General features: G+C 56.0%; 6 protein-coding genes across 13 annotated transcripts; 4 read left to right on the forward strand and 2 right to left on the reverse strand.

Annotated features, from left to right (window-relative positions):
* The first annotated feature begins 8,384 nt into the window (after positions 1–8,384).
* Positions 8,385–9,748, forward strand: SP6 (Sp6 transcription factor). The gene has a single exon (XM_048830369.2). The coding sequence runs from the start codon at positions 8,416–8,418 to the stop codon at positions 9,526–9,528; it is 1,113 nt and encodes a 370-aa protein (XP_048686326.2). The 5' UTR covers positions 8,385–8,415; the 3' UTR covers positions 9,529–9,748.
* A 10,678-nt stretch (positions 9,749–20,426) lies between these two features.
* SCRN2 (secernin 2) lies at positions 20,427–27,484 on the forward strand. Of its 4 annotated transcripts, XM_048830325.2 has the most exons (10): positions 20,427–20,613; positions 21,855–21,972; positions 22,357–22,535; positions 22,695–22,876; positions 23,176–23,375; positions 23,999–24,214; positions 24,536–24,701; positions 25,403–25,583; positions 25,914–26,083; positions 26,766–27,484. In XM_048830325.2, exons 3-9 carry the CDS (start codon positions 22,362–22,364, stop codon positions 26,070–26,072), a joined length of 1,278 nt encoding a protein of 425 aa, XP_048686282.1. In that variant the 5' UTR covers positions 20,427–20,613; positions 21,855–21,972; positions 22,357–22,361; the 3' UTR covers positions 26,073–26,083; positions 26,766–27,484. The 4 variants fall into 4 exon arrangements, with proteins under 4 accessions (XP_048686282.1, XP_048686284.1, XP_048686283.1 ...); XM_048830327.2 differs by lacking the exon at positions 21,855–21,972 and having other exon boundaries at positions 26,827–27,484; XM_048830326.2 differs by lacking the exon at positions 21,855–21,972 and having other exon boundaries at positions 25,914–26,079.
* On the reverse strand, positions 27,447–34,431 carry LRRC46 (leucine rich repeat containing 46). The gene is made up of 8 exons (XM_048830328.2): positions 34,142–34,431; positions 33,836–33,938; positions 33,247–33,355; positions 31,536–31,582; positions 30,888–30,997; positions 29,610–29,679; positions 28,309–28,484; positions 27,447–27,939 (listed from the first exon to the last, which is right to left on the reverse strand). The coding sequence occupies exons 1-8, from the start codon at positions 34,188–34,190 to the stop codon at positions 27,563–27,565; spliced, it is 1,041 nt and encodes a 346-aa protein (XP_048686285.1). The 5' UTR covers positions 34,191–34,431; the 3' UTR covers positions 27,447–27,562.
* Positions 34,432–35,247: 816 nt separating this feature from the next.
* On the forward strand, positions 35,248–42,315 carry MRPL10 (mitochondrial ribosomal protein L10). Its single transcript, XM_048830358.2, has 5 exons — positions 35,248–35,333; positions 37,136–37,302; positions 38,395–38,559; positions 39,607–39,751; positions 40,941–42,315. Exons 1-5 carry the CDS (start codon positions 35,291–35,293, stop codon positions 41,210–41,212), a joined length of 792 nt encoding a protein of 263 aa, XP_048686315.2. The 5' UTR covers positions 35,248–35,290; the 3' UTR covers positions 41,213–42,315.
* A 4,293-nt stretch (positions 42,316–46,608) lies between these two features.
* OSBPL7 (oxysterol binding protein like 7) lies at positions 46,609–68,808 on the forward strand. 5 transcript variants are annotated; one of them, XM_048830343.2, is made up of 23 exons: positions 46,609–46,895; positions 55,185–55,359; positions 55,932–56,054; positions 56,702–56,755; positions 57,095–57,208; positions 57,395–57,517; positions 57,716–57,842; positions 58,039–58,142; positions 58,794–58,886; positions 59,284–59,413; positions 59,852–59,976; positions 60,631–60,738; positions 60,897–61,028; positions 62,351–62,432; positions 63,130–63,452; positions 63,877–64,014; positions 64,423–64,486; positions 65,301–65,379; positions 65,489–65,633; positions 66,807–66,951; positions 67,727–67,853; positions 68,039–68,161; positions 68,591–68,808. In XM_048830343.2, the coding sequence occupies exons 2-23, from the start codon at positions 55,261–55,263 to the stop codon at positions 68,697–68,699; spliced, it is 2,667 nt and encodes an 888-aa protein (XP_048686300.2). In that variant the 5' UTR covers positions 46,609–46,895; positions 55,185–55,260; the 3' UTR covers positions 68,700–68,808. The 5 variants fall into 5 exon arrangements, with proteins under 5 accessions (XP_048686300.2, XP_048686304.2, XP_048686301.2 ...); XM_048830347.2 differs by having other exon boundaries at positions 63,133–63,452; XM_048830344.2 differs by having other exon boundaries at positions 55,188–55,359.
* A 4,370-nt stretch (positions 68,809–73,178) lies between these two features.
* TBX21 (T-box transcription factor 21) lies at positions 73,179–107,605 on the reverse strand. The gene is made up of 6 exons (XM_048830416.2): positions 106,522–107,605; positions 77,732–77,886; positions 76,627–76,748; positions 75,827–75,985; positions 75,329–75,390; positions 73,179–74,212 (listed from the first exon to the last, which is right to left on the reverse strand). The coding sequence occupies exons 1-6, from the start codon at positions 107,103–107,105 to the stop codon at positions 73,564–73,566; spliced, it is 1,731 nt and encodes a 576-aa protein (XP_048686373.2). The 5' UTR covers positions 107,106–107,605; the 3' UTR covers positions 73,179–73,563.
* Positions 107,606–137,616: the final 30,011 nt, after the last annotated feature.

The following is a 137,616-nucleotide window of genomic DNA, read 5'->3' on the forward strand; positions in this document are numbered from 1 at the left end:
CCCCATGCCCATCTATCTATCCATCCCCATGTACCCACATCCCTCCCTCCCTCCCTTCCCTGTCTCTCTTTTTACAGGTGTGCTGAGCAGGCTGCCCTGCCAATAGAAAGGGCTGGGTCCCTGCTAAGAAACGCTGGCTCTCTACTAGACAGGGAGGCGACAGACCGGCCGGGCATCCAGGGGCCACCCCTCCAGAGGCGCTAAGAATCAGGCCTGACTCTAGTTACCATCCCAAGCGCCCCAGAGCCGGCGGGTCCCGGTGGGTCCGGCTGGGGTGGGTGGCCAAAGCACGTGTTCGTCGCCCTGCCCGCGATCCGGCCCGTGGAGCGAGCCCAGCGCTGGGGCCGGTCTCTCCCCTGTGACCGCCCTCGGTGTGGGCTGCCGGCCGGCCGGAGCCGGGTGACAGCGGCGCCGGCCCTGCCGGGAAGGGTTAAAAGCCGCCGGGGCAGGTAGGTGGGCGGAGCCGGGCCGGGAGGGAAGCGGAGCCGAGCCGAGCCGAGCGCGGCGGTGAGTCAGGGCGGGTTCGCTCCGCTCACCTGCGCTCGCTCGCTCCGCACGGGCTGCGGGGACCGGCAGCGGCCAGCGGCCGAGGGGCTCTGCCCGAGGGGCGGGCGAACGGACGGGCCGGGCGCCCCGATGAGGACGGCTCCGCGGGGAGATCGCGGCACCCCCGGGCCCCGCTGAACCCGCAGGTAGCTGGGCTTCGTGGGTCGGCCCCGGGGCGCGCTCCCCACGGATGCTAACGCGGGTGGGCGGGGGTGCAGCGGTCCGCGGCGCTGGCGCTTGGGGGGCAGCGATCCCGGCCCCCCAGCAGGTGTGGTCCAGGGGCGCTCAGCGCCCCCGGGAGCCGGGTGGGCAGAGGCCTCGGGACCGGCTCCTTCCGTCTCCCGTCGTGGGGCACCTGCTGCTGAAGTCCCGGCCCCGGGAGCTGCTGCTTCCCCGGCCAGCTGGCCCGGCTCGCTCCTGCGGGGGTGGGAGAAGGGGCGCGGGGCCCCCGGGTGAGCCACCCGCCCCGCACACGGCGGTAGCTACGCCAGGGCAGACCCCGCAATGCACGGGGAGCCGGGGTGCAACTTGGGGTTTGCTGGAGGGTGAGCCGCTCCGGGGGGGCGGGGGGGATCTGGAGTGGGACAAGCTCCCCCAGGCCAGGTAGAGCCTCCGAGGGCCTCTCCTCTCTGGAAGCTAAGGGGGCATTGCTGGGGCTCAGGGTGTCCCGCAGAGGCGGCTGCGGGCTGGGGCTGGCTGGTATTAACTCAATCCAGCCTCCGGTCTGAGCTGGCAGGATTGGGCCCAATCCAGCCCCCCCCCTCCCCCGCCCCACACACGCACTGAAGATTGTGGTTGACTTCAGTGAGGGCTGGATCGGACCCCTGGCCTGGATCGATGGAAGGGGAGATGGTCTTGGCTCCCTGCCACCCCCATCTTCAAAGCCGGTCACCTGCAGCTTGTTGTTGGTTTCTGGCCTCGTGTGAAGTGCTCTGCGCTCAGGAGGGGCAGCCAAAGATTGCCCAGTTCCAGTCCCGTCCCAGCCCAGCCGAGGCGCTGCTCTGTGCCTCAGTTTCCCCACTTGTAAAATGGTGCTCGTGCCTCTTAGACTTTCCTCAGGGGGTGCAGGGGAGGAGGCTTGAGGGGTTTATTAGCAGAGCTGGTCAGGAATTTGTCAACACTTTTTTTTCTTCTGGAAACTGTTGACCTGTCAAACCCCAAAGTGCTCACCAGACCTGGCTGGTTTTGATGAATTTCCTGTGTTGAAAACCGATTTGGAGGTCTAATTTTTGGAAATGGTGGCGTTTTCTGAATGAACCCGCTCCTGGCTTTGGCTCAAAGAGCGATTTTATTTCAAAAATATGTGCTAAGTTAAAGTCATCTTTATAAAGCTGAAACTGAAACCAAACTTTTCAAAATGACTGACCTGTCCCGTGTGTTCACAAAAAGTGTCAACATTTCAACGTTTTGTTCTGACTGGGGATGGGGGAAAATGTTTCTAACTCTCCTGGGGTAAGAAGCCTGGTCCCCTCCCTGCCCCACTGATTAGTCTGTACCGCACACTGGGGACGCAAAGCCAGGATCAGAGGCCATGTGTTAGTGACCTGGCCAGGAGGGTGGGGGCTCTGCTTTGTTAACCAAGGGTAGAACTGGAAGGAGGGTCTGATTTCCTCGCAGTCATGCTGGTGTCAATCCGGAATGACTCCCGGGAAATCAGGGGGATTATTCTGCCTCTGTGCGTGTGTCACTGAGGTGACAAGTTGCCCCCAGGTGTGACATCCACCATTCTAGAGAGAGCTGGTACAGGAAGAGTCCTTGGTTTGCCTTATGCCTGCGCTGGGTCCTTGGCATGGGGATTAGACCGCTCCCTGTGTCCCCCAAACCCCCTTATGCTGAAACTGGCCACAAAGAGTCCTAGCCTGGTCCTAAGTGAGATCGGGCCCTTTCAGGGCTTCTTAAGCAGTTTTACCATGCGGCGTTCCACCTGGCTTTGATGGCCCCTGTGTTCAGTTCTCCCCCAGACACTGCTACCCTTTGGCGTTAACTGGAGCCCCGTGCTGGCAGGGCTTGGCCTGTTGGTGATCGCTCTGGATCCCGGCAGGAGCCATCCCCGGGGATTTGGGAAGCTGTGTTTGTGGAGGCTGTGTGCATGTATGCGACTTACAGGGGAGGGGGAGGGGTGTCGGAGCCTGTCTGAGTCCCGCAGGAAAGAGCCATTGAATTGCACATTTTACCAGGGAGGGAGGCCGGGGTGGGCCCTGCAGGGCTGGGCACTGAGCCCTCCGAGGGGCTGCTTGGCCAAATCTGTTTATGCCATGGGGGAAGGGACCTTGGCCTGTGACTCCGAGTGGAGAGGGCACCACATCTGTTCCTGCCCCCAGCTGCTGGCCCGCTGTGGGGTTAAGTAGGCTTGGCAAGGGAGTCCAGCAATTGTTTGCAGGTCTTCTCCTGAGAGACCCCACGTGCCCTCAAGTGGCTACTGATGTCCGAGAGACCTGAGGGCCCTCAGCACCACTCAGGATGGGGCTTAGGGCAACTCGGTGGTTGAAATGTTCAGTGCCGGGGTGGGATCTTCTTTCTCTCCTGATTTACCCCCAGCATGGTGTTAACCCTTTACACACCCCTCCCCATCAGCAGGTGGACCTGCTCAGTTCTATGGAAGCCAGCCTAGATCATATCAGCATCCTGGGCACCTTCCCAGCCGGCTCCTTGGTTGGTTCCCTCCCCCCGCCTTTGTTTTTCTAGGCATTTTTGCCTCCCCATCCCTGGTGGTGGAAGGTCCATAGAGCCTTTGTCCAGGAGATCAGCTTCACCCAAGAAAGCTAAACCCTGTTCTGTAGGGCCCTGTCTGGCCTCAAGCATGCTGACGGCAGCTTCTGGGCCTGGCTGTAGTTAGCAGGGCTTTAGTGCAGTTTCCCTGTCCATGCTGGACTGGAGGAATGGGGTGGGAAGAGTTACTCTTTAAGCCACTCTGCCAGCGAGGATCATGTGCTGGGGCCTCACCCTCTCACGCGACCTGGTCGGAGGGGTGGGGTTGTGATTTTTGTTGGGTGTGGACATACAGTCACCCTATGCTGTAAGTGTGTTTCAAACCTGGTCCAGAGCCTTAGCATGGTCAGCGTCATGGAGCCTTTGGGTAAGGAGCTAAAGATGGCATTGGAGCAATGCCCTCTGGGAGGGCATTCCACGCCCAGCTCCACCTCCTCGCCAAAATGTGGGGGAAAGAATGTTCTTAGGGTTAAGGCTGATGAAGAATTGGACTCACTTCTGAACCCTAGAGTTTGTGCGTAGGCAGAGAATTGGATTTGGTGTCCTGAGTCCAACTATACCAGGAACCTATTTGCTCAGCCAGGCACCGTCAGTGTGAACTCTAGTCAGTTTCTGAAGCTGAAACAAAAATAACTTCAGGCTTTGGGCCTGTCCGCATCTGGCTGTCTGTACAATAATTGCTCTCCCCCTCTCCTGTTGGGATGAGAGAGACCCACACAAACTAAGAGGGGAAATTGACTAGCCAGGGGGAAGCCATGAAACTGACTCGACACAAAGTTAAAGAGGCTGTAAACAAACAAGGGAAAAAACAGAGCAATGTATTTTCTCCTCTGATCTCTGTCACATCCATCTGCTCGGATGGCCCTGAGTGTCCCCCACCGGAGAGTGAGTGCTATAAATCCTTCTCTGTGCCAATCCCCAGACACTGTCCAACTATTTCAGCTCCCTAGCTAGAGAGGCCTGTCTCTAGTAGATCCTGCTTCTAGCTCGGGAGGTCACTGGTTCAGTCCCTAGTGTTTTGGCCAACTCTCACATCAGCACATTCCCCCCCCCCCCCGGGGCATTACTTATAACAATGGGGCAGGGGGGGTGGGAAAGCTTTCCCATGGTGTGGTTTTCTTTTGTTTTGTTTTTAATTGAGTTTGGGTGTCCCTATTAACACTACTGCGGGTCCTTTCAGTGAGAGGATCTGTGGGGGACAATGCATGAGAAAGGGGATAGAAAACTCCCATCAGCTGCGCTGGTGTTATGGGGAAAGTTCAGGATGCTAGTAGCGACCATTTCTGGAGCTGCACCGTTCTTGATCTCTTTACACCTGGGGCTGGCGCACACATCCTCTTTCCAGGACACCTTTTCTTGGTGTGTCTGTGGATTTTTCTCCATGCTTTCCTGCTGTCAGGGCTGTCTTTGCCCTATTCTCTCACCCTCCACCCCTACCCCTCCATGTCATCTTATGTGCAAATCAGCATGTATTTGTCCACAACAATGCAGGGCAGGGTAGGGGGAAGTGGGGAGAGCAGTGTGTTAGGCCGAGAAGGGGAGAGAGTAAGGTGAATGGACCTTTTGGTTTCCCTTGGTTCTGTCCAAATGGAGTCAGGATTTTCTAGCATCCCATGGCCTGAGGGTGAGGAAGCAACTCTGCAGAGAGGATTCTCCTGTGTGGTGCTGGGCTGCCTGGATTGGCTCTCCAGCGAATGGTCATTAGCAGGAAGATGAGGAAGGTTATGGGGGGCCTGGGAGTGTGCATGTGGGCAGGACGAATGGAGAGCTGCCAAGCGGGGGAGAGATGGGGTAAAGGGTACCAAGGCCAAGCAAGACTCCTGGGGGCAGGAGACAATTAGAGCAAAGCGAGGGCTGTGCCCCAAGGAAAAGGCTGGGTACCGCTCCTGGTGGAAACTTGGGGGTGGGGAGCTAGTCCTGACAGGTGGATTTCGACATTGGGGTGGGGCGCCTCGCCCCAATGGGGTTTCCGCAGCTCGGCAGGGTGAGTCACCGGCTGGGATCCTGAGAAACAAATGGGGATCCCGTGGGACCCAGTGTAGGCCCTGAACCCTGATCTCGGCTGCTGTGGTGCCCGGCAGGGCTGGCTGGTGCCTCCAGCCCCGGGACAGTCAGATAGGCCCTGAGCGAGCTGCTGAAAGGGGAGCTGACGTGATTACAGGGAGGACAGGACTCCTGCCCTCCCCCCATCATCTGGGGCAGTGGGAGCTGTAGGCTCTGTGTCCCCGCTGCCTAGGATCACTACTTTGTTGCAGTGGTTGTGCAGTGAATGGTGCTGTGGGGGCACTGGCCGCAGTTTAACAATCCTCTCGATTCCCAGTTGACTTTCCAGACCCTGATGAATTTCAGGGCACTGGTTGCCCAGAGATCTGCCCATGGGGTGTTAAACTGACCCCTTAACTCCCCAGTGCCACCGTCAGGACCCCAGGCTCCTGCTCGTTACCCCGGCACTGTTGCCCAGACGGACCCCAGGCTGCCTTCTGCGTCACTGCTGCAGCCCCCAGTCTACTAGTGCAGTGGGGAAGGGAGAGGGAACTCGGGGGCGGGGGGGGGGGGTGACAAGCAGCGGCCTCTGGTGAAGGGTTCTAAACCACTGCACAGATCTCTCCTGACCAGCAGTCGGACGGCCCACGGCTGTTGAGCGCTGAAGGACCGCTGGCGCCAGAGCAAAGGCCGCTGGCCTGCCTCATGTGAGAGGATGGATGGCCCAATGGTTAGGGCGTTAGGCGACCCTGGTTCACTTCTCTGCTCTGGGGCAGGCTTCCTGTGCAGGCAAGTCACTAAATCTCTCTGTCCTGCAATTGCCCCTCGCAGGGGTGTTCTCGGGATAAATGTGTTGGACTGTGAAATGCTCCGGTCGTACAGTGGCCAGATAAGTATGTGAGAGAGAGCTGAGGCCTGTGAAATGCCCATGGGCTGGATGCAGTGCTCATGCCAATATCGCTACGCTGGCATCCGGCTGCATGGAGTTAGGTTGGTGCTGGAGAACAGTTGAGCTCCAGGTTGGACCAACCCTGTGGAACTGTCCCCTAGAAGGAGCTGGTGTCCCTCCCTCCCTCCCTGGGATTAGCTGTACGGAAGGGAAAGGGAGGAGGCCATGCCCCAAGATTCAGGTCACGGCCCTGTATATTCTGCAGCAAAGGGTAACCTACATTCTGGCGGCCTCCTTGTGAGTGATGCAATGCAGTGATGTTCTGTTCTGTGGGACAGCTGAGCTCCTCTTTACATCTACTGCTAACCCGGCATCATCCCAGTCCCCTTAGCACTTCCCCATTGTCCCTTTGCTGCACATCACAACCTGTCAGCTGGGGCAGCGCTCAGAAGCTTCAAAAGACAGAGCCAGGACCACTTGAGCTACGAAGACCCATGGCAGTATTGGGTCTATGGCACGCGGCTGAGCAATTCTGATATCCATCCAGTAGGTCAATGGGCCAGCTGACGATTGTTTATACTTCAGTCAGGGACTCGGCCCTCCCCCATAAGAGGACGGGGGCCTCGTCTGCCTGGGGAGACCCCAGCATTTGTATCCTGAGCGATGGAGCCTCGCTGGCTGGCGCTTGCAGTTTCAGGGCTAGTCACAAGGGTCAGTGAGGAATCCCCTCTGCTTTTCCTTGTGCACGGCACTGCACGACTTGCCAGCCGCCTTATGGAGGGCGGGGATGGGGGCAAGGTTTGGCTTGCTTTGGATTGGCCGCTGCCCCAGGCAGGATACCTCGATGGGCCAACTCCTAGGGATGGTCCAGACCTGACCGACCAGCTCCTGTGTTCTTAAGCGCCACTCCCGCGGGGATGGGCCCAACGAGCCGAGCAGGGCCGCAGGCCCGTTCCGGGGCCCTCTACGGAGCCATGCGAACAAGGCTATAAATATCCCATCCGGTGTCCCCACACCCCTGCCACCCCAGGCCCAGCTCAGAGGTGCTCCAGAATGCAGCTGGAGCCTCTTTCATCCAGCAGCGCAGACAATCAGACAGTAATTACTGTAATCCACCTTCCAGAAGCTGCCTATTAGAGGGGCCTGTCTCCGAGGGCCTTTTAGGAACAGAGACTAAACTATACTTAAATCTGCAACCCCCCCACCTCCTTTTTTAGGAGCCTCTAAAATACCTTCAAAAACATCCTGGCCATCTGGACAGCGCACAGAGCTGCTAGGGGAAGATGCAGAGCTGAGATGCTGTTCAGGACCATACGGGGCTGGGCAGCTCGGGGGCTCTGTGGACCGAGGGGAGCTGTAAGGGGATAGGAAGCAGCATCCGATCTATCCTCCAGGCTGTCTGGCGCTTCCGGATCCTTAGCGCCACCTGCCGTGTGTTTCACAGCCAGAGCCCATTGCAATCAACCTGAGCTTTTCCACTGACTCCAACAGGATGATGAGGGTGAAAAGCTCATGTTCTGTCCTGTCCACCTCTCCTTCCCTGATTCAATGACCCAACTAGACCGCCTCCCAGCTGGAGGGCATCAGCCCTTAGGGCTAGGGTCGGGGCAAGGGATGGGGACTCAGAGATCTGGGTTCTATTCCTAGCTCTGCCACTGGCCTTCAGTAAGTCACTACCCTTCTCTATGCCTCAGTTTCCCCATCTGTAAAATGGGGATAATGATACAGACCTTTGAGATCTACTGATTGAAAAACTCCCTAGACAAGTGCCTTAGGCTGTAAGCTCCTTGGGATAAGAACCATCTTTTATGGTCTGTGTTTGTACAGCGCCTAGCGCCACACAGTCCAGAGCTCCTAGGGGCTACGGGAATACAAATAATATGTAAAACCAAGGTCTTGTGGTTGTCCTGGTGTCCTCTGTCAGGTTTCTGGGAGGGTGGTGGCGCAGCCATATGAGAAAGGAGCAGGCTCTGGGCCAGATTCATCCTGGATGGAAATCCACTGAAATCAGCGGGGTTACATTTGGGATGCATTTGGCGTCCTGTGCCGAGCTCGGTGCAGAGAGGGACTCAGCAGGATCCCAGCCCCTGGTGAAACAATGACCTGGCCCAGACCCATCTCTAGCTCCACAGTTTAAGGGAAACTAGGGCCAGTTCCTAGGGAAAGCAGCAAAGGGTTAATTGCGTGGGAGGGGAACGAGCGTGACTCCTGTCTCAGACCCCTTCCTTTCCCTCTCTCTCTCCTGCTCCAGGTCTGCCGGAGCTGCGGCCCCGCTCTGGAGTCCGGCAATGCTCACGGCCGTCTGCGGCTCTCTTGCCAATCAGCGCTCGGAGACGCCGCGCGTCGCCTCCCCGCACTCGGACCTGCAGCCCCTGCAGCCCTACCAGCCCCACGCCAGCTCCGAGGCGAGCGGCGACTTCCCCTCCCCTCTCCAGTCCACGGAACTCCAGCACCTGCCCTTGGTGGGCCCCGGGGTGGAGTTCGCGGCCGCCCCCGGCTACGATCTGCATGGCTCTTCGAGGCTAGACCTGGATGGTGACAGCCTGCTGGCCCCCGGCGCATACTCCAAGCTCCTGCAGCCGCCTCCCGAAATGGCCCACCCCTATGAGCCCTGGTTCAGGCCCTCGCACCCCAGCAACGCCGCCGAGGATGGCGGCGTGAATCCCTGGTGGGACCTCCATGCCGGATCCAGCTGGATGGAGCTGTCGCCGGGTCAAGGCGGCCTCCAAGCCCCTGGCCCCGCGGGCGGACTCCAGCCGGTGCTGGGGGGGTACGGCTCCGCCGAGCCCCAGCTCTGTGGCCCGCCACACCACCTCCTGCCCTCGGCCCAGCACCTGATGGGCCAGGAAGGGCCGAAGCTGCTCGCCTCGCCTCCGGAGCCGCACGTTCTCGAGCAGGCCGTGGACGGTACCGCCAGGGCAAAGAGCTCGAGGCGCTCGGTGCCCCGGAGCGCCGGGCAGGCGGCGTGCCGCTGCCCGAACTGCCAGGAGGCCGAGAGGGTGGGGCCGTGCCCGGACGGGGCCAAGAAGAAGCATCTGCATAACTGCCACATCCCCGGCTGCGGCAAGGCCTACGCCAAGACCTCCCACCTGAAAGCCCACCTGCGTTGGCACAGCGGGGACCGGCCCTTCGTCTGCAACTGGCTCTTCTGCGGCAAGCGCTTCACCCGCTCCGACGAGCTGCAGCGGCATCTCCAGACCCACACGGGGACCAAGAAGTTCACCTGCCCCGTGTGCAGCCGGGTCTTCGTGAGGAGCGACCACCTCAGCAAGCACGTGAAGACGCACGAGGGGGCCAAAGAGGGAGCGGAGGGGGAGGGCAAAGGCGGGGCAGACCCGCCGGGGAAAGGCAAGAGGGAGCCCGAGGCCGGCAGCTCCAGCCCCGTGACCCAGTCCAACTGAGCCTCTCCCCCCACCCCCCGCCGAGACGCCCCCTCCTCTCTCCGTCACCGCAGGATGGACGCTCCCCCCCTGACGCCAGGTCTCCCTCGGTGGGGCCGCGCTTTGGGCCGTGGCCCCGGGGCGTACGTGGCGGTGTGCTCTGAGCAAGAAGCTATTTATTCTGTAGGAGGGAAGTATGCAATCTCGGTGCGTGGGGCACGGGGCCTCTCCTCCCACGGGGGGCTGGGAGGGTCAGGCCTGGGGGCTGGTCTCCGAACCGCAAGAGGGAGGACATTAAGGGGTTAAGGGCTGGGACCTTTTTTTTATTTTTTCTTTTTCTTTTGAAGGATCTGAGTTGAGGCACTGTGCCGAGGGGGTGGGGCAGGGGGCAGGAGGAGGGGGCTTCCCCCATGCAAGGTGGTGGGGGGAGGGATGTCTCCGGGGTAGGCTGGGGCCTGGCACCGAGCCCTGGGTCCAGACCCTTCCCTCTGAGCAGCAAAATCCGAATCTGGAGAGCTGGGCTCTGGGCTCAGCTGGTACAGGAGGCAGGCAAGACACTGTAACCGAGGGTGGTTTTAGGTCCCCCCAGACTCCCCCATCCACTGCCTTTCCCCTCCCCCACCCAATCACCTCCTCCCCTCCCCCGCCCGAGCATTTTCTCCCCTCTTCCCCCCACCCCCCCAACTCCCCTTCCAGCCCCACCCCGCTGCAGACTCTGCACTCCACCCTGCAAAATGACCCTCCTGGCCCGATCCCCTTTGCTCCCTGACGCCCTGCCTGGGAAGCTCCCAGAAGCCGGCTCCTGCCCTGGGGGGGTTTCGCTCATCTGGGCGGCGGAAGCTTCCCCGCTTGCTCGGGGATCCTCCCGCCCTCCCCCTGGTTTGTGCTGCTACGACTTCTGGCAGGAGGGAGGCTGTTTGGAAGGAAGATCAAGCGGGACCCAGAGCAGCGAGGGCCCTTCCCTCTCGGCTGCACCTGTCCAGACACGTCTGGGGCCAAAAGGGGACGGCGGGTTGAGAGAGGCTAGTTTCCAAACAGCTCACCCCAAAGGGAACCCCCTGGAGAGGGGGAGCAGAGGGGTTCACTGCTCTTCCTCCTCCCGTACACCCCCTTTGCCCCCCATTCTCCCCCAGCAGAGGAACAGACCCCCACCGTTACCCAGGACACGTAGGAGCTGGGATCGGCCCTTAGAAGCCCAGCCACGAAGCTGCAGTGGGGCAGAGCCATGGGTCTTTACTGACCCGGCGTGGTTTGTCCCTGCCCAGCGCTACCCCAGGGTGGGGGTGGGGGGAGGTGGAGCTGCCCTCCCCCACCCAGGGTGTTCATGGGAGGCTGAGCAGCTGCTGTGTTGTAGACCCAGGTGGCAGGCCCCTGAGCGGGGTTCAATTGAGCTGCCCAGATCATGGAGTTTAGGGGACGAGGTGGCCCCAGGTGGGAACCCATCAGCGTCAGGGGCATTGTGCTTGCTTGGCTCTAGGTGCAGGGGTGAATCCCTCCCACCCCCATGGTAGCTCAGCCTCTCCTGTCTCGCCGCCTTCCATCAGAAGGTCCCATGTTTAGCCATTACGGCCCCGCTCCCAGCTTTTGGTCCCTGCAGCCAGTGTTATGATCCTCCAAAGGGACAGGGGTTCCCACCCCGCGTCACCCCAAGCAGTGAAGGCCCTGGACGTTCAGGCCCTCGTGAGTCTGCCCCAGGGGGTTCCCGGCTCTGCCACGTGACCTCTACCCCCTCCTGCTTTTTGGCTGCGCTGGGAGGACCCAGAGGACAATCTTCCCCAGGTGGGGTGGGTGAGTCCAGTCAAGGCCAATGCCCAGGGACAGGGGCCGAGCCGCAGGGAAGAGATCCTTCTCGTGGCGGGAACCCACTGGCCCCACGGGGACTGGGGTGTGCGGGGCAGAAACCCCGCGATGAGCCGCCCGGGCGTGGGGAGTGGCGCTCTGCGGCAGGGGGAAGCCTCGGGGGGGGCTGCGCCGAGGCTGCTGGGCAAGTTGTGCAACGTGCCGGCCTTTGTACGATTGCCCAACGTGTGCAGCTGCTCCTTTCCCACGCCCACCCCTCTCCCATCCGTCCGTCACCCGCTCTTCCCCCGGGGGGTGAGCCTTGCCTTGGAAAGCCAGTGGAGCCAGCAGCAGCCAGATTCCGATCCTATGGCCCAATCGGGCCAGGCAGGGAGGGAGGGAAGCGTCAAACCACCCTCTCCCTGAGCAGCCGGGCTGGGTGGGTCTTGTTTTGCCCTGGAAGCTGAATCCAGGCAGCTCTGAGCCTGATCCCATGCTCTGCACTCCAGCTATATTTATTGAATGCCTAGATTATCAATTGGGCTGTGGAAGCTGATGGGTTGGGAAACATCCCTAGAAATCCCCCTCCCCCTTGCTTTTTCGTTAAACTGTTGATTTTTAAACCAGTTTATCCCGAAGGAAACTTTTTCTCTCTCTCTCTCTTGATCCTACCCCCCCCCTTTTTCTTTTTTAAATGAAGTAGTTGTTTCATCTAATTGTTTTCCTAAATGTCGGCAGAACCCTCGAGCAAGTAAGACGGGCTCTTCTGCCAGTGCAAATGTAACTGTGGGGAGTGGAGGGTTGGGCTTCTGTCGGGAGATTGGGGGAGAGATTTTAAGCTACGGCTACCTCTAGATCCAAAATTCTGGAGGCCAGATCCTCAGCTGGCATCTTGCAGCTCCCCTCCATTGAGTGCACTGATTGACGCCAGCCAAGAATCTGGCCTAGGGATTTTTCGCAGCTAATATCATGGTTTGGTCCATTATTAAAACGTGGGGTAACTTGCCAGATTCAGAGTGGAGTTTGGAGACCAAGAAGCCTCTAACTTCCAGAGTGTTTGGAGTTTGGAGGAAGTTCAGGCCCATCTCTGGGTATGAGCCGAGCTCTTTATTTTAGACTGTTTTATTAATTATTATTATTTTATTAATATTATTATTAATAAGGTGAAACCAGGCTTTGCCAGTTGGGGAGGATGGAAGCTTAGAGACTAAACTCATTTAATGTGCATCTTTGGTGGGCCAGTTGGCTGGCTGTCCCCAGTACTGGTCTCAAAAGCCAGTTGCTTGTCTCTGGTCCTATCTGGGCTGGGATCTGAACTGTGCTTGCTGCAGACAGGTTTTGTTAAAGGGCTGGGGAATTCTGAGACCTCTCATGGGTAGCTGAGGGCAAAGAGCCTAAATATGTTTCAAGTTTGAGTCTTGTTGGAACGACTCGTGAGTAGAGGCTGCAGGATTGGACCTCCATTCTCTAGCACCGTTTCCTTGGCTGGTGTCAAGGACCTTTTCCCTCTCTGATGTCCGTCCATGTGGCTGGCTTAGTCAGAGTCCCAATGCACCCGCCTTCTCTTCCAAAGGATAATTCCGATTTTTCAGATTCTTCTCCATTTGCATTTTTACCCTCTCAGGGAACGGACAACAAAACCAACTCGAACACCAAACTAATTCAGACCAAATCTCACAAGTGTAGAAATCAAGATTCATCCGCCACAAATAAACCCCTCCTATTAATTGACGGATTACCAGATAGAACAGAGAGCGGAAAAGATGGACAGCTGCCTCCCTGTGTGGGGAAAAAAAACAGGCCTGGTTTATCCCTGGTTTAACTTCAGAGATACAGCTGGCTCCTGATGTATTCAAATTTCCCTCCTTGTAAACTTCAGTGGAGATTTTTTTTTTTTTTAAATCGCTTTCTAGATGGAGGAAGAAATTGACAACTAGTTGTATTCACCACTGAAAATCCAAAACCTTCTAACCTTAACTAGAGTCTATCCCTGTCCATGCTGGTAACAAGGAGACTGTGCTAGATTCTTGCTAATAACCAACCTAATTTGCCTAGTTATTTATGCAGCAAAACCAATGTGGGTTTAGATCCAGACTGTGTGTCCTACCCCCAGTATCAGGAGTTGGAGCTGGGAGAAGTAGGGTTTGCATCAATGATTCTAGTTTGGTCCATCTCTGGTAAACCAGAGCCCTGCTGAACTTTGAGCAAGTCTGTATGTGAATCCAAACTTTGCCTCTTAGGTCATGTCTATAAAAGGACATTCAGGAAAGTAGTTAATTCGGATTAATGAAAGGTGTGAATTTAAAGTGCATCAGTTAAACATGAATGAAGCTCAATCAAATTAATTCTGAATAAGGCCATCCACACAGAGGTTTAATGCAGTTGAACTAATCCACTTTAAAAGTTAATTCAGATTAGTTTTCCTGACTGTCCCAGTGTAGACAAATCCTCTGGGCTTGATCCATCTTCCAGTGAAGCTGATGTGGGGGTGACCTGACCACTTTGTTAGCAGTGACCACAGTTTAAACATGCTTATGGCTACAGGTTTCCATCCTGGAGCTGATGTGGGGCATCCCCTGGGAGCTCTGAAGCAGTGCTGTCTGATCTCTCCCTCCTGCACCCTACAAACAGGTCCTGAGAACACGAGGGTCTTTGGGAGTTGGGGTGGATTCCTTTGCATCTGGGCTCAGCTCGTCACATCTGGCCTGCCCCCTCCATCGATATTGGGCAAAATCGCTGTTCCCCTAATAGAATTGCTCCTGCCTGGTTTCTGCTGGTGAAGGCATTGGAGTGGCTGGGGGTGATCCCACTTTTTAAAGCAGAGATCTGAATTGGTTCCTGGATCCAAAGAGCCACATATAGGATAGGTCCATGCTGGCCTTCTGCTGTCCCAGGGCAGCTGAACAGTTTGGAAGGGAAACCAGTGGAAGTAGGGGATTTAGGCAGCCACTCCGCCACCTCCTTCCCTGCAGCTAGGATGGCTCAGAACCCAGCCGCTCCCATCAGGCCTTTGATTTATGGGGCAATGAAGGCTGTAAAACTGGGTGGGGAGAGACTGCTCACTAGGTCGCCGCCTGCCACAGCCAGCCCAGCCTGCTGCAAGGTGGGGATTTCAGGAGGGGCTTGCTGGTGCTGTGCTCCAAAATTGGCTAGTCCAAGCGTCTCCTAGCCCACTGTCTCCCTGCAAGGGGGCTGCCCAGGTGAGGAACATACAGGCCTGAAATACCAAGCCAGCTGGGGTGGTGCCGTTGAACCTGGGCATAAGCTGATCCCCAGCTGGGTGGTCGTGGGGGAATTTCTGCTCCCCAGGGGAAGAGTATCCCGTAGGTAGATACAGCACAGGAGCATCTGACGGCAGACACTGCTGGAGGCGGGGTAGCAGAATAGATGGGCCTGCTGATCTGAACCACTGGGGGCAGGATGCTGGGCTGGTTGAGCATGTTGGTTTGATCCAGGGGATACCAAACTAGATGAGCATGTTTCTTTGATCCAGGAGATACCAGGCTACAGAGACTATTTGGCTTGATTCAGGGAGTGGGGATACCAGGCTAGATGGGCCACTAGTTAGATCTGAAGTGGTAATGAGGTGGGGATACCATATTGCAGGGATAGTCAATAGGTGGACCGCAGGTCAAATCCAGCCTCCGTCCAGCTGCTTTTTGAATGGACCCCTGTTATTTACTTATTGTTATCATTACTGTTGTTTTGTTTGGTTATTGTCTCTGGAGTCTGGACCTTGACTAGACCTTGACCAGGAAATTTGAACCTTGACAAAAAAGAATTGACTACCTCTTTCTTATTGGATGGGTCCATTGGTCTGATCGGGGAGGTAGGGCCCCTGGGCTAGATAGGTCATTAGCCAGGTCCTGTGGGGGAGGAGATGAGACACCAGACCAGCTGGCTCACTGGTTCATTCCCATGTGGAGGTCCACACATAGGATACAAGGATGGAATTGGCAACAAATGACACTCCGCTGCCATGTACCTGCTCCTGGGAGGTGGCAGGAAGGTTTTGCTGACTTCCAATGTCTGATGTGGGGCATGGGAGACAGGAGAGGCTGCTGCCCAGCCCCCCATGGTCGGTTTTGGCTAGGGGAGCAGTTGGCTGCTAGTGACCCTGGGTACTGGGCTGCTTTCCTGTCATTTCCCGCCCCCCCAAGCTGTTACCATAGGAGCCCCACAGAGGAAACCATGTAGGATCCTTCGCTGCTGTGAATCGACCTGGGGTGATGGTTTGTGGGTTTGTGTTTTGTACCATGTCAGGGTTCCCTCCCCACTCTGAACTCCAGGGGACAGATGTCGGGACCCACATGAAAGACCCCCCCCCCCCCAAGTTTATTTCTACCAGCTTAGGTTAAAAACTTCCCCAAGGCACAAATCCTTCCTTGTCCTTGGATGGGTACTGCTGCCAGCACTAAGTGAGTTAGACAAAAATTCAGGAAAAGGACCCCTTGGAGTTCCTGGTTCCCTATAATATCCCCCAAGTCCCTTCACCCTCTTTCCTGGGGTGGCTTGAGAATAATATACCAACCAAATAAGTAAACCAGATTCTTAAACAGAACTTTATTATAGAGGGGAAAAAAGTAAAAGAAGCACCTCTGTAAAATCAGGATGGAAGGTAACTTTACAGGGTAATCCAATTCAAAACTTTAAAGTTACAAAAAACAGGGATAAACCTCCCTCTTAGCACAGGGAAAATTCACAAGCTAAAACAGAAGATAATCTAATGCCTTTCCTTGCTTTACTTACAATTTTTGTAATCCTAGATCTTATTTCAGGCAGGGTTTTAAGAGATGGTTTTTCCTGCCCCTGGTCCCTCTCTGGCTCCAAGAGAGCCCACACAAAGAGACAAAGCAAAAACCTTCCCCCCCACAGATTTGAAAGTATCTTCTCCCCTTATTGGTCCTTTTGGTCAGGTGCCAACCAGGTTATTTGAGCTTCTTAACCCTTTACAGGTAAAGGAGGGATTTTATGCTACCCTTAGCTGAATGTTTATGACATACCATAATAAAGTTGTGTGTTTTCCACGTGCTGAGCTGTGGTCTCTATCTCTGCTGAGTTTGATACGCTTGCCGTGTCCCGCTTAAAGCGCCTGTAACAAAGACGGGGCTCCAAGCACTCAAATACCGCTTGCTCCCCAAGTAACTATTGTTCTGAACCCCTCACCCGTATTGTATTTTTAGGCTGTGAGCCATGTGGGTTTGTCCCCCCGCTCCTCCCAAGGAACATCATTGACTTCAGTGCGCCTTCCTGTGTGGATCTGCAAAACTACAGTGACAATGCCAACATGCTCCAGAAGGAGGGAAAAAGGGGAGCCCTTCTATTGCATATCCTTTGGGCCTGCTGTCAGAGGAGCAGGACTGGGGCCACTAAGCCAGGGGGTCTTCTCCAACCGCCCCGCTGTCTCCGGTGCTGTCCGCACCCAGTAGTAGCCACAGGCTGCCCCACCCTCGCCCTTCATCCCCTTTCAAGAAGGGACATGTCAGATGAGCACTCAGCCTTTCCCCACAGCTATTCCACACGGTTTGTCATCTGGCAGCGGTAGGAGGGATTGCTCACCATTGCCAAACAGGTCTGGCTTCATAGCCTGGGACGAGCATGATGAAAGGGGACGCTTCACATCCAAATGTCAGCCACTGAAATACTCCTTTGCTGCCATCAGCCACGCCTGGCAAATTGACTCAAGCTACTCCCTGCAGGCTGATTGGCTTTGATGGGCTCCCATTCATGTGGGTCAGCTTCTAGGCCTTACGGCCCTTTGTCTGATGTTCTTATCCATGGTTTCAGAGTAACAGCCGTGTTAGTCTGTATTCGCAAAAAGAAAAGGAGGACTTGTGGCACCTTAGAGACTAACCAATTTATTTGAGCATGAGCTTTCGTGAGCTACAGCTCACTTCATCGGATGCATACCGTGGAAAATGCATCCGATGAAGTGAGCTGTAGCTCACGAAAGCTCATGCTCAAATAAATTGGTTAGTCTCTAAGGTGCCCCAAGTACTCCTTTTCTTTTTGTTCTTATCCATGTTACCTTAGCATCCCCAGGCACTAACCAAAACTGGGATCCCGCTGCGCTGGGTCCTGTGCCGTCACATAGATGCAGTCTCTGCCCTAGAGAGCAGACAGAGGAAGGGGGGGAGGGAAACTGAGGCACAAAGGAAGGGACTAGCCCAAGGTCATACAGCAGTCAGTGGCAGAGCTGGGAACAGAGTCCAGGTTCTGTGCCCTATCCCTTTTACACCTTACTTTGGCAGAGAGCAACCTGGTCAGTTTGCCTTGGCTGTTTCCTAAAACCCTATTTAAAAAATCATCCACCAACTAGGTTTTAGCCCTAGCTGATGGCAAGAGACTCGCTTTCAGATACATCCAAGGAGTCCCAGTCAAACCCGTGACCACTTCTTGGTATGTTCTATCCCTGGCACCTGCCTCCCTCAGACAGTAAGTTCAGAGACTGTTTTTTCCCTATAGGTTTGTACAGCACCGCACACAATAGAACCCCAGTCATCTTAGTAGTTGTATTACAGTAACACCTAGTGGCCCCAACTGAGCTCAAGGCCCCATGGTGCTAGGCACTGTACAAACACGTAGTAGAGACAGTTCTTGCCCCAAAGAGTTTACAATCCACATAGACAAGAAGTGAGAAGCTTTATTATCCCCATTTCACAGGCAGGAAACTGAGGCACAGAACGAGAAAGTCTCAGATCCTCAAAAGTATTGAAAATCCTAACATACCTTTGAGGAGATGGGCCTAAGTGGCTGGGCCATTCTGTGTCAGAGCCCAGTACTGAACCAAGGTCTCCTGGGCCCATAGCCCTGAACAACCCTTTCTCTCAATAATCTGGATTGGGGCCTCCTATCAATGATAATCATCGTGTCTCTAGAAGAATGTCAGCCTCGCAAAGTTCAGTTTACCTTGGGCAAGTCCTGTCTGACAGCCACACAAAGTCCCTTTAGTGACCAGTCCCGCTTTTGGCACCCTCGGACTGAGACAATTTTGTGCATGGGCTGGCAAATTTTGGTGATGGTTTTGCCAGCCTGGAATAAATATTATTCTTGCTGAGCCCTAGTAACCATCTTGATTTTCATCCTGAAGGATCTCAATGTGCTTTAGACAGAGGGCTCGCTTTACCTGCCACTGAAATGCAGCCACTTCTGGGGTGGAATGCTGCAGCTGGTTTAACAGCGCACAGCAACACCATACTGCAATAACCAATTGAAATAGCAGGGGAGAATTTAAAGAGGTAGAATGTAATTACCCTGGGTGTAATTTGGCAAGAACAATGGGGTTACAATGCCCCACCTCCTGTAAAAATGACAACGATTAGTGAAGTCCTTTGCTTTACGTCTGCTCCAAGAGAGACAGTTCCATGCGCAGCCAGAGACAGAAGCTATTATACAATGTAATTTTGGAAACATTTTTTCCCTCTCCTAGCCGAAGATTTCCAAATGTGAGCGGGGAGGAGGAAGGGGGCGTCTGCGCCTGGAACGGCCTGCCTGGGCATGGCTCAGGAATTTCCTTGCTAGATCCCACTCTTTCTACTGCTGAGTCTTCTTCCCCTCGACTCTTCAGATGGGGGCTCTGGCCAGGACAGCTGGCCTCGCCAACCCCAGCAGCTGCAGCCCAGCCAAAGCCTGGGTGACTCCCAGAGTGCCCCTAGTCCCCATAAGATTGGGGAGAGGGATAGCAGGAAGCAGGTCACCCACCCCCAGATGCCCTTTGACCTGGCAGGTCATGGACCCCCAGGGCAGATCTGGCTGACTCCTACATCTCTCTATCGGCCCATTGCAACATTAAAGATGCTTTGGATGAATCAGGACTGACCAATGTGTTGTGACCCCCAGAGAGTGGGGAGATGGGAGCCTGGGGCCCTGTCCCTGAACTGTAGATTGCAGCCCCCCTTCCCCTCATTACCCACAAGATGGGTCTGGAGGAGACCTGAGCAGAGATTGCACCATCTCTCCCCCACACACCCCTTCCCCAAGGCAGAACCACTCGGGGATCCCACAATTGGGCCCTGCGTGGGGCTAGGCCTGCTGCATTGACCTCAAAGGGGGCCAGCAATCAGGGAGCAGCCTTGTCTCCCGCTGCAGCCCTGGCAGGCGTTTCCGGCCTAGGACGCGGAGCTGATGCCGGAGGGAACCCGACCCTGGCAGAACTGGTCCGCGAGCAGGGGACCCTGGGATGAAGCAACAGGAGCACGTGCAGGGAGTCGGCCAAGGAGCGAGTGACTCCAACTCTCCGGGGAGTGTCTCTCACTTTCTCCACCCTCTCTCCTCCTCGCCCTCGTTTGTCATCCTCTGGCCACTTTCCTGCCTTCCCTGGGCCCCGGTCAGGCCTGCAGTAGGAGGGCGCCGTTCCCATCCGGTCTCCAAGCGGACCTGGGAGGGATTTCACACAGTGTGTGTTACGAAGCAGGTGTCAGCCGGCTAGGAGGCGGGCGTGACAAGCGAGTGTAACTTGCACGCACTGATCTGGGGCATGCATGACGCGTGCGACCGACCCCGGAGAGGTGTGCGGGGGAGCGAAAGGGGTGAGACAGGAAGAGCGAATGACACAAGGGAGTAAGAGAAAACAGGTCTCTCTGGCAGGTGCAACTGCCCTGACCTCGCAAAGGCAAAAGGAGGAGTTGATTGGAAAACAGATTTAAGCTAAGAGGGACCATCCCTGCCCTGTTAGCTGGGGACCCCCATTCAGTTCATGAGGGTGTTAGCTACGGGACCCCATTCAGTCCTAAATGGGGATATTAGCTGGGGGACCCCCATTCAGTCCATGAGGGTGTTAGCTAGGGGACCCCATTCATTTCCCAAAGGGGGTGTTAGCTCGGGGACCCCCATTCAGTCCATGAGGGTGTTAGCTAGGGGACCCCATTCATTTCCCAAAGGGGGTGTTAGCTCGGGGACCCCCATTCAGTCCATGGGGAGTGTTAGGTAGGGGTCCCCCCGTATTCAGTCCATGGGGGGGGGGGGTGTTAGGGGAATCCCAGCCAGTCCGTAGCCTGGGTTCCTCCGGAGCGGCGGGAGCGCCTGATCCGGGCCAGGAGGAGCAGGGCTGGCTCGGGTGCAAGGGCGCCTCCTAGCGGTGCGGTTAGCTCCAGCTCCGGGCCGGCCCAGCCCGGGGTGACGCCTGGTGTGTCCCTGGTTCAAGTCGCGCACGCGGAGAGCAGGAAACGGCGCTGCTCCCCCAGCTCCCCGGGCCGGTGCTCAGCCCAGCTCCGCCCCGCTCCTGCCTTAGCAGCCTCCGGCCACAGGGCGCCGCCGCTGCCAGCTCCGAGCCGCGGAAGGTCCCGGCGGCGGGGGGCGCAGACCCCGGAGCGGAGGCAGGCTGGACAGGTGCGGAGACCCCCCGTCCCAGGCCCGTGCAATGTAGGGGAGGGGGTGCGGGGAGACCCCCACAGGCCCGTGCAATGCGGGCATGGGGGAGGGGGTGCGGGGAGACCCCCACAGGCCCGTGCAATGTGGGGGAGGGGGTGCGGGGAGAACCCCCCCAGAACCGTGCAATGTGGGGGAGGGGGTGCGGGGAGACCCCCACCAGGCCCGTGCAATGTGGGGGAGGGGGTGCGGGGAGACCCCCACCAGGCCCGTGCAATGCGGGCATGGGGGAGGGGGTGCGGGGAGACCCCCACAGGCCCGTGCAATGTGGGGGAGGGGGTGCGGGGAGAACCCCCCCAGAACCGTGCAATGTGGGGGAGGGGGTGCGGGGAGACCCCCACCAGGCCCGTGCAATGCGGGCATGGGGGAGGGGGTGCGGGGAGACCCCCACAGGCCCGTGCAATGTGGGGGAGGGGGTGCGGGGAGAACCCTCCCCAGGCCTGTGCAATGTGGGGGAGGGGGTGCGGGGAGACCCCCACCAGGCCCGTGCAATGCGGGCATGGGGGAGGGGGTGCGGGGAGACCCCCACAGGCCCGTGTAATGTGGGGGAGGGGGTGCGGGTAGAACCCCCCCCCGGCCCGTGCAATGTGGGGGAGGGGGTGCAGGAGACCCCCCCAGGCCCGTGCAATGCGGGCATGGGGGAGACCTCTAGGCCTGTCACCGTGCAATGTTGTGGGGAGGTGCGGGGCGACCCCTAGGCCCGTGCAATTCGGGGCTGGGGGTCGGGAGTAAGAGAGAAAAGAAGCGGGGGGGAGGGCTGCAGAGAGGGGGATACGGCTGAGCCGTGGGCATGCTGTGGCCAGTGGGCCCTGCTGTCCCTGGGCTTGGGTCTGGGTGGAGGGGGGTGCATCTCTGCTCTGACAGTTTAATCTCAAATGTTTTTAATCCCAGTCAAAATAGCCTTTGTTTTTTGGTCCCGGCTGGCCTGGATTCAGCCAGTCTGCCTGAGGGCCTCTCCCCTCCAGCCCCTGTTGGCAAAGGGTGGCCGGGGGGCAGCAGGGCTGTGATGGGGGTAGCTCCACGCAGGGGATCAAATCCCCTTTCGCAGCTGAACGGGGGACAAGCTCGCTCGGCCGCAGGCCTGTTGGGCTGAGCTCCTGGGCCCCCCGTCACTGGGAGCTGGGATGTTTTGTGCCTCCCTCACGTCTGCAGCAGGGACCCCGAACCTTCCTTCTAATCCTCAGCCGGTGTTTCCTTTCCAGAGCTGTGGAGGAATAAGCTGCCCAGGCCTCTCCGCTGGGTTCAGCTCCTCTGACCACAGGACCCCCGGGCCCAAGGTCCCGGAGGGGGGTGTTGGCCGGACTCGGTGTCCAGTTGCGAGTGAGTTCCGCAGCTGGGGGTGTCTACAGTCGGATGTTGTGGCACCCGTGGGGCTGGAGGGGGGTGACCCAGCTCATGGGGACATGACGTCATCCGGGGCAGGAGAAGTCCCCAGCCGCCCTGAGCGCGACTGGCCTGTTCACGGGCGCTCACCCGCCCTGGGCCAGCGCATCACGGCGTGTTTGCCAGCCGCAGCGGGTGGCTTTGGAATCAGTGCGAGGCGGCTGGGTGGGTGAACAGGGTAGGGGGTGCCCTGGGACTCCTCTGTGACAGGTGCTGATGGCTCCCAGCTGCTGGCCTGCTCCAGCGCGGGGCAGGGAGACCCACTTGAGAAATGGCTGAGACGGGATGACCCCGACTCACCTTGTCTCTTCCTCTTCCTAGCTAAGATGGCCGAGCAGGACCACCCTGCGCCCTCCTCCTGCGACTGCTTCGTCGCCCTCCCTCCCGCCACCGCCTCCCGGGCCGTGATCTTTGGCAAAAATTCAGACCGGCCTAGAGATGAGGTCCAGGAAGTCGTCTATCTCCCTGCTGCAACCTATGCCAGGGGGGCAAAGCTCAAGGTGAGAGGACCATGTGCCAGAGTTGGGGGCAGAGCTTGGGACCCAGTTTTGGGTGGAAAAGACGGGGATCTGAGCCCCTGTATTAAGGAGAGGGAGTCCCCTTTCTTGAAGGTCCACAACCCAGTCGTCTGTGCTTTCTTCCCCCTGCCCTGCTTCTAGTGTACGTACATAGAGGTTGAGCAGGCAGAGAGGACCCATGCGGTGATCCTGAGCCGCCCCGCCTGGCTGTGGGGCGCTGAGATGGGAGCCAATGAGCACGGCGTCTGCATTGGGAATGAAGGGGTGTGGACCAAGGAGCCTGTTGGGGAGGAGGAGGCCCTGCTGGGCATGGACTTGGTCAGGTGAGAGTTGCCGGGCGGGCGTGGGAGACGGGTGCTATGTCCTGTCGCCGCCCCCCTGATCAGCTGGACGTGTTGAGTCCAACCCCCTCTGTTGGGCTGTGATCTGATATTTTGAGCTGCCTGGCTCAGTCTTGGGGCAGCTGCCTGCTGCCCACGCTTGTTTGCCTCCCTCTCACACCCCCGCAATTCTCTGGATGTGCTGGGGGGATCCTCTGGGCTTGTGCCTGGAGAGGGGCAGAGCGCAGATCCATGGCTCCCCCCCCCAAACCCCCTCTTCAAAGCTGCTCTGTTTGCCGCAGGCTGGGTTTGGAGCGGGGCAGCTCGGCTCACGAAGCCCTGCAGGCCATCACGGCTTTGCTGGAGCGCTACGGCCAGGGTGGCAGCTGCAAGGAGGAGCCGACCCCTTTCGTTTATCACAACACCTTCCTGCTGGCGGACCGGAGCGAAGCCTGGGTGCTGGAGACAGCCGGCCGGTACTGGGCAGCCCAGAGGATCCGAGGTGAGCAGTGTGAATACCCGGGGAGGTAGAAGTCCTGGATATACTGGAAGTGGGGCGTCAGGGAGCTCTGTTCCTGCAGTCCCAGCTTGTCCCAGCAGGAGGTGCTGTGGGGGAGCTGCTAGTCCAGCCTCAGCAGGGATAGTGTTTGCACAGGGATGGATGGAAGAAAAGTTCTACTGGGAGACGATCTGGGGTATAGGGGCCTGGACAGCTCAGATAAATGTGGGGCCTTTCACCTCTTGCCGATCAGTCCTAGTCCAGCTGAGGCTGCTGGTTACCAAACTTTGTTCCTATCTGCAGCTGCTTTGGCGGCCTGTGTGATGAGTTTGGTGGGTCTCAACCCAGTTCGCCTCACAGCCACCCCCAGCCCCCTTGTTTGTGATGCCAGCAAAAAGGCCAAGGATTGAGCGGGCCGTGGCGGCGACGTGACTCTTGTTTTATTCTCACGCCTCGAGAGATGTCTCTCTGGGTCGGGCGGTTTCCTGGACGCTTTCCCTACTCCTGCCTCTTCTGATGGGTGGATAGAGGTGTCAGGTCTTGGGAAGGGCCCCGGGCTGGGAGCCCTCATGGCTACTATCCCACCAGTACAGCTCCCTCTTCACCAAAGCCACGTCTTGTTGCAGAAGGGACCCGGAATATCTCCAACCAGCTGAGCATCGGCACGGATATCACCGCCGAGCACGCGGGGCTAAGGCGCCATGCCCAGAGCCAGGGCTGGTGGAGCGGGGACGGGGAGTTCAGCTTCAGCAAGGTCTTCTCTCTGAGCCACCAGCCCGTGCGGATGGAGGCGGCCAAGGCCCGGTTCTGCGCTGGCAAGGAGCTGCTGCAGCAGCATGCAGGTGGGTGCGGGGGGTGGGGCTGTGCCAAGGTGGTGCCTCATCCCGGTACCATCCACGGGAAGGATCGAAGCCGGTCTCCTGGTGCTCAGTGTCTCCCTGCCCAATTGGATGGGAGCAGTTGGTTGGCAGCGGAAGCACCTAGCAATCAGGAGAGGCAGGGTCCTGGGTCATCCAGACTCTGGGTCATCCAGCAACCACTTGGTGTCATCTCATTGGCCACAAATATGGTGACCTGACCTGCTGCTGGTTGATGGGAAGCATGAACCACCCAGTGGTTACTTGCCCATTGATCTTCCATCTCTTCCCCCCTGGTGTTGCTAGGCCGCATCACAGTGGAGACCATCATGGACATCCTGCGGGACAAGGCCAGTGGGATCTGCGTGGACTCGGAGGGCTTCTGCACCACGGGGAGCATGGTGTCCATCCTCCCCCAGGACCCCACCTTGCCCTGCGTGCATTTCTTCACAGCCACGCCCGACCCCTCCAGGTTAGTACCAGTGCTGCCTAAGGGGCCCGCTGTGCTTGGAAAGCCCCTGGCTCCGGGCTGTCGGAGGAGGCTGGGAGAAGACAGTGTGTGAAAATTAAACAGACCCGTTGTGTCTAAGGTGCTGAGGGTTCTCAACCATCAGCAACTTCCCCGAGGATGCTTGGCCCGTGGCAGGATCGGGCCCTCTGTTTGCACATTAACGTCATGAGAGCCTTTGAACCAGGAGCCCTTTCCATCCTGTTTAGCCCTTTGCCCGGCAGCAATGAAACCGTCTGCTGAGTGCCCGTTGCAGATGTCCGAGGGGGATCCCGGGCGGAGACTGACCTGGGATTGTTTCAATGAGAAGCCAGGGCTCCACCCTAAGAGTGCTCAGCGCATGGGAAGTCACTGGGAGCTCAGGGATAGAGACTTAAATGGGGAACCCGACAGCGTCCCAGCCGAGTCATCTACGCTACCCTACTAGCATCCGGCCCCATTGCCCCGGGGCGCCCCCAGCTCAGCTGCAGAGCAGACTTTTGGCTCAACCCTGGCAGTGCTACTGTCCTGCTGTTCACTTCCCCTGTGGGCATGAGCTGCTCAGGAGGCAGATCCCTGGCAACCTCTGGCCGAAACCCACTTTGCCGGGGAACGTCTCAGCAAGGATGTTGTGGGGCTGCAGAGACACCCCTAACAGTCTCTGCTCCCGTCTCCTGCCCGGGCAGGTCCGTATTCAAGCCCTTCATCTTCGTCGCCAACGTGACTCCAGTCCTAAAGGCAATGTCTCCGAGCTTTGGTGACAAGGACCCCGTCCAGAAGGTCCCTCGATTCCAGAGCAGAGTTGATCGGAGACATGAGCTCTACCAGGCACATCAGGCAGCACTGGGTCTCGTGGAGACTAGCCAGGTAACTGAGTGCCCTGGGCTCGTACCCTGGGGTTCTGCTTCCCTCTCAAATGCTGAGCGAGGCTCCTGATGGCCTCGCCTGGCGCTAATTGCCCATCACCCCAGCCCTGGGAGGGTTCTCTCTTGGGAGCCAGTTGGGCTGCAGAGCTCTCAGCAGTACAGTGGGAGGACTGGGGTTGGGCTGTCTGAGATCAGCAGGGTGTTTCTGGGAGGTGGAGTGGATGGAATTAGACTTTGGACTCACTCAGGATCTACACCATCCCCATGAGCAGTGGCTTAGGCTGTATGTGTCTCTTACATCTCTCTCTTCTCCACTGACCCTGTCCAACAGGAGCAAGGCCAGAAGCTCCAGCAAACCATGCAGGATCTGGAGAGGCAGGGCCTGGAGGCCATGAAGGAAATCCTGGCCGGCGGTATCACTCTTGACCCAGAGGAGCTGGCTGACCTCTTGTTTGACTGTGTGGACACAGAAATCAAGTTCTACAAATAAGCCCGAGGCAGGTGGGTTTCAGGGTGGGTGGGTAGGGGAAGGAGAAAGATGCTGCAGAGTTCATAGATTGTGGGCTGCACCCCTCTGGGCTCTATTGGGGGGACCCCTCTATTTTGCGTGGTGCTCCCTGACTGCAGGTCCATTTTGGGGTATTGTCTGCACTGGCTCCCCCCTTGCCTCTGTGCTCATTAACATCCCTGTCCTAGACAGAGCCGCTCTGGGCTGTGGCCTGGAATGAAATGGAGCAAAGGCTCATGGGAAACAGTGTGGCATTGCCCCATGGCCCAGTATCCACGTGAAAGGCACAACGTTGTGGTCTAATACCTGTCCCTAAGGGCAGGGTCTGTGTGCCATGGGCTGGGAGAGTGTCAGCCTGGAACAGCTCCATTTATTTATGGGATCGGGGAAGCACGTCACAGAGGGGTTACATTGATAAGTCACTGGGATCTTGATGGTCTCCTCTTGGGAACCTGAAGCTCCTTCATCCTTAACAGAGATATATGGCCAGTAGAGACTACAGGGTCCACCATGCAACAGAACTGGGTTGCTCAAAGCAAGGCAGAGCATTGCATTCTGGGACTTGGGGCCTTCTTATGCTCATAAAAAGGAGAATAGGTGTGGCTGAGCCATGGTCACCTTGCGGCCACCCCCAGCCGCTGGTGAAAGGACACCCTTCCTCTTGGTTTGTTTCAGAGCCTTGCCTGGCCTACCCTGTCTGGAGGTTGCTTGCTTCTCTCCCCTGCTTTCCTTTCAGCATGGAGCATTTCAAAGGAACAGGAGAACCTTAATTCCTGCTGCTGCTGCCCCATCTGCTCCAATCCTGATTCTTAACCTCACATCCTATCGCTGCCATTCTCTCCGGCTGCGTTAACTGGACTGGAAGTGGCTTTGCACCACCGGGATTATTGCTCTGGCATGGTGCCCTTTCTGGACCCTCCGCCTGGCATTTCCCAGCCTGTAGCTGTGGACAGCCCTCCCCTGGAATGGGCGCCTGCCACTCCTTTCAACTTGCATGAGTTGTCACTCCCATGAAGAGTCCGGAGCTTCAGTAGCTTGAACAGGCCAGCTGTCCTGAGCCAGACTCCGTGGGACTGGGAAGGGGAGAGCCTCAGCTAGCTAGTTGGAGCTGAATTTGGTGGCTGGGTTACCAGGGCCCACCTTGCTTCTTCCTAAGAGGAAACACTGCCTAATGGTTAGAGCATAGGACAGCTGGGTTCTCTCAGACTCACCTAGGGACCTCGTTCGGGTCACTTTCCCCTTCCGTAGCAGGGGGATGATCCCCACCTATCTGGCCTGTACAGAGCTGGGATGCTGTGCAGGGCTAACCCCACCCCCGCCAGGGAGCGCAGGACAGAAGCCCACAGGCAGACAGACTGAGGTGGAATAAAGAGGTTTTACATTTCAATCGCAAACGCCACTGTGCTGTTTTGTCGGGGCCGGCGCGGTCAGTCCCCCGTGCGCCTTTGCAGCGGGGGCTGGCTGGGCATCAGTCATTTCTTTGTTGCTCTGGCTGCAGTTTTAACCGTGGTGGAAGCTTCCCCTTTCAGGGGCTTGAGGCGGGCCCTGCTCCCGTGCTTGCTCTGCCCGCCAGTGCGTGGGGTGCCAGACCTCGTAGAGCCTCCTGACTTGGGTTTGGAGTGCGGCTCAAGCAGCCCAGGGGCTGGCGATCTCCCTCCTGCAGCTCCCTCCTCCGCTGGGCTAGGTGCCAGGCGGCCCTCCCGGCTTCCTGGGCACAGATGTCCTGGCGGCTGCATCAGTCTCTGGCGCTCTGTGAGCTCCTCCAGCCGGGCCTGGTGTTCACTCAGCGCCTCCTGCCTCCTCCTCTGTGAGCGGCCAACCAGCTCCTGGTGGAGACCCATAAAGAACTCTGCGCAGGGGAGAGGGGGAAAAGTTAGAGCAAATCCCCCTCTGCAGCCAGCAGACCAGCACATGGGGCAGGCTCATTAAACTGGCTCCTGTCTGTTACGGCACAGCATGCCCCTGGTGGTGACAGGGGACCATGGTGTGTCTAGCCCTCAGCTAGGATCCTGCAAAGTGCTGCAGAGCGGAGGGGTTTTCCCCATCTTTGGAAGGTGAGGACTGTCAGATCAGCCCCTTTCACCAGCACCGATATTCACGCACACGGCCCAACCCTGTTGTCATGTCTGCAAATCCAGGGGCAGGTGACTTCATCTGGATTTACCCATGTGTACCAAGAGCAGAATCCGGTCATGGCTGACAGCAGCAGCTTGATCACCTTTGTCTGCACAGAAAGGACCAGTCAGCTCAGGGACATCATCATCTTCCTCAGAGTCACTGTCATCAGAAGCTCCCTCCTCTTCCTCCTCCTCCGTTGGGTCAGGGTCCCTCCAGCTGGGGATAAGCTGGGTGTCCAACTTCATGAGATGGGGCAAGGCCCCGAGCAACAACTCTCTGGAAAGGCCAAAACAATATTGTGCCTTCCATCCCCGAGGATCCCACAGTGCTTTGACCACACCCACACACTGGCTCATGCGAAGCGTTGCTGCAATGCAGCTACCTCTGGGGTGGAACACAGCAGCGAACAGGGATAACTCCATATAACAGGTTTGGGCAGAAAGTGACCATTCTGCTATCCAGTTGAAATTGCAGATGGGGGAAGAATTTAGGGAGGCCAAAGGGAATGACTCAAGTTGGCATTTAGGGAGGACACCCGTTTAACATCCTGGGCTCCTGCAAAATATGCCGTGGGGTCTTTAGTGACCTGGAGAGGGTAAGATGGAGCTATAGCCCCCCCCAGCACCACCATGAGGCACTGGGTCAGAACTCACAGGGGAAATAATGTGCCACCACTGGGTGCGGGGGAGCCTTTAAAGATCTCAACTTGCTGGAAGGCAGAGCAGCAGACGAGTGCAGGTGGCGCAAACCAAACAAAAGAGAGGAGGGTTAACTCAGACAAGCATAACCTGGGGCTGTAAATATAAATGCCGGGCAGGGTGAGGCAAGGGTCAAACGACCTCAGAGCCCAGGGCAGGAAGAGACTATTTGCATTTTGATAGAAACACAAAAATCACACAACAATAAGCCAACACAAAACAACTCATGGAAGCTCGCCAACTGTCACCACTCAATCCCTGGGCTTGTTCACTATCTCCCTTGCCCCTGCATCTCGGTATAGGGGGAGCCCTTTGGGGGCACAGTCTTGCCCTCAACTCGGGGCACTGTGGCCCACATGCTTCAAGGTATTTAGGCTCCAGACTTCCACTGATTTCAGTGGCAGTTTGGAGCCTAAATAGCTTAGTGGATCTGGGCCTATCTAAATAACCCCACTCCTTGTGATGCTTAAGTGTATCCTTAGAGGGTCTCCCATTGAAGGTATACAGCTAGCTTGACCCTGTTTAGCAATCCCCAGCTTGCACTGGAGACAGTTATATAAGAGAAGCAGGATTAGGTGCTTGGGTCCAGATCCTCAAAGGTATTTAGATGCCTAACTCCCACTGGGGTTATCTTTGAGGAGCTGGGCTTTAGTTCTCACACATGAGACTCAAAGGAGGGGAGATTTCGCACACTCGCTCTCACCTGTAGCCATTTTGGCTGGTGCATCTGTTTCCTGAAAAGTTCAGGATGCGGAGGCTCCAGGGCAGCTCATCTGCACAGACCAAGGGGAAGAAAGAAGGTGAGGTAGCAAATCTGAGCTCTGGCTGCTAAGTAAGCGGATGAGCTGTTAGGTTGCAGGTCCAATGAAATGCAGGTCCTCCACTCCTCTCTGCTCTGGAGCTCTCTGAAGCCTCACAATACCCCTTGGAGGTAGGGGAATATCAATCCCCTTTCACCACGGGGGAAACTGGGGCACAGCGGTGACTTTCTCAAAAATCACACAGCCATTGTGTGATAGAACCCAGGAGTCCTGATTCCCAATATCCTGCTACTACATTGTTAAGCTTTAAAAACCCAGGTTCCTTTGCTCAGTTCTCCCTGCCACAAACTAGAGGCCAATCTGCACGTGCTTTTCCCACATCGGTGCATATTACTAGAGGCCTGCTTAGGACGGAAGAGATACATTGTAGGAGAGCATTTCTGCCCAGAGAGTGTTTCATTCCACACTTTGCCCTGGGAACACCCCGATGGATTTGTCATTAATCTGCGTGTAGCTTTGTTTTTGAAAAGCGGAGCGCACGGGAAATGGCTACTGTGCCTAAGAGTTAGACAGCCACACTACCGGCCATGGCCGTCTCTTACCCGCTTCCTGCCCAAATGAAACTGAAAAGAAACTTTAAGCTCGCTCTGATTCAGCAAAGTACGTGCTCAGGTTCGTTGAAGTCAATGGGACTGAAAAACACATGCGTTGGTGCTCTGCTGAGTCAGAGCTTTAACAGGACACAAAATGTAAACGAGGCCCTGGAGTTCATGGGAAAATGTGACGGCCTATTGGGCTGTAGCTTAGAAACCCGGCCAAGGTTAGTTGACGTCATAGGACTGTTGGAACGTGATGTGGCATGTAAGCTGGATTCACAACAGCATAAAGAATTCCTTCTCTCGAACACACACTTCTTGCTTTTTAAAGAAGCTGCTCTTTTGGCAGGAGACACACGTGCGGCATGTGCTATTCCCATGTCGGTGCGGTATCTCCGCTCGTGGTGTTGCCACGTGTGGTCGTAGTTTATTCCTGCTTTGGCATCCTTGGCTGGACAAGGCTAGGGACGTGCCCAGTTATCAATAACGGCAACATTCCACGAGGGGTCCACCCTCAAAGCGTGTTAAGAGCAATGAGGAATAAGCAGGAGGAGGCATGGAAGAGCAGCCAACTGCGTGCGTCTGAGCCTGTCCAACGGAGGCTGCTGCCTGCACCGCTCCTACCAGGGTCCAGTGTCTCGATCCGGTTCTGCGACAGGTCCAGGAACTGCAGGTTCTGGAGGTCCAGGAGGTTCTCCACTGCACGGATGCGGTTTCCAGCCAGCGAGAGGAACCTGCAGGGCGGGAGGAGTGGGGGTGGAAGAAGCTGTGTCAGTGAATGCAAAGGGGAACCACAGAGGCTGGGGACTTCCGCAGCGGGGACTATATCTGATCAAACCTGCATTGTGCTCTTGTGCGAAGCGAAATGGAGCTTGTGCTGATCTCAAAGGACCTGCTCCAATTCCCGCTGAAGTCAATGGCAAAACCGCCATTGCCTTCGGTGGGAATGAAAGGAGGTCAAAGGGCAGATACAGTCGTGTCTCTAAAGCAGAAGCATTTAGTTGGGATGCGTGCCTGAAAATTTAAAACCAAAGGTCAAAGTCCTGTGTGCCACAGAACTGGGGCCAAGTTCTTAGGGTTAAACTGCCATGAGGCTGCTGATGTCACTAACTACACCCAATCCTCACTCCTCCCTGAGGAAAAGCCGGTGTTTTCGTCTGATTGCCGTGCCTGCGTTTGGGAAATTCACCCCCCACTAAAACTGCAGTGCAACAGCTGCTGTTTACACACGCTCTCTGTACAGCTAATCATGTCATTAAGAGCCCTACTTACCGGAGGTTGGGAAGGCAGCTGAGATTCTCAATGGTCTCAATTTGGTTCTGAAAAATGAAAGGATTTCTTGACTAAATGAAGACGAACAATGGCACTTCACGTGTTCACAGTGCTGAACAAATATTAACTAGCCCTCGGGGCTCCCCGGGCAGTTAGCTGGGCAAGTATTATTTTACAGATGAGGGAAACTGAGGTAGCGAGAGACTTGTCCAAGGTCACAAAACAAATAAGGGGCAAGGCTGAGATTATAACGCAGAACTCCCCGAGTCTTAGTCCTGCGCTGGCTGTTCCACAGGGAACAGTTCCAAAAGGATCTCAGATTTATAAGGGTCAGGGGTGGGGGGAATAGAAACGAAAGAATAACTTGCCAAAAATCAGACCATGGGAGCAGACTCTCCAGTCAGGACGATAAGGTGTGAAACACACACGTGGGGTGGCCGAGTGTTAATCAGGTTAGATTTGCCCAGCTTCCCAAACAAGGAACCTTTACATAGGGATCACTCAGCTCCTGCAAGCCTTTACGAACATGTGCGGCTTTCCTCAGGGAGGTAGCTCAGCTGAGTTCCATAAGACACGTGGAAGAGTTTCAGGTGCAGATTTGCAGGATCAGAGTCTAAGGGTATGTCTACACCTAAACGGCCACAGCAGCACAGCAGCTGATCGTTGTAGTGTTTCAGTGTAGATACTCCCAGGCTCCACCTCCCCGAGAGGAAGCTAGGTTGATAGAAGAATTCTTCCGTCGACCTAGCACTGTCTACACCAGGGATTAGGTTGGCATAGCTACATCTCACAAGGGGTTGATTTCTCGCACCTCTGAGAGACGAAGCTATAGCAATGTAAGTTACCAGTGCAAACCAGACCCAAGACCCCAATCCTGCAATTAGAGCTGCACAGATGGACTCCAAAATCAATGGGCTCTGTAACGGGGCAGCACGCAGGGATCCCATTGCAGGCATGGGGCCTGTACATGTACATGACCTTAGCCAGATTTGCCAGATGGCTGAAGGCAGAGCACCACTCTGTTATTTATTAATCCAAAGGGAGCTCTTTTAAAGGTCAAAGACTGTAAGATTTTTAAAACCTGAAATGTTCTTATTATCGGTGTAACTTAGATGGTTAAATTCCTGATTCTTCTTCCGTAGTTTAGATCATCAAGAGCAAAAGAATTAAAGATCAGATTTGCTTTTCGTTGGTTTTAAGTCATTTGTTTATTTTTTGTGATCACTTGTCTCTCAGAGTGGAAGGCCCCTAGTCATTGTGACTTTTGTTAATTGTGTCTGTCTGGATGTATTCACTTCTGGCTTTCAAGCCCTGACACAAGGCTGTGATGGTTAGGTGGCCGTTGCTATAGGGAAATGTTTAAATCAAAACACAAAACCGTGTTCAGTGATTTTTTAAAAATATTTCATAAACTTTTCTATTAATAGTACACATTTAAAAAATAAAGTCTGGGCCTAACACACTTGCCATTGTCTCTGTTTCTCACCCTCGGGGTGTCCCTCCCCAACACACAGCATTCTCGAGCAATTGCTTGCCAAAGGAAAGAGTCTGATCTTATTTCAAAGCCAAACTATGTTCTTGCTTACAGTGGAATTTACTGTGATGTGCAAAGAGAGTTTGGCTGCTGTGAAAAACCAGAGCTGATCTCCAGGGGGTGCTTTCTCCCAGCCTGAGAGACAGATCAGGTTAAAGAGCATGCTAAGTGCTTTACCTGTTGCAGGTAGAGACTGCGGACCTCTCTCAGGCCCTGCAGGTTGCTGATAGCACAAATGTTCTCCCTGTCCAAGCGGATGGTGAGCAGAGACGCCAAGGCCTTGGATCTATGGAGAAAGGCGTTCAGAACAATTCTGTATAGCCAAATTGCGGGTGTTGCTGGACTCCAAGAGCAAAGGCGATCCTTCCGAGAGCCCCTTCACAATGAAGGATCACAGACTGCTGGGAGAGCAATGTTCAGTTCCCTGTAATAAAGCTACAACTTTATTTTAACCTGCTGGGTCGTGGCAGGAGCATAGGAACCGGATGCGCTTAGTAATTAGGGTGATCTCCCATTACTGTGTGTGTCTCAAGTCACTACCTCCGTGCCTCTGTTTCCCCATCTGTAAAATGGGGATAATAATGCTGACATCCTTTAAAAAATCCTTTGCAACCTACTGATGAAAAGTGCTATGTAAAAGCTAGGGAGTATCATTCCATCTTCCTTCCCATCTGCTAGGTTCTAGGGTGCCCACCCATCCCCCATTCCAAGGGACTCCCTTTCTTTGATCCCTCACATCCCATTTCAGCAGCGATCAGACACTCACATGCTCTCTGGGGTCTCTTTTTCTGCGGGGCAGGACAGGTTCCTCCGGGCGATGAGAGAGTTGGTGATGCTCCTCCCTTCCCCTGCCGGGCTCTGCTGAAGGTCTGGAAGCAAACATAGGGATCCACATTCCCTTGGGGTCCCTGATCCTGCTCTCAGCAATGTCAATTGGAGTTTGGCCTTGGACTGCATTGGGAGCAGCCCTTGGTTAAACACGGTGAAAAACTCCTGACCGTGCTATATATGGCGGGGGGAGGTCCACCCTGACACCCCCCCATCTGCACCCCTGCATGCAACCTCCTCTCACCCACAGCCCCTCCAGGGCAACGGTGCTCTGCTGCAGTGGGAGATCCCATTGCACGGGCCACTCACCCCTGGGCCTGGCCTCTGGTGGGTTCGCCAGCCTGAAGAGGGAGGGGACACGTGGCCCCTGTACCCCAGTCCCCACCTCAGCAGGCCACAGTCATAGAAATGGGGATGGGGAGGGGAGGTGCTGCTCAGGGTCACTCTGCCGCTCTGTGTGACGGCAGGGCTGTGGGGACAGGGCCCGAGACAGGAGCCACCAGGAAGGGGCTGGGGGAGCAGAGCCTGGGCTGGGGGGGGATCCCAGGAGGGGGCGGGGGGGGCAGAGCCTGGGCCGGGGGGGATCCCCGGGAAGGGGCGGGGGGGCAGAGCCTGGGCTGGGGGGGATCCCCGGGAAGGGGCGGGGGGGCAGAGCCTGGGCTGGGGGGGGATCCCGGGAGGGGGCTGGGGGGGCAGAGCCTGGGCCGGGGGGGATCCCCGGGAAGGGGCTGGGGAGTAGAGCCTGGGCTGGGGGGGATCCTCGGGAAGGGGCTGGGGGGGCAGAGCCTGGGCCGGGGGGGATTCCCGGGAGGGGGCTGGGGGGGCAGAGCCTGGGCCGGGGGGGATTCCCGGGAGGGGGCTGGGGGGGCAGAGCCTGGGCCGGGGGGGATCCCCGGGAAGGGGCTGGGGGGGCAGAGCCTGGGCTGGGGGGGATCCCCGGGAAGGGGCCGGGGGGGGCAGAGCCTGGGCTGGGGGGGATCCCCGGGAAGGGGCCGGGGGGGGCAGAGCCTGGGCTGGGGGGGATCCCCGGGAGGGGGCTGGGGGGGCAGAGCCTGGGCCGGGGGGGATCCCCGGGAAGGGGCGGGGGGGCAGAGCCTGGGCCGGGGGGGGATCCCCGGGGAGGGGCCGGGGGGGGCAGAGCCGGGGCCGCGGGGGCAGAGTTGGGGGCTCCCTGGGAAAGGCCGGGCAGGCGGCGGAGGATACGCGTAGCGCGTGCCCGTTGCTAGGAGACAGGCGCTTCCGGGGGCTCCCAGGGGCGGGTGGGCTCCCCCTGCCGGCCTGGGGGGCGCTGGCAGCCTCGTGCGCCCGGCCCCTTGAACTCCCCCCGCCCAGCCCCGCGCGGGGGGCGGTCCTCCAGCTTCCCACAACCCCCCTCGGCTTCTTCCCGGCTAAGATGGCGGCAACGGCTTTGTGCTGCCGGGGGCTCTGCAGGACGGGTAAGGACCTTCCCCCCCGGGCCCGCCGACCCCAGCAACTGCCCCCGGCCACAGAGACCTGCCCGCCCCTCTGACAGCCCTGTCCCAGGAGGGTCCCCCCCTTCTGAACCCTCCCCCCGAGACCCCCCTCCCCCCTTTGAACCCCCCAGAGATTCCCCCACCCCCGGAGACCCCCAGCAGGGCCCCCCTCGCCCTCTGAACCTCCCCCCAGAGATCCCCCACCCCTGACACCTCCAGAGACCCCACAGCAGGGCTCCCCTCCCCTCTGAACCCCTCAGAGATCCCCCAGAGACCCCTAGGAGGGCCCCCCCGAACCTCCTCCCAGAGATCCCCCACCCCTGACACCCCCAGAGACCCCACAGTAGGGCTCCCTTCCCCTCTGAACCCCCCCAGAGATCCCCACCCCTTGACACCCACAGAGACCCCCAGCATCACCCCACCTCTCTGAAGCCCTATCCCTAGTATTGCCCCCCCCTGCTGAACAGCCCCTCCCCCACGAGAGATTCCCCCCCCCCCGCATTGCTCCTCACCCTTCTGACGCCGCTAGAGACCCCCAGCATCACCTCTGTCTTTCTGAACCCCCATCCCTAGCATTGCCCCAGTAACTCTCCTCACTCCTCTGACAACTCCCTCCCCACAAGCTCCAGTGACTGTCCCCACCCATGGGGGACTCCCTGTATCCCAGTAGCCCCCATGCAGTTACAGCCTTGTAGATCTGGGGAGAGCCTGCACCTGATGAGTTGCTGGGTCTGGGATAGAGATGAGTCTGAGCTGATCTCTTTGCCCGCCCCCCTCCTCCTTTCCTCCCCCCTGTAAATCCAAACTTGGCATTTCACACTTATTGCTGCAGTGGGTCCTGATCTTCCAAACCTCATATGACCCCTGCGCACTCCCCTGCCCCCAAATTTCAGATCTGGGTCAGAACTTTGCATCTTGGGCTGTTCAGTTACTGAAACGCCTCTGCAGTCTGTAGTGGCAGGGCCAGGCTGAACTTATCCCTTATGAGGGTCCTGTTAAACATCCCAGGTCACAGTCCAACTTGGGATCAAAGGCCCAGGAGCTGAGGCGCATTTAACTACGGCAGAATTTCGGCAGAAAAGGACCTAGGGGTTACAGTGAATGAGACGCTGGATATGAGTCAACAGTGTGCCCTTGTTGCCAAGAAGGCCAATGGCATTTTGGGATGTATAAGTAGGGGCATTGCCAGCAGATGGAGGGACTTGATCGTTCCCCTCTATTCGACATTGGTGAGGCCTCATCTGGAGTACTGTGTCCAGTTTTGGGCCACACACTACAAGAAGGATGTGGAAAAATTGGAAAGAGTCCAGCGGAGGGCAACAAAAATTATTAGGGGACTGGAACGCATGACTTATGAGGAGAGGCTGAAGGAACTGGGATAGTTTAGTCTGCGGAAGAGAAGAATGAGGGGGGATTTGATAGCTGCTTTCAACTACCTGAAGGGAGGTTCCAAAGAGGATGGCTCTAGACTGTTCTCGGTGGTAGCTGATGACAGAACAAGGAGTAATGGTCTCAAGTTGCAGTGGGGGAGGTTTAGGTTGGATATTAGGAAAAACTTTTTCATTAGGAGGGTGGTGAAACACTGGAATGCGTTGCCTAGGGAGGTGGTGGAATTTCCTTCCTTAGATATTTTTAAGGTCAGGATTGACAAAGCCCTGGCTGGGATGATTTAGTTGGGGATTGGTCCTGCTTTGAGCAAGGGGTTGGACTAGATGACCTCCTGAGGTCCCTTCCAACCCTGATATTCTATGAACTACATCATTCTTTTTTCTTTCCTGCACCAGGCTGGCTGCCCACCCTGCAGATCGTCCGCTATGCCAAGTCAGTCACTCGTCACTGGAAAGCGATGCACTTTGAGCGGCAGAAACTGATGGCGGTGACGGAATACATCGCCCCCAAACTGGCCATCCCAGAGAAGTGCGTCACTCCCTACATCAGAGCAATCAAGGAGGTAAGCGCTGAGCATGGGGCTGAAGCACTTGTACTGCAAGCAGCTCTGGTCTTGCACAGAAACCTTGTAGATTTAGCCTGTGTCTACCCTGCGCCTGGGAGCAAATCTCTCGGCCCGGGTTGAGACACTTGGTCATTAGGGCCCACCTGGGCATGCTAAAAGTAGCTGTGTAGATGATGCTTTGACGTTGCATCTCAAGCCCCCAGTGCCCCCAGGCTTGAGACCCCAAGCCCCAGCCTACGTAGCCTTTTAGCATCCTACCTTGAGCCCTGCTAGCCCAAATCTCTGGCCCCGGGCTGGGAGGCTCGCTTACAGGTGCTGGGGATTCGTGGCTCTAGGAAACCTTCTCAGGTTATAGTTGGATTTCCCTTTCTTGTCCTTGCTGCTGTTGGGTCTGGACTTTCCTTTTGTTGCTCTGTTGTTGTTTTTTCTACCAGCCTCTTGAGTGATAGGTCTCCCTCAAAGCCTCTATCTCCCATATTTCTCAGCATTTCTACATCCCTTCGGCTTTAAGGTCTGATCGGCCCTTCTGCTCGCTGCATGCCTGATTCATCAGTGGTGCTGGGTATCCCGATCACGCCTCCTGAAGCATGTATGAGCTGGAGATGTTTGGCATCTCTTATGCCCATGCTGTCTCTCTGGAGCTGGCCTCTTCAACCTTTGCATTCTGCTTTTTCCCGTCTTGGCTCTTCGTTTGTGAAGGACCCAATCCAGCTCCTCGCTAAGTTAATGGCCTGTTGATGTCAGTGGGTGCAGGATCAGACCCCTAGTTCACATGGTACTATGGGCTAGTAGCTAAAATGGGGAACAGGGAGTCAGGATTCCTTGGTTCTATTCCTGGCCCTGCCACTCACTCTGTGTGTGACCACGGGCCAGTCACTAAATCTCTGTCTCTGTTCTCCCATTTGTAAACTGGGGATGGTGCCCACATCTGCGAAGCATTTTGAGGTTCTTGGATGACTGGAGCTCTCTAAAGGCAGAGTTCTTTTGCTTAATTGCTCTCTCTGCGCAGGCTTCGGGGTGGCCCCCAGGTTTCCCCCAGATCTAGGCTTTGACAGTTGTGTGTAAAAAATACGGCTCTCCCTCTCCCAGGAGAATGGCTATGCAAAGCTGTTACGCCGGCAAGTGACGGAGACGTTCCGGGACAGTAAAATGATTGCCGTGTGTCAGCACAACTTTATACCCAGCGAGGAAATGCTGCTCATGAAACACCGCCTCAGGAAGCACAACATCCATGTCAAGTTCTTCCCTAATGAGGTACAGTCGGAGTTGCCTAGCAGCTAAATCCAACGCAGCAGGCTGCTCCTATTGGAGCAAGGTTTAGTTCTTAAGGGGTTGTGGCAAAGCCCCAGTGCGTGATTGTGCCCCTCGACTGCCAAAAAAAGGGGGGAGTGGAGATTATTGTGCGCCCTTTGTTGTGTTTTCTGGATTTGTTACGTGTATTTAAAAAAAGACCCTCATCTGGAGTTAAGTGCCGTCTACATCAAAGCACCAGATGGGCTAAGATAGTGGAGGTTGGCTTCTAGGGCAAACGAATGGTTGGCCAAAAAAAGATGAACCTTGCATTGTCCTGACGATCGGTGTGCTCTGGCACACCACGAGAAGGAGCGTGTTCCACTGGGACCTTGCACCAGAATGCCTTGCCCACAGCTCAACATCTAGCTTGGCTCTCTTGATGTTTCCTAGGGAATGGGGAGATCTGAGGCAGCTGGGTCCCAAACCATGGAGGGCTTCGGACTGGTTCCCACCTGCTCCTGAATGCAGTTGTTTTCAAGTGCAGTGCACTGCACACAAGTATAACATGCTCATTCTGGCCTTCCCCACTAAATAGTCTTCTGCATTTCAGCACTCGGTGAGGCTTCTAAGCAGCTGTCAGCACACGATCTCTTCATTCATTTACGGGAGGATGTAAGCTTTCCCTCCTCTGCCTCTTTCTGGAACACCAGGCATGTTAAACACATTGCCATGCCATGTGACTATGAGCACTGCAGAGGGAATGTCAGAAAAACATCTGGCTACTGGGGAACTGATGGTGCTGGCCACTTGATCTAAATGAATCCAATTTCAAGGTGGTTTTGTGCTGAAAATTCTGGTTAATGGGTGTCTGGAATTTGCTGGTCTCAGATTTCGAAGAGGGCCCAGGTCTGTTCTCATCTGGGCAGATAAAGGGCTTAATTTGAATATGGAGCTCCTGAAACGAATGTCCCTGTGGTGCTTTGAAGATGGCTTCAGCCTTTGTGTGATAAATTAACTGAGATCTCTCTCTCCTTATTACCTCACATACTGTTTGCCTCCCTTTTTCAGATCGTGAGACCCTACCTTTCAGTATCCAAATACAAGAACCTCCTTCCTCTCTTTGTGGGCTGCAGTCTCATGTTAGTGAGCCCAGAAATCAAGGCGAAGGAAATGTTGCGAATCCTGAAGAATGTGCCACAGATAAACCTCCTAGGTAAGGAGTCTCCCTCAATCAGGCCAATCTGTTGGATCAACCTCCTTGGAGAGCATCAGATACTGGTATTTATATTACAGGGGTGTCTCAAGGTGCTAACTGATGTTAGGGCCCTTTTGCGGCAGGTGCTGTACATACACTTAGTGAGAGGCAGCCCCTGCCTCAAAGAGTTTATGATCAAAAGAGAAAGGGTGGGTGGAGTAAACAGACCGAGGGAAAACCATGGCATCGCTCTGAGTAAACTACTACTGCCAGGGCTGGCAACAGAACCTGTGTCCCGCCTGGTAGTTCAGTGCCCTGTCCAGTGGCCCACATAACCTCTCGATGCATCTGCGAGGGGAAAGTTTCTGTCTCTAGGTAGTTGGCCTGGGTATCTTTGGCACAGCTTCTTTGCCCTCTGTCCCCAGCAGCTGCAAGAGGGGTTTGTGTTAACACAGTCCAGTGGCAGCCCGACTGGTGCAGCTCCCTGATGGCAGAAGGCTGGAGGGAATTGCTCCTTGGGTCTCATGGACCCGTGACTGTACAAAGAGGTCTCTGCAGAAGAGAACAACTTTGAACCAGGCTTGCAAACAACGACACTGAAATATGTTTAGTTGGGCATGTGGGGCGGTTTACTGGACAGCTGAAGAGGCTGGGGCTCTTTAGGTCACTGGTTGAAATTCAGTCCAGGATGGGAGCAATCCAAAGCCCTGACCACCTCATGACTGCTAGGGGGATGAATTGGTTTGAGTGCAGGTGCTCACATCACATTAGCATGCCCCCTCCCGCCTTTGCTGGCAGAGTTGGAGACCAGGATCACGCTCCCCTTGAAGTGACCACCTTCAAGTCAGGTCTGAGTCACTTTGGCAGGGAAGCTCGCACTGCTGCTACCTGCTTTCTAGGTCCTGTCTACTGAACTGAGCTCAGGGCTAGGAGCCAGGAACTCCCTGGTTCTTTTCCTGACTTTGTCACTGATTTGCTGCCAGACCTCGAGCAAATCATATCACCTTTTCCCTTCCCCCTCTGCAAAGAAAGCAACACGGTCTCCAGGGTTGTAAATCCAGCAGCTGTCACCAGCATTAAACTCCCATAACCAAGCACCTTCATAACACACCCATGGAAAATAAGAGATCCCTGGCTCTCTTTCCAGCTTTTGCATTGCAGCCAGTATCTTGCACTCAGCCGTCTCTGCTCCTCTCTTGTCTTTCAGGTGCCTGTATTGACAACACCATCCTAAGCAACCAGGGGGTCGTAAACTACTCCAAGTTGCCCACTATGGAAATCATCCAGGGGCAAGTGGTGGGCACTCTCTCTCTCCTGGCATCCCAGACATGTGCTCTCCTGCATCACAGCCCTGTGCACCTCACGGCTTTGCTGGACCAGTACATCAAAGAGCAAAGTGGCGGAGCTGGGGAGACTGATGGGAAGGCAGGGGAAGGCCAGGCTGAGTTGGGGCCTGCCAAGAGTTCTGTGGGCCTTTGATGCCGGGTCCCTGGCACCCTGTGTATTAACCACATCCTGTACATAGAGGCTTATAGCAGGGAGCGTGTTCCTGCCAGTTTCATCTCAGGTGGGTGGGGATTAGTGGGAGAGGCCAATTGCCTGTCTAAGCCAACAACAGAATTAGCAGGAAAAAGATCCTAGAGGACTAACCTGTCAGACTGGTGCTAATGCAATGTGCTACTGTTTGGGGGTGGAGTCTGCAAGGTGGGTCCAGTCCCCCCGTTTCTCAGCCTGGACATGCGAAGCTATTCCTCCCTCCACTTTCTGTAACGCCCCCTCTCGTCAGTTGGTAATGCCACTGATGGATCATCCCGAGTCTTCCTCAGTGGGAAGGATTGTTCTGTGATGTGGGGAAGTGGAGCGGACACTGTTTGTAGTAGAGCATGCTTTCCAACCACCACCAATTCAGCTGTGAGAATCACTTGCTCTGGGGGGTCAGAACGCACATGGGGAAATTCAGAGTCCCTCTCTCAATTAGGGGAACAGAAAGGCAGCCACCTCTAGGGTGGAAGGCACCAACTGTTTAACAACACACAGTAACACTCCTCTACCGTTTTAAGACAGGAAGTGAAGAAGACACTGAAACAGCAGGCTATGCTCGGGACACAGAACGGAGGGATATGCCTTCACGGCAGCTGGAAAGTGTAATTCCCAGTGCGGGCAGATGTACACACGTTAGCTCTGCTTAAGCTCCCCCCTAAATATAGCACTGGGTCCGCCGTGGCTTGAGCTAGCCGCCTGTGTATAGTCTCACAACCCCCTTGGTTGTACTCAAGTGACTAGTCCATGCGGCTGTGGCCACGCTGCTATTTTTAGGTGCTAGCTTGAGCAGAGCTAGTGCACGTATGTCTGCCCCAGCAGGGTATTATATCTCCCAGCTGCTGTGTCGACGTCCCCTTCGTGGTTAACCCTAGAGCAGGATGGACGTTTTCTATGGAGACATTTTTGCGGACGGATAATGGCTTTTATTTATTTTTTTTGTAAAACAGAATTTCTCGGGGGAGGAAGGGGGCATCTGTTCTTGTTAAACTGTGAAAGATTTTGGAGTCTTCAATTAAATCCTGCAAATATTTTAAGACCAATCTTATTTGTGTTGGAAACATTTTACCGAGGAGGAAAAAAAGGGAAAAGAAAGGTGCTCGGCTTTAGCTAACAGCTCTGTTCTTTCAGATGGGGCCCAACGGTAGAGAGCTTGACTATCCTGGTTATTTTTCTCAGATGGGCCGCCCCTGCCTGTCCTCCCCCGGGGTGAACCTCCTGCTTCTCTCTCATCTGTGCTTCAGTCCGGCACAGAAATGCTACAGCCCAGTGCCTTCCTAAGAGCAATGGCAGGCACCCTGCCCCACGTGCCAGCGGGACGTTAGCAAAATAGCGTTCATAGTGTAGTCAAGTGGCAGCCAATCTATCCTCTTCGCTGCTGTTTGCAGGGTCTGGGTAGCAATGGGGAATTGAAGATGTGGAGGCAGATTTTAGCCCTGATGTAAATGCGACTAACACCACTGACGTGAGTGGACTTGTGCCTCACTGAAGCAGGGCTGCGGATGGCATAAATCTACAGGCCTGCTCTGGAAAAGGCTTTGTCCTAATATTGTCAATGCCGCCAGTTAAATTGTTGGTGTAGGCCCCTGTTTTTTTTTTTTTTTTTCCCCCTGATAGCTTTGGCCACAAAGTTGCATGGACTGGAGCCAGGCAGTAGCAATGACAAGCCTGCCGCCTCCAAAGATGGAAAAACTCTCTGAAAGCGGGTTCCGGCTTGAGTGTTAACCGGCGCCTGTGGACAGCTCCTTCGTCTGTGCTTTGAACTAAGCTTTGCAAAGCATCGAGGCCTGGCCCCAGCCTGGCTGTGGGAGTGAAATGGGAGGACTCGTTAATAAACACTGTTTTCTAGAATGTCTGGGCTGCGGGAGTCTTTGAGGCTTTGCTCTTAGGATTTTTACAAAGCTGTTCCCCTTCCCCTCCCTTTGACTCCTTTGCTGGCTTCCCTTCCAGCTGCAGTATGACCCACTTGGTGTTGGTGCCACAGGGCGCTGGCCTGAAGCCTTCTTTAGGCAGAGCACAGAGACCTCCCTGATCCTCAGCCCAGCCCAGCGCAGGCAGGGAGGGAGGAGGAGGTCCAGTTTCTTTACTAACTCAGTCAGCCTCTGCTGAGTCTCCAGGCACAGGGAATCCTTCTCCTAGCAGATGAAGCCTGGGTGGCAGAGCATCTCACTGGTCTCCTGGGAGATTAAAGAGCAAAGTCTGGTGTTAACCTGAGCTTCTCCTGCACTCCGAGATGCACTAAACTCTCTGGATGTCAGGTGGTGATCTCGGCGATTACATGCACCAGTGCCTCTTGCAATCTGTACAGTAAATGGGTTCAGTCTTCGCTTTAGTGAGTGAAGGAGGGAAGTAGTCTTTGGACTTCTCCAGCACCTTCCATCCAAGGATCTCAAGTCCCTTTAACAGTATGAAAGATGGCAGGAGATTGTTGTCTGCTGGGGAAACAGAGGCACAGCTGGGATGTGGCCTGCTCCTAGACACGGGGGATTTCTACTCAGCAGTGGCCTGTGTGTGTGGAGTGTTGTGTCTTTCTGCTTCCCACCAACACTGATGTCAGAGTTATACTTAGCTCAGGGTAACAGGATGTGGCAGAGCCTGAAACAGAACCCAGCTCTCTGCCTCCACTTCCTGCCTGACAACCGCACGGCCATCCTTTTGCCTGAGAGGGAGCTGCTGCATCTTCTCACAGGGGTACCTGGATATGCTCCCTGGGGCCTGTAGACCTCTGCATCTCCCAGGCTGCTTCAGGCTCGCTCCCTTTGTTATTGCTTGTAGCATAAATCACTTGATATCCCTGAGCCTCAGCATTGCTATAGGAGTCTGGGAGGGCCGATCCCTTCGCTACTCACGGCTCTTGTTCCCGAATGGAGGACCCAAGTCCAAGCAAGTGTGGTGCTCTCCTGATTAGCAATAGGGAGCCTGATTGCGCCTGGCGACCTTGGCTGCTAGGGACAGGAGATCAAAGGGGGCTGGCCGTGACAGCTCTGTCCCAAGCACAGTGAACTCACGAGGCAGCCCGGTCCCCTTCTCAAGGTGGGCGAATGTCTACTTCATGCCTTTGCTCTGCTTGGCAGCCAGGAAAGAAGTGTGTGCTGCTAATGACCCTTTTGGTTGACTGTAGACCATTTCCCACCCCCTCTCCCGCCGATCTGATACAGCCGTGAAAGACCCTGTTGGATGGCACGTGATCTGTAAACATCAACAGTGGTACTGCATTTTCAGATTGTTCAGTGGGTGCCCCACTGCTACAACTGTGTGTGGGGGAAAGAGAGAAAATACTTGTCACAAGGCACCGAAGTGGAAATTCTTCCGCCATTGGGCTTGGCGCGTGGCGTTTTCTGCTGGTGCTCCCATTGCAAATTGACTGGATTTCTCCCTCTGCAATACCTGAGTGATAACAGCTCTGAAATCTGCACTGAGGTAGGCGGGGGGGGGGGGGGGAGGGGAAGGTTTTGTTTTTAAAAGGGGGTTTTGTGTAAAAAAAAAAAAAAAAAAAAGTCATTTTATGTTTATTTTGATGAAAACAGGTGACCAGAGAGAGCTGCTGGAAGCAGGGGTTGGTTTTAGCCATTGGATCAGCAACATTCCTCATTCTCCATCCTCCTTGATGCCCCTGCAATTTAGTTCCTTCCGGTGGCTTCTGTGCTTTCCTACTCCCTTCCAGAGATAGCTGACGATATTAACTCTGATCTCCGAAATGCAAGGGGCTTGGGTCCTGTCTCCCTGGAGGGACCAATCTTCTCTCCACTTTACTTTGTGCTGCTGTAGCAGTCGAGATAAGGGTGAACATTTTCCGAGCTTTTTGGCAGAAAATTGGGGTTTCAGCTACATAAAAAGTGTTTTTTTCTTCCCATGGAAAAGTTTTTGGTTTTTGGCACAAGATTGAAATCCGAAATATTTTGGGCAAAATCCAAAATATTTAAATTACGAAAAGCTGCTGTCATGCCTCATGGGAGTTGTAGTTTAAGTGCCTCACACTCCCATTCTCTGTCAGTTGAGCTTCCTGGCTGGATTGCACCTCCCATGATGCACTCCCAACAGGGGAGATAATGATGCATCATGGGAGACCCAGTCTATAGAGGTGAATGGGAATACGAGGCACCCAAACTACAACTCCCATGAGGCACTGCAGCACCATTTCAAAACAGAAACATTTTGGGTTTTGGCCAACCTCTGTCAGTTTGATTTTTGGCCCAACACTTGAAATTATTGGCCGTCTTTGAGGTCAGCCGGGGCTCCCCAGCCAGGAGTCCCAAGATTTAAACAGCTGAGCATTGTCAGCGTGCAAGACTTTGACTCTGGAGCTATTGTGTCAGTGGGAGAAGAAAGAGGGTGGAGGACTATGTGGTTAAAGCACTAAAGTGGAAGTTGATTCCTGTCTCTGCCATGGTTTTCTGTGGCCTTGGGGAAGTCACTTGACATCTGAGCCTCAATTCCCACTGTGTAAAATTGGCAGAGGTTTGAGTGTGTGTGTGTGTGTGTGTTATCCTTCCCAATTCCTACCCCACAGGGGTGTTAGGAGGCTATGTTAATCGTGGGACAATCTGAAACCATGATGAGGGTGACCAGCATGACAAGTCCAAAAGGGACGCAGCCTCTGTGCAGATAGATTGCCAGCCCAGCTCACCTCTAGCGAGGTCCTTCACATGATCTGGCCAACTCTTCTGTGGCTATGTCTCTTGCTGGTGATCTTAAGCCACTGAAGCTTGTGGTGCCCATGTGGTCACGGGCCCTGCAGTGGCCTTCCTGGGCAAATGCCCTTTGTTCTTGCATGCTAATAACATGTCTCCATGAAGACAGTCGCTCAAACTGAACCAGCGTTGATGGAGGTGGTTGGTGGGGTCAGCCACAATGATCCTCTTTGCTGATCTTGTCCTGCCAATTAATAGGGAGCAACCGACAAGTCCTTTTGTTCATCCCTTGTGGCTCCTTAGAGACTAACGCATTTAATTGGGCATAAGCTATCCTGGGCTAAAACCCACTTCGCCAGATGCTCAAATAAATGTGTTTGTCTCTAAGGTGCCACAAGGACGCCTCTTTGTTTTTGCTGATACAGACTAACACGGCTGCCCCTCTGAAACCAGTTGCTACCCCAGGTGACACCCTGGTTTTGGGTCCAGCCTGTTGAGCTGGTACTGCCCGGAGCGGCGGGGTGCGGGGGTCCGCCCTGGTGAGCTGGTCCTGGCCCAGAGGGGACAGGGTTGGGGTGCGTTCCCCCTTGACGCCACGTTGCCCCGGGGCGGGTTTGGGCCGGTTCTGGCGGAGCCTCTGCGGCCGTCCCCGCTCCGGCAGGGGCGCTCAGCCCGAGAGACCTCCCCGCCCGGCCCGGGCAGCGCCCGCTCGGAGAACAGGACCCTGCCCGGGTAGGCTGGACCGGGCGGGGTCTGGACCGAGCCCGTTCCGGTCCAACGCCTCTCTCCCGAGTCCTCCACGGAGCAGGGGGGCAGAGCCGAGCCGAGCCGAGCCGCGGCAGGAGCCATCGGGGATTAGGGGCGAGGGACCCGCGGCCGCTTTCTTCCGTGTTCCGGCTTCCTGCAGCCAGCCGCGGCGGTGCGGGGCAGGGATGCGGCCGGGCGCCGGCGGCGGGGCCGCTGCGGGGCTGGGGATGGCCCCGCACGTCTAGGTAAGGGGCCGGCCGCGCCCCCCTGGCTCCGGGCCTGGGCGGGGGAGGGCTGGGATCCGCCCCCCCCCCCGGCTGGGGCTCAGCAGCTGCCCAGGCTCGGGGGCTGGGCTTGGGGGGTCTGTCTCTGTCCGTCCGTCCGTCCCACCTCCTGGCCGCTCCAGGGGGGGGCTCTGGGGGGTCTGCTCCCGGCTCTGGGGGTGCAATAGGCTAGTTGCGGGGGTGGGAGCGCCTGGCCGCCCCCGTCCCGGAGCAGGGACCCCGATGTGCTGGGCGCTGTCCCCGGTGAGGGCAGCCGGGGACCGGCAGCCAGGACGCCTGGGTTCTATTCTCAGCTCCGGGAAGGCAGGGCCGGCTTCGGGGTTAGCGCGGGGGACCGGCAGCCAGGACGCCTGGGTTCTATTCTCAGCTCCGGGAAGGCAGGGCCGGCTTCGGGGTTAGCGCGGGGGACCGGCAGCCAGGACGCCTCGGGTTCTGTTCCTGGTTCTGCCACTGACTTGCTGAATGGCCGCGGGAAAGTCACTTCCCGCCCCCCGCCTCAGTTTCCCCCATCTGTAAACTGGGGTAGCGACACTGGCTGAAGTGCCCTAAAGGAGGATTAGACAGTGTTTTGAAAATGCAAAGGGCCAATTCTTAGCCGTTTGATTGGGCCGGGCTGTTGCCCTGCTGTCCAGCCCAAGTGTAACTGTGATTGCATTCTGCCTCCTTAGATTCCTCCCCCAGTGTCACTCGGGTACAGCCGTCTCCTTCCCTTCCTGTCCTAAACCTGGGGCTCCGCGTGGCTGTAGAGCAGCCGCTGCGTTCCACCCCAGAAGCTGTTGCATTTCAGAGGGCCTGGGTGACGCGATGCTCAGACACTTCCTTTGGGCGCATTGGCAAAGCCCTTTGGGGTGAAAAGCACCGTAGGCATCTCGGGTATTTTTAGCAGCGGCGGTGAGTGACATCCGAGTGGGTACGCAGATTGAGGCGGCAGGCATGGCGGAAATTTACAGTGAGCGGAGGGAGATGGGGCCTCCCCATGGAGCACGCCTCGTCCGGTTCATTCACACGTGCCTGGTGGCCGTTTGTGCGACAGCAGCGCCAAACCCAGGCTAAGAGATGGTCCTGGCCCTGAGGGGCTGATAGATTGGAACGACAAGGCAGTGGGGGGGCGGGGGGGCAGATTTTCAGAGCAGCTCAGGGCCAGCGCTCGGCACTCGCAATCCCGGCCTTCAGCACCCACTTGGCAAACCTGGTCTGTGCCTAGTCCCGGAACCAAAGCCCTAGGTCTAGTCTCGCGTTTTTAGGTTCAGCCTCGTTTTGCAACTCCAAAGGGACCTTTCCATGCCCCCCGCTGCCCTTAAACCCTTTCCAGCTCCTCCCCTCATCTTTGCACACCCCCAACCCAGCACCTGTTTCCTGACTCCAACACCCCTTCCCTCTGCCTGTACGGAGCCAGGCACTCCGGGCTTTGTGGCCTGTGGTAACCGCTCCCCCATAAACCGAGAGGCAGTAAAATCAACGCGGCACATCTTCAATGGGGGAGGGCAGTTGGGTTCAGGCTGGAGTTTGGGGGTGGCTGTCAGATCAGGTGGCACCGTGGATGGCACAGGCCTTAAGGCTATCGCTGGGATGCTAGCTTCACACACCATAGCTGTGCCAGTCTCTAGGGCTCCATTCACAGATTATCAGCAGGTCACCCAAGGTAGGAGGGTAAAGAAGGGGATCTGCCCTCATGAGCTGCCTGCAGAGGTACTGAGTCACCGCTGGCCACGTGCAGGAAATGCTGAGGAAGCAGAATGGGGCAGGGTAGTTGGGAGGATGAAGTTTGCACTCTGAACCCAGCTGCCTGGCAGCTCCCAGGTAATTAGCTGTCGAGGGGAAGTTGCACTTGGAGGGGAAGTTGCACTTGTCGTTGGAAGAGAAGCCAAAATAACTCTTAGTGGGTTTTTCTCCACCCGGAGTAAGAGTGACGCTGGGCCCTTCTCCAGCATTTTCTACTCGGGGATCTCAAAGTGCTTCGTGTGTGTTGGGGAGTTAAGACTCAAAATCCCATCTGAGGTGGGTCAGTATCGTTATCCCCATTTCAGATGGGGGAAACTGAGGCACGGGGGGATGGGAGGGACTTGCCTGGGGTGAGACAGTGGGTTCGTGGCAAAGCTGGGAGTAGCACCTAATAGTCCTGGTTCCAAGACACCCCTGCTCTAATCACTAAACACACTCTCCTTCCAGAGTTGGGATTAGAACCCAGGAGTTCCTTGGGCCCTCTGCTCTAACACTAGACCCCACTGCTTCCCAGAGCCAGGACTGGCACCCAGGAGTCTTGGGTCCCAGTCTCCTGCTCTAACCATTAGACTCACTGCCTGAAACTTCTGTACTTTTTAACTTGTCATCTGAATTTAGACAAGGGGTGGGAGTTTGTATATATAATTATTATTTGCATTATCAAAGCACCAAAGAGCCCTAGTCAGGGACCAGGACCCTGCTGAGCCAGTCGCTGTGCTATATATGTATTTACTCTCCTTTTTATGTTTCACGTGGTAGATCACATTAAAAAAGTAATTTAGTGAACAGAAATTTGCTCGGAAAATGTCAGTTTCCCTCCAGTTTGAGTTACATCTGGGTTTGTGATCAGCGTGTGCTGGGTCTGGGTGACTGAGATTTCAGCTGGTATAAAAGCTGGAGAAAATGTGAATGTTGTCAGGAGATATTTTGGGGTGTGGTGGGGGGAAGGTAGGTGTTGGCCCCCTGATGCCCATACCCTCTAGTTAGGAGACTCAGTTGTTAACTTCAGTGGGAGTCAGGGACTGCTGGGCTCTGTTCCCAGCTCTGCCACTGACTTGCTGTGGGACCCTGGGGAAGTCACAGCCCTGCTCTGTGCCTCAGTTTCCCCTCCCACCCTTGTCTATTCAGTCAGTGAGCTCTGTGGGGCAGGGACTGCCTCTTATTATGTGCAGGTGCTGCTATCATGCAAACAGATCCTGACCCACGTCTCAGGCTGCTTCCCAGTATTGAACTGAAAGTGGCGAGAGGAGGTTTTGCGAAGGGAGCGGGGTGGAGGAGTGAAGAGTGGTGGGCCAGGAGAGATGGCGAGGAGGGGTGGAGGTCTGGGGCCATGGCAGCTCTCTGTGTGGGGTGGAGGGGGCAGCAGGCAATCGTGGGGGGCTGGGCTGTGCCTGGCATTCCAGCTGGTGCTTCCCGGGGCTGGGAGGTGGAGGGGGTCGGCTGATGTGGGTGTCAGGGATGATCAGAGGAGGCAGAACGCAGTGTCCTGGAGAGATGGCTGAGAGGCCCTGGCCTGGGCTTGGAGCTGCTGGAGGAGGCAGGATCCCAGGGTGGGTGGAGAGTTTGGCCCTAGGTCCTCAGAAGTGTTGGAGGGACCTGTTCAGTCCATCCAGCAAGTCCCCGTCCCCATCCTTCCCAAGGGGGCATTTGTGGCACCCACAGTGTGGTCCAGGGCACACATTTGCTGCCTTTGTTTCCTTCCTACTCCCCATTGTGGGCTTATTCTGGGGGGGATTTGGAACACTGTCTTCAGCTTTCCTCGGGGGCAGCGTGCACTGCAGGGGTCGCAGCAGGGGACTTTGAGTTAGGACTCCTGGGTTCCTTTCCCGACTTTGGGAGGGGCAGCTGTAGAGCTGGGAGTCAGGACACCTGGGTTCTGTTTCAGCTCTGGGAAGGACGTACTGTGTGTAGTGGCTCATGCTGGGGGACAAGAATCAGGACCCTGGATTCTGTTTCTAACTCCCCCACCGCCCACTTGCTGGGTGATCTTGGGCAGGTCGCTTCCCCGCTCTGTGCCTCAGTTCCCCTTCCCCCTCCCCCCCCATCTATAGTATATTCCCCAGATCTCTGCGTGCAAGCGGTATAAACACAGAGGCCTATGAGCTGATGGGGAAGCTGGGAAAGGCCCAGTGCCGAAAGAGTTAAACCTTCCTGAGGCTTGTGAATGACCCTGTTGTCATAGCATCAGGGACAGACAAGGTGTAGAACTCTGTTAAACTCCCATCCACGCAACCCCCCTCTGCAGAAATACAAAGTTTTGTTTGCCAAGGGAGGGTGCAAAGGAGAAGGACAGGGAGGGCCAGGTGCTAAGATTCCCCTCCCCCACCATGTTCCCTCAATGTCACCACACCTGCTTCCTCCCCAGGTCCCCGCTTGGCCTCCCCAGAGTTGTTAGCAGGGATCCTGCCAGCTGCCGGGGGCCCTGGGTCATGGCTTCCTGGGGAGCAGGAGGGTGATGGGGAGTAGCAGATGGGAGATTCCTAGCTCTCCGGTGAGTGGAGACACCAGCCGTCCTCTTCTGAGGATGAGGGGTGAGGAGGCAGAGACATGGGGAACGGGGGATGTCAGTGATGGATGGACAGTCAACCTGTGGAACTCGCTGCCAGGGGATGTTGTGAAGGCCAAAACTAGAACGGGGCTCAAAAAAGAATGAGATCTGTTCATGGAGGACAGGTCCATCAGTGGCCATTAGCCAAGATGGGTAGGGGACGCAACCCCATGCTCTGGGTGTCCTATAGCCTCTGACTGCCAGAAGCTGGGACTGGACGACAGGGGGTGGATCACTCGATAATCGCCCTGTTCTGTGTGCTCCCTCTGAAGCACCTGGCATTGGCCACTGTCGGAAGTGGGCTCGATGGCCCGTTGGTGTGACCCGGCGTGGCCGTTCCTACGGACCTGTACGCTCGTGCGCGGCATTGCACCCTGTCATTTCATACGGCCAGAAGGGGCTATTCCATCGTCTAGTCTGGCCCTCCGTATAGCTACAGGCCATTAATGTTCCTCCTGTGTTAAATCCAAAGACTTCAGCTCGACGAAAGCATTTCAATCCTTAGGAGACTAACCTGCCTCGGCAGAGACTGCGGGACCTCTGCAGGGTTGGTCGCAGGGTTCGTGCCGGCTGTGCCCAAGGCCCCTGCCGTGGCAGGGAGTTGATCAGGTGTGATATGTCCAGGTGATCCCAGCAGGAGCCTGGTGCCCCGTGCTGCGGAGGAAGGAGAATCCACCCCATGAGGTCCCTGCCAATCTGCTTGGGCTGGGGGGGTGGGAAATCCTGTACAAACCCCAAATCTGGCAACCAGTCTGACCCTGAGCAAGTCAGCGGGACACGCCAGCCGGGCAGCGAAGACAGGGTCACCGGCCACCTCTGATCCTCCTTCAGAGGCAGGCTCTTAACCAATCCAGATGCTTTTCCTCTGTTGTTAACCCACTGTAGACCACCTGGTCAGTCTATCTTGCTGTGAGAATTAGGTATCGAAGTAGGAAATGAAGCCACGAATTCCCACGGCCGTGGCTCTTTTGGGTAATGTTAATTTGGCTCCTGAACCCCTGAGGTCTGAGTATCGCTGCTCTAGACACTTGTGTCCTGCCTCGTGGGGAGGGGAGACGCAGAGGAGACGAAAGCTCCTGGCCTGAAAAGGGGGGTGGGAGGGGAGAGAGACAATGCCCAGATCGGACCCTCACTGGGGCGTCCTCTCCCGCTGGCCCACAAACCCCTCTCATCTTCTGCTTGCTCCCTGGGCTCGCCCATCGTCTGCACAAGCCCCTCTCCTGTTCAGCCCTGAAGTGTGTGTGTGGGAGAGAGTTTGCCCTCTAGTGGCCGGGCCCACGGCTGGGGGGGGGGGGAAGGAACCTGCGACTGCTCTCCCTATGGCGGGCTATTGCAAGGGGACGTCCAGGGTTCAAATCCTGGCTCTCCAAGGTGGCCATATATTGTTACGTGATCCTTGGTCCCTCTACCAGCTGACGACTCCTGACGGGCTGTGGATGAGCTGGGACGAGTGGATGCTTTGCAAGCGGTGCAGAGTCCCTCCTGCCACGGGCAGGTCGGGACGGGGGATGATAGAATCCACGTCTCTCCCCAGTCTGGCCAATCCCTAGGGCCTGGGATTGGAGTTTGCCTGCCTAGCACCCCCAGCAGTGGGTGAGGGCACCTAGTTTGCTTATGAGAATGTGCTATGAGACTGTGTCAAAAGCCCTATTAAAACCAGGCGAGATCACTTCTACTGTTTCGCCCATGCCTAGGCCAGTAACCTTGTCGAAGAAGGAAATTAGATTGGTTTGGCATGATTTGTTCTTGTCAAATCCATGCTGGCTAGCCCTTATTACCCTGTTATCCTCAAGATGCTTATAAACTGACTTGTTTGCTCTGGTATCAAGTTGGACTGATGGGTCAATAATTCCCCAGGTCCTCTTTATTACCCCTTTTAAGGATAGGTCCTGAGTTTGCCCTCACTAATCCTCTGGGACCTGACCTGTCCTCCTCGAGTTTGCAAAGATATTTTCTCACATTTCCAAGCTTGATTCAGCTAGTTCCTTAAGTAGCGTGGTGTGAATTTCATCAGGCCCTGCTGACTTGAATACATCTAACTTACCTAAATGTTCTTTAACCCGTTCTTTCCTTCTTCTGGCTTCAGTTCCTTCCCCCTTGTTAATGTTAATTGTGTTAAGCATCTGGTCAGAATTAATCTTTGTAGTGAAGACTGAAGCAAAATAGGTATTAAACACCTCTGCCTTCTTGATGTCAACATCCATTATTAGCTTCCCTTCCCTGCTAAGGAGAGGACCTTCCCTTTCCTTTGTCTTTCTCTTGCTCCTAATGTATTTATAGAACCTCTTTTATGCTTCTAGCTAAGTGTAACTCACCTTTTGTGCCTTTGCACCTGGGCCATTCGTTTATATTCATCCTTAGCAATGTGTCCACATCCCACTAGGCTGTAGATCCTACTAAAGAGGAGAGGATAGAAGCTGATCCTACTCTTTGTGGGATTCCCTTTTTGATTTTCAGGTCATTAAAGAGTTCCGGATGGATCCCTACTGGCCTCTCACTATTCTGGCTCTCTTTCCTTTGCACCAGGATATTTGCAGAGCTTTGTGCACCCTGGGGCCTGCCGGGTATTCTCCACAGTGGTCTCCGCTAGTTAGAAGAGCCTTCCGCTCCGTGCCTCCTACCATGGAGACACTTCCATAAGCTAACGGCATCTCCCTGAGGCAGCTACCCCTAGCCCTGGTGCTCCTTTGCTATGCTGCAGCTTACAGACGGTGTGCCAAGCAGATGCAGCTTCCCAAGAGCCTTCTGTATCGCGGTGAGATCTCTTAGGGCTGTGGAATAGTCTGCCAAGGGAAGTGGGGGAAGCTTTGTCCCCAAGGACCCTTAAAGCTAGACAGGACAGAGGCGCAGGAAAATGTGTTTTCAGGAACAAGCCTGCTGGGACCGAAAGGGTCTCTTCTGTGTCCAGCTCCTGTGATCCGACGTTCCAACAGAGAGCGAAGCCCCCCGGAGCTCTCGCTTGCATTTCTGAGCAAAAAAGAAAAGCCAAAGGGCCGGATCCTCAGCGGCTGTAAATCTGCCTCTGTGGCACGGTTTTGATTTACCCCAGCTGGGGATCTGGCCAAAGGGTCTCTTCTGTGTCCAGCTCCTGTGATCCAACGTTCCAACAGAGAGCGAAGCCCCCCGGAGCTCTCGCTTGCATTTCTGAGCAAAAAAGAAAAGCCAAAGGGCTGGATCCTCAGCGGCTGTAAATCTGCCTCTGTGGCACGGTTTTGATTTACCCCAGCTGGGGATCTGGCCCCACGAATGCAGTCAGGTGACACTGCACGTACCCCTGAGCTGATCGGATCAGAGCTGGCTTGGCCACACAGTACTGTCTGGATCTGGTGGTCTCCATGGGAATAAGCTGGCTTTTAGCCCAAAGCCAGCCTTGGTAAGGCTCCTGCTTGCAAAATAAAAGTCCTGGGGGGGCTGTAGGGGCGATCGTTGTTCGTGCGGGACATGCGAGGTAAAGGTCTGTGTACAGTGGGGTACGTGCTTCCCTGGCCAGAGGTCCAGAGTTCCCACTTCTTAGCAAGATGAGACTGAGGCAGAAGGGAAGGTGCCGGGATCTGCCCCTGACTGGCTAAACTCTGAAGGCGAGATCCTGCATCTGGTTTAGCGTCCACACTGCGGAGCCCTATGCGAGCGGGATGAGAAATTTGCAAATAGCCCCATGTCCGTGGAGGTGTTAGAGATCCCGTGGCCCTTCTTGTAAGTGCCAGGGTGTTTGCTCCAGCGTCCAGGCCAAATTCCAGAATTGGACTGGAACAGAAGGGGGCTGCGGGCTGGGAGCGAGGCGCATCGGTAGAGCTGGGCCGGGTTCGAGGGCTGGAATGGCAGGGGGGCTGCAGGTCGGGATCGAGATGTCTGCCCCCCCCCCTTGGAACCTGCCTGTCATTCTCATGGCAGCGGCAGCTCCAGGAAGCGGGTCACAATGTCGCCACGGTGCCACCGCTCCCAGGCCGTAACAAGCCGGGGTTTGGTTTCTCTCCCCGCAGCAGGGCTCCGAGCTGGAGATGAAGGGGTTGGCCTGACACCGAGGGCCGTCCTGTTGATGAGAGGGAGCCCCCGGCCATGGGCAGCCACGAGAAGGAGCCGGCCTCCCCCCGGAGGGCACCGGCGCCGTCCAGGTCCAACAGCATCGTGTCTTCCAAGCACAGCAGCGCCCACCAGGTCTGGCATCTCCCCTCCCTCTCGCCAATGCTCCCACCAGACCCTCCCCTTCCCCCGGGACCAGAGCTAGGCCGGGGAGCCTCCTCTCCAGAGATCCCTGGCAGGGGGGACGGGCGAGAGGAGGCCTGGAGACCTCGCCCCAGAACCGGCTGCCCGGCCCCCAAAAAGCAGGGCCAGCCAGAAAGGAGGCCTGTTTGCACCAGGGGTCTGACGCCACCCATCAGTGACTTGGGAGCCAGGGATGGTCTCCTGGGCCCGTGTTGCATTGAGCTGGAGCAAAGGCAGGGGCTGGGAAGAGGTCCGACGGGGAACCCAGCCCCCTGCTGTCCCCACCCGCAGTACGGCACGGCCGTTCCCTAGTGCCGAATGGCGCTGGTGCCCCCACAGCCCTGGGCGGTGTGTGCGAGACAGAGAGAGATCATGGTCCATCACGCCAAGGAAGGCGCGTCCTGGGGCACTAAGGGAGCAGCGCAGGGGTTGCTATAAGACTTGTTACCTCCCTCGGCGCCCGGGGGTGGGCAGCGTTGCGGCCTGTCCGTTCCCAGTCAGACCCCCCCACCCGTGTGCTGCAGGGCTCCGAGTGCTGGGAGGTGGTGGACGAGCCCCGGGGCAGGATCGGGCCCGGCCAGGAGCTGGAGCGGCACGAGGGCTACCTGCTGAAGAAGAGGAAGTGGCCCCTGAAGGGCTGGCACAAGGTGAGAAGGCGAAGGAGGGGGATAGAAAACCACTCCCCTTCCACAACCCGGCACCCTGCTGTCACATCACTGTCTCCTTGCAGTGCAGCTGCGGGACTGCGAAGGGAAACTCGGGGCATTGCCCCAGCAGGAGGCGCTCTTCCCCACACCAGCGCTGATCGAATGCCCCAGCAAGGCCCTGCCTGCATCATTACAGAGCCCAGGGATGGGGGGTATCTGGCTAACGCTGGGGCGTTCGTTGACCCTGGTTTCTTTGCTCAGCTCCCAGCTTGGGTGGTTACGTTCTGCCTCCAGGGGATTTCCCTCTGCAGCTTCACGGTCCTCCTTCACTTCCTGTCCTAAACTGCCACGCGTTGTTAAATAGCTTCCAGCCCAGGCCTGGCTGCATTTCGCGGCTCTGTGAGCCATCCGTGGGCAGTGTGGCTGTTAATTGGGTCCTGCACTCCACCCCAGAGGCGGCTGCATTTCAGTGCTGGTGGAAGCGATTCCTGGATGTCATTTGGAAGGTGTTCTGGCATCCTCTAGGTGCCTTGAATCCAGCGCATGAGCAGGGCTTCTGGGGGCAGATCATGCTGCCCTCTGCCCCCGGCGTCCCCGCCCTCTTCTCCCTCCTTCAGCCTCGTTTCCTTCTCCTCTTCCTCCTGCAGAGATACTTCGTGCTGGAGGAGGGGATCCTGAAATACGCCACCACGCGCCAGGATGTGAGTATGGCACAGGGCTGGGTGCCTGTCCTGGCCTCTGGGCAATCACGGGGCTGGCCGGGGGCCAGGATCAGTCTGCCTGGGGGAGGCGTGCTGGAGCCGGCTTGCAAGGACCCTATGGATCGCACCCCCATTTCACCACCATCCCCCTGCCCCAAGTGGGACTGGTTAGGAAGGGGTCTCTCACTGGGGACCTTTCTTCCCCCGATCCAGGTGGGGTGAGGTGGGCGGGGCGGCACGGCACACTGAGACGCAGGGGTGGAATCCCACGTGCCCGGGCGCTGCCCGGTGCCCGCTCGTGCCCCAGCTGACCTGGGCCTGCAACCCCGCCCCTTCCAGGTCCTCAAGGGCAAGCTGCATGGCTCCATCGACGTCTGTCTGTCCGTCATGTCCATCAACAGGAAAGCGCAGCGCGTGGACCTGGACACGGAGGAGAACATTTACCACCTCAAGGTCCCGGAGCTCGGCCTGGGCACGGGGAGAGCGGGTGGTGGAGGGAGGAGACAGGATGGGGAGAGCGGGAGTGGGTGGTGGGTGGGGAGAGGCCGGGGCTGTGGAGTGGGGATGTCTATGGGGGGTGGGTCACACCGTCTCATCTGCCCCCACCCCCCAACTCTCTGGGATCTCCCCCTCCTGCAGATCAAATCCCAAGAGCTCTTTAACAGCTGGGTGGACAAGCTGTGTTCCCACCGCCGGGTGGAGAAGCCCAAGTGCCCTGCACCCACGGGGGCCCCGGCCGGGCAAGTCCTGCCCCCCGCCCAGGTGAGCGCTGCCCATCTGCTTTGGGAACATGGGATGGGACTGGGGGCTCCCATCTGTGGGGTGCGTGTGAGGGTGGGGTGGTCATGGGAGACTCTGCCCCTTTGGGAGATGGAACCCAGGCGTCCGGGCCTCCCCCTCCCCCTATGGACAGAGTCTTCCCCTGGGGGCTCCCCTAACCTCTACCCCTGTCTCCCCCAGGGCTACGGCTCCTGGAACCACGTCCTGCCGTTGGATGGCGCCCCAGCCCTGTCCGCGCTGAGCAGCCCCCGGGACAAGGTGAACGCCTGGCTGAAGGACAGCGAGGGGCTGGATCAGTGCTCGGCAGGTGAGAGGGGTGGGAAGGCTGGGGCTGGGGTGTGGAATTCGGGGGCTGTGGCACCCGACCTGAAGGCCCCTTTAGGTGCCCCGTCCCCCTCCCCGAGCGATGGGGATGGGGAGTGTGGCACCCACTTGCTCTCGTTCACTGTGGCTGCTTCCCTGTTTCTCTCTGTACCTGGCCCCCGTCTGCCTGCCCATCTCAGAGCTCTCCGAGTGCCAGGGGAAGCTGCAGGAGCTGAACAAGATGCTCCAGAGCCTGGAGACCCTGCACCGCATCCCGTCCGCGCCCCTCATCTCCAACAGCCAGGTGACTGGGGGTGGTGTGAGGGCTGGAACAGGGGGGATGGATCCTTCCTGTAGGGCGGTGCTGGCTCTCTAGGGATACCCTGCAGGGCAGCCGGGGGGCAGTGCTGAGATCAGTGTCCGTACTGCTGAGAGCGGAGAAGACCCCAGATCAGAAAGGGGAGCCCAGGAGAGGGATCGTGCCCTAAATCCATGGTGATGGGCTCTACGCAGGGTCCTAGGTGCAAAGCCATCCACATGGGTGGCATGAGTCTGAGCTTCCCATGGGCTGTTGGCAGCGGGTGGGGCAGGGCAGTGGGGATGCCGATTCACTAGCCAGGTGCAGCGTGGTTGTTAATTGGGCCCCATGCTTCACCCCAGAGGTGGCTGCATTTCACCCTCAGTGAGTGATCCCTGCGTGCCATTGGCTGTTGACTGGGCCCTGTGCTTCACCCCAGAGGTGGCTGCATTTCACACTCAGCGAGCGATCCCTGCGTGCCGCTGGCTGTTAACTGGGCCCCGTGCTTCACCCCAGAGGTGGCTGCATTTCACGCTCAGCGAGCGATCTCAGTGCACCACTGGCTATGGCATCACACCTGAGTCTGCCCCTCGGCCCCCCTATCCATGGTTCCTTCCCCTCTTGCCAGGGGGGTCTCACGCTCTCTCTTGGTTACAGACCTCAGCAGCTGCAGAGAGACCCAAAAAGGGGAAGCGAACCACCAGGATCTGGTGCACCCAGAGCTTTGCCAAAGACGACACCATCGGCAGGGTGAGCGGGGCTCTGCTTTGTGGGGGGAGGGCCTTGCTGATTCGACTTTCCCCAGACCCATGCCGTGCTGGGTTCGAAGGGTAGAGGGCGGCTGGAGCTGACCATAGGAGAGGGAGGCCCCTGGCAAATGAGGGGGCTGGAGGAGGCCACAGCATGAGACCCCCAAGTGGCCTCGAGAGCCCAGATCCCATGCAGAGCAGAGTCAGGGCTTCCAGGGAGATCCCCACGCAAGCCAGATTCCCCGCAGAAGCGCGGCCTAGTGGCTGGAGTGTTGGGGGGGGGTGTCTCTGAGAACGGCACGAAGCCCCTTGCAGGGGGTCAGAAATCAGGCTGATGTATGAAAGGGGGTGCTCCGTGGGGATCTAACCCTTCCCTCCCCCGCTCCGCGCCCCCACAGGTGGGCCGCCTGCACGGCTCCGTCCCCAACCTCTCGCGCTACCTGGAGTCGAGCCAGAGCCAGCCAGCCTTCAGCCTCCCCCCGGAGTACAGCCAGCTGCCGCGGAACTTCTGGATCCTGGCCCAGAAAGGTGGGATGGGTTGGGAGTGGGGGGCAGGGTCAGCCGTGGGGACAGGACATGGGGCCTGCTGCTCTGAGGGCACAAGCTGCTTTGCTTTGAGCGAAAGGACACCCCCCCCGCCCCCCGTCGGATTGCCGCCGTCCAGGGAAACGCACAAAGCGCTTTACCTGGTCCAGCCACTGGGGGAAGACAAAGCTCCCTCCACGAGGATTGCTCAGCGGTTTGAGCACTGGCCTGCTAAACCCAGGGTTGTGAGTTCAATCCTTGAGGAGGCCATTTAGGGATCTGGGGCAAAAATTGGGGATTGGTCCTGCTTTGAGCAGGGGGTTGGACTAGATGGCCTCCTGAGGTCCCTTCCAACCCTGAGATTCTATGGTTCTATGAAAGCTCAGCACCAGGTGAATGTGGGGGACAGCCTGACCTTGTCCCCCCTGCCCCTGTCTCTAGTGCACGGGTCCCTCAGCAACGTGGTGGCTGTGCTGACCGTGGAGAGGAATCGCCTCCAGGAGATGCGGCGGGCGCTGGATTTGCAATGCCAGGCGGGCAGCGCCAGGAACGCAGCCGTGGCTGGGGTAAGGCCCCAGGTGCGCGTGGCCAGGGAGCCGCGGGCCGATCCCAGCTTTGCCCGCGGGCTGCCAGCGTCCCGGCCCCCTGGATGGGTCATGAGCGGGGAACTGAACCCGGCCGCTCTGCTTGAGTGACGGACGAGGCCCGGGGAAGCAGCAGCCTCGCCTTGCCCGCTGCAGCCACTAGAGGGAGACAAAGACCCTGGCGCTGGCGGTCATCGTCCCAGTTCGGCTGCAGTTTGCCGGGCTCCAGACTGGAGCGGGGGTCCCCGGGGGGGGGAGATCCTGCGCTCCCGCTCCACCTCCTCCAGGCACCCGCCAGCATGGAGATCCCGCTAGCTAACGAGACGGAGAAGCTCTGGGTCGTGGGTTCGAATCCTGCACGGGGCTGTAGCGACTGGAAGTATGGACCGTTGGGTGGCTCTCTGGTTATGGAGCGTCGGCAGGGCGGCCCTGGGGGGGAAGGCTACACTGTGCCACCCGTGATCAGCAGAGCCCGGCAGGTGCCAGGCGGCCCCGCTCCCCAGGGCGTGCAGGAGGCGCCCCGGAGGGGGTGCTGGGCCAGGCCATCGCGAATAGGGGGGTGGGAGGGAGGAAGGAAGGGACATGCTCCCGGGAGTGGCCCCCCCCTCAGTGTTCCCTTGTCTCCTCCCGGCCCAGGCTCCCTCGCAGAACCCGGACCATGTGGAGTATCTGCAGCGTTTCCACTCCCTCTCCATCTCCTCCGACGCCACGCTGGACTCGTTCACCTCGCTCCACCCAGACGAGGTCAGGCGCCCTCTGGGACGGGGAGGGAGGGGAGTGAACAAGGGGGGGTCAAACCTGCCCCTGCCATGGGGGGCCGAGACCCCCCAGGTGCCACCTGGCATAGCCCGTGCGCTGTCAGCGAAGGGTTACGGTGACCGTCTCCTTCTGCCCCCTCGCAGCCTGAGGCCCACCTGGCCAAGGGGCGGGAGCAGCAGCTGTCCAACTGCAGCATCGTCTCGCTCTCCGACTCGCACACCGAGTTCTTCGACGCCTGCGAGGTCTTCCTGTCCGCCAGCTCCTCCGAGAACGAGGTGAGGGGCCGGGCTGGGGGGGATCCCCGCTGCAGGGCTGTCCTGCACCTGATCCCAGGCCCTGCTGCCTGGGTTGCGTCAGGTGTCTTTTTGGTTCCCTCGGGCTAGCTCTAGGGGTTTCAGCGGGGTCGACTCACCAACGCTGACGTGGGGGCCGGCTGACAGCGGTGGTCCTGGATCAGTTATACGTGGCACGGGTCTGAGCAGTGAGACCCGCCCATCTGTCCACGCAAACGCACACGCATGTACCTGTGGGCACAGACCTGCACAACCATGGCACGTGTGCGCACAGCCGTGCCCACCTCCGCACACGCACAGACCACACAACAGCCATCGTGTACGCGGGCACACGCAGCTGTCCCCACATGTGCATAGGTGTCTCCTCACAACAGCCACACAAGGACACATGTCCACACGCACACGCACACACAAGGTGCCGGCGTGGCCGCCAGGGTCACAAAGTTTAGACATCCTGAAGGACCCTGGGGGCGGGGCTAAGAGAAGGGGGAGGGGCTAAGGAAAGTGGGTGGGGCTAGAGGAAGCCATCCCATACAATAGCCTTTGTTTGCTGCTTTCCTTTCCTTGGCTGGGTTTGGGTTTTGTCGCACTCATTTGGCCTCTCTCTGTTCTCTCTCTTCCGTCCTCCTCTCCGCCCTGGCCCAGGCGCTGGCCGAGAAGCCCCTTCCCCCCCAGCCCCTCAAATCATCCTCATGAGCTTTTATTTGTGTCTCGTGTAGACGCGACCTTGGTGCATTAGAACCATTATCCCTAGAAACCACCCTCCAGCTCCCGCTCTCTGCCTCTCCCCCACCCCCCACTTCTCCCCCTTGAAACCCCCACCCCGATCCTGGGTCTTCTGCGACTGAACCCCCAGCTCCCAGATGACCCCCCTTCCTAGATTCTAGCCACCTCCCTGCCTGCGTCTAGTGGGGGGGCGCAGGGCCCGGAGCCTAGACAGCCCCCTCCTGCCCTGTCTGTGCTTTGGGGCAGGGGGATTCTGGCTCCCAGGGGCTTAGGTTGAACCAGGCTCCCAAATTTGGAGTGGGGTAGCAGCCAAATGCACCCGGGGGCCAGTACACGCCCCCCGCCCCCCAATTCTCCAGAGCCTGGGGGCTGCTCCCCAGCCGGCTCCGAGGGTGGGGGATTTTGCCCCACCGGCTCTAGGGGGAGCGGGGGTGTTTGTGCTTTAACCCTCCCTCCCATCCACGCAGCCCTCGACCTCCCCACACACACCCCCCCCTCGGCTCCCCAGCTCCCGGCGCCCTGCACCAGTTCCAGTCCCGTCGTTGCCAACCCGGCCTCTGACCTTTCTGCCCCTCCAGGCCTCGGACGAGGAGTCCTGCCTCAGCGAGGCCACCAACAGCCTCTCCGACGAGGCTGGGGGGGACGGGCGCCTCCAGAGAGGTATGGGGGGGGCGGATCACCAGGGGTTGGGAGAGGTGCTGGATGATGTGGGGGGGCATTGAGGAGGGGGAGATGTTGGGGGGGCTGATGGCTTGGGGGAGGTTAATGGGTGATGGCTGTGGGGAGGGGGAGAGGTTGGGGGCCGATGGCTGGGGGGCTGATGGCTGGGGGGAGGTTAGGGGGTGATGGCTGGGGGGAGCGGGAGAGGCTTGGGGGCTAATGGCTGGGGGGAGGTTAGGGAGTGATGGCTGTGGGGAGGGGGACAAGCTGGGGGGGGCTGATGGCTGGGGGAAGGTTGGGGGGTGTTGGCTGGGGGAAGGGGGAGAAGCTGGGGGGCGATAGCTGAGGGAGGGGGATGGGCTGGGGGGGGCATGGCTGCGAGGAGGGGGCCGGGCTAGGGGGGCCGACGGCTAGGGGGAGAAGCTGGGGGTGGTGACTGGGGGGAGGGGAAGGGGACAGGCTGGGGGGGGACCGATGGCTGGGGGAAGGTTGGGGGGTGTTGGCTGGGGGAAGGGGGAGAAGCTGGGGGGCGATAGCTGAGGGAGGGGGATGGGCTGGGGGGGGCATGGCTGCGAGGAGGGGGCCGGGCTAGGGGGAGAAGCTGGGGGTGGTGACTGCGGGGAGGGGAAGGGGACAGGCTGGGGGGGGACCGATGGCTGGGGGGAGGACCCAGTTGACTGCCCCCGCCCGCCCCTAGCAGGCCGAGGCGGGGTGGAAGGCGGGCCGGTGCCCTGCGCCTCCGAGACGGGCGGGGGGGCGCTGCCGGCTCCCCCGCCCCTGCCCGCTCTGGTGCCCGCGTGGCTCCCACGCCGGAGCTGCCTGCCGGCCCCCAGCGTCCCCGCCAGCGACATCAGCTTGTGGAATATCCTGCGCAACAACGTGGGCAAGGACCTGTCCAAGGTGTCTATGCCGGTGCAGCTCAACGAGCCGCTCAACACCCTGCAGCGGCTCTGCGAGGAGCTGGAGTACAGCGGCCTGCTGGACGCCGCCAGCCGCTGCGCCGACCCCTGCGAGCGCCTGGTACGCCCCCCCCCCCCCCGCCTCTGATCCTCCCCCCAAGCCCTCTGCCCCGCTCTCACCGGAACAGACCAGTTCTCGGGGGGGGTCCTTCTTCGGCCTAGCCCGTCGCTGCGGGGGGTTCCTGGGCTGGCCGGCTGGCCACGTTCCTTCCTGACCCCTCCGGCTCGGGCCCTGAAGCATGAGGGTCGAAAGCCCGGGCAGCTCCTTCCGCAGCCATTTGTCCTCATTCCTAGAAATGTCTAATCCATTCGCCCTGCAGCAGGGAGTTCCACCCATTCATAGCCCTTTCCGCATGGTCCCACCTCCACTACATGAGTGGAACACGTCTCTCCCTGTAGCTGCCCCTCCACAGCACCACCTGCTGTGGAGCATGGGTGTTACGGCCAGATATGGACCAGGCCCCAGTGACTCTCTTCCCCCCCAGGTCTGCGTCGCTGCCTTTGCTGTCTCTGCCTACGCCTCCACCTATTACCGTGCGGGCAGCAAACCCTTTAACCCCGTCCTGGGTGAGACGTATGAGTGCGTTCGGCCGGACAAAGGCTTCCGCTTCATCAGCGAGCAGGTACTAAGCCGGCTGGCCAGGCTGGGGCGGGCGGGACACAAGGACAGGAGTCAGCCACTGTAACAAACTGACAGTGGATGTGACCCCCCTGCCCCCTCCTAGGCGGAATCCAAACTGCCTGCTGCATGTGTCATGAGCACCGTACTGCTCGCAGCTGGTGGGGATTCGCCAGGCGTTAGTTTGTCTCTCTCCCCCAAGAAGAACACCCGGGGCACAGAGGAGAGGTGTCCGTAGCTGAGAACGGAGATGGGAGGTGGGGTGGGGGCTGCAGAGGAGAGAAAGCTCTCGTGCAGCAGGTGGGTGGAATTGCACCTTCCCCCAGCCCCAGCTCTCCAGACAGAGGACACAGATGCGTGACGCTGGCCTGGGTGAGGCATGGCTCTTCCTTTCTCTCCCCACTGCCTGCAGGTTTGCCACCACCCGCCCATCTCCGCCTGCCACGCAGAGTCAGACAACTTCATCTTCTGGCAAGGTGAGAACCAGGGGATCAGGGCTGGGTCAGAACCGCCCCGGCAGCAGGATTCCCTGCCCTCTGTGCTCAGGGACTCAGGACCGGGGGCTGGGTCAGAACCGCCCCGGCAGTGGGATTCCCTGCCCTCTGTGCTCAGGGACTCAGGACCAGGGGCTGGGTCAGAACCGCCCTGGTAGCGGGATTCCCTGCCCTCTGTGCTCAGGGACGCGGGACCAGGGGCTGGATTGGGACCAGGGGCTGGGTCAGAACCGCCTGGACAGCGGGATTCCCTGCCCTCTGTGCTCAGAGATGCAGGACCAGGGGCTGGATTGGGACCAGGGGCTGGGTCAGAACCGCCCCGGTAGCGGGATTCTCTGCCCTCTGTGCTCAGGGACTCAGGACCAGGGGCTGGGTCAGAACCACCCGGACAGCGGGATTCCCTGCCCTCTGTGCTCAGGGACGTAGGACCAGGGGCTGGGTCGGGACCAGGGGCTGGATCAGAACCACCCCAGCAGCGGGATTCCCTGCCCTCTGTGCTCAGAGACGCAGGACCAGGGGCTGGATTGGGACCAAGGGCTGGGTCAGAACCGCCCCGGTAGCGGGATTCTCTGCCCTCTGTGCTCAGGGATGCGGGACCGGGGACTGGGTCGGGACCAAGGGCTGGATCAGAACCACCCCGGTAGCGGGATTCCCTGCCCTCTGTGCTCAGGGATGCGGGACCAGGGGCTGGGCATGGGTCAGAGCCAGGTGGGAGGAGTGCTCCTCTGTGCTCAGGAGCGCGGGTTTGGGTCAGCACCACCCTGAGTGCGCGCCCATCTCTCTCTGCTCCCTCCAGACATGAAGTGGAAAAATAAATTCTGGGGCAAGTCCCTGGAGATCATCCCCGTGGGGACCGTCAACGTCAAGCTGCCCAGGTGAGTGACTCCCGGGGCTGGCGAGCCCCTGCCCTGGGCCCCTGCCCACCCCCAAGGTGCCGGGTCCCTGCCCCCCAGCGCCCGGTAACTATCTCTCTTGCTGGCCAAGGTTCGGGGACCACTTCGAATGGAACAAGGTGACGTCCTGTATCCACAACATCCTGAGCGGCCAGCGCTGGATCGAGCACTACGGCGAGGTCCTGATCCGCAACACCAGGGACAGCACCTGCCACTGCAAGATCACCTTCGGCAAGGTGGGGGGGGCCGGCCGCACAGCCTCCCTCGGCCCCCACAGCCCCTCTCGGCCCCCTGCCTTGCCTCCAGCCTCCCACCCCATAGAGTGGGGCCGGGCCCCTCGGCCCCCGGCCTTCCCTCCAGCCTCCTGCTCCACAGAGCGGGGCCGGGCCCCACGTCCTCCTTCTGCCCCCACATCCTCCCTCGGCCCCCTGCCCTCCCTCCAGCCTCCCACCCCATAGAGCGGGGCCGGGCCCCACATCCTCCCTCGGCCCCCATGGTCCCCCTCGGCCCCCTGCCTTGCCTCCAGCCTCCTGCCCCATAGAGCGGGGCTGGGTCCCACATCCTCCCTTGGCCTCCGGCCTTCCCTCCAGCCTCCCGGTCCACAGAGCAGGGCTGGGCCCCACATCCTCCCTCGGCCCCCACATCCTCCTTCAGCCCCCTCTGCCCCCTTGGCCCCCTGCCTTGCCTCCAGCCTCCCACCCCATAGAGCGGGGCTGGGCCTCACATCCTCCCTCCGCCTCCACAGTCCCCCTCGGCCCCCTGCCTTGCCTCCAGCCTCCCGCTCCACAGAGCAGGGCCGCACCCCACATCCTCTCCTCGGCCCCCACATCCTCCCTTGGCCCCCACAGCCCCCCTCGGCCCCCCGCCTTCCCTCCAGCCTCCTGCCCCATAGAGCGGGGCTGAGCCCCACAACCCCCCTCGGCCCCGCACCTTCCCTCCAGCCTCCTGCCCCATAGGGCGGGGCCGGGCCCCACATCCTCCCTCGGCCCCCCCGCCTTCCCTCCAACCTCCCACCCCACAGAGTGGGGCCAGGCCCCACATCCTCCCTCGGCCCCACAGTCTCCCTCGGCCCCCTGCCTTCCCGCCAGCCTCCCACCCCACAGAGCGGGACCAGCCCCCACATCCTCCCTCGGCCCCCCGCCTTCTCTCCAACCTCCCACCCCACAGAGCGGGGCTGGGCCCCACAGCCTCCCTCGGCCCCCACACCTTTAGGGGTGGGTCAGACCCCCCTTCCCTCTTCCACTCACCCCCTTTTAGCTTCTGCCCCATCTTCTCTTTGCTCCCAGCCTCCCCCTTTCCTTCTCCCCCGCCCCATTCACTCCTCCTTCCCCCCCGCCTGGCATTTCTTCCCCTCCTCCCTTCTCCCCCTGCCGTGTCTCTCCCCCCTAACCCCTCCGCTCCTCCGGCAGGCCCGCTACTGGGGCTCCAGCGTCAACGAGGTGCAGGGAGCGGTGCTGAGCCGCGGGGGGCAGGTGATCCACCGGCTCTTCGGCAAGTGGCACAAGGGGCTGTACCGTGGGGCGCCCCCGGCTGGCCAGTGCCTCTGGAAACCCAGTAAGAACCGGGGGCTTCTTCCTGGAGGGATCGGCCTTCTATAGGGGACGGGATCACTGCCCCCTGCAGGGACAGACCTCCCATCCCATAGGGTCGGGCCCTCCATAGGGGACTGGGAAACCACCCCCCACAGACCTCCCACCCCATAGGGGCCATCCCTCCATAGGGGACTGAATCACCGCCCCCTGCAGCGACAGACCTCCCATCCCATAGGGTCCGGCCCTCCATAGGGGACTGGATCACCGCCCCCTGCAGCGACAGACCTCCCATCCCATAGGGTCCGGCCCTCCATAGGGGACTGGATCACTGCCCCCTGCAGCGACAGACCTCCCATCCCATAGGGTCCGGCCCTCCATAGGGGACTGGATCACCACCCCCTGCAGCGACAGACCTCCCCACTCCATAGGGGCTGGCCCTCCATAGGGGACTGGGAAATCGCCCCCTGCAGGGAGAGTCGCCCCCCCACCCCTTAGGGATCGGCCTTCTCTAGGGGATTGGGACATCACACCTATAGCTTTGGCCTCCTTTGGGGGACTTGCAGGGACAGCACCTCTAAGGGGACTTGTGGGCAATAGCCCTGCACCCCATTACCCTCGTTGCACATGAGGTTTGGGGGGCCCAGGCAGGAACCCCAGTCTGGGCTGTGAGGGAAGCGTCCCGGCTCCCAGCCTCAGGCCCCGGCCTGTCCTCGGCGGGGGGAAGGGTGCTCTCCGAGGGTGGGGGGTTGGAGTGGGAGGGGTGCTCAGAGGCCGGGTCTGTATCATCCCCCGCGCAGACCCCATGCCCCGAGAGCACGAGAAGAACTACGGCTTCACGCAGTTCGCCCTGGAGCTGAACGAGCTGACGCCAGAGCTCAAACACTTCCTGCCCTCCACGGACACGCGGCTGCGCCCCGACCAGCGGTGAGTGCGCCGGGGGTGGGGTCCCCCCCTCTGTAAGGCAGCCCCATCTTCTGATCCGGTGGGGTCTCGCAGGCTCCGGCTGGCTGAGTCCTGGCGCGTCTCCTAGGGGAGGGGGGATGTGGTAGAGGGGGTGTAGCTGAGACCCCACCGCTCATTGCAGCTGTGATTCCCCCGCCCACACACAGGTACCTGGAGGAAGGCAACGTGCAGGCGGCAGAGTCCCAGAAGCGCCGGATCGAGCAGCTGCAGAGAGACCGGCGCAGGGTGATGGAGGAGAACAGCATCTCCCACCAGGCCCGCTTCTTCAGGTACCGGCTCCCTGCCTGGCCGTGCCTGCGAGCCACCTCCCTGCCCCGCTCGGAGGAGGGGACCCCAGGGCCCACGTGCGGGTCCCCAGGATGTTGTGGGACGCCCCCACCCCCGGGTCCTGGCTCATGCCAAAGCCACACTGTGGTCGCAGGAAACTGGAGCAGGAGAGGGGGCTCCGGTCTGGGAGGGGCCTTGGGACTCAGAAATGGGGGGAGCCCCTGGGATATTTTGGGATATTTGCGGGGGGGTGGGTGGGAAGCGAGTTGGGGTTCAGGCCTGGACGCTGGGCCCAGGTTAGTCGCAAGGCCCGGTCCGCAGTTGTCTGCCCGGCTCTCTGGGGCGCCCGCCGGGGGGGCTGAGTCCTGCCCCGGCGCGGCCAGGACCCCCTGCGCCTGACCACGTCCTTCCCCCTCCCCTCTCCTCGGCAGGCGGCAGACGGACCCCGGCGGCAAGGAGTCCTGGGCCAGCAACGACACCTACTGGAAGCTGCGGACGGAGCCCGGCTACACCAGCCTGGACAGCGCCGTGCTGTGGTAGCTGTGGGCGTCCCGGGGGCCGCCCTGCCCAGCGCTCTGTGCCCCTGCCTCCCAAGCACAGATGGATTAGTGGGCAGGGGCTGGGCCCCCCCCCCCACGCTGGACAAAGTACAAGGAGGGCAGGGCACTGGATCCCGGCCGCCCCCTCTGGGGTCCGCTGGGACGTTCGCCCGGGTGCCTCGGCAGTGCCCCCCAGTGGACAGGGTGAAGATGCCGCGTGTGAAAGGTGTCCTGGCCCTTCCCGGGTCCGCCCAGCTCCCAGCCCAGCCCCGTCGCTGCTGTCTGCTGGCCGGACAGCCCACACCCCGCCGGCACCTCATGGACCGTGGGGGGTGCTAACCCCATGCACTTAGTTCTGCCTTCCCCCCCCACGGGGGGCACCACGATGAGGGGGCGGGGTGGGGGGGAAGCTTTTATTTTTCAAATTCTTTATATTAATTTAAACAAACCTGTACACAGAGGGGCCTGAATTGGGATCCCAACTCAGCCCCGGGGCGGGGTGAACAGCGGCAGATGGGAGGGTCTGCACAGGAGATGGGAGAATCCCGGAGAGGAACTGAGCCAGCTGTGTTACCTAATGGTTGGCCTCAGGACTCCTGGGTTCCATTCCCAGCTCCAGGATGGGAGTGGAGTCTAGTGGTTAGAGCAGAGGAGCTTTGGGAGCCAGGACTCCTGGGTTCAGTTCCTGGCTCACCCAGGGCCTGTATGGATGGGTGAGGGGCATCCCCAGCTGGGAGCGAGGCGGGATGCGGGCGTTAATGACTGACTGTCTGTAGAGCCCTCGGAGCCCCCTCTATTCCGGGGATGGCGTGTTCGCCGCAGGGGAGCTGGGAGTTGTTCCCCTTGGGGCCCCCAAATCTGTTCAGGGCCTGAGCCAGCCCTTTTCTCTCACTTTTTTGGGGGGCCAGGGGATGCAGGGTCAGAAAGGACCCCGTGGGCACCAATGCTTGCGGGGAGGCGGTCCTGGGCTGGAGCGCTCCGGTCAGTTACCCTCAGGGGGCACCGTGGAGCGCCACCTTCCCACACCCTCACCCGCCAACATGGGGGGCAGGGATCCCCCGCGTGGCTTGGGGTTGGCCTGCAGGCGGGCAGACCCCGCCCCCTCCCTCCAGGCCTGGTCGTGCTGGGTTTGGCCTTTTGTTGGATCAAACCTTCCACGCCTCTAATAAAGGATCCCGAAGAGCCCGAGTGCAGTGTCTCCTTCACCATCACTCCCCCGCCCCCACCTTTCCTCTCTCCCCCGTCCCAATCTGTTGGGGGAGGGTCTTCCTCTCTGCAAACCAGGTCCCCTCCAGCCCACCCATGGGCTTCTTTCCTTCCTGCAACACAATGGTTTCAGACACTCCTTATCTAGGGCAGGAGGCTTCATTCATTCATGTGGCCTAGGGGTTAGAGCCGACAGCCAGGACTCCTGGGTTCTGGTCCCAGCTGTGAGAGGAGAGTGGGGGCCAGGGGTCAGTTGTGGGCGGGGGTGGTTGTCAAAGTGAGGTCTCCTGGGTTCTGTTCCCCATTTTGCCTCTGGATGCAAGTCACTTGTCTCTGCCTCAGTTTCCTCACCAGGCTGGCTAGAGCTAATTCACTGGTGTAACGTGCTTGGAAAGCCCCAGCTGGAAGGTGCTGGAGCCAGGCAGGGCTGCTGGTGCATGCCCAGCAGGGGATGGCGTGTTGCACGGCCCCCGTCAGTGAATGAGCACAAGGGCTTGGGGACAGGTGAGCTGCTGCCACCCCGCGTATGGGGCCAGGCCTGCTGAACAGCTTGGTGCTGTGTGGGGTGTGGCCGCCCCCCAAGGCGGCTGCCTGCGACCGCAATGGAGCCCGTCCGTCCTGGGAGGGGGTGCAGGCTCCCTGCCTGGCTAGGTGCCCCCCAAAGCGCGGGGCCCGCTCCCCGTCCCGCCGTCACATCCCTCGAGTAACCGCCCGCCGGCTCTCGCTCACCTGTGCATCGCCCGCTTGCACCCGCTCAGCGGCAGGCCCTGAACAGCCAGCCCCACCCACAAGTATTGACACCCCCCCACCCATCCCCCAGCCTGCTCAGTGCATCCCTAGGCATCCATGTGCCCATCTCAAGCACGGCTGGGGTTGCACATGGTCACAGCCAGCCAGGCAGTTGCACCCCCCCCTTGCACACACACACAGAGATGGCTGCACATCAGCTGCCCGGTGAACTACATGCAGTGTGCACACGCGTGTGCGTGCACACACACACACACAGAGCCTCTGTATGCAGTCAGGTACTCAGCAGACTTACGGCTGGGGTGGCACCTGGTCCCATCCAGCCAGGTGCCCCCGCTCCCTCCCCCAGCCTCTGTACACAGGCCCCCTCCTGTCTGTGTCCCTGCTGCGCTCTCTCTCTCTCACACACACACACACAGAGTGTGGTTAGCCACAGCTTTACAGTTTATTTAAAGAAATTCTTAAGCCCCCCCCAAAAAAAAAAAACCCCACGGAGAACGTGGAGAACCTGTACATGTTTCAATAAATATGTTCAAAAGTAAAGATTTTTTCTTAAAAAACAAACAAACCACCCTCCCCCCCCGCCCGCCCACTTCCCCCCCAGCACAGACCTGCACATTTCACCACCCACGCTTGGCAGAGTGTAAACAGGTTAGGCAAGCGAGGCAGGGCTGGTACTGACCCATGCCCGCAATGGGGGGCAGCCCGAAGCGGCAGGCTGTGCCCGCTTCTAACAGGCTGGCACCTTCCTCTGATTGTCTGGCTGAATAAATCCACCTCCAGTGTTCCCAGGCTAGAGGCTTCAAATATTGCCCGTCCAGGGGCATGCCCCAACCGGGGGGGTGGGGGGGGGAGCAAGAAAAATAACATTTAAGATGTACCTAAATCCCCCCCGAATCGTTAGGTGCGTAGCCAAGTGGTGGAGGGTTTCGTGGGACAGGATTGCTGCTGGTTACGCGCTGGAGAGCAGAGCTCCCCCCCCCAATCCCCCACCAGGCGCTGGGGTGCAAAGGGGGGCTGGTTCGTGCCTGGCAGAGCCCAGCGGCTGGGGGAATTGCCTGGCTGCACATGTGCGCTGTACATGGGGATGAGCCGCATGGAGGGAGCATCATTCTGCCCTGCCACCCCCCCCCCACGCTCTGACCTGCTGCAAGACGTATGAATATTTCTTGCTGGTGCCCCCCATGGCTTTGCACAGCAAGGCTGTAGTTGGCCACGTGGGGTAGGGTGGGGTGCGGCACCCATCCGCCCCCTGCAGGCCCCACAGCGTGGGTGGAGAGGGGTGGGGGAGCCGGCGGCGCTCGGAGCTGCACAATTTGGGCTGGCGCCCTGCTTTCTGACCTGGCTAACCTGCTCGAGGCCATGACGCTTTATTTGAATGGGGCACCTTTACCCACCAACTACCCCCCCCCCGCCCACCATGGGGCCACTCAGACAGTCCCCAGAACTGCCCCTGGCAGGCCCCCGCCCAAAGAGCACCGCAGTCAGGGCCCCAGCAGCGGGCCTGATGGGCACAGACATAAGGCCAGGACTTTTGTGGATGCCACAAACCCAAACCCATGAGCACAGGGGCTGGCCCCAGCCAAGGGACGGGACAGGGATTGGGGGGGGGGAGAAAGGCAACACCCCCCCCCCCCCGCAGTGCATGGCAGCAGTGGGACAGGCCCATGAGGCCAGGTTGGTGCTGGGGGGGGGGGGAGTGAGTCGCCCCCAGCAGGGCTCAGGGGGGTCTCAGCAGGTGGGGGTGCGTGTGTGTGGTGGGAATGCCCTGCACCCCTCAGCTGGGAGCACCCCTGGGTGCCTCATCCAGCTGGCTGCATTGCCAGTGGCACTGAAGGCCTGCCCCCCCCCCAGCACAACTGGGTCGTGGCGTCCGTGGGGCCCTGCCTGCTCTGCCCCCTGAGCTGGGGGAACCCAGCGGCCCCAGAGATGAGGCGAAGACACAAAGACCCAGGGCAGTCGGGGAGGGGGCTCTTACGTTAAGGGCAGTCTGACAAATCTGGGGGCGGGGGGTGAAAACCGGGGGCAGAGCCTGCCAGGCTCCAGGGCCCGTCAGGCAGGGCCCCCACTTTGCTTTCGCTGCTCCCCTGAGCTGAGGGCAGGGGACAGCCCGGGGTCACCGCCAGTGACTGGGGTAAGGTTGGTGCAGGACTCACTCCCCAGCCTCCCTCCCCAAAACAGACACCACAGAGCCCGGGGGAGAGGGGGGAGCGCAGCCTCAGCCACCCGCGTGGTTCGGCTCCTTCCTGCAGGGGGCTGCGATGGGCACGGACGAGGCCCCTCCAGTGCTTGAACCCTCGACACGCTCGGCAGGGTGGGGGGGCGGAAGGTGCCTGCTGCAACGGAGGGAGGGGGCTCGCCGCCGGAGGGCGGCCGCGAGCGGGGGGGCGGGGGAAATGTGCCCCTGTGCCCAGCCCACCAGGGCCTGGGGATGGCAAGACAGGCTGCTCATCAGGGATACGCAGGGTCAGGCCAGAGCGTCTCCTGGCTGGCTGCAGGGTAACCTCATTAACGGTGTATCGGCGGGGGCGGGGGGGAGGAAGGCTGCAGGGGTATGGGGGGGTGCCCGTGTGCATGACTGGGGCATGGGTCTGTGTGTAAATGCACATGGGTATGAGCACCAAAGTGTGCACGAGGGCGTTTGCGCACGGGCCGATGCACGAACGCGGGCCAGCCGGGGCCCAGCCTGGCACACGCTAAGCCCCCGCCCCTGTCCCCCCCGCCAACTGTGCAACTGTGGGGGGGTTAAGAGAAGCTTCACCCCCCCCCCCTTCACCTCCTCTGCTGCGCCTGTCTGCAGCGACCGCCCCCCTCGCCCCCTTTCCCTGGGGACAGCCGCTATGATTTGGGGGGGCGGGGTGGGGGACCTCTAGCCCCCCAGCACCAGGAAAACGCTCCCTCCCTGCTCCCCCTCAGTTGCCGTAGAAGCCGTAGTAGCCGGGGTCGGCGCCCCCCTCCTTGTCGTACAGGTCCCCGTTGCGGGCGGGGGGCGAGCTCTCGGCGCTGGAGGCATAGGGCGACACCCGGCGCCGTTTGCACTCCGCCTCGAACAGGCCCGAGTCCGAGGAGTCCACCGACTTGACCGAGGCCGGCTCGGCCCAGCCCTCCGCGTCCTTCCCCTTCTCCTCGCCGCCGGGCGGGGGCCTGACGTCCCGCACGGGCCGGAACCAGCCGAGCGCCCCGGGGCTGGGCTTGGCGGGGGGCTGCCAGGCGGCGGGCGGCGAGCCGAAGGGGTGGGGCTCCTGGTAGTAGGGCAGCGGGGCGTGGGGCGAGGCCGGCAGGGGGAAGGCCTTCACGCCGAAGGGCATGTACTTGTTCCCGCTGTAGGCGCCGTCGTAGGCGCCATAATCCAGGGGGGCGGCGGGGGGCTGCTGGGAGGCGAAGTACCAGCGGGGGGGCTCCTTGGGCTGCAGGGGCTCCCCATTGTAGTAGCGGCTCTGGGGAAGTGGGTACTGCTCCTGCAGGAAGGACGGGAAGCGGCTGCCGGGCAGGAGCTGCTGGCAAGTGGTGGAGTCGGGCGGGGACGGGGTCACGCGGTCGCCCTCTGCCGTCGCGTACATCCTGGGGGGGGGACAAACACAAGGTGGGGGGTCAGGCAGGGGGTGGAGAGGAAGCTGGACGGCTGGGGGCCCCTGGTGCCTCAGGTTGGACTCCGGCCCTGGCTGGCTTCAGCGGTGCTCCGGTAACTGAGCTGAGTTTGGGGGGAGGTCTCAGCCCCGCCCCGGGCCGGGTATCCCTGCCCGTCGCCATCCCTTCCTCCGGGCTGGCAAACTCAGCAGAGACACCCGGCCTCGGAGGGCGAGCGACAACGGTCCCTCTCACTTTTTCCACCCACGCGCGGAATAAATGTCCTTCCGTGCACCACTGTCGTGGTCCTGTGGGGATGGGCACCACCCCGAGAAACAAAAACACCCAGACAGAATCTCTCTGTTGAAAAAGTTCCCGGAGGGATAATTACTCCGGCCAGGACACGTTAGGCATTTTAGAACTCACTACTCAAAGAATCAAAGTTCAGTGAAAGAAAGAGAGGAATAAAAATTATGAAGGGCACAGACCAGTCAAAACACGAACGTTGCACTTTGAAAGAATAAAAGTACAGAGAACGTATGTGCATTGCAGGAAGTCCCAAGAAGGAACAACAAGAACACATGCGTTGGGAGGTGAGTATGAAAGACCATGTGTGTATGTCACACACACCCCCCTCTCTCCCCTCCGCAGCTCTGGGGCTGGGGGAGAGGCGTCTCTCCCGTCCCCGCCGCAGTCCCACATGCCCCAAGCTCCTCCAAGCCCCCCCATCACCTCACCCCGCTGCCCCCACCCTCCATTCTCCCTGCTCACCTGCGCACGTGGCCCTTGTGTAGCCATGCAGGTGCGCACCTTAGCGGGAACACAGGTGAGCCACCCACCCTCCTGCTGCTAGGGGGAGGCATGTTAAGGGGTCCTGCGGCTTCCCCACCCCCATCCACCCAATGTTTGCTACCCCTCAGTGACCCCCTCCCTTCCCTCCCCACCAATGCCCTCTGAGCACTGGGGGTGCCAGGCAAACGGGGGCCTCGGAGACGCCTGGCAGTGACCCATTGATGATGGTGCATCAAGGCACCGTCGCCCCCTGGCTGGGCTGGCCCGGCGGGGCGATAGGGAGCGAGCCAGTGGGGGGCGGGATGGGGGGATACTCACGAGTCGAAGTTGTCCCGGAAGCCCTTGGCAAAGGGGTTGTGGTCAATTTTCAGCTGAGTGATCTAGGAAAACACAGGAGAGAGTCTGGGTACGCAGTCGCACTGCGTGAGTGGGACGGCATGGGGCTGGGGGGGGGGGGGGGGAGGGCAGAGGGGAAGGAGGGAGAGTCGGGGTGGGGGTTAAGAAGCCAGGATCCAGGGCAGCCCCCCATCTTCCTAGTGCTCCCCCATCTGTTCCCCCAACCCTATGACACCCCCCACCCCATTGCTCCCACCACGGGCCCTGATCCACCTTTTCCCAGACACCCGCCCTCTGCTCTTCCCAGCACGAGGCAGGAGCTGGGCCATGGGGTGCGGACGTGACGCTCCAGTCCCCACCCAAGCGCACCGTGGGCGCCTCAGACCTACCCCTCTCCTTGGCACAGCACCCCCTAGTAGCTGCGCCTGAGTGTCCAAGGGGTTGCCGTGGCCCAGGGCGGCGCGGGGGCCCCGTACTCACGTCGGCGTTCTGGTAGGCCGTGACGGCGATGAATTGCGTCTCCGGGAAGATGAAGGTCTGGGTGTTGCTGGAGGGGTAGGCCTCGTCCCCTTCCCCCTCCTTCACCTCCGTCACATGCAGCCGCGGTTGGTACTTGTGCAGGGACTGCAGCACGATCATCTGCAGAGAGCAGGGCACGGGAGTGTCACGGAAGAGGCGCTTGCAGCAGGGGGCGCGGCGCCCATAAGGGGTGCTCTGCAGCTGGGGTGGGGGGGCACATTGGGACAACCCGTGGTAGGGTGATCCCCACTGCTCTGCGGGTCAATCTATGGGGGAGACCATGGCAGGCTTATCCTGACTGAGGATACCATGGCCCTGGGGATAAGCCAGCGAGGGAACGTCCGTGGGATTCATAGCTTTAGATCGATATCATGTGGCAGGCAGTTCCACAGGCTAACTATTGGGCAAAAGGCAGCTCCTTCAGCTGGAAGGAAGGCGACAGAAAGAACGGAACAGAGAAAGCACCGGAGTCCTGGGAGTGAGCCCCACACCGCAGAGACGTGGATGGTGGGGAGTAGTTAGTGTCTGGAGGGTCCAGAAGCTGGAGGGGAGCGCTCCTGCCAGGAACAATGCAGATTGGCTGCCGGGTCTCTGTGTAGTACGCTGTAGGAGGGCGGGGTGGGTACATGGGTGATGGGGACGGGCGTCTGGCCTGTGCCCCGCGATGGGGAATGTTACCCGGGAGAGGGGGACAGGTGTCTGGCCTGTGCCCCACAACGACAGGGACGGGCGTCTGGCCCGTGCCATGGGGGGGTGGTTACCTGTGTGATGTTATTGGACGCCCCCTTGTTATTGGTGAGCTTGAGTTTTCCAAACGAGACCTCCTGGCGCATCCAGTGGGCCCCGGTGTTGGGCGAGTCGGGGTGGAGGTACAGCCGGTTACCTGCCAGAACAGCCCCCTGCTGAGTGCCGGGCTGCTGCCACAGGCCCACCAGCAGCTCCCTGCACCCACGGCCTCTGGGCCAGCCCCCCCCGGCAGCCAGTGCCCCCTCCCGGCTGGGTGCCTCCGGGTCAGGGCTCGGAGCAGCACTTGGGACCAGCTTCTCCACCCAGCTACGGGGGGCGACTCCCCCCTCATCCAGCCCGGGCCGGGAAGTGCCGGCTGGGTAGGCAGGGGGCAGAGAGGCGAAATAACACATCGGTTATTTGGGGTGCTGTGCCAGCCAGGGAGCCACTGCACCGTCCCGGCTGCCCACAAGAGGGCGCTCTGGCTCCTGGGAATGCCGCGAGCGCTGGGGAGGGGAGGGAGGGGGGCAGCCGGTGCTGGAGGGATGGGGTGGGGACAAGAAAGGAAGGGGAGGGGCTCCCTGCTGCTCCAGGATCCAGCAACGGGGAGAGATCGGCTGGTGGGCTGGTACTGGACCCTGCAGCGCCAGGGGAGTTTGGGGTTGGGGCGAATTGCAGACCCTGGCTCCCCAGTCCCGTTCGGGGAAACACGGATCCAGCTCTTCCCCCCCCAGAGGGAAAAGGCAGCCCTGAGACGCTGGCCATCGCTGCTTGAAATCTTAACCCCCACCCCCCAATCAGGAACCACCCCGAATCAGGAACCAGCTGTCAGGTCACAGCAAGCCCCCCCCCCCCCGCTTCTGCCCCCCAACACAGCTTCGATAGCAGGCGCCACTCTTGGGAATGGTGCAGAAGCTCCTGGCTACCCAGTCCCAGCCTCTCCCAGCAGGAGGCGCTGTAGGTGAGGGTGCAAGAGCAGTGGCTGGGGTGGGCGCCTGGCTCTCCCAGTAGGGGGCGCTGCAGGGGAGGGTGCAGGAGAACCCTAGAGACAGTGGCAAGCCCCGACCACTCCCCTGTACCCAACGCCCTGGTTCCTCAGCCCCATGAACGAGATAACTGGCCTGGATCTCTCCTTCCTACCTGGCATGTTCCCCTCGGCCTTGCCGCACTGGACCCACTTCCCGCCTTGGTACCTCCAGTGGTGCTGATCCACCAGGACGATGTCCACGCAGACCCTGTAGTGAGCCACGGGGTCCAGCCCGGAGAGGTTGAAGCTAAGAAACGGGAACATCCGCCTGGAGAGGGGACACAAACACAACCCCGCGTGTTACACTGGAGGGGACGCCCCCTGGGTCCCCAAATCACACAGCAAGACCCCCCCACACATACACACACTTCCCCAGGGCAGAACATCCTTTTGCCATTGAAATCCCGTGGAGTCTGGCCACGCGGCGGGGAAAGGTCCCCCGAGGAAGGAGCTGGCTCGTGGAGGTGAGCAAGGACCCAGGTGGGATCCCAGCCCGAAGCAGGACGGAGCTGCCCTGAGGATGTATCCGTGGGATATGGGCTGGAGGAATGTGATGGCAACACAGGGGATTGGCGTGTGGTGGCCTGGATTGTCCTCATGCTATTATTTATTATGGTAGCGCTGAGAGGCCCCAACAGAGACCAGGGCCCCGTTGTGCCAGGCGCTGTACAAAGACACAGCGAGGCAGTCCCCACCCCAAAGAGGTCACAGTCTGATTAGACAAGACACATACAGGGTGGGAGGGGAAACTGAGGCACAGTGAGATGTGACCAGCCCCAGGTCAGCAGCGGAGCTGGGAGTAGAATCCAGGCCTCCCAATTCCCAGCTCAGCATGGAGCAGGCGCCTTGGTTACCCCTCGGCCAGTCCCATTAGGTTACCCTGTAACTACATGCCCCTAGACAAGGCCAACGCCCAGCTGGTTTCTCTGCCCAGGCAGCTGGAATGCCCCATTAATTCCTGAGCACTGGGGAGGCCCCTGGGGGTATCAAACTGGAGAGATCGGGAGAGGGCTGGGGGCAGAGATTGCAGGAGAGCCTGAGGGAGAAGAGGAGCTGATGGCCGTTAACCATTCCTGGTATTGCAGCAGAGACCGGTCAGGATCGGGACCCACGTGTGCACATACAAAGACGCATTCCCTGCCTTGGAGAGCTAGGCACAGGGAGGGATTGAGGGAAATGGGGGGACTGGAGGAAAGAGGGGAAGCTGGGGGTGGCTATAGAAAGCAGAGGGAAGAAGCAGTAGAGAACGGAGACGGGAAGGGAGACAATGGGGTGGGGGGGTGAGGGATGGAAGCAACCCGCCCCGAGCTGGATTATTTCCCAGCTCTTCCCATTCTGGTTCTGAAGCCAGCCCAGCCAGCTGGTTCTGATCCCAGGCCCCCCCAGTCCCTTGCCCCCTATCAGGGCAGATTTAGCCACTTGGCCCTGTTGAGAATGCAGTGACTTGTCAGCGGACTGCGACAGGTGGCAGCTCGGTTCTGTGTCCCATGCCCCGGCCCCCCCTTCCCTCTGCCCCTCCTCCTCACTTCTCCTGTTCAGAAAGTGACACCGTTTCTATTCTCAGCCCCATCACCAGGCCAGGGAAGGGCGGAGGAGCAGGAGAGAGGGAGGCAGGGAGCGAAAAGGGGAATGGAGAGCAATGGCAGAGGACAGCCGGGAAGGGGGCAGAGGAAAGAGGCAGGATCGGGTGGGGCTCACACGTCAATTTCAAATCCCTATTTCAACCCCTCTGGTTAGTGGCCTCCCCCTTCGTCAGAGCAAGAAGAGGGGTCCGAGAAAGGCAGCTGGGAAATAGGGGACCCTGTCTCCCCACTGCACGGAGGGCCCTGGCCTGGTAGGATCTGGGGGGACCAATGCAACAAACCACATCCACGCACGCCTAACAGCCGCCAGCGAGGATCGAACTCAGGACCCTCAAACAATACCGGCCTCTGCTGTTTCAGCCAGGGGTTAGGGAGCGGGTGGTTGTAGACACCGGGGCTGGCCACAAGAGGGAGACATGACCACAATGTAAGGCACGCCTTTAGGGAGTGTGAGCATGGCTCCCTCTAGTGGCCAGCTTTAGGGACTGCAACAGGCTGCTGTTCCCTGCTGAGACCTAAGTCCTCTGAAGCAGCAGGGGCTGCTTTGGTTCTCAAGGCTGCAGGTTCGCTCCAGGCGGACGTAGGAACAGCCCGACTGGGTCAGAGCAAAGGTCCATCTCGCCCAGTGTCCTGTCTTCCCACAGCGGCTGGTGCCAGGTGCTTCAGAGGGACGACGCATGGCTCAGGCTCGTTATCCCAACGACGGCAGCCAGGACCAGAGAGGAAACACAAAAGCCCTCTGCAAAGGTTGTACTGTTTTGCAGCCCCCTTTAGGAGATGCTGCCCAGTGACTTTGCGCTTTCTAACCCCCCCACTCCCCCCCAACTCTTGCTTCAAACACATTTCAATGAAAAGAGGTTTTATTTGGCACATTCAGCACGTTCAGTGCAGGGTGGGAACCGCAGAGGCAGCCGAGGGACGACACTGACAGGAGGAAGAAAACGAAACTGGCCAGGCTCCCAAAACCCAAGCGGGTTTTAGAGGCCTGATCCTCAGCGGGTGTAGAGGACTGGGATAGCGCCGTCCAAATCCGTGGTGGATTAATTATTGGTAATTTATGATGCATGCCCAGATCCTGCTGTCACCCACCCTGGTGACATTTATGACAGATTTACACTGGTGTGCATCCAGAGTTAGCTTGACAGTGGCGAGTTAAAGATGCATGATTGTGCCAGGCCCCTCTCGGGTTTACCCTGGATTTACACACTGGCTCACTCCGGATTAGCACGAGGGTAGGCAGGCCCCGAATCAGACCCAGTCATGCTGATGTAAATATGGAGCCGCAATGCAGCCCTTTCTGACCCGATCCCAGCCTTATCAATGCCAACCATTCAAAAGTCATCAAGCAGCCCCCCTCCTCCCACAATCGCTTAAAAATCTTGAAATTAAATTTTAAAAAAAATAGATGCTCTTTCTATTTGCCTTCTCGATTTTGAGCCTAGGGAAGTGGGGGGGCTTTATGACTTCAAGCCTCTCTCTGCACCACGATGGCTGGAAACTTACTGTTCTTTTGTTTTAAATGGAAGCCAAGAGTCTCACATCATCACTAGACTCCTGGAGCTGGGGCTTTCAGAACAACCAAAATCAGGAGCAAATTGCCAGAGCAAAAATGCCCAAGCTGCCACGCCTGGGATTCTGATCTGAATCCCCCTGGGAGGACTCAGGAGTGAGTCCGCTTCTGTAAGGGGGAGCGAAGTAAGCTCTTGGGGCCAGGGACCATTATTCTATTCTGTTCATACCTAGCATCATGGGGGCCTGGTCCATAGTTCCTATGTGCTACCACAATATAGAACTAATCATAATAAGACTAAGAGCAGAATTTAATCCCCCTCCAGTCCTGCTCATATTCCTGGTGAAGCCAGGAGCTGAGGACCACGGGACACAAGCTGTTGTCAGTTACACCAGTGTAAAATCTCCTCCCCCGCTGGTTTAAATGGGCGACGAACTGGGCTGCCCAGAGAAGGCCTGGCTGGGGCAAGGCTGGCCCTGGTTCTCTCACCAGAGCTCCCATGATCTGTCAATCAAATATGACACCCCCTCCCCCATGCATCCAGTCCCGAACATGGAGGGGACGGCGTAGGAGACAGCAGAGAGGAGAGCGTGTGAATATTTCTCTAGCTAGTGAATAAAAGATAGGCCAAGAGCAGGGAGCCAGTAGGGTCCTGGCCACAGCCCTGGGCAAAATGCCTGCCCATGCTGAACTGGCTGACCTGATGGCTCGCAAGGCAGACGTCACCGGAGCCCAGGCTGGCAAGGACGCTGGGCCTCACGGCAGCTCCCCACAGCCCAGCCTGCTGGGTCTTGGGGCTCCACGCAGACACGGTGCACCCGTGGTGTGCATGGACAGACAGGCCCCCCCGCCCCCCCACAGGAGAGTGACACACTCAGCTGCACCTCTGTTGTGTAAGAGAGACAAGGTGGGGCAGGGAACAGCTTTTAGAGGACCGCTGGGGAGCCCGAAAGCTCGTCTCTCTCACCAAGAGAAGCTGGCCCAGTGAAGATACCCCCTCACCCACCTTGTCTCGCTACTATCCTGGGGCCAGCCCTGCAGACACCCTGTGATATGCACACAAACACACACACACGCTCTGACCCCCTCCCACACAATCAAACACGCACAACTGTAACCCATTCACGACATAGTGACACACACCGCGGGCCCCCCAGAGGGTGTACGCACAATCTGGCACGCACATATCCACGTCCACGCATATGCACACCTGTGACACTCACACAACGCCCCGGCTGTGCGCGCACACAGATTCACACGCGCGCCGTCCCCTGGGCACACTCCCGGACGCACACAACCGGTCACCGCCACAGTCCCAGGTAATCTGCCACACACAAAGACCCACCCGCTGAGCCGCACTCAGGCAGACGCGTGCCCCCCATGGGGCGCCGCTCTTGAAACATTAACGGCCCCCTTGAAATATTCACCCCCGACGCGCTCTGCTGGAGGCCACACGCGGGGCCAGGGGGCGCTTTGGGACCCAGGGCCGGGCTCCCCAAATCCAGGCTGAGAGCTGGGGGGGCAGGGAGTCAGGGGATGGGGGGGGGGCGCAATGTGGATTCAGTGGGAGCCCTGAGGTGGGGGCGGAGGGAGCCCTGCCAGAACCAGACCCGCTGGTACCGCTCCGTTCGCATGGGGAGGCCAGGGCAGCTCCCCCCTGCCCCGCAGGCTCCATTCCACCTGCCGAGCCCGGCTTTCTCCCCATCATTTCAGGGACCTCGCTCCCTCTCTGCGTTCCCCTTTTCCTCCCCCTCCCGCCGCTGCTCTTCTCTTCCTTTCTCTCTCTCTTTCCTCTGCTTCTCTCGGTCTCTCTCACTTCCTTCCTTCCTCCCCTCCCCTCCCCAAGCTTGCCACAGCACATGATGCTCAAAGCCGACAGGCCAAGTCATTGCGGCGCGGCCCCCACCCCCGGCGTGGGAGGGGGATGCCGGGCGGAACCAGGAGGGGCTTTGAGCCGTCGAGCTCCGGGTTTCCTTGAAGCGCCGGCGTTTCTGATAAAGCAGGGCCCGGGGCGGAGTGATCTCAGGGCCGGGGGCGACCTGGCGGGAGCCGGGCCCCGCTTCTCAGAAACGACTTTGGAAAGCCCAGCCCAGGCTGGGCTCTTAGGGCCGGGCCGGACCTGGCGGGGGGCCAGGACCCTCCCCTCCTTCTGCATGGAAATTCTCCTCCCCACTGCTCAAAGAGTGGCCCTGGGGTGTCCCAGGGAGTCATGGGAAGCAAATAACTTTCAGAGGTCACTTCTTCTGCCTGCTTTCACCCTTGGTTACCTCCAGGAGACCCTCATCCCAGGTCTCCTCTTCTGTACTACTGACTAGTGGGGGGCACCTCTGAGCACCCAGCCTGCCCCATGCCTTGTGCCCTCCCATGTCTAATCTGCCCCGTGCCCCCAGCCTGCCCCACACCCCTTGCCCCATACCCCAGCCTGCTCCATGCCCAATGTCTAACCTGCCCCCAGCCTGCCTCATGCCCCCAGCCTGTGCCCAAGCCCAGCTGTGGGTTGGCACCAAGGCTCAGCAGCAGAGCTGGGGGTATGGGGAGCCCAGGGCTGGGATAGCGGGGGGTCAGGGTGGTGGAGCATCTGCAAAGGGGAGGAGGAAGTTGGTACAGCCCCCATGCCCACAGCACGTGGGCATCTGTAATGCTCCTCATCTGGGTCCAGACCATGTTCCTCCAACCCTTCTGCAGCCAAGATCTTCACGGACTCAAACTAAAACCCTGGATCCAAAGCGCCCTGAAAATCTGGGCCTGTTCAAATGCCCATCCCTGATCTGAGCCGGAAGGTTGCAAATGGCTCTAATCCAGAACTGCACCAAACCAGACCCGCTGCCCCGATTTCAGCCAGGCATCTCCCGCGACCCATCCATTCTCCTCCTGCAGCTGAGTCTGCCCCATGCAGCAGGAGGTTCCTTCTCCACGGGAGCTTAGGTTTTATTTCAGCTCTGAGGTATCGGAGAGTGAGAAGAGAGCTGGGTTGGTGGCACCCTTCCTGCACTGGGATATTTATACCACGTTGTGCCGGCTCCTTGCCATGGTGACTTGCTGCAGACCAGGGCGGTGGGGGGCTGGGGTAGGTGCAGGCGGGGAGGGATACACTCAGCTGAGCGGCTGCCTCGGGTCTTAAGATCTTTGGTGCCCCCAACTTTCACAGACCCGAGCAGGCTGGATCCTGAGCAGAGTTCAATGGAGCTCCCCGCAGCTGGGAATCCATTCGCAGGAGCTCAGCGAGGCGTTGGGAGGCTATGCCGGTTTCCTGCCAGCTTTCCTTGCTCGATTAGGCAAACGAATTTCCCAAACCCATGCCCCGAGGCTCCCCTGAACGTGGGGAGCGTGAGCGCTTTGCTGCTCTCCAGGAAGGTCTCTGCTCCCAGGGCGCCAGGATCTCCCCCGAATAATTGTATCAGAGACGTGATCTTCATGCCGAGGGAACAAGCCCTGACCGTGTGTGGCTTCTGCCTCCCGATGCTGCTGATTTGTGGTGGCACAGAGGAGCCTGAGGGTGCCGTTTTCATGGCTGCGTCAGCAACATATTGCCCCATATACTTATGGGGCAGGTGGGGCTGGGGCGTCTCAGGCCCGGTCTTGGTGCCATTAAACTGGTCACGTCCAATGGAAGCCGGAGTAGGCCCTGAGTTGAATCCAACGTGGAGCCAAAAGCAGTACTTCTGCACTGAAATGAAGCCACTTCTGGAGTGGAGCATGCCAGTGGCCAAACAGCTCGCAGCAGCGGGGAGACCCCTGCCTCAGAGAAAGCCCCCCCTGGAGTGGATTTTCACGCCAGCATCTTTGTGCTCCGTCACTCTTGATTGACAGCAGGGGGAGGGGAATCAGGCCCCCAGTTTTAATCCAGTACTTAGAGTTAGGCCCTCTCTCTCTGTGTCCCAGGCTTTTGAGTCCCAGGGCATTTAAGTGCCTCTGGAAGTTTATACAACCTCCCCCCACATAGTATCTGAGCACCCACGGGTGGGGTAGTGGTGAGGAAATCAAGCCCTTTAATTATGCACCCTCCCATTAAGGCTCCTGAAAACCATTAATGAAGCCTCACAAAGCCCTGCCCCAGGAGATGGGTATCATTTTACCCATGGGGAAACTGAGGCAAGGAGGCCTGGCTATGGCAAAGCTGGGAGTAGAACCCAGGCATCCCTATGTTGAATCCGACTGGGCTACAGCAGACTTGGAGCTTTTGCAAGGCCAATGCTGCCCTCATTTGGGGGGGTGAGGGGGGAGAATTTCTTGCCCCCCTCCGCCAGATCGCTATGATCCCCGATGGGCATCTCCACTGCCTCTCCAATCACATTAGCAGCAGCCCCTGATGGATGGGCTGGGTCCCCTGTATCATCCCCAATCCATTTGGGTCGGAGATCATCATCTCTGTTTGGCTTTCACATGCGAGGGTAAGAGCCTTGGACGGAGCAGGGGGTGGGGACAGACAGGGGAGCTCTTTGGACTGGACCAGCTAGGGCTTAGCAGGAGGCATGGGCTGAGCCGCTCGACTACATGCCCAGGGTCCCCTCAGGCAGCTAGCCCACGACGCCATCCGCGCTGCTGCCAGTGGGTCTGCATGTACCGCAATCACACCTCCGATGGCAACGGAGCCAGACCTCTTGTTTGCAGAGCCCAGGCTTCCAGCAAGTTAGAAATGAAGGGCCGGATCCTCCTTCAATGGAGCGATGCCAACGAACCCCAGCTGAGCTTTGACGGGAAACATCAGCATTCCTGGCTCCGAGATCATCTCGACGTCTGACTCTCACAGGCACGGGTCTGCACCAGCCAGCAATCTGACCCGTTAGATTACAGGCAAACCGGTTCATTGCTCTTATGTTGCACAGTCAACGGATGTCCAATCAGTGCGAACTACACCGCTTTGAAACTTACACCAGTTTCCCAGCCCCTATACACAGGGGGCCTGATCTTGGTTGCATGGGTGTCAGTAAGGAGCAATGACAGGTTTCAGAGTAGCAGCCGTGTTAGTCTGTATCCGCAGAAAGAACAGGAGGACTTGTGGTACCTTAGAGCCTAACAAATTTATTTGAGCATAAGCTTTCGTGAGCTACAGCTCACTTCATCAGATGCATGCAGTAAGGAGTAAGTATCAGAGGGGTAGCCGTGTTCGTCTGGATCTGTAAAAATAAGGAGTAACTCCACTTTGTATTCGTACAGGGCCTAGTGCGATGGGGTCCTGATCTTGCCTGGAGTTTCTAGGTGCTACTTTAATACAAATAAATCATAATACTGTAATGATAGAAGGTAATAAAGTTCAGGTAGGAGCTGAAGAGAAACAGTCACGCAAAAGTGTCCCGTTCAATTACGTCACGAGAAGGCAGACAACTAAATATTGACAATTTTGATAAGTGCTTGTCTACAAATGCAAGAAGTTTAAATACTAAAGATGGGTGAACTTGAGTGCCTGGTATTAAATAGGAGATTGATAGAATAGGCATCCACAGAAACTTGGTGGAGTGATGATAATCAATGGGTAATACCAGGGTACAAAATGTGTAGGAATGACAAAGTAGGTCATGCTGGTAGAAGAGTGGCACTTTATGTGAAAGAAAACCAAGTCAAAGATAGCAAAAATCTTAAATGAATCAAACTGCATCATAGAATCGCTATGGATGTAAATTCCATGCTCGAATAATATGAATATAGCAGTAGGGATACGCCACTGACCACCTGACCAGGATGGCGATAGTGACTGTGAAATGCTCCGGGAGATTAAAGAGGCTACAAAACCAGAAACCCCAATAATGATGAGGGATTTCAATTATCCGCTTATTGACTGGGAACATGTCATCTCAGGAAGAGATGCAGAGATAAAAATCTCTAGACACCATTAATGGCTGCTCCTTGGAGAGCTAGTCCTTGCACCCACAAGGGGAGAGACAATTCTTGATTTAGTCCTAACTGATCCAAGAGGTGACTATAGCTGAACTGCTCAGTAATAGCCACCGTAATGTAATTAAATTTAACATCCTTGGGGAGAGGGGAAGTACCAGAGAAAATCACCACAGCAGCATTTAACTTCAAAAAGGGGAACTACAGAAAAATGAGGAGCTCAGTTAAACAGAAATTGCAAGGAACAGTCACAAGGGTGAAATGCCTGCAAACTGCATGGAAACTTTTTTAAAAACACCATAAGAGATGCTCAAACTATATATGCCCCAAATAAATAATAAAATAATAATAACAACAACAATAATAATCAGGAAAGGGACCAAAAATATGCCACCATGGTAAACAGAGTTAAAGAGATGCTTAGAGATAAAAAGACGTTTTAAAAATTGGAAGTCAAATCCTATTGAGGAAAACAGAAAAGAACATACTCTGGCAAGTCAAGTGTAAAAATATAATTAGGCAGGCCAGAAAAGAATTTGAAGAGCAACTAGCAAAAGACACACACAAAAATTTTGCTCTTAGTTTTAAAGTATAACAAAAGCAGGACACCTGCCAAACAATCAATGGGGTCCACTGGTTGATTGAGGTGCTACAGGATCACTCAAGTAAAACAAGACCATTCCGGAGAAATTATATGAATTTTTTGCATCGGTCTTCACTGCAGAGGATGTGAGGGAAATTCCCACACCAGAGACATTCTTTTTGCTCAACAAATCTGAGAAATGGTTCCAGAATGAGGTGTCAATAGAGGAGGTTTTGGAACAAATTGATAAATTAAATGGTAATAAGTCACCAGGACTAGATGGCATTCATCCAAGAGTTCTGAAGGAACTCAAATATGAAACTGCAGAACTACTAACTGTGGTATGTAACTTATCGCTTAAATCAACCTCTGTACCAGATGACTGGTGTTTAGCAAATGTAATGTCAATTTTTTAAAAAGGCTCCAGAGGTAATCCTGGCAATTACAGGCTAGTAAGCCTGACTTCAGTACCAGGCAAATTGATGGAAACTATGGTAAAGAACAGAATGATCAGACATATAGATAAACATGATATGTTAGGGAAGGGAAAACATACCTCAACAATCTATTAGAATTCTTTGAGGGTATCGATAAACATTTGGACAAGGGTGATCCAGTGGATATAGTGTACTTGGACTTTCAGAAAGCTTTTGACAAGGTCCCTCAGCAAAGGCTCTTAAGCAAAGTAGGCAGTCATGGGATAAGAGGGAAGGTCCTCTCATAGATCAGTAACCGGTTAAAAGATAGGAAACAGAGAGCAGGAACAAACAGGTTTCACAGTGGAGAGAAGGAAATAGCAGGGTCCGCCAAGGATCTGTACTGGGACAAGTGCTGTTCAACACATTCATAAGTGGTCTGGAAAAAGGGGTAAGGAATGAGATGGCAAAATTTCAGATGTTACAAAAGTACTCAAGACAGCTAAGTTGAAAGCTGACTGCAAAGAGTTACAACAGGATCTCACAAAACTGAGTGGCTGGGCAACAAAATGGCAAATGAAATTTGATGTTGATAAACGCAAAGTAATGCACATTGAAAACATAATTCCAACTATGCATGCAAAATGATGGGGTCTAAAGTAGTTGTTACCATTCAAGAAAGAAATCTTGGAGTCACTGTGGATCGTTCTCTGAAAACATCTGCTCAATGAGCAGCAGCAGTCCAAAAAGTGAACAGAATGTTAGGAACCATTAGGAAATGGATAGAGAAATCAGACAGAAAATATCATGATGCCACTACATAAATTAATGGTACACCCACACCTTGTACTGCGTGTGGTTCTGGTCACCCCATCTCACAAAAGCTGTATTAGAATTGGAAAAAGTTCAGAGGTGAGCAACAAAAATGATGAGGGAGATGGAACTGCTTCCATATGAGGAGAGACTAAAACCACTGGGACTGTTCAGCTTTGAAAAGGGACGACTAAGGGGGGATATGATAGAGAGCTATAAAATCATGACTGGGCTGGAGAAAGGGAATAGGGAAGTGTTATTTACCCCTTCACATAACACAAGAACCAGGGGTCACCCAATGAAATTAATAGGCAGCAGGTTTAACACAAACATAGGGAAGTATTTTTTCACAGAACGCACAGTCAACCTGTGGAACTCATTGCCAGGGGATGTGGTGAAGGCCAAGACAATAACTGGGTTCAAAAAAAAAAAAAAAAAAAAAAAAAAGAGAGTTAGATAAGTTCCTGGAGGACAGGTCCATTAATGGCGATTAGCCAGGATGATCAGGGACGCAGCCCCATGCTCTGGGTGTTCCTAAACCTCTGACTGCCAGAAGCTGGGACTGGACGACAGGGATGGATCACTCGATCATTGCTCTGTTCTGTTTGTTTCCTCTGAAGCGTCTGGCACCAGCCACTGTCAGAATACAGGACAGTAGGCTAGATGGACCATTGGTCTGACCCAGCATGGCCATTCTTCTGTTCTTATAGTCAGTGGGTTACAGGGCTCAATTCTCCTCCCACTTACCCCAGGTTCACACTGGTGTAACTCAGCTGACCTCATTGGCGTTACTCTGGATGAACACCAGTGGGAGTGCACAGAGCATCAGGCCCCTCAGCATGAGAATTGGTGTGAGATCACAGTTGCTTCGGTCATGGTTGACTCTAGCCCACTGGGGCTAGCAGAAATGTGTCCCGGTTACAGGCTGTTTCCATGGGCACGTGGAATCGCTCCCCATGACCCAACACCCAGGTACAACCCTCCTCACTCATTCCACCCCACGCCGACTGCGGTAATGCGGCGTCAGGGAGTTGCTCCCCGTGGGCCCTGCAGCGTTTCAAACTTCCTCCTGGGGCTGAAGGTTTGGTTGTTTTTCCACTGAGCTTCTCTTTTGCTTTTTCAATCGCACATCGGGGCGGCAGCAAACGGAGCGTAACAGACCACACACACACACAAATTACCACCTCCTATTGGCACCGACCGACGATGCACACGCAGGCCCACACAATCAGCTGGAAAGGGGAGGCACCCTGGGGAACGAGGGGCCTTAAAATTACAGCCAGACCAAAGGAAACTGATGCTCTGGGTTCACTGGCAGTTTTGACAGGTTAAACAAAGAAAATGATTTGGGGCCAAACAAAACGGTCTGTTTGACCCCAAAGGTTTCGGTTTTGAGCATTCTTAAATATTTTTGAATTTGAAAAGAAAATAAAGGCAACGTCAAACCGGAAAAATCAAAATGTTGAGGACCGCCCCCCCCGCCCGCTGCCGAACAATTTGGTGAAACTGACGCAACCTGCGAACGGTTCTCGCTTGCGCGTTTTGGCCCCGAGACTTTCAGCTGAAAATTTTCGCCCACCTCTAAGGAAAACCCTCTTCCGGCCGGATCCTCAGCTGGTGTCTATCGACCTAGCGCTCCTGATGGCAGAGGGGCTTTGCTGATTTACAGCGAACCAAGACGCCGGGCCGGATTCTGCGCCACATCACGGCGGCGGAACAGAGAACCAGCCCTCTCGGCTCGATCATTCAGTGTGCTTCTCCTAACCCAGATACCGCCGGTCGGGGATTGTCCCCAGCTACAGAGCGCTGGCTGGCCAATCAAAAGGCACACGGATTGGTGTGACCAAGCCGTTCTTAAAGGTCGTCTTCTTTTAAACAACTGTGTGGAATTTCCTGAACACACTGATTTCAGCAGGTTTCCACCCCTTCCCCTTATCTTTCATTTGAGGATTTTAAAGCACTTGGCAAAGAGCAATGTATGAAAGCTCACAATCTCCCCACAGGAGGTGGGCCATCCCCATTTAAAGATGGAGAAACCGAAGCGAAGGGTCTTGGCCCCAAGATCACAGAGAAAGAGCTGGGGATAGAACCCAGGAGTCCTGCCTCAGGCCTCTGCACGCGGACCACAGCCGGAAATAGAATCCGCCCTCCAGCCTGTCTGTGACCACCAGCCCCCCAGCCCAAGAAATAGAAGCCAGGAGTTCCACGTTGTGGGTCCCCCCGGCTCTCACCACTAGACCACATGAGCATGTCCACAAACAAAAATTTCTTCTTCCCTTCACAGAGACTTCAGCAGGGTGTCCACCCGGAGGGGATCACATGGAACACCTGTGGAGGCAGGGGATACACACGCAGAGCTGTGCCAGGCAGAGAACATCTGCAAAGCTCTCGCCAAACCAGTACGGCGCCAGGACCCACCCTCTGGCTGAGGGTTCAAATGTAGCACACGTCTCCCGGCCGAGCCACAGTCTGAGCAGCCGTCCTCAGCCTGGCTTGGTCAGTAACAGCTTGGGGAGGGGGGGAGGAGCTGGAGTGCTGTGGCAGAGAGTTTACAAGGGCATAGATTCTGTTCAGACCAGACCACCTGTTTCCCCCCTTGTAAGGAACGCCAACGACAGCCCTGGAGTCCCACTGAGTTACCCCAGCTGAGTTCCTGGCTCCCTTGGAGTTTAAGAAGCCCTGGCAGGATCTGTCTGGTATCTGCTCGTTACTACGCATTACGGGGCCTGCTGATATCGCTGGTAACCTCCCCACACGCACACACTTCACTGGTTTCAGTGGGAGGTTTGGCCCTGATGGATTTATTGGTAGTAAAGTAAGAACGCATTGTCGGCATGAGTGATAAAATCCAATCCCAGGGCAGGATCCAAATGTGTCCAAGGCTGGTTGGGATTAAAGGGGAGAAATTGGGGGGGGGTCTCTAAAAGCAACACAAGAATGTTCTCAAATTGGGCAGCCCAAACTGGAGTCAATCCATAGTTGATGCCACAGCATCCAGCACAGATCCCTGAGCCCTTTACAGATTGATAGAAAAAGATTCCCCTTACCCACCACTGGAATGCAACCACCTCTGGGGGGGAGCTCAGCAGCTGTGTAAGGGTTTGATCCAAAGCCATGGAAACAGTTCAACAGGCCATAATAGCACCCAATAATGCTGCACAACGGTTTCAGATAGGAAGCGAAGTGCCACAGAGCTTGAAGAAATGTTTGTTCCTATGGCCAGATGGGCAGTTTTTAGATTCTGGAGCAGAGCAGAGGGGAGATTTTAGGTGGTTTTAGACCTTTTTTTTTTTTTTTTTTTTTAAGCGCTAGTTAAAAATAATCCACTGGTCTGGTGACATTGTGGGAGATGTTAGAGGCAGGTTTTCTCTCCACAGGGTTGGCTGGGGCCTTATGCAAACGTGTGCGCTTGAAAGCAGAAACTCGGTCTCTGATTTTTAAACTCAATGGTCCAGACTCTCATTTGGTGGAAACGAACGCAGCTCCACTGGTTTCAAAGAAGCCACAGCGATTTACACCCACTGAGAACTTGGCCCCTGTTTGATAGCATTTTCTATCCACTTTCCGCTGGTGTAAATGGAGGGCCAGGGGGAACCTGCCCCACACTCCCTACTGAAATCGATAGAGGTAGGGTAAATCTGGAGTATCGACGTAGTGAGTCAGGGTGGCTATTTTAACCTAGGCCTTTCCTATTTAAATGTCTCCTCCTGCACGTGGCTGCATCTAGACTGCTGGACTGCCCCATCCCTGTGCACTGTGTCAGCAGGGGACACGCAGGATCAGGCCACCCCCCACACATGCATTGACTCAGCAGGAGACACGGCGGTTGCCTGATGGTGCGAGACTCTGAGTTCTTCGCCTGCCTAGCGCAAAGTCGGATTCTTAGGTGACAGCCGTCCTGCCTCCGGGCACGACTCCAATACCAGCCCTTGGGGACCGGGCTGTGATGAGCTACCGAAATCAACAGGAAGCAATTGCTGAAGTTAAATCTAAACATTACTGAAAGCCACGTGGCCCTGCCCTGCATGTAACACAATGAGCTAGTGCAGAGGTGGGCGAACTACGGCCCGCGGGCCACATCCGGACCGCGGGACCCCCCTGCCCAGCCCTTGAGCTCCCGGCTGGGGAGGCTAGCCCCCAGCCCCTCCCCCGCTGTCCTCCCTCCCCTCAGCTATGCCGCCGCATGCGGCTTGCGCCTGCCCACCTCCCAGGCTTTCCAATAAGATAAGGGGCAGGAGGTCCCGGGGGGATGGTCAGGGAAGAGGGGTGGTTGAATGGGGTGGAGGTTCTGGGAGGGGGGGCAGTCAGGGAACAGGGAGCCGGGGGGATTGGATGGGTCAGGGGCTCGGGGGGCTGTCAGGGGGAAGGGGTGTGGATAGGGGTTGGATGGGGGGTGGTCCCGGGAGGGGCATTTAGGAACGGGGGGGGGGGTCTCGGGAGGGGGCCGTCAGGGGATAAGGAGCAGGGGGGTTGGATGGGTCAGGAGTTCTGAGGGGGACAGGAAGTGGGAGGGGGCGTATAGGGGGCAGGGGCCAGCCTGTTTGGGGAGGCACAGCCTTCCCTTCCCGGCCCTCCATACAGTTTTGCAACCCCAATGTGGCCCTCCGGCCAAAAAGTTTGCCCACCCCTGATCTAGTGGCTAAAGCGCTACCTGGCGACTTCGCAGATGTGGGTTCTAATCCCCTCCCTGGCAACAAGGCTTGGGCAAACCATTATTTTGAGGCTTTATTTCCCTCTCGTCTATTTATGCTCCATGCTCTTTTAGTGCTGAGCACAAGGAGGCCTCTTTGGCGTCTCTAGGCACGACCGCCCTGGGTGTGGACACATCTGGCTGGCGTGAGAACGTCTCATCTGCGTTATAGGCTCTCTTCTAGCAAGGGAGATTCTCCTTCAGCTCAGATCACTGGAGGATCTGCCAGGACGCTCCACATGGCCATAGGACGCAGCGCGGCCTTGCCTGTGAAATCCTACCTGACCTCCTGTTTGTTACACTAGAATACAGGTGCCGGGCCCTTGTTTGCTGCATACGAATGTAACCCAACCAAGCACATCGCTCTCTGCCCCATAGAGCAGGGCTGAACCCCATGGTGGCCTAAGTCGGACAACAGAGACTCGGGCTTTTCGATCGAGGGGGCTGATCCCAGCTGCTGAAAAACCTTCCAGGGGTGCAGGAGGGTAAAATACCCCATGTCCTCACCAGGGCACCACCCAGAGAGAATTCCCTTGTTTTCCCGCAGCATGGCCGCAGGGGTGTGGAGAAGCCTGACCCCTAGTGGGTGCACTTGAAGGATGCAACCGAACAGTGTCTCCTCACAGCCCCTGTTGACAGCAGTTCCTATTTATTTGCGGCCGGTCTCTATGGCAATGGATGGACTGCATCAGTGAGGACCGGCCTGGAGAAAGAAGAAGAGCTAAAGGAAATCTCTGGAGAGATGAGAACTTCTCACAGAGATGCTGGGAGGGGATCGGATCTCGCCCCAGTTCCAACTACCTCTGTGGCCCAATTCCGATCTCACGGCACGGCCAGGCCCCAATTCAATGCAGCACGTGCTTCACATTAAACACACACCTTGTCATTACGCTTTCTGCCGGCCTAGCTCCATTTGGGGGAGGGGTCTCTTCCCCTCACCTGCCATGGGGCGATTCTGATCCGGCTCCTGAAACCTTTCTGCTCAGAGACTCCTCTGGAGAAACCCCTCTCCTGTTCTTGGACCTTCTGCCCAACCTTCACCCACCCCCTCCCATCCCTGGCACGGGTGCCTCTTCCTTCCAAAACACAGTCGTCTGCCCCTCCCCATCTGCACCCCAGTCTGGGGAGCTAGGATCCAACTCCCTGAATCCGCAGACTTTTCTCACTCCACAAGGGCAGGCCCTGGTCACAAGGCTTTTAATCCCAGAGGTGTCGGAAGATCAGGCCAAACCAGATCCCAGAGCACACTGGCAGGGGGAGGGGGCCTGGGAGCCATTCACCTTGCTCCTGAACCTCTTCCTTCATCACCTCTGTCTCCACCCCAGCTCATCTGAGCAGGAACCTTCCTTCCTTTGTGGCTGCTTGGCCCCGACCCCCCTGGAAATGGATTCCCAGCTCAGGACTGGTCTCCGCTGCATGTATGCAGCAATTACCCCAGAGTACAGTCCCACCCTATGTGGCTGGAGGAACTCCACCTCCCGCAACGGAGGTAGCGTGGTCGATGGAAGCATCCCTCCCTCAGCCCAGCCACATCTACACCAGAGGCTAGGTCAGCTGAGCCCTCAGGGGTGTGAATTTTTCACACCCAAGAGCCGTGGCTATGTTGATTGAGATTTTTAGGGTCGCCCAGACTGCCGCTGCCCCAGTGGAAATCCGATGTGGCCCCCCTGTCTTCAATGGATGCAGAGTCCCAATTTCCCTCCAAGATCCGGAGCAGCGCCACCAACTTTAAAAGACTAAATTTCTCACCCCCTCACTTATCCACTGACTCTGGATTTAGGCCGGTGTCACTGAGATCAGACTCTGACCCTTCAATGCAGCGATGTCCACTGCCACTCTGAGAGTTGGGGTTGATTCCCTCCCGGATCCATGTCCCTCCACCCTTGACTTCTCTCTCTCCATGCAACACCCCAGCCCTGGCAGCCCTCAGCCCTGGCCAAACCCCAACACTTGCTTCCTCCACTCCTGCCCTGGTGCCTCTGGCAGAAACTCCGTGACCGTGTGGACCTTCCTCCACTGCGATGCCATCCTCTCCTCCTTCAGTTCTGCCCTCTCCCTACCAAGCAACCCTACCTCTCCAACCCGGCCGACTCCCATGCCCTCAATCCCAGCTGTTTGGACTCCCTCCTCAAACTGTCCCCCTGTCCTACCCCTCCACTTTTCCCGCTTCATAGGATCTCCCCATTTTCTCCCTGCCAGCCAGGCCCCAAAACACAGCCCTCTTTCCAGACCCTCCCATCCAGGCTAGGCCTAAATCTTGCCAATTCTTTCGGCAGAACCTCTCTAAGGGCTAGTCTACACTGGAAGTGCTACAGAGCTCTCCCGCTGGCATCATAAAACCAGCCTCCGCGAGAGGCAGCCGCTCTGTCGTCGGGAGACGCTCTCCTGCCGGCCCAGCGCTGTTCACACCCATGCAACTTACGTTGCACAAGGGGATGGCTTATTCATGCACCCCTGAGCAGCGTGATAGTAAGTGGTAGTGTGCACCCGGCCTGGTCTACACCAGATAACCACATCAATCGGGTGTGAAAAATCCACACCCCAAGCAAAGCAGTTATACAGACCTAATCCCCCATGTAGACAGCGCTGGGTTGACGGGAGGGCTTCTCCCCCGGCCCTCAGGGAGGTGAATTGACAACGCCGACAGTAGAAGCCACGGCCTGGCCTCTCCATCCGTGCAGCTAAAACTCTCATCATCTCGTGGCCCCGACCAATGCAGTCTTGCCCTGTGCCGCCCCGTTCAGACTGCTGCTGCTAAGAGCATCATTGAGCACCCCACCGCTCTCTCTGGATCTCTCCCCTGGCTCTCCCTGTCTCCAGCACTTCAAACGCGAGCGATTTGCCTTCACTTTCAATTCTTGTCAGCTCCCCGCAGGAGGTGCCAGCCCCATTGGTTACATTTTCAACAAGCCCCTCTGTGCTCGCTCCCACAGGGCCCCTCTAAACATCCCCAATCCCACCTCCTTGGCCATCTTCCTGGTGGCCTTCACTCTGCTGCTGAAGTGGAATCTTGTTCTCCTGCAATTCCCTCAACTCTCTCCTTTGCCTTGATCCTACAAAAAACCAGTGAGGCAGCTGGTGCCGGTCCCGGCCCATTGTTCCCTCGGACCCCCCCATCTGCATCCAGCCACTGTCTCTTGGACCATCTTTTTGTTCTGTGTTGGTGAAGCACCTGGCACAATGGGGCTCTGAGCCTCCGTGGGGGCTCTGCCACCTCCCACCCCCCCCGGAGGCTATCGTCCTACAAACACCATCCAGCCCTGATCTCTGTTGAGGCCTCTGGTCGCTTCAACCATTACGAGCCAGATGCTCAGCTGGGGTAAATCAAAGCAGCTCCATTGATTTCCACAGAGCTAGGCCGATTTACACCAGCTGGGGATCTGGCCCAGACGACAATAGGCTCCCCAAGCCAGAATGAACCAGAGTGGGTTAAAGGGACTGGACCAGGTTTCAATTTTTGGCAGCATTTCGGGGCTGGGTTTGGGGATGTGACACCCGGCGCCGATTTGGATCATGCATTGGGTGGGGGGAGAATGAGGGGGTTGGGGAAGGAGCGTGTGCACTGGAGATAAAAGTCCCACCGCGCTGTAATGTTGCATTAGCATCAGCAGGAGCTATGAGCGTGCGGGGACCGGCCCCCCGTTCTCAGCGTCGTCTGCTTTTCCCTAAGGGGATCGGAGCGGGGTCAGGGGGAAAAAAAAATTAACTGGCCCTGAGAACTGAGCATCTTCTGGCATCTAAGTCACAGCTCAGCCCACCTGCCGCCTTGCTGGGAGGCGGGGGCGGGTTAGTTTGCAGGAGGGACCCCATGTGGACGCGCCTCGGGGAAGAGGCAGAGACGGTTGTGCAGCGGACACCTCCGAGAGAAGCCCCCCTGGATCCAGCTCATGGGAATGTCCTGACACGTCAAAAGGACGGACAGGCCGGCTCATAGAGCACGAGAGGGGGAGTTTGGAACGTGGCCTTTCTCTCCTTGTGGATCCCAATCTCACCCCAACTTCAGTGGCAATTCTGGGGGCAGGAGGGAGGCTCAGCCAGGTGATAAGGCACAGTCTCCTCCTTAGATCTCATCCATGTTAGAACGAACATGCTAAGGGCCAGATCCTCAGCTGGTGTAAATCCACTGACTTCAGAGCAAGGCTTATTTACACCTCACCCACTGGGGAGCTGGTCTTCAGGCCACATGGTTCCCTCCCCCCATACCAGTCTGATACTGAGAAAGAAAATCATCCATCATGCTGGGGACGCCAGCCAGCCATGCTATTTCTGCTTGGTCAGAGCAGCCCACGGGTCCTGGGCCAGAGCTATGTCCTCGCCCCCCATGTTCACGCAAGGCCTTTGAGGCTCTCAAGCTACACCTGGTAGGGGGCTGAGCCTTCTGGGAGCAGGGGCCCATCCCCTCTTCAGATCAGAGACTGCCTTCGAGATCCAGATTACCAGCACTGGGGCTTCCCTTTTCTTTTAGCTTCTTTCCTCCCGCGGAAGGAGCATTTTTGTTTGTTTTCCAGCTAGGTCTGAGCCCAAACCTTCCTCTCCGAAGAGCCCCAAACTTTGGGGCAGATCAGATCCCATCCCCCATATATAGTTTAAATGCCTGCTTGCCAGGACATCACTGTTCTTATTCACTATTCGTCTTGTAGCAGTAACTAGGTGCCCCAGTGACGGACCAGGGCCCCCCACTGCTAGGCGCTATACAAACACAGACCCAAAAGATGGTTCCTGCCTCCTACAGCTTACGATTGATGGTCTCACACTCATTTTAAAGTCACTGTCCTAAAAGTTCTCCAGCAGGCCCCAGAGGGAGGGCTCCACAAAACAAATACAATAAATAAAAACCCGTCTGTGAAACAAAGGCAGGACCTAGCTCGTGTTCTGTTCCACCAGTTCTCATGGGTAGGGTGGGATGGCTTCTTTGTGGGCAGAGGAGTTGCCCGAAGTTCAGTGTAAAGAAAAAATTTTAATATAAGAATGAGAGGACTCAAAAATGGTTCTTTTGTGACTGAAGGGACACAACACCGGGAGGCCTCAATTCAGCAAAGCACTTGAGCACCTGCTTACAGTTAAGTTTCAGGGCAGCAGCCGTGTTAGTCCATATCCGCAAAAAGAACAGGAGGACTTGTGGCACCTTAGAGACTAACAAATTTATTTGAGCAGAACAGCTGCTTTAAAGTCGCACCGAGCTGAAGATCTCTGCTGAATGCAGGGCCCTCACCAGGACAACACAGAGTGTGGCAAAGGTGGGCGTAATCAGCACTGGAAGAAACAGGCATCACCAGAGCAGAGCAGACCCGGGATCCAATTCGTCGGGCTCAGAGACCCAGTCTACATAGCGATCAGAGGCGTGATCGCAGAACATGACCGCACCCGAGTTCACTTGAATCTCAGGCAGCAACAGCAGGGAAGCCGCGGCTGCACAGACTAGCCACCCAAGGGAGTTTGTACAGCCCGCACTGCTCCGCTCCCAAAGATAGCTGGATTAAAGCTAACTCAGGTGTGTCTACGTATACTGCTAACACACCTCTGACCGCTGAATGGCCAATGAAGATGCAAGAAACCCACACAATAGTTTAGGCAGGGCTCTGCTAATATGGTGATGGGTGCTATGGGGAAAGAGTGGAGAAGAAATTGAGCAGATTATTCAAAATATCTATTGCCAGTGTTTAATTAGCCCTTAAATATGAAAAAAGAAAAGGAGTACTTGTGGCACCTTAGAGACTAACCAATTTATTTGAGCATGAGCTTTCGTGAGCTACATGCTCAAATAAATTGGTTAGTCTCTAAGGTGCCACAAGTACTCCTTTTCTTTTTGCGAATACAGACTAACACGGCTGTTACTCTGAAACCTTAAATATGAAGAATTTAAAGCACTTACACTACGTTTATCCTACCCAACATAACTGTAGGCATTCGCTGGGTTGTTAGTTTTGCCCTTCTTGCATTGATCTCATCACGCTTCCCTCGCTGTCCGACAAGCAACTACCGAGACATTCCCATAAACGGGCCAGGTTATCTGCTGAGCGTAAGCGGCACAGCTGCATGGACACCGTCGATTTACGCCAGCTCAGAATCTTGCCCAGCAGTACCGGCCCCCGAAACGTTTATAAATAAATATATTTCACATTTAAGCAAGTTTCGGGCGCGTGGGGACTTTGATGTGGTTGGAATTTTAATCTGTTACTGTGCAGGGGACCGTTTTATCTCTGGTGGCAAGTATCATTTAGAACATCGAAAGAGGAACACTAAGACCCTACATTCTAGCATGTGCCTGAGGACTGATCTATAGAAAAAACCCTGGCTTAAGCAACCAGCAAGGACTGGCCACCTCTTGGAAGCCAGGGCCATATTGTCTCAGCATCGAGGTAATGCCTTGGGGCTGCACTACACAGATTTTGTACTGATACCACTATGTGAGTTACGGGGCTGTTTTTTTTAAATTGATCAGGTTATACCAGTACATGCCCTGACCTCTCCCCCCCCGCATCCCATATGGGACTTGTTATACTGGTATAAAGCACCTTTCTATTGGTATAACTGCATCCGCACTAGGGGGCTTGTATGAATTTAACTACACTGCTTTTGCGTTTAGACAGCCCTTGGGGTGTCAAACAGATCTGTGCTCCATGGTGCTAGGCACTATACAAACACACACAGTCCCGTCCCCAAAGAGCTTGGTTTTCAGAAGGGGTGAAATCCTGGCCTTACTGTCAATGAGAGTTCTGCCGTTGATTTCAATTGAGACAAGCTGTCACCTCATCAATTTTAAAATGTCACATTTGATTTCAAGTGTTGTTGCAACCCTGGTGGGCTCTCTAATATCCTTGGACAAGGTGGGTGAGGTAGTATCTTTGATCAGACCAACTTCTGGTGGTGAGGAGGACGAGCTTTCAAGATTCGTAGAGCTGAAGAAGAGCTGTGTCTCTGTGGAGCTGAGAAGTGGGTCTCTTCCACCAGTGGAAGTTGGTCCCATAAAAGATATTACCCTCCCTTCACCTTGTCTCTCTAACATCAGATTTAAAAACAAACTAATATTGTTACAAGCAACACCTAAGGTTGATGAGGTTAATGAGAGGAAGTGGAGAGGGGGGAAAAAACCAAAACATTTTTCTATATGTTTTTCCACATTGTTTACTTTGTGCATTTGACAGCCCTCTGTGTCTTGTCAGTTTCACCATTTCCTCTGTTATAGTCAATTTCATAGTTTTCCCCTGTAGAGTCAATTTCCCCTGATTGTTGGTGAGTCTTTACACACTACAGGGGAAAGAAAATCTCTCTCTCCCCCTCCCTCTCTACCTATGCACAAGAAAACATGATTGTAAAATACGGTAGGGGGACTCCAGGGTAGGGGTAGGCTCTGAAATCACTTTTAAATTATTTTATTTAAATGGACTGGTTTGAGTTGATGGGGTCTCTCTAAGCAGAACATTCCTGCTTTGACTTTGGTAGGGAATTCTGCTTAAAAATTGACAGCCCAACACCATGGGGGCGATGGGTCTACTCTGAGGGCTTGTCTACACTTAAAACGCCACAGCGGCACATGACCTATGCCGAGAGGAGATGGGAGGGATTCTCCCAGCAGTGTGGGTAATCCACCTCCCCGAGAGGCAGTAGCTAGGTCAACTGAAGCATTCTTCCATCGATCTAGTGCAGTCTACATGGACACTTCGATTGTCTCAGCGTGGTACAAGGCTAGGGAATGTATGAGCAAGTAACAATGTATTGCAACCTAGACCCAGCTCCCTGAGCGGCTTAGCTGAGTTGATCTAATTTGTAGGCCAGACCTGACATACAGATGAGGACCTGATGCATAGCTTTTAGTGAAGGTCAAGCTAAATTGTACTGGGAAGTTTGGGTTTACTTTGAAAGTGCTTGCTTAGGAAAGGAGGTGGCTTATCGCTGTTACTTCTGTAATAAACACGATTCCTGAAAGGCAGGGGGGGTGGGGAGGGGCTCTGTCTAGGTTGCAATACATTGTTACTTGCTCATACATTCCCTAGCCTTGCACCAGGCTATCATACTGCTATGCTAAGCACAAGGTGGAGACCACAGGAGTGTGGTTCTGACACAGAAGTGGGAGGAGTGGGCTGGGGTGAGGGCCATGGCTCGCTGCTAAGGATAGGAGATGGAAGGATCCGGGGCGGTGATGAGTCGTGAAGCAGTGACACAGGGAACATGGAGGTAAGTGGGTGCGAGTGGAAGATTATGTAGGTGCTCTGGTGGAAGGATATTTCGGGCCAACTTCAGAAGTGAGTAAGTCTGTCCAGAGGGAGTCAGAGTCCTCTAGCCTGCCTTGCATATCAGTCAGTCTAAGGGAATCTAAGAGCACCTTAGCCACCCACACATAGGCCTTGCCTCTGAATCTGCCCTGTTAACAGGAATGTCCTAGTGATTTGGGTGGAAGGGTTTAGGATAGAGGGGCGGGTGCAAGCGTGTGGAAATCAGTGGCCTGGTGCTGAGGTGGGACTCCCATGCGAGGCCTTATTTACAAACACAGAGCCACAGAGCCTTGTGGGTGTGTGTGTGTGTGTCAGGTTCCCAGTGGGGGCAGCAGCCAATGGGTGTAAAATTTGCACCAGCTGACTTTCTGATTTTCCCGCTCTGCAAAGCATCCTCCTGCCACCTTGCCTGCTGAAGGAATGAGCTTTAGAAGGGGATAGTCCAGGGTTCTAACCCTAGGTCTGCTGAGTCCCTGTCTGGTTGGGACAGCACGAACTTCCTGGTCTGTAAAATGGGGATGAGTCTACTGTCCCCACTGCAGTGCTAAGAGGACTTCTCTCTTAATGGACCAGCTTCACAACAGCTAAGTTTGATCGTTAATGGGTTTGCTGAACCCCAACCTCCCGCCCCCCAGCCCCTTTTCTACCTCCTGAGCACACCACAGAACACAGCCCCGCTTGCTCCCTTTGGTTAAAAAAACCCCGCCGTGGAGGGGCGGCAGGTGGGCTGCTGATTTCCTGAGTCGACTTGTCTCCCAATGAAAAGCCTGCCGCTGAGTCTGAGCTGATGAAAGGGCGCAGAGCCACAATAACCACGGCCGTGCAAGAGACAGAAGAGTCAGGGAGGGATCATCAAAATCAGACGCTGCTGCTCACCTCCCCCCCACACCCCGCTAATACCAACAAGGGAAAGAAAAGCTCTTTGCAGAGTAACATTGCACAGGGCAAGCCCGCCTGACTTCAGTGGCGTTTGCACCTCATTTTACACCAGGGAGTGAATCAGGTCCATCGACTCCAGAGAGTTTAGCCTCAGGGCCAGTCGATCTTTGGATTTACTTTGCACCGGGCCCGTGCATCCGTGCAAGTTGGTGCTTACTCCAGTGCAACCCGCCCTGGTGAACTTACCAGTGCAAGCGCCGTTTTGCACCAGCACATTAGGGGAGCTGCGCTGGTGCCCCGCCTCCAGGGAGTTACGGCAACACAAGTTTTCCCAGTTTAGACAAGCCCACAGCAAATAAAACTAAGGAAGGGGTCTCCAGCTGTGGCTGTCAGATTGCAGTCGTGTTCTCACGGAGTAGAGCACACTATAGAAGTAACAGGGACTGTCTCACGCCCTGTGGAGGGATGGGTCCAGCACCAGATTTGCCCCAGACGCCTGTTGAAAAGAAAATTACTGCAGCGATGGGTCAACCCACGGTGGTGACGCTCCAAGGAGCCGGGTTTGGGACAGAGGCCCGGTTCCCTCAAAGGTATTTAGGCACCTAACTCTCACTGATTTCAACAGGCATCTAAACATCTGGACCTGATCCATGTCCAATGAAACCATGGCTCCAGCAGATGCCAGATCAGCCCCTCGAACTGTAGTGTGTGTGTGTGAGCAAGAGACAGATGGGTCCAAATGATTTCCCACAGCACCTGCTGCCAATGGGGAGCAGCTGCTCCAGAGCTTTCACCTTCCAACACACACACACTTCCTGTGGGCCATTCGGAGAGGATTTAAGTATCTTCCAAAAGGGAAGGAGCTAACTGTTAAGCACCCCAATTCAGCGTGAGCACAGATATATATACACACACACACTCCCCCTCTCCCTCCAGAAGTTACCCCAAACTCAGAGGTCTTAGTCAACATCAGACCATGAGCACAGAATATTGTAGCTCTTTCTCGTAAGGGCATGACCTGCCTCGGCAGAAGTCTGCATTAAAAGACAGCCACACTCCATGCCCAGCCAGACTTGTTTCATGGTTGTATTTGGGCAACAGCTGATTTCAAGGAGCAGCCATGGGACACTCAGGTTGGATCCACGGGCAACCCCACAAATTCAAGCCTAGCTGAGTGACCGTCATGGAACACCCAGCAGATCTCTCTTCCTCCCCAAAATTCACAGCGCTGGGGAGGTAATGGGCTTCCCTTCACTCTGAAACCCCAATGGAACCCGATTCTTTGCTATTCAGATTGCAATCAGCCCAGTTTTGGGTGGATCTCAATTTGGCAGTATCCAGATGAAAGGGGCCTGACTTTCACTCAGCACGGAGCCAACCCCGGCTCCGAGAGAATGAAGCCCCCTTTCAGGGGTTGCAAGTGAGGCACACAATCTTTAGCTACTTTCGAAAATCCTGGTCTACACATTCACACAGCACTGTTACAGAAGAAGGATCTCAAAGCACTATTAAAACCAACCAGCTTCACAGACTAGGTGCCGCAATTCTGCTCCCACTGAAGTCAATGGCAAGACTCCAATCTAGTGCCAGGGCAGCAGGACTGGGCCCTCTCTACATGTGAATCATTTTAAGCCCCTCTGGAATGCAGCCACCTCTGGGCAGTGTTTGTTTAAACACCCCACAGCAACAGATTAATTTAACTCATCATACTCGATGTAGTGAAAGGCTCAGAGGGGTGGAATTAACTACGTGAATGCATCCAATGTGCAGTTAAAACTTGTTTGGAAGGGGTTTACTTCTGGGTTCAGGGGAAAGAGGAAGCTATTTCTTCTGGTGATATTTTAGTAGGTTTCTATATGACCCCAGCAGTGGAAAAAAAAAAATCTCAGATGCTGAAAACCTATCAAATATGTTCCACCCCCAATCTGAATTTAAATTTCCAGAGGAGCCGAGTCACTGGGGTTTGCAGGCAGAGAAAGGAATTGAGAGAGTACTAGCCAGGGTTTTTCTAGCTCCTGGTGCTTTTGGATATATCGGGTTGGTATTTCTCTTTTTTCCTTCCCCTTCCCTTGATAGTGATGGTATGTAACTGAATCGCCCTGAGTGCTTCGCAGAGGGCATGCTCCACAGGATCGTAGGCCTGGAAGCCTGCGTGGGAAATGAACCGGCCTTAACACGTTTAGACTTTCAACACATTAAGCAGGTTGGTTTGGGCATCAAAGTGACACCGTCTGTCTGGGCCAAAGAAAGAAAGAAAAAGCTGATAGGTGCAGAGACCTCCTGGGTGGAAAGGAGATGCCCCATCACAGCAGCAGCCAAATCCACCAAATCAGGTCTGCGTTTTAGCCATTTCCAAAGCTCTGTTTTGCCCTGATTTGCAGGGGCAGCTCCAGCTTTTAAGAAGTTATTAAAAAGCATCTTATAAAATGCATTAACCCCGGCAGAGGACGCGAGAAAGCACCTAAAAGGGAGGCAGGTTAGGTTAAAAAGAAGGGGCCAGATCCCCCGCTGGTGCAAATCGGCATGGCCAGAGAGTAGTCGATGGAGCTTGGCCAATTGACACCAGCCGGGGGGGGGGGGGGGGGGGGGGGGGGGGAAAATCTGGTCCAGCATGTGTGTGTCCGCCTGTTAAACTGACACTGAAATAGGACTGTCTCCTAAGAAGCAGACTGCCGCTTAAAGAACAAATGCAACACCGCTCCCAGGCCCCAAGCTGAGAGTGCTGAACACCTTCCAGGACTAGGCCCTGATTTTGTAGTACCTCTTCCCTGCAGAAGTAACACAGGCAGACTGTGATCTGCGATGGCGTTGTAAGCACAGACAGCCCGAGGTGAAACAAGCCTGACACCTTACAGGCCCTACACCCGCTGAATCAGAACAGTAGGACTGGAAGGGACCTCCAGAGGCCATCTAGTCCCGTCCCCTGCACTCATGGCTGGGCTGTATTACATGAAATCAGAGGCTCTCTGGCCCCTGGGCTTCAGGGGCAGGCAGATGGGGCAAACCGTCCCCATCTGCAGCGTGGGGGAGTCTATGACATGGTGGGGGCTGCTGAGGTGGGACGTTTGTCCAGGGCTTGGAGACGACTGGGCCAAAGGCGGGCATTCATTAAGCCACTTCCTGGCACTTCAGGGTTCCGATTCTCTGCTGGCCTGAGGCCACTGAAGTCAGAGGAGTTACGCCACCAGAGCCCTGGGTTGTCATCATCGTGATCATTAAAGGTCCATTTCGAGCTGACAAGCCTGGGAAAGGAGGATATGATTTTACTGTCCACTAAAACCCTGGATTCCTGTGACTCTCACCACGTACTGCCTGGGGACCCCCTGGCACCGATTCAAACGGTTTCTCTCGGCTTGTTGAACTAGCTGGCACGCTATCTGAGCGAGCCTGCCACAGTCCAGAGGTTCAGAACCTGCCCAGCCACTCTTGGGCAGACTTGGCACCAGGCCCCCAAAGACCCTGAGAGTCCCTGGCCCGAGAGTGTCCAGCGGGCACCAGCGGCTGAGACCTGCTGGGCACCCAAGCAGAAATACAGGATGTGAGGCGGGAGACCTGCTCAGATGGCCAGGCGGACAGCAGTTGGCTTGGAGCCCTCACTGGCAGAAAGACAAGAGATTAGGGAGAGAAAGCCAGTGTGTGTGGAAGATCAAAGTAATTCTACACACCCTTGTCAGGGCCAGAGTTTGGTCTCAGTTACACCAGTGAAAACACAGAGCAACCCCCAGGCACTTCGCTTATTACTCGCGTTACTCTAGAAGCTATGAGACTTAGAGCCCAGGAGGCCATCCTGCCCGGCGCTGTACAAACACAGCGCAAGACCCCGGCTTTGCACCGGAGGGGCTGAGATCCGGCCCTGGGGCCCTGCTGCTGTCCCTGCAGAGGCGCGTTACGCCCTGGCCGCCGGGCCGCTTTGGCATTTCCGTCGCCCAGAAGGATTTACCGACCCGGCCGGTGTCAAAGAGCCGAGAGCGCCGAAGACAACTCCCGGCACTCGTCTTTTGCAGACCCCCAGCGAGCCAGACCCCGCCCCGGGACCCGCGCCCTACACCCCCTTAGCCCGGTGTCCCACTCGGGCAGGTAGGTGCGGGGCGCACGGCGGGGATCGGGGAGTTCTGGCTCTCTTCAGGGAAGTTTTAGGACTTGGATGGGGGAGCTAGAAATGGGACCGCATTAGGGGGAGGCGATGCGGGGGCTCCAGGTCTTCCCCGCCCCCGCCACTACATTTGGGGGAGTCCCAATCTCCCCAACCCCACTACTCCATCAGACTCCCCCCCCCCGCCCTTGTAGGGGGGTACCCGTCCCCCCTCCGTCTGTACCAAGCCCAGTTCTCCCCCCCTCACCCACAGTCCGGAGGGGCCCAGACCCCCCCCCGCCCCGGCCTTACCTGCCCTGCTTGGTGATGATCATCTCGGTCTGGTGTTTGTGGAACTTGGCCCAGAGCGGGTAGTTGTTGAGCATCACCTGGACCTTGCCGGAGAGCTGGTAGCCCGGCAGCGGGTAGAGCGGGCCCCGGGGGAACACGTGCTGCACCGCGCCCGGGTAGCAGCCTTCCCCCGCCGCCGGGCTCGGGTAGAGCTCGCCGCCGCCCGGGTAGAGCTCGCCGGGAGGCAGCGCGAAGCCGTGGCTGCCCGGCTGGGCGGCGGCGGGCGGCGGCTGGGGTCCGTAGGCGGCGCAGCTGTTCAGGGCCGGGCTCAGGAAGCGGCCGGTGGCCGCCCGGGCGGTGGCCGGGCTGCTCACCCCGAAGCCCCCGGGGACCGTCGGGGCGCTGTAGGGCAGGCTCAGCGGGCAGCCCTCCGGAGCCGGGGCGTCGGGGAAGTAGAACCGCTCCTGCAAGCCCATCTTCAGCTCGCCCGGCTCCTTGGGCCCCTGCGGATCCAGCGGCTCCTTGGCAAAACTTTGGCTCTGGGTCCCATTCAGCATGGTGAGCGCGGGGCTGCTGGCTCCGGAGGCTGGGTCCAGGGCTCCCATCGACTTGCCAAGCGAGGCGGGGTGGGAGTGGGCAGGGGAGGTAGGTGTGCGCGTGGGTGGGGGGGGGGAGATCAGCCCCCTCCCCTCCCTCAGCAACTCATCAGGGTTGTGCAAAGAGGGGGAGGGAAAAAAAAGAGAGAGACCCCCCCCCTCCCAAAAAAATCTTTGCAGCGCTCGCCCCACAAGTCCCAGCCCCACTTCAGCGGCGGCTGAGTCGGCTTCACACGCAGCCCCGGGGCTCCATCGCCGGGCCGGACACGCCAGGAGCAAAGGCAGAAGGAAACCCCCCCCCTCCCGCCCCCAGGTCGGTTTGCACAAAATCCTCCTAACTAAAGATCCCAGGCAGGACCCGCTCGCTTCCAGGGGGCGGGGGGAGGGCCCCCCCTCACACCTCTTCTCTTTCCAAGGGCAACGCGAAGGGGGAGGGGGGGATTTCCCCCCACTCCTGGGAGCTGCCTGGTCTGCCCCGCTCTGTCACTCCACCTGCCCCATCCTCTGCCTCCGAGAGCCGCTCAAAGCTCCCTCTTATAAAAAGCAGCCGAGCCACTGGGGCTGCGAGGCTCCGCCTCCTGCTGCCTGCTGGCCACGCCCCCCTTGGAGGGGGAGGGGGTGCCAGAGATTCGTTCCCTTCCCTCTTTAAAGCTACAGGCACCTCCCATTCTGAAGAGGGAGTTGAGATGGGGGGGAGAAAAGGACACCCCCCCAGCGGGGGGGCAGGGATAGCTCAGTGGTTTGAGCATTGGCCTGCTAAACCCAGGGTTCTGAGTTCAATCCTTGGGGGGGGGAGTTGGGGATTGGGGACCCTGATAGTCTCTAAAAGGCGAACTTAGGGCCACGATCCTGCCAGCACAGATGCATGTGCTTCACTTTAAGTAGCACAGAAGATCAGGGTGTTGGAAGGACCTCAGGAGGTGATCTAGTCCAACACACACACCCCCCGCCACAAAGCAGGACCAATCCCCAACTTAAATCATCCCAGCCAGGGCTTTGGAAGGAGGTTCACCACCTCCCTAGGCAGCGTTGTTGTAGCTGGGATGGTCCCAGGACCTCAGCGAGGCCTCACCCACCTTGTCTTGCACGCCAACTAGGCAGCTGCCTAAGGCTGCAGATTTGGCCCAGCTGCCTCTCCCCCTCCCCCATCATGGCAGGGCAGCTAGGCCAATCACTAAAATTTGGCCCGTCCACCCCTCCATCATGAGGAGTGGGCGGCTGGGGCCAATCTGCGGCTTTAAGCCTGTGGGGGAGGTGGAGTTTTGCCCAGGGCAGCAGATTGTCTTGAGCAGCCTCTGGTCCCCATGAAGCCAGCGGAATCACGCTCATGGTTGCAGGGTCAGACTGTCACTTAGTAAGGGGTCAGTCCACTGCAGCTGCACCAGGTTTGGGTTTGATTCTATAATCAGGGCTATGCTGTTTAGCCGTTGTTATTTCACTTGCTTCAGAGTGAGATGGGCACATCCCAGATGTTTATAATCATCAGTTTGCTCCCCCCATTTTCCCTCTTTTGGTTTTCCGATCTCCCCACCCTCAAAAGGTCCTGCCCATTAATGCTTAGAACATCCTCTGAAATTTTGCAAATGATTGGCTGTAGCATTCAAAAGTTAACATGTCACAGACGGACGGAGAAATGCCTTCCTGTTGATTGGAAGCCCTTTGCAAGCTCGGCCAGTGGGATATCTTGCCTAACATAGCTATGCTGTCTGTAGTGCAGACAGTCTAACAGAGGTAGGCCCCCAAATCTCATTGGAATTGGGCACCTCATTTTGGAAATCCCAGCCCATGGCTCCAACCCTGCAAACACTTACGCCCACGCTTTACTTTATGCCGGCAGGTTGATGTCAGTCCTGTGTGCAAAGTTAAGCAACTGCAGAAATATTTGTCGGATCAGGGCCTTGTTTGCTTATTTCAGGGTGCTGAGCACCTGTGCTGAGCTCTAGCTGCTTCACAGACCCCACATTTGCATGGATCTGATTGCAGGATCAGGACCCAATTGTTCCCCTAGGATAATCACCCCCCAGTCTGTGGGGCTGAGCTGGGGGAGGGGAAAGGTGTCTTCCAAGCTCCTCCCCAAAAATAAACTGCACCCACGAGTCACCAAAATGAGACACTGCTCACTGTAGAGGTTTGAAATATGATGGGGTAGCACTTTTGGCTTGTTGCATTTGGTTCATGGAATCACAGAATCTCAGGGTTGGAAGGGACCTCAGGAGCTTCACCTAGTCCAACCCCCTGCTCAAAGCATGACCAACCCCCAATTTTTGCCCCCCATCCCTAAATGGCCCCCTCAAGGATTGAACTCACTACCCTGGGTTTAGCAGGCCAATGCTCAAACCACTGAGCTCTCCCCCCCCCAAGGGTTCCTTCCTGAGTGGGGGGTATCCCCAAACGTCACCGCTTGAGACCTCAAAATCCCACCCAGCAGATTGGGCTGTTCTGTGACCCTCCCTCTCCTTTTCCACGAAATAGATAACACTGCTAACATTGAAATGATCACCCCAGTTAACTCCTCCTTGAGATGAATGGGGGAGTTAGCCTCTCTCCAAGCTACTGGCCCTGGCTCTCTGCAGGCTTGCATAGATGTCTTGGCAGCGGTTACTCATGGGTCACAGCTGAGGTTTCCTTTGCAACTATGACAGCTTGAGACTTTTTTTTTTAAGTGAAAGATAGATTCCGGGGAAGAAGATAGTATCTTCAAAGAGGTGCCAGGATGTTGTATGGCCAAATACTAGCCCTGTTATCATGGTCAGTGGAACTGGAGTCAGAGGATCCAGGTTCCCTGGAGGAACCATCATTGAGGGGAGTCCAGGGGAAAGAGGAAATGGGGGATGTGGGCAATGGAGACAACTCAGCCATGTGGATGGAGCAGTATTCAGAGTCCCAACTTGTTCAACTGAACCCGTGGTCAGTTTCACCCTTTGCAAATGAAACAGCTCAATCTAAGCCCTGCATCAAGAGAACAGCAAAAATAAATCTCATTAAATAGTAATACCCCCTGTAATAAAGATGATGGTCATGATAAAGAGGTGAGGGAGGGTGTTGGATTTTCCAGGGATTTTAGAGGCCTGGGATCCAAACTTAAGACACTGAAAACATGTATTATATATTTGTTTTGTCATACTGCCAAGGAACTCCAGTTATGGATCTGGGCCGTGTGATGCCAGGTGCTGTACAAACACAAAGCAAAAAGATTGTCCCTGCTCCGACGAACTTACAATCGAAGTATTAGACAAGAGACAACAGGTGGATACAGACCCACGGGGGAGTACAATGAGACAGTATCGGTCAGCGTAATAGGCCCATTTTACGCATGCAAGTAAATCAGCACACTTCACTGACTTCAGTGGGCTTATTGGCATGAATAAAGCTACTGGCAACACATTTGTAGCGTTTGTGGGACCATGCTCTAGAGTTTCAGGGTAATTTGCATCCAATAAAAGTTTTGTTACTTTGCACGATCTTTAAATAGTATTTTTCCAAGGAGGGGGTAAAAAATGCCAGGATAGAAAAAGAACTTGCTTTAAAAAGCATAGGCAGGGGGAGAGTTGCTTGTTTTACAATTTCAGAGCAGCAGCCGAGTTGGTCTGTATCCGCAAAAAGAACAGGAGGACTTGTGGCACCTTAAAGATGAACACATTTATTTGAGCCTAAGCTTTCGTGAGCTCCAGAAATACGGAATGCATCCGATGAAGTGAGCTGTAGCTCACAAAAGCTCATGCTCAAATAAATTGGTTAGTCTCTAATGTGCCACAAGTCCTCCTTTTCTTTTTGTTTTACAATATTTTCAGTTCTTTTATTTTTGTTTCTGCTTTTGCCCCCCATAAATCTGTGGTTTGGGGCCATGATCCTGTAGTCCCTGAGCTAGGACTACCTGTATGAATAAGGGTATGAGCTAGGTCTACCTGGGTGGGAAGATTTGTGTTGGTGGGATCACAGGGACAGTCCCTTTTCTTTTTGCGAATACAGACTAACACGGCTGTTACTCTGAAACCTGTCATTGATTTAATTGATACTGCTGGTTTGAGGAACAAAGGGTTAACCAGGTGAGTCAGGGTTCAGGGCATCCAGTACTCCTGTGATAGGTTTCAGAGTAGAAGCCCTGTTAGTCTGTATCTGCAAAAAGAAAAGGAGGACTTGTGGCACCTTAGAGACTAACCAATTTATTTGAGCATAAGCTTTCGTGAGCTACAGCTCACTTCATCACTCCTGTGATGAAAGCCATACAAGGATAGATAGATAGATAGATAGATAGATAGATAGATAGAACAGGGCTATTAAAAGGACACTTTGAACATAAACCTCGTACAATCAAAAAGCAAATTTTAGCCCCATGGTACTTTGAAATATTGCAACTGAAATAATTGTACAAATAAAATTTCCTTTCCACCATTTGACTTGTACATTTCCCTCAATTTGGATATTGAACCTCGTCTAGTCACTTGAATTTTTTTCTTGTCACTTTCACCTTCCAGTTGTAAAGCGTTATGCTATGTACTGCTCGACACTAATTATTAATCCATTATTATTATTCCTCACGACACCTACCCCCCACTAGCAGAAAGGTCTAAACATTAACATCAACATAACGGTGACACCGCAGGGAAATGCATCAAGCGAAGCAGCAAAAAACATGCATCCCCGTTCTTAGTGAAATTTCAAAAATCAAACTCCGAAGCATTTTCAGAATCAAAAAATAAAAAATCAGAACCGGACGCATTTTCTATTTATATCCAGGGTTTGTAACTGCAGCAAGCCTGAAATGTCGAGCCTAAAATTCCTTGACAGCACCTTTTCAAAATGTTCATTTGGAAGGTAGAAGGAAAAAAACAAACTTCCGCTAGTGTTGAAAAAAAACCACGGTGAGATTTAACACCAGGGGCAGACAAATCAACTCCCCACAAATCCGTGGGCCTGATTCGGTTCTCATTTACACAGGAGCGACTCCACTGAAGGACATTTGAATGACAGTGGGAATGAGAGGCACAGGGCTTCAAAAAAAGTGCTGAAAGCCAGAGGAGCGCCCCGCTTCCGGACAGAAAGTCAAACTCATTTCAGGCTAAAGCGAATGTGCCCGGGTGGGAAGTTTGCGCTGACATGGAAGGAGGGGTGAGGCTGGGAGGGAGCATCCTGGGAGAAATGTCTGAGGTCAAAAAGATGTTTAGTTTTTGTTTATCTCCCAGGCAGAGGGTCCTGGAGTGCCCGTCCAAGCTCTGTGCCACGCGTACTGGGATCCATTAAGTGCAGCTGCAGGCCATGCAGAGAGGATGTTGCTTTTAACACTTTTATATGTTCAGGTTTTCTTCTCTGCTGTGGTGGGTGTTTTTTTTTAGAATGCTCAAGAAACCTGAAAAATCCAGTGCTGCCTCAGGGGCATCCACCCTCTGCCCTCCAAATCATTCACCCCAGTCCATGCCCACCTCCTACACTCATCCCAGTGCCAGCCATGCCCACCCTATCCATTCCTCCCCGTGCCAGGCCACGTCCACCCCAAATAAGCTTGCAATCAAGAGACTGTCCTTCGATATAAAGACAGGTTTCAGAGTAGCAGCCGTGTTAGTCTGTATTCACAAAAAGAAAAGGAGGACTTGTGGCACCTTAGAGCCTAACAAATTTATTTGAGCATCGGATGCATCCGATGAAGTGAGCTGTAGCCCACGAAAGCTTATGCTCAAATAAATTTGTTAGTCTCTAAGGTGTCACAAGTCCTCCTTCAGTATAATGTTTCCCAGTGGCAGACCTGTACCACCTGTAAAGGAAATCCCTGTATCTTTCCCTACAGTGACCACTATTGTTGTGGCCATATTGAGAACCAGAATATTAGCGAGACAAGGTGGACCAACATCGGCTGGTGAAAGAGACAAGCTTTCAAGCTACACGGAGCTCTTCTTCCTTGGCAGCTATCCCAGAGAAGTGTCTGTCAATATTTTCCATTCCCAGCGGGAACAGAGTATGCAGGGGACGGTGGCCAGGGATCACTGATCTGACTGTGGGATAACAGCCCCAAAAATACACTGATCAGGAGGGTTCTCACCAAGCTATTTATTTCCACATCTCAGCCCGTCACATTCTCTCTTCTCATTAGAACTCTGAATTTAACTCACCTTGGAGATCACACTGAATAGAAACAGAACACCAGATATTCGTCACTCCTATGTTTTTTTCCCTTTCCCCAACTATAACATAAACAGCAATTGCTCTCTTTCTTGCGAGCCCCCTCCAGGCTGGAAGTCTGTTCTCTTCATCAGAGGTGGAAATATTGCGACAGCCACTCCAAAAAGTTTAGACAAGAAAATTAGTAGCCCACAGGCTTAGGGCTTGAAGTCAATGGCTGTCTCTCTGTTGGGCTTTGTATCAGGACCCCAGCAGCACATTTGCCAGAGCTCGGTAAGGAGCATCCACAGTCACTGCCAGATTTTCAGAAGTTCTCAGCTCCGGGTCTGAGCAACAAATGGCTTTTCCAGTTCACTGGCAATTCTGAAATTGTCAACAACGGAAGAACAGCCCTACTGGGTCATACCAAGGGTCCATCTAGCCCAGTGTCCTGTCTTCTGACAGTGGCCAGTGCCCGGTGGGTGCCCTAGAGGGAATGAACAGGACAGGTGATCATCAAGTGATCCATCCCCTGTCGCCCATTCCCAGCTTCTGGTAAAAGAATTTTGGGTTGGACTGATCGCCATAGTTGGGGTCGGGAAGGAATTTTCCTCCAGGGCAGATTGGAAGAGGCCCTGGGGTTTTTTTGTCTTCCTCTGTAGCATGGGGCATGGGTCACTTGCTGGAGGATTCTCTGCCCCTTGAAGTCTTTGAACCATGATTTGAGGACTTCAATAGCTCAGACATAGGCGAGAGGTTTATCACAGGAGTGGGTGGGTGAGATTCTGTGGCCTGCATTGTGCAGGAGGTCAGACTAGATGATCATGATGGTCCCTTCTGACCTTGATATCTATGAATCTATGAATTTTGGGTTGGACTGAAACATTTCCAAATTTCCAGGGAATTGAAAAGCTGAAACAGATTTCGTTTTGATTGCTTTGTGAGGATTTTAAAATGTTTCTGATTAAAAAAAAAAAAGAAAGTCCATTTTGAAATGGAAAGTCCTTTCAAACCCCCAAAGGAAAATGTTTTAGTTTGAAAATGGCCCTTTGGATTCAGAATTTTTTTTAAAAAAGTTTTTTTTTCCCTAAATGAAAAATTTGGTGAAATTGACCCGTGTTCGAGAAACGTTTCAGTGTTGCAGAATCTGCATTTTTCACCAGAAAAAAAGTGTGTGAATTTTTTCCCGAGCTCTTGTCAGCACTTAGTGCTAATAAGAGCCTGCATCTAACGCTAACTGAAGAAAGCTGGAAAGAGCACCTGCAATGCACACTTGAGAACACCAGGGTGAGAGACGATGGAGGCAGAAGAGAATCCAGTTTAGTAGCACTGATTGCTGGTTTGCTTCATCCAGCACTCATCAGAGAGAGACTCTGGTCTGGGGTATCCATCTTTCCAAGAAACATTCTCCCACTGCCTCTTCTGCCCCTGCCATGGTGTGTGGTCATGTCCCCTCACCAGCAATTACAATACCCTTTCACACGATCTCTAGCTGGAACGGCAGGGCCTGGCATGTTCGGTGCTGCAGGCCCCAGTTCCAATCATGCTGTCTATATTGACGTAACCAGATTTCACCCCCATTCCCGCTGGGACTTCCCATCATACCCAGCTTAGCGACCCATACGACATCCAGACTGCGGAAGATTAAGGAGCAAAAGGAGCAATGTGCTTCTCTCCCTCCACTCCTCCAGGCCAGAGGATTCGAGATTATGGAACCCTTTGATGGGCACTGACTTCTCCTTCCCACCCTGAATCTCAAAGGGAGAGGAGGCTGCTCCCCTTGGCTTTCTTCCTAATATGTGCGCCCACATCACTGGTGGTCTCAAAAACAACCCTGTTTATCCACTGGAATAACCACAGGGGGCAGCTCCCATCTCTGGCTATCTGAGGCCTGATTTTCAGAGGCTCTGAGCTTCCATCAGGCCAGATTCTGAATCCCATACTCTGCCCCCTACTCCACAAGCAAGTGTCCTTGACTTCACTGGAGTGCGGTGCTATTCAACAGAAGCTGGACGTGACTGAGAGAGAGTTCTTCATATCAACGGGCATCAGGGGCTATTTGTTCTGTGTTTGTACAACTCCGAGCACAATGGGCTCTGGGTCCGTGACTAGGACTCCTAGGGTACGTCTACACTGCAATGTTTAGTCCCGCCAGTCCCAGTCAGTGGACCCGAGCCAGCTGCCGCCCTGCTGCGGGTCTTTGATTGCAGTGTAGACATGCCTCTAGGGCTAGAAACTACTGAAATACAAATAAATAATATATGCACACACCCCTCTCTAAGCTGCTGTGTCCCAAAATCTCCTCGCCCTGCCATGTCCCCAGATTTGCCGTGCACCGAAATCCCCTGGCGCTGCGCTTCGCTACCCACTGGATTCGTTGGGGAAGTGACACTCAAACCATCTCCCTGCATCAGCTGAATAGGGAGAGACCACCCTGGGAACAAGACAGTGGATCTGCACAGCCCCCTTCCCCCAGTGTGGATCTGCACAGCCCCCTTCCCCCAGTGTGGACCAGGCCCAGGGGAGCTCCCAAGAGTCAACCTCTCTTGAGACAGAGGAAATGGAGAGTTAAGGATGTGCAAGGCTCAGGGAGCCCCAGGGGGCTGGGGGGGAATGTGTCTGGGTGGATGGGAGCGACACCCTCCGTGATGGTACTGAGTAGCCCAGACTGATGGGCCTGGCTGCCGTCTCTATAGAGGGTTGTGTATTGCCCCATCAGATGCAGCTTAGCAGCCATTTCAGTCTTTTCAGAAGTTTAATTGTTTAGAAAGGCTTCCCTTCCCCCTGTTTAAATCTATATGCAAAATCGCCCTAGCTCCTCTTCCGGCTCCCTGCCAGCTCCTCCCAGCCCTGTAATCCCCCAGGAATTAGAAGAGCAAAGAATTGATATTAGGAACATTTAAACAGCTGTTTTATTCAAGGATTTTACAATGTGGGCAGCCAGACCGGGGAGGCTTTGGAAATCCAATATCCTGGATCCAGATGTCCTATGCTCTGTGTCACCTGCAGCCTGGCGACACACCCAGGGAGGACACACATGAACACACGCTGAGGTGCAAAGATATTGCATCCCTATGCACCCTAATCCAAGCCTCGTGTGTGGCTCCCCACTCCCCCTGAGAAAACGGTGTCCACGAGGATCCACAGCTGCTTTACAAACTATACACTTCGGCCACCTCTGGGGAGGACGCCTTGTTACCAGCCCACAGCAATGCTGCACTTCAGAAGCAGTGGAGGCCCAGAAATAAATCAATCTCTCATCAAAGTTCTTCCCAAAAACTTTCCAGCCAATTCTTGTGTCAGGAAAACTTTTGTTAAAAGAGAAAAGGGGGAAAAAACCACCCGAACAACTCATTAAAAGGAGACAAGAAAGAATTGCAGCCGCATGTGTTCCTCTGACGTCACCACGTGCTAATTCATTCCTGATTTACCATCCCCAGCGAGGATAAATTCACAGGCACATGCCCCCTCCTGCTGTGAGATCAGCCCTCCTGGCCAGGAAGCAGAGGAAGACAGACAATTATCAGGCTCACCAGCTTCCCTGCAGCACGGGCCAGTGGACAAGGTACTACACCGGGGCCCAGGGGACCTGGGCGTTATTCCTAGCTCTGACCTGCTGTAGGACCTTAGGCAAATCACTTCCCCTCTGTTTCCTTCCTCCATTCTTTGGAGTTCAAGTCATTTTAGGGCCTTGTCTACACACACACACGTTTTATCACTTTGGCTAAAACTGAAGTGGTGCAATCCTCACTAGTGTGGACGCAGTTGTACCAGAATAAAAAGTGCTTTATACCAGGTTAGCTACTCCTGCATGGGAAGTTATAGCGGTAGAAGGCATCCCACCACGTTTGTTCAGCACCTAGTGCAAGACAGGCCTGATCTCAGCTGAAGCCTCTAGACACTCGCTGTACCACAAATCTTGGCAATTCCAGGAGGATCCTGACGCTCTAAGGGCTCCTCTACGCCTCAGTGGGGCTTTCACAATCAGAGTTGACCCAGATCCAAACTGGGACCGCTTCTTAGCCCTTGTCTTAAAGCAGCTAGTGGCACAATTGCGCAAAGCGCTGCAGGAGTCCCAAGACAGCCCTTGTCCCGAAGAGATTACCATCTCAATGGACGAGTCAGGTAAAGGAAATCAAGTATCCCCATTTTATAGAGGAGGCCCAGAGAGGTTAACGGTCTCCCAGGGAACCTGCGGCACAGCCAGGAATTCACCCCAGAGCCCAAGAATGGTTTCCTAACCACGACACCATCCATTCCTCTCCACGGTGCAGGGTTTGATTCAGACCCACCTTCTAAAAGAACAGAAGATCCGCTCAGATCCCAGGTCCTCCGGCATGTCTTCGCCCCACGCTCAAAGCCACCCAGCCAGCACAAACACACAGTCCAGGCTCGCAGGGCTTTGTTACAGCAGAGCAGGTGCTCGGCTCGTTCCAGATAAAGTTGAGAGGGGCTTACCGTTTGAAAAGCCGCCTTTTTGAAGTCCTCTCGCATCCACATTCTGACTCAGGCGGTCTTGGAAAGCCCTGTGTGGCATCAGAGTCCAGGGAAGGGTGAGAGGTCCAAAACGGGGGCCGTTGGAATAAGTGGTGCTGAAGTGAGCTGTAGCTCACGAAAGCTTATGCTCAAATAAATTGGTTAGTTTCTAAGGTGCCACAAGTCCTCCTTTTCTTTTTTAGTGCCCCTAAAGAGAGACATCAAAATGTCACGGTTCTGATAGGCTTGTAGGTGTCTGCGTACGCCCGGATCTGTCTGTATCTACAAGTATAAGCCTGTGCATGTCTGTAAAAGGCCCAGTATTTATATATAAGTCTGGATCTAAAGGTAGAAGCCTGCAGATGTGTGTATAAGTCTGTAGCTATATGCATAACCCTGTACCTACGCTTGCAACTCTGCGATTTCTCCCCCTCTGTATCAGTATTCTTCTTTCTGCAAACCTTATTGATACAAACATAAATGAAAGGTAAGGAAAGCCCCAGCACTTGGGCTGCCTAAAGCTTGACTGGACAAGACTCTGGTAAACAGTCAGCACAGGGAACAATCCTGTATTGCTCCACATATCTCCTGCCCCCTACCAGGGGACAGGTCTGAATCAGTGGATCTTTTTCCTCTCTAACATCTCTGACCAGATTCCCAGCAGGGAAGAATAAATCACACCTGGACGTTGGTTTCTGTTGGCTCTTTGCAAGGAAAAGGGCCAGAAACGAATGTTATTGGTAAAAAATAATAATAAGGGTAGCTAGACCGGCAAGACAGATAAGATGCATGCTAAGGACAGAGTCATGGAATGGATGTCCCCGTTCCATACCAGATCGACAGCTCCATGGACATCTTAGGTATTCAGTCTTCTCCAGGACCTGAAGAATGAACATTATAGCCCCGCCTGCAATATAATGGGATTTGGTCCCATAGGAAAGGGCAGAATTAGAGATGAATTCGATGGGGAGGGGAACCTGTCCCTCCCATTTCACCACCACACCAGCAACATAAATAAATCAGTAAAGAAATCCAGCGTGTCCCAACCAAGAAAAACCAGCCAAGATTGTTAAGGGTGAAACTGGCTGGAGTGAAGAGGATGTTCTGCTTTAGATTTATTGCATGACTTTTACGATCTCATGATGCCCATAAAAGCCCCCAGAGGAAATTTCAGGTCATTGCCGAGAGTTGTTAAAACCAGACAGCTGAGCGTAAGCTTCTTCGACCATCATGAGACACGGCTGCACGCAGTGATTCGAGGGCTCAGAGTGGCGTCGGAGGGGAACAAAGCGCTGTTCTGAGCTGGCAGACTTAGGGAATCAACGTCCCGAGGAGAAGAGAACTGAACTAGCCCCTTTTCAGAGCCCCGAAAGAGGATCTTCTAGGGCAGCAAAGAAATTCTCTGTCTCAGGATGGCTTCAGGCCAAAAATGAGCCCTTTTGTGGAAGTCTGGATCTCAGTGTTTTACCAGAGAGGTCAGTATCATTGTCACTATTGTAGAGATGGGGAAACCGAGGCACACAGAGGGGCCAGGACTTGCCCACGATCACCCAGCAAACCACTGGCAAAGCTGGGGAACGGTAAGATAGCAGCAAAGACATGTTGCATCTCAGCTGCCCCGTCCCAAGCGCGTCTGGTTTCCTGTGCTCTGTGGCACACAGGCACCCTCTGAGGTGCAGCGGGCAGGAGGAAACGGCTCAAGCCAAGGGATCCGGGCAGGATACGATTGTGGTCGTGGGACTTTTGCATTTTCTGTCTCTCTCTCTTGCCCTGTCACGCTTGCAGCTCAGGAAGCGCATTGGCGAAGTAGCTTCACCCTCCCCGCCAGGAGAGCTGCCGAACCCTGCGGCTATGCTGTCTTGTTCAGCGCGGAGGGAGACCCCAGCCGGGTGGGGCTGTCCAAGGGTGTTAGACAGGTGGTGCCGCACAGCAGCTTCGTTTGTTCTGAGTCAGCGCTCAGCGGCTGGGGACGGCCATCTTGCAAGCCGCTATAGCCCTGAGCTCCTGATCAGTGATGACCTCCGGGAGTTTTCTGAAGTGGGTTCTTATCCACATTCCACCTGGACTGTTTACACTGGGCCTGTGGATACAGTATCCTTCCTGCCTTCCACAGCACTGTGGTGTCCTGTTAACCAGAGCTCACCTTTCAACTCAGCTTTGGCTGCCTTTCAGCTGGAGGTGATCCCGGGGCTGGGAATCAGCCAGCCAGGAACCTGACACTGTCCCCGGATAAATCACTTCAATTCAGCCGTGCCTCAGTTTCCCCACTGGAAAATTGGCGATAACAATTCTTACCCGCCTTTGTCAGTCGCAGAAGCAAGTTAATATTTGTACAGATCTTTGGCGGGTGAAGGTGCTGTGCTGGTGTACCCACAGTATGGGGCTTCCAGCTCGGCATGTCTAGCTTTGGGGGGAAGGGGGGGTCAGACTCATCCCTGCCCTATTTTGAAGGCTGAAATGAGACTTAAATGGTGCAGAAGCCTTTTGCCTAGGGATGAATTTCATGCAGACAGCCTATTCCCAACCCCCTGCCAAGAGCTAGTAGCCGCCCCATGCATCCAACGGCTGGTTGAGAAACTGTATTCTTTCATTCTGGATCAGCTGGTGTCAGTCCGTGTAGCTCTACGGTGGCCTAACTGCTCTGACGGAGCTGCGCCGACTGACGCCAGTGGAGAACCTGGCCTAGAGGAGCCTGTGCAGAAACCATGGGCTAGGATGACCATAGTTTCCCAAAGGGAAAACAGGATACCACATGGGGCTGGCCCGAGGCCCCTCTCTACCCCCCACGTACAGGGGCTGGGCCAAGACCCCCTGCCGCCCACCTGTGTGGGGCCAGCTCAGCCTGAGCCACTCTGCTGAGCCCTCCCTCCCGCACAGGGCTGGCGTTGCCGTTCGCACCCTCCCCCCGCGTGTTCCTCCGCGCCCCGCTAAGGGTCCCACCCCACTTTTTTGGCAAAACCGGGCATTTGTCCCGTTCGCTCTTGCCAACAGACGATCAGTTGGCAAGAGCGAACGGGGGAAAATGCCCAGTTTTGCCAAAAATGTTGCAACGGCCAGGACAGGGCTTAGAAAAGGGGACTGTCCTGGCCAAAACAAGATGTACGGTCACCCTACGTGGGGCCCAATCCTGCCAGCTGAGATTCATGCCAGTTTCTGAAGATTTTATTCAAGCAAAACTCCTAGCAAGAGCAGTGATCTGGGGATCTGGTCCCCTATACATATCATGCCAGACCCTCAGTTTGTATAAAGCAGCGTAGCTGCCTGGCTGTTAGTGCTCGTGGGCAGAATGAACACTCTGTTAGGGGAGGCGCCAGCGATAAAGATGAACACACAGCCAACATTTTAGTTTCAGGCCACACGTGCTTTACAGTGAAGTCCCATTTGCAAACAGTCTATAAAGGGTTAATAAATGATTCATCGATGTGTCAATAATGGGCTAATCAATTGTTAAGAGACTCCAACAGATTGCTTCTTACCACGTGGCATAACCGTCTTTAATCCGTCTATGCTGATAACCCTCTCTAAGACACACAACCCACGTCCATGCTTAGAACATCTGTTAATCGTTTATTAACCTCTCCTTTGCCGTGCTGCCAACAAAAAACTTGACAGTGGTTTGGCAGCTGGTGTAATGAGACCACTGTGTAGCATCAGCATAATAATGTCCAGCTCTTATGTAGTGCTTTTCATAAGCAGAGCTCAAAGTGCTTGACAAAGGAGGGTTGTAACATTATCCCCATTTGACAGATGGGGAAAACTGAGGCATATACCAATACCGTCTCAATGATTCCTTGTGCTCTCCCCCACCTCTTGGGGGGAGGGATAGCTCAGTGGTTTGAGCATTGGCCTGCTAAACCCAGGGTTGTGAGTTCAATTCTTGAGGGGGCCATTTAGAGATGGGGGCAAAAATTGGGGATTGGTCCTGCTTTGAGCAGGGGTTTGGACTAGATGACCTCCTGAGGTCCATTCCAACCCTGATATTCTATGATTCTGTCTGTCTCAGTCTCTTGGCCTATACTTAGATCGTAAGCTCTTTGGGGCAGAGACCATATTTTTGTTCTGTGTTTGTACAGTGCCTAGCACCATAGGGTCTGGCCTATGGTTTCAGTGGAGATGCTCCTGATTTACATCAGCGTGAGCGAGACCAGAATCAAGGCCTGTATAGCTGTCAAGAGAAGAGTGTAAGTATATACAGTCAAGTGCAGCTGGAGAGAAGTTTCTTTGCATCGCAAAATGAGCAGAGCTGGCTGGAAACAGGAATTTCTGTTCTGTGAGATATTCCAACAATTTGAAAAAAAAATTATATCACATTGGGAAACAAAAAATCAAAAGTTAGGAATTTCCTGCAGAATGAAAGTTCCAGAATTTCTGATTCAGGACTATTGGAATCTTTAAGTTCATTAAGGTAAAAACATTGGTTCAATACTGTTGAAACATTCTACTGTAAAATATGAAAAGTACCCTATTAAACATATCATATGGCACCTAATTTAATATTAAAATAATATTTTAATATAGTATAAAAGTCAAAATGGCACAAATCAAAAGGAGAAAGTCAAAATTAAACATCTGGACGTTATTGAAATGAGAAAGTCAGACGGATTCTTTTCCCTGTTGAAAATTTCATCGAAACTGACACATTCCTACAAGACCTTTTGATTTCAGCAAAATGGCATTCTCTGATGGAAAAGTCTCCCATCAGTGTTTTTTCAACCAGCTCAAGAACTGAGCAAGCACGAGCCTAGATGGGCAGGCAGCTGGGGCCAGACGTGCAACTGGTGTAAATCAGCATAACTCCAACAACTGCTGGTTTCCACCAGTAGAGGGTCTGTGCAGATCCTGTTGTTATTAACAATAACCCCATTCAAATCCATTTACAAAAGGAATCCTGATATGAAGGGCAGCCTGAAGTCTGGCTGCGGTTCAGGCCTTAGGCAGGAATATGCAGGACTGGGAGATTCAAGTAGAGGATAAACCAGTGGGGCTGTTTCTTAATAAATCACTTTGTTCCTTTTTTCATTATTAAAAGAAGAATAAAATAAAATAAAATAAAAAAGGTCTAAATTAGGTCTCAGGAATAAAAATACCCCATCGGAAAAATTTGCATCTCACTTTTGCTATGCAGCCAGCCCTGACGTAGAAGGTCAGGGAGGCATGACAGCAAACTGCAGCCTGGCAGAGTTGGGCCCCTGCCACCTGGCAAAGTCCCGGGGAAAGAACCAACAGAGCCAGCTGAAAATAACTGCCCAGTCATTACACACACAAACAGACACCAGCCATGCCCAGAGACACCCAAACACAGAGCCCTATCAGCCACTGTGCGTGCATTGCACACAACAGGATTGTGGTTGTGCATAAACACATTCACAATTATAGGGCCAGATCCGCAGCCGGGGTCAATCAGCGCCAGGAAAGTCAGTGGCCGCTACGCCAGTTTACACCAGCTGAGGATATGGACTGGTTAGCTTACAGACCTGAATCACTTTCCTCATGTCACTGAAATGCAGCCAGCTCTGGGATGGAAGGCAGCAGCTGTTTTAACAGCACACAGCAACAATACACAACAGTTTAGGACAGGAAGTGAGAAAGGATCCGGCACCTAAGAAACCCTTGCCTATTGTCTCAAGGTGCTGTGTAAAGTATGAAGCAACAAACAACATCATGAGTGTGCAATCGCTTTTAGAGGTGTAGGAAGGCCTTACAAATGGGTAGCACAGACTGTCCTGTTCTTTTTGCAGATACAGACTAACACGGCTTCTACTCTGAAACCTGTTAAATCCAGGCTTCCAGCTCCTCTGCCTTCACGGAGCTGATCTGAAGCTCTGAGGCCCAATGACACACACCTGTGTGGCAATTCAGGTGACGGTGGCTGATTGGTTGGGAGACACAGACGCACAAAGTAGTCAATGACAATGAAATCCCACCACCGTTCCTTTCTCAGCAAGGGGAACGACTGTCAGAGCACTCGGGGCGTGTCTACATTGCAGTTAGACACCTGCGGCTGGCTTGTGCCAGCTGACTCAGGCTCGAGAGTTAGGGTCTGTTTAATTGCGATGGAGACCTTAAGGCACTGAGGTCTGCGGCCCTCCCACTGGGCAGGGTCCTAGAACCTGGGCTCCAAACCAAGCCCAACCATCTGCATCGCAATTAAACAGCCCAGGTGTCTAACTGCAGTGTAGACACACCCGTGGAGGCTAAGTCAGCTGGCCCAACAGGGTCACCTTAGAGCTCCTAGAACGGACAGGAAGTTATCCTGCAAGGCTATTGTGACAGTGAGGCCAGGGACAACTCACGGACTGGCCTTGGTTGTCCCTGGCATACTCTTGGGGTGCGGCAGCGGGGTGGGGGGCACAGATCAAGCAGTCACTAGGCCTGGTCCCTAGCTGGTATAAATCAGCCTGGTTCCTCCAAAGTGCCGATTGACCCAAGCCGAGGATGTCACCCCTCGCAATCACACTGAGTTATATAAGGCTCTTGCAAGCTGCTTTTTCCTTCCGACTTTCTTCCTTCTTGAAGCTTCCCAGCGGGGCCTCTCCCAGCACATTCTTGCCTTTGATTCATCACCCTGAGTAGCTCATCTACTGGAGGGAATGATCATTGCACCCACAGGCCCCATCCAGGGATCTCCATTGTGCTAGGTACCAGCCTGACCTTCATCAGTGACAGTCCCTGCCCAAAAGAACAAGCTGGCTAACTGTCAGGAATGCAACTTACCAGGCTAGAACGCACTGGGCTTGGGCAAGTACATAGCAGCTTCCACCCAAAGATGTTAATACAGCTGTTGAGTCAGCACCATTACCCCCATTTTACAGGTGAGGGAAACTGAGGCATAGAGAGGCTAAGTGACTTGCCCAACGTTACACAGGAAGTCTGTGGCGGAGCACGGAATTAAAGGCAGGTCTCCCAAGACTTAGGTAGAGCCCTAACCACTGGGCCATCCTTCTCCTCCACTGACCTGCTGTTGGACCTTGGGTGAGTCACTTTCCCCCCTCTGTGCCTCAGTTTCCACTCCCATCCTTTGTCAGGCTTGCCTACTTTGCTCGTAAGCTCTTTGCGGCAGGGGACTGCCTCTTACTGGGCGCCTAGCACAATGGGGCCCTGATCTCGACGGGGGCCTTTCGGTGCTACTGCAATACGAACAATCCACGTTAAAATAAAATGACGATCACGGCTGGCCCCGGTGCTATGGGTCTCAATGCAGAGACATTCAAGCCTGACTCTCCCTGGGCTGCTGAGAGCGGAGGGCGTAAGGCTGACCGGGGGGAGTGAAGGGTGATCTCTCTGCACGGCAGAGCTGGATGTACAAAGGGCTCCATGTGCGGTATAGGGAAAGAGGCGGCCTGCAGCCCCCCAGCACCAGCCATGGAACTCACTGGGGGAAAGGGCTATTTCAGGTAGTGCAAGCCCTTTTCCTGAAGAGCATCCCAGGGCTGCAGAGCTGGCAAGCAGCCCCCTTAGCGTTAGTTAAGAAGCAAAGCCAAGGGGGAGTGTGTGTGGTTGGTGGTGGTGGCATGAAGAGGAGACCATCAGACATTAGCTGTCACCCCCCCACACACACACCCCATCCCACCCCGCCTCTGCTCTGCCAGTATCGTGTGTTCGAGTCAGTTTCCCTTGCCCTGGTCCCCCGTGGACTCACAGCTCTGCCTGCGAAGAGGCATTGTCGATGCAGCGCGATATATCCTGAAAGCAGGCAGCTGTTCTGCCGGAGAACTTCCCCCTCCACCCCGCTCAGGAAGAGTTGCCAGTGAATTATAATGTTAGGAAATGGCAAATTATTCAGTTCTGGGGCTGACATGTTGACTCACTCTGGGTGTCTGTGAATGCCACCTCCTGCCTGGCCCCCCCGGGAGCACCGAGCCCTGGGCCCTGGCCTCTCTCATCCCTTCAGACAGGAGCCTTCACATTCGATCACGAAGGGCCGTGGATATAAGCCTCTGAAATGTACGAATCTTCATTCGCTTTCTGGGTCTCTGGTCAGAGCCGGCCCCAGCAGCTCAGAGGGTTAACCGTCTGTCTGATCAGACCTTTGGCCTCGGTCCAGGCAGCTTCTACCTGCCAACCCTCCCTTCTCATTGGGGTGAGATGTAACAGGCCCCGGCCAGCTCCTTGTCCTATTAGATTCATCTCCTGCTTTGGTGATCAGCTGGGTTAATAATAAACGGGTTCTCACATCTTTTTTTGAAGCGAGGTTAATGCCAGCACAAGGGGGCAGGATTCTATGTTGGAAATCTGGCCAGACAACCAGCATTAATAAGCGCCAAGAGATCTTTAAGTGGCGTGATCGGCTAAGAACCTGGGATATTCACATCCAAAAGACGGCACCTCCAGTGCCATGGTTAAAATGCCACCTATCAAGTGACCAATTCCATATGGGCTTTCCCTAGAGCTCTCCCCTCCAAAGTCTGACCCTTCCTACCTTGGGAGATCTCATGGGATAACCGCTTAGGAGACCTAATGGCATGATAGCTTGGGAAATCTCACAGGCTCACAGCCCAAGGGACCCCCGACTAAAGTGAATTAAAAAAAAACCACAGTATTCTCCATAAAAAACATCAAAGGAAGCAAGTTTGAACCTTGTCTCTCTCACCAACAGAAGTTGGTCGAAAACAAGAGAGGACTTCACCCACCTTGTCTCTCAGAAAAAATGAAACGTTTTCATTCCATTTCAAAAACCCTGTATTTGTTTGGGTTTTTTTAAAAAACAGAAAAAGCAAGCAATGGAAAAGGTTCCATTTTCATTTTTTTCCCGCTTTTCTCCTCTTTTCATTTCCATGGACAACACAGAGAAATGCAGAGAGGGGAAGGGGACAAAAAAGTGGGGGGGAAATGTGTTTATTTTTTCCCATGACCACTCCCTTTCCGCCCCACCTCCCCACAAACAAATTCAACAAAAGCAAAAAACTCCACTGGACATTTTCTTGTTTAGTCAAAAAACCATTTTTCACCCTCTGCCCCCCCCCCACCCCAAAAAATGCTTTGATGAGAAAATTTTGAGCCACTCTACCTGTGACAGCATCCAGTAGAAGAGATGATTCACTAGACCAGGCTGGTTTGGAATTGAGATTGGTCACCCTCATCTCACGAGGACCACAATTCATGGGGTGATCCCCGAGTGCCTGCAGCTTTCGTCTGCACTGGAAGGAGCATCAGAAGAACCTCTTTCACTGTACTTCTGCTATGGAACTCAAATGCAGGGAAAGTTCGCCTTTAGACTGGATCAAAGCCCAAGCCAGGGCTTAGAGAGACACCCCCCAGATTTTGGGGGGTCGTTCACATCAGTGGACGGATGGGTTCCGTTTAGCTTTCTAAAGCTAGGCTAGAGTTGGGAAATTCAGACCCAGCTCCACATTGCAACCACTGTTCCCACTAGGCTGGGCGCATGTGTGCACGCACACAGATCCTAACCCCCTAACCTCCGAAACACCGCACACACAATAATTTGCACAGAAGCACAACAATTTGCACAGAAGCAATTTTTTGCGCACACGGCCTGTCAAAAATGTGCACAGAAGGAATTTTTTGCACACACGGCCTGTCAAAAATTAGAGGGAACATTGATTGCAGCTCCTCCAACGTTCGGATGGAGGGTTTTGATTCTCGGGGAGAAAAACAAACCAAGAGGGCAAATACGGTGTCTACTGCAAAGCAAAACACCATACAGTCTGTACCTGCGGTCCACCCGGTCTTTCCTTAGTGCGGACAGCAGCCTACATCTCAGTGATAAGTGGAGAGGTGATGAAAGAAAGATTAAACAAATAGTTATGAGTAATAAACATGCCCTGTTTCTCTCTATGAGACTCTAGGCTGTGTGCTCATTTTATGATCAGTGTGATTTGCGGACGGTCGATCTGCTCTTCAGTTGTCACTGGCTAGTGTGTCATTTGCTCTGCGTGACAACTACATTACATGCACGTTTTGCCCAGACGCAGCCTTGTGCGCGCACACGCGGATAGTTGTATCCGGAGAAACAAAGCGACCCCCATATTCAGTTACTGTAGGCAGTGTAGTTGGAGCCGGGTCGGTCCCAGCTGTGACCCTCAGAGGACCTTTCCCAGCCCTGAAGAAGAGAACGCTTGGCTCTCACCCCAACAGAAATTGGTCCCATAAAAGATATTACCTTGCCCACCTCGTCTCCCCAATATTCAATGCACTATTCCCCCACATACACACACGCTTTCAGCTCCCTGCAATCACTGGACTACCTGGGACTCGGGGCTAAACCCCTTGAAATTAACCCTGTGCATTCCACAGCGGCCCTGCCCTCTCACCCAAGCGGGCGAGACTGGGTTTTCCTGGGCCCATCTCACTGGTGCAGCAGCAGAGGGGACCCTGGGCCAGGACAGGGCCTGGAAAGACCCTGCCCTGAGATGATCACTCCCTGGCTCTAACCTGGCCACCCCTAGGGGCAGGGGTTTAGCTCCTGTCAGTGTCCCAGCGACAGAGGGGAATGAGCAGAGCAGAGAGGGTTCCTTAATCTTCGGGAAGGAAGCGGGCTCTGGTTACCCGGCAGGGCGACAGCTTGCAGTGTAAATGGAGAGGAACAGGAAGAAAAGCTATTAACATATTTCAGCTGGTGCCATCCAAAAACAGCCTCACTGATCAGCCCTGGGAGGGTGAGGGGGGCAGCATTCCAGAGGGTTAACCCCTTCCAGGCTCGGCTCCACCAACTCCAGTGTCAGGGCACTCACTGTTCCTCTGTAATGCATCCCCCCCCTCCCCCCCCCGCCGACGCGCAAATGCCCCGGGCCTGGATTTCTCAATTTGCACCCCCCCTCCACAACTATATCAATCCCCCCTCACAGCGGGCATTTGGCCGGGCACAGGCTGCCCCTTGATTCCAGCATGAACACCCCCGGCCTTTGTCGAGACCCGTTCTCTGGTTCTGCAGCGAGCCCATCTTACAAAGAATCCAGCACCATGAGCTGGCTAAGGGCTGTGCATCACGGCTGCCCTCTACTGGATGAAACCAGAATCACCTCACTGTGTCGGAACTTCTACTGCCGGCAGCAGAAGGAGATTCTCCTTTAGTCGAAGCAGCCACAATCTTGGCTTCTAGGAGCTGGAGAATCTGATTCTACCCTCACAACTGCCAGCACAGTGACAAGGATGAGTTCCTAGATGGCCACGGGGAGGTTAAATTATCTTGTCATCACACAGCGCCTTTCATACCAGAGGATCTCTAAGAGCTTTGCCAACTGGCTATAGCTCTCCCTCTAGCTTAGGCATTCCTAAGGCACTTTAAGCATCAAAGCGCCGAGGGCTGCAGCTGTTTGACAGTGCCAAGCCATATGTCACAGCAGTTTAGGACAGGAAGTGAAGAAGAATCCCAGCCCTGCTTGGAACGGCAAGGGAAGATTTTCGGGAGGCAGCTTGCAGCTCTCCCATTTGGAATGTGGACAGGGCCACGGAGCAGAAGAAATCTTTGCAAAATGTGCCATCTCGCATGACCCCAAATGGCTAGGCCCAAGATCTCACCTGGAAAGCATCATCTCCAAAAGGACAATGGAAAAGCTCCGTTACCAGGCAAGGGCATTGGGTTCAGACGTGGTTCAGATGGAAGAGCGCCTCCTACTGAATAGTCAATGCCACTCCCTGCAGCTTCTTTGCAGTGCAGTCGGAGTTGTTAACAAGCGGAAACAAGACATTTAGGCCCAGATCTTCAAAGGTATCTAGGGCCGTAGCTTCCATGGAAATCAATCTAGGAGCCTTATTTCCTCTGTGGCTGCAAGGCAGTGCCACCTGACACTGGGAAAAGCAACTCTTGTGACCGTTATCACGATTCTCGCATCACTTACGGTTTTCTTAAAGTCCCAGCTCCTGGAGTCATGTGAGTATGAGAATCCCCCTTCCTTTTTTCTTTAAATAAAAGAAGTTCCTCGCCTTCATGGTTGGGGATAAAAGCTTGGAAATGAGATCTCCTAAAAGCTCAAAATCCAAAAGGCAAATAAAAATAACCTACCATTTTTGAAATCGCCTGGATTTTTAAGATGATCTCATGGTTTGAATGCAACCTCATGCTCAGGGTGACCCTAAGCCTCTGACTGCCAGAAGCTAGGAGGGGAAGACAAGCATGGATCAATCCAACTGCTACATGCCACATGTTAAAGTCTAGGCCAGTTGGTCACTCACAGTGATGTAACTCCATCAGCCTCCCGGGGCTTACTCCCGATTTGCACCAGCGAGAGGAGAATCAGGCCCTCGGTGACGTTAATCAAAGTCTTTCCCTTGACTTCTGTGGGCTTTTGGCTCAGCCTCAGAGGAATGCAAAAAGAAAAGGAGGACTTGTGGCATCTTAGAGACTAACAAATTTATTTGAACATAAGCTTTCGTGAGCTACATCTCACTTCATCGGATGCATTCTGTAGCTCACGAAAGCTTATGCTCAAATGAATTTGTTAGGCTCTAAGGTGCCACAAGTCCTCCTGTTCTTTCTGCGGATACAGACTAACCCGGCTGCTGCTCTGAAACCCGCAGAGGAATGAGTCTCTTGCTGGTGCACTTCCAGGCAGCTTACAGAGCTTCAGCAAGCCAGCTTCAGGAACCCAGCCCAGGTCTCTTTCAAGGTTTCGGGATGCTTTTGGAACGACCACCCCCCAAAAGTAGGACCGCTCCTGCCCCCTATTTGTGCTTCTCATTCTTCAGCGTCAGATGTTTCTCCAGTGTCCGTTCAGCCATGACCCATAGATCTGAAGGGCCCATTCTGACCATCTCCTCTGACTTCCTGCATCATACAGCCAGAGACTTCTGCCTCCCAGGCTTGACACAAGCGATGAAGAATTCATCACGTCTGTAGGCAAGTTCTTCCAATGGCTAATTTCCCTCCCTGTTAACAAATTGTGCCTTATTTCAAGTCAAAATTTGTCTAGCTTCAGTTTCCAACCATTTGACCTCGTTAAGCCTTTTGCAGCTAGGGTAAAGAACCATCTACTATCAGAAATCTCTTCCCCACTGATCAGGAGGGCCCACACTTTTTCACCCGTAATGGGCTGATGTTTGTCCTGTTTTCATGCCTTGTTTGGTTGTACATACAATGTTTCCCGCCCAGTGAGGGTGCAATGCCCAGTCTCGAGTTCTTTCAGGTGTGAACGGGAGCCATGTGTTCACACCCCACTTTTTGCCACATGAAAACTTAAACTGGGGGGAAACTGGACATGAAATTCAAAAGCGGAGATGTGAAAAATCACGAGCACAAGAAAGTGAGCTATGACAGGCCACCAGGGAGATTTGTAGAGGTTGGTTGGGGGACGGGGGAATAAATAAATCCCATATCTGCAAAGCGCTGAGGACATTGTAATAAATAGATAGGGACACCAATTGGAACCTGCCTTAAGTAACCAGAGATGGGATCATCAAAACAGGTCTGCCTAACAGAAGATGGTCTCTGACTTAGATCCCCGGTCCGCTAAGAAATTGATGCGCCCCGATGATGGTTGTCAACAACTGGTTCTTCAGCTGGTGCAGTTAATCCAGATGGGACAGTTAACATTGGACTGGGTCCCTAGCACACTTTGTGCACCAATGTAATGGTTTTCTCCGTCTATGGCAGCACGTGGCAGGAACTGGGCAGAGGGGCGTGTGAGAGAGAGAACCAGTGGGACCGGTGTTGCATGCTCTGTGGCAGAAGATGCTTCCCACCCCGCAGGGTTTCCCAGCCATTGTGTTTCCATGAGCCAGAGCCTGCGGTTGGGTTAGAATGCAGTGGGCATGTGTTTGTATGTGTGTGTGTGTGTGGGGGGAGGAATGGAAATTAGATCGGATCCAGCTGTGCCCCCCCCACCATCTCTTCAGCATAGGGGATGAGGGGGTGACGTGCTTGGAAGGGATCCAGCCCTGAGCTATGGCATGAAGAGCATGTGTGACCAATTCGCCATTCAGTTCCAACTCTGGGGATGGGGGGGAGGAAGGCTGCTGAGTTAACCACCTTCCTTGGAAGGAGTCGGGGGGGGTGTGTGTGTCTTTCCTTCCCTTATCCCACACTCCCTGACTAGTCAGATTTCATTCTGGGCTTCCAGAAGCTATTACACATCTGGGAAAACCTGTCCAGTCCCCATGCCTGTGCTCCCCCTCCCCACTGGCCCGCCATGCATCCTGCCTTCAGGGCCTGCTGCCCAGGGTGGCTACTACTTCAGAGCCCGCCTTCGGGAGCTGAGACAGCACCTCGAAGCACAGAGCGGCTGATCCTAGGGCCTTAGCTAGACTGGGCTGGGTCGGGGCAGATATGCCCGGGCCCGGTTATACAGCTGCACCGGTGCACTAAAATCCCCTGGCATCGCCCCGGCGCCAGCCCTTTTCCACACCACATGTGCACTAGGCGTAGCACCGTCCATGCTCTAAGACGCCCCGAGAAGCAGCCACGCAGGAGAGGGAGCAGGAGGCCAGTGGAGAGGCGGGAAGAGAGGCGAAGAGTCCGTTTCACACCCACCCCCCCCAAACCCGCCTCTCCCTGACCTCCTGTCTGATTCCTGTACGACGCAATTTGTTTCAGAGGGAACCAGATTTTCTCTGAAAACAAGCTTTCCCCTTCCCAGCGCTCCTGGGGTGTCTCCAGTCCCTGTCTGCCCAGCTTAGCGTAACTCTGGAAAGCCAAGTCTCTGGGCGGATGGCCAGGAGGGTTCCTCCTTCATCAGAAGGATTAAAAGGCGCGGAAGTGATGGGTGCTGACCGCCAAGGCAAGCTGGTAAACACAACATGTGTTACATCTTCTGACAAAAAGCAAGGGTCAGAGCTCCTGTCATCTGCTGATCCGCTAGGGGCCTGGGGACCAGAGTGGGAGGGGCGGAAGAGGGAGAGAAAGATGGAGTGACAGAGAGTGGGAGGAGGGGGGGGGAAGAGAGAAGGAGGAAGGCAGGGAGAGAAAAGACTGCCAAACGGCATGGCAGTGGAGGTAAAGAGAGATGCCAAAACGAAGAGGGGGGCCGTATGCAGAAGTGATGCATGGGGGGCCACGTGCCCCCCCCAGATCTCTGCCAGCATTTCTATACCCTGCCCTGAACCCCGCTGCATATCACCAGAGCCTTTATGGTGTACTCCCCTGTGGCAAAGTGGGGGAGTTTCTTCTTTTTCCTTGTTTCCTATGGGGGATTTTCTTGGTTTTCCTATGGTTTGCATGCAGAAGGGGTGGGACTCAGTTTCCCTAGGTGCTACGGGTTTAACGAGGTGATGGGAGAGGGAGTTTGTTCTTACACAGGACCAGCGAGGGAACTTGGGACCCCAACCACTGGCCTGGAGAATGGAGACCCTAGCGACTGGTGACCCGGAGCCCAGCTCAGGAGCCGCAGCTGGTTCTGGCCAGTGGGAGGACAATGAGAGGAGAGGAGGCGCAGGAGACCCTGTTTACCTGGAGAGAAGACAATGGACAGAGGCGGGGCTTGGGCCGGTGATCTCAGATGCCCAGCTGGGAAGCAGGGGGGCTCTGGGCTGGAGGGAGGGAGCAGGCAGAGCCCACCTGGATGCAGGGGAGACTTGGATGTGCTGTGCTGGGGGAGGCCAGGCCTGAGGTCCTGAGAGTTTCCTGTGCTGGGTTCAACGCTCAATAAACCCTCCTGTGTTACACTGGCTGAGAGTCACTCCGGTCTAGAGAACAGGGTGGCATCATCCCCTTTGGGGGGTGGAGGCCCCGGTGGCCCAGAGCAAGTGGACTCCCTGAGGGGGCCCACGGCGAGAAATAGGTGTGCTAAGGCTCAGAGAGGAGCGGCTCCAGGAGGTGGAAGGGCTTAACCCCGAGAGAGAGTGGACCCCCGGGAGAAGGGCTGTCTCACTGAAAGGGGCACCCCCCATAGACTGCACGGGGCCAAGAGTGGGCACGATCTGTGAGTCTGTGACACCCCCCCACACACACACACTATCAATCACCTGACTGTGTGCCTGCCCAGCTAGAGAGGGGAGGGCGAAAGTGCAGAGAGAAGGAACAAGTGGAGGAAGGGAGAAGTGGGAAAGGAAGGACTGGAGAAGGGGAGCGGAGGGGAGGGAGAGGCCAAGTGAGAGGGCTCATTGGAGAAGGCTTGAGAGGGGATGGTAGAGAAAGAGAAAGGATGGATGGGAGGGGAGAAGGGAGGGAGGGAGGCAGAGTGGGGAGGAAAGGTCTGTATGATGCCCTCTTTGAGGCCGGATATTCGCCCCTGGGGGCGATCAGCGTTTCCCCTCCCAGCGTCCCGGGAAGGATCGGGGCCCAAGGCCCCACGCACAGCATCCGCCTGGACAGTCACAGGGCTGAGCTGAGCTCCAGGTTCCCTGAGTCCCAGCTGGATAAAGCCCTGGGGGAAGGAGGCTTAGGAGAGGAGTTAAAGCGGGAGGCTGGGAATCCTGGAACTCTATTCCCAGCCCTGCCACCAACTCCCTCAGACACGTCACTTTCCAGCCCCGCTTTCTGCCTCAGTTTCCCCATCTACCCGTGGAACATTTTTGCTTCCCTACCTCAAAGAGGAGGCTTGTGACGCTTCAGTCTTGCTTGCAAAAGCACTCTGAGATCCTTGGGTGGAAAAGGACAGGTACTGTGGTTACAACTAAACAATTTGGATCAGTCTGGTGTGCCAGTCTACAATTATAACAGCAGCCCGAGATCAGGGCCCCACTGTGCCAGGCGCTGCACAGATACAGAGTGAGAGACCGTCCCTGCTGCAAAGAGCCTAGATTTTAAATGGAGCAGACTGTAAAATGGATGGGAAACTGAGGCAGAGTGGTGACATGACTTGCCCAAAGTCAGCCTGCAGTACAGCTAGGAATAGAACGCAGGTCTCTTGAGCAGGATCCTATCCACTGGACCACGCTGCCCCCTCAGTTTCTGTGCCATGATCCAAAGTACTTTGTGATTTTCACATTGGTGACCGAGTGGCCAATGGCTCAGCTGACAGCCTGTGGGGATTTCTTACTAGGCCAGCAGCTGTGTGATTTCACACAGCTTGCCTGAGCACCCGTCTCCGTAGCCGTCAACGCGAAGGGACGGCCTTTCAGAAACCCTTGGCTGTCCCGGAGGCCTAAGGACGGGCCCGATTTTCTGAAGTGCTCCACGCACACCCGGCAGCAGCTGCCGCAGCACTGGCTGGGTTTTGGGCAGCGCTTGCCCACCGATCGCTCTTGAAAACCTGGCCCAAGGTGAGGCTTAGCAGGTTACGATTTCTGGCCAGTCCCGCCCTTCAGAACAAGAGGTCAGAGGGGACAATCACAGGGGTACTTTCTGGCCGATGCATCGGTGGCCAGACTCACTCGGATTGCCCTGTCACTCATTGTGAGCTGGTGGGGGGGGGGGGGGGGAAGTCATGGAGACATAGACCTCCCACATGCAGTGTAACTACAATAGGCACAAGACCACCACCCCCCCCCCCCGGCTCCCACCGAGCGCTCCTGCAGGACAGAGCTCCCAGGCCCCTGTTCCTCAATCGCTGCCCAGGCAAGGAAACCGCACAGCATTTGCTACTGTACGTTTATATTGCGATAGCCCCGAAAGGCCACAACCAGGTCGGGGACCCCCCCCCAGGGCGCTAGGTGCTGTGCAAACACACAACAATTGACGGTCCCCCTCCTGTTGCATGGCTTGGATGTGATTTTCAATGCAGCTGTGCTTCGTTTTGGCTTTATTGACAAAGTGGGAGGTGCTCAGAAAAGAGGGGGGGGAATCAGGAGTGGAGGGGGTGAGTTATAAGTTAAAAAGTAACTAAAAATGTGTATTTTGGCTACAGGGCGTGTCAAAGGGTGGATCATTTACACACCTCTAAGCACTCAAGCCAGATCAGAGACCCATTACGCTACAGGGACACACCATGAGAGCACGCAACTGGGGAAAGGGACATGCCCAGGCAGAGCGGGGATTAGAACACCGGTCTCCTGAGCCGCCAGCCAAGGGCCGATCCACTGAGCCCCTCTACCTCTCCGGCACAGCAGGCAGGAGAAAGAGGCATCCTAGATAAACCACTGAGGGGTTATAACTTGGGAGAAGGGAAAACACAGGCTGAAAGTTAGGGCAATCTTCCCAATAGCGAGATCTGAGGGGCGGACGAATCGGCCTGCCCAGTAAAGGGCAGAGAACGCCCCCTGGATCTACCTGGTTGATAAAGCCTCAGAGGAGAGACTGCAGGGACTGGTCCTGCCCAGGCCCACCAGGGCGGGCAAGATGGGGCCTTGTCTTTAGCATCTCGGGTTCGGTGCATTCCGTGCCGAGGGGAGGAGACAGGCCTGGGCCCTGAAACCAGAACTGGGTCCTTCCGCTGCCTGTGATGGACTGGCCAGGTGAGAGCAGCCCTGAAAGCAGCAGGCTTTGCCCCCCATGGAGCCCCCCTCCAGCACAGCACATGCTCCAGCCAGGGCATTAATTGTACAACAGCAGCGGACAGCTGGGGACAGCTAACCCTGCAGGCATCAGAGGGGAGAGAGCGAGCGCCCCTCTCTGCTGGAAAGGGAATTGCCTGCCGATCAGCCACTCTTCCACTCCCGGGCCTGCCCCAGTTCTCCCCTCTCACGTACCCACAGGACAGCGGCACCGTTGGAGGAGTGAGTGCAAGAGAGCTCAGCAGTGGGTGAGACCCTTCCTCCTTCGGCAACCCACGCCGCTCCCAGGCTGCCCCCAGCTCCCGCTTGGCTAGGAAGACCAGCGGGGAAAGAACCCCCCTCCCCGCCCCCACCCCAGTATCTAGAGAAGAAAGAGACAAGTCTGATGGCCTGATTTCCTCCTTCCCCCAGCCTGAGGCCCCACACCACCCCAGGGTCCTTCTAGATCAAAGCTGCCTCTGTGCACAGAACAAGAGGAGGGTGGGCCCAGTGGTTAAGGCCCTACCTCTAGGACTTGGAAGAGCTGGGTTTAATTCCCTGCCCTGCCACAAACTCTAGCTATGACCTTGGGTAAGTCACTTAACCACTTCGTGCCTTAGTTCCCCTTCGTGCCTTAGTTCCTTGGGGATTATAGCCCTGGGGTGTAAGGATAATTGCAGTGCATTAAAGATACTAGGGTGATGGTCCCTATGATGGATGGATAGATAGTATGCTCCCCAAGCTGGGAGTGTAGGAGGAGAAGCCAAGCTCTCCCTGGGGGGTGGGAAAGATGGGCCAGAGCAGTGGATCTCATCCTGTGGCCTGTAAGGACCCAATCCTCATGTGATCCCCTCCCTCCCCTCCCTTCTCCCCTGTAAGGACCCCACGGCTTCCATCCAGCAATGACCCGGCTGGGTCCCTCCGGACTCTGCAGGATTTTACGTTTATTATCACTGCCCGACAGCCTCTACCGCCCCCATCTGCCTAGGCCACTTTGCAGCTTGGATCCGTTCTCTCTCTCCGCCGGTGTGTGTGGTACCCACAAACTAGATCACAGCCTGAATTTACCCACACGGGAAACCAGAGCCAGCAGGTGGCTTCAACATGACAGCTGGGGCTGTCTTTTTGTTCTGGGCTGGTACAGTACCACAAAAAGAGGAGACAACTGTGATCAGCACACCGGCGGCCTGACCACTGTGAAGTGGTTTGTAGCGATCCCAGCAGAGGATGGAGTTCAAGGGGGCAGAGCTGGTTTAGGGGATGGTTCTTCCACACACAAAGGGCAGCAGGGGAGAGAACGCAAACCGGCAGTCACGGCTTCTCTTTCTCCTTTTCTCTAGGATTTGAAAACCCAGACAGCTGCCCCCTCCCTGCCACTCTGAATACCCACCGTGACGCAGCCCCGTGTCTGGGAGCCGAAGGAAGCGCCGTCAAAACTAGAAGGAGCTGTGGGTTTTTCTTCCATACAACTGGCCTCATCAGAGTCGGCGCTCGCACCGAGACAGGCTTTGGATCGTGCTTGGCAGAAGAGTTTCCAGCTGACCTGACACACCGCGATCCCAAAAGGAACGCTCGAGCGACAGGGGAGCGGGGAGAGGGACGTAGCCGCGAGAAAGTTGGTGAATCAAGCCTGTGAGACAAAATTGCTCAATGAAAGCGGGGGGAACGCCACACTTGCCCTCGCCGAGCGGTGACACCAGCCTCACAA

The sequence above is a fragment of the Caretta caretta genome, chromosome 27 (assembly GCF_965140235.1).
Source record: "Caretta caretta isolate rCarCar2 chromosome 27, rCarCar1.hap1, whole genome shotgun sequence".
In the NCBI taxonomy this organism is placed as follows: domain Eukaryota; kingdom Metazoa; phylum Chordata; order Testudines; family Cheloniidae; genus Caretta; species Caretta caretta.

What these genes read in the sequence shown, in the direction of transcription:
- SP6 (XM_048830369.2), top strand. Translation starts at nt 8,416, where the DNA reads ATGCTCACGGCCGTCTGCGGCTCTCTTGCCAATCAGCGCTCGGAGACG.
- SCRN2 (XM_048830325.2), top strand. Translation starts at nt 22,362, where the DNA reads ATGGCCGAGCAGGACCACCCTGCGCCCTCCTCCTGCGACTGCTTCGTC. An exon ending in GCCACGCCCGACCCCTCCAG is followed by an intron (nt 24,702 to 25,402) that starts GTTAGTACCAGT and finishes CTGCCCGGGCAG; the next exon opens with GTCCGTATTCAAGCCCTTCA. An exon ending in GTCTCGTGGAGACTAGCCAG is followed by an intron (nt 25,584 to 25,913) that starts GTAACTGAGTGC and finishes CCTGTCCAACAG; the next exon opens with GAGCAAGGCCAGAAGCTCCA.
- LRRC46 (XM_048830328.2), bottom strand. Translation starts at nt 34,190, where the DNA reads ATGGGATCTCCCACTGCAGCAGAGCACCGTTGCCCTGGAGGGGCTGTG. An exon ending in AAAGAGACCCCAGAGAGCAT is followed by an intron (nt 33,356 to 33,835) that starts GTGAGTGTCTGA and finishes CTTTCTCCATAG; the next exon opens with ATCCAAGGCCTTGGCGTCTC. An exon ending in GCAGTCTCTACCTGCAACAG is followed by an intron (nt 31,583 to 33,246) that starts GTAAAGCACTTA and finishes TTCATTTTTCAG; the next exon opens with AACCAAATTGAGACCATTGA.
- MRPL10 (XM_048830358.2), top strand. Translation starts at nt 35,291, where the DNA reads ATGGCGGCAACGGCTTTGTGCTGCCGGGGGCTCTGCAGGACGG. An exon ending in ACATCAGAGCAATCAAGGAG is followed by an intron (nt 37,303 to 38,394) that starts GTAAGCGCTGAG and finishes TCCCTCTCCCAG; the next exon opens with GAGAATGGCTATGCAAAGCT. An exon ending in GCCACAGATAAACCTCCTAG is followed by an intron (nt 39,752 to 40,940) that starts GTAAGGAGTCTC and finishes CTTGTCTTTCAG; the next exon opens with GTGCCTGTATTGACAACACC.
- OSBPL7 (XM_048830343.2), top strand. Translation starts at nt 55,261, where the DNA reads ATGGGCAGCCACGAGAAGGAGCCGGCCTCCCCCCGGAGGGCACCGGCG. An exon ending in CCGACCCCTGCGAGCGCCTG is followed by an intron (nt 63,453 to 63,876) that starts GTACGCCCCCCC and finishes CTTCCCCCCCAG; the next exon opens with GTCTGCGTCGCTGCCTTTGC. An exon ending in CAACTTCATCTTCTGGCAAG is followed by an intron (nt 64,487 to 65,300) that starts GTGAGAACCAGG and finishes TGCTCCCTCCAG; the next exon opens with ACATGAAGTGGAAAAATAAA.
- TBX21 (XM_048830416.2), bottom strand. Translation starts at nt 107,105, where the DNA reads ATGGGAGCCCTGGACCCAGCCTCCGGAGCCAGCAGCCCCGCGCTCACC. An exon ending in CGTCCAATAACATCACACAG is followed by an intron (nt 75,986 to 76,626) that starts GTAACCACCCCC and finishes TGCTCTCTGCAG; the next exon opens with ATGATCGTGCTGCAGTCCCT. An exon ending in CGGCCTACCAGAACGCCGAC is followed by an intron (nt 75,391 to 75,826) that starts GTGAGTACGGGG and finishes GTGTTTTCCTAG; the next exon opens with ATCACTCAGCTGAAAATTGA.